The sequence below is a fragment of the Andrographis paniculata genome, unplaced genomic scaffold (assembly GCF_009805555.1).
Source record: "Andrographis paniculata isolate CXL003 unplaced genomic scaffold, ASM980555v1 Contig56END, whole genome shotgun sequence".
Taxonomy (NCBI): domain Eukaryota; kingdom Viridiplantae; phylum Streptophyta; class Magnoliopsida; order Lamiales; family Acanthaceae; genus Andrographis; species Andrographis paniculata.
Genome location: NW_026137591.1, coordinates 304,788 through 447,515, shown reverse-complemented (window position 1 = coordinate 447,515; position 142,728 = coordinate 304,788). Strand labels below are relative to the sequence as shown.

The 142,728-nt window shown below is 28.9% G+C and overlaps 16 protein-coding genes across 32 annotated transcripts; 9 read left to right on the top strand and 7 right to left on the bottom strand.

Annotated features, from left to right (window-relative positions):
* Nucleotides 1–19,455: 19,455 nt before the first annotated feature.
* LOC127256640 (calcium-dependent protein kinase 32) lies at nucleotides 19,456–23,817 on the bottom strand. Its single transcript, XM_051282752.1, has 8 exons — nucleotides 22,617–23,817; nucleotides 22,048–22,171; nucleotides 21,805–21,948; nucleotides 21,557–21,709; nucleotides 21,216–21,331; nucleotides 20,962–21,129; nucleotides 20,645–20,875; nucleotides 19,456–19,969 (listed from the first exon to the last, which is right to left on the bottom strand). Exons 1-8 carry the CDS (start codon nucleotides 23,118–23,120, stop codon nucleotides 19,814–19,816), a joined length of 1,596 nt encoding a protein of 531 aa, XP_051138709.1. The 5' UTR covers nucleotides 23,121–23,817; the 3' UTR covers nucleotides 19,456–19,813.
* A 5,884-nt stretch (nucleotides 23,818–29,701) lies between these two features.
* LOC127256644 (putative elongation factor TypA-like SVR3, chloroplastic) lies at nucleotides 29,702–36,582 on the bottom strand. Its single transcript, XM_051282757.1, has 14 exons — nucleotides 36,231–36,582; nucleotides 35,439–35,548; nucleotides 34,868–35,071; nucleotides 34,517–34,693; nucleotides 34,112–34,264; nucleotides 33,278–33,367; nucleotides 32,824–32,958; nucleotides 32,630–32,746; nucleotides 32,347–32,498; nucleotides 32,189–32,273; nucleotides 32,011–32,105; nucleotides 31,428–31,593; nucleotides 31,064–31,259; nucleotides 29,702–30,036 (listed from the first exon to the last, which is right to left on the bottom strand). Exons 1-14 carry the CDS (start codon nucleotides 36,463–36,465, stop codon nucleotides 29,903–29,905), a joined length of 2,049 nt encoding a protein of 682 aa, XP_051138714.1. The 5' UTR covers nucleotides 36,466–36,582; the 3' UTR covers nucleotides 29,702–29,902.
* Nucleotides 36,583–39,277: 2,695 nt separating this feature from the next.
* On the top strand, nucleotides 39,278–44,940 carry LOC127256782 (guanylate kinase 2). 3 transcript variants are annotated; one of them, XM_051282974.1, is made up of 12 exons: nucleotides 39,278–39,625; nucleotides 39,996–40,030; nucleotides 40,171–40,275; nucleotides 40,369–40,445; nucleotides 40,538–40,667; nucleotides 40,787–41,149; nucleotides 41,331–41,452; nucleotides 41,540–41,675; nucleotides 41,781–41,832; nucleotides 42,362–42,467; nucleotides 43,276–43,433; nucleotides 44,544–44,940. In XM_051282974.1, the coding sequence occupies exons 2-11, from the start codon at nucleotides 40,028–40,030 to the stop codon at nucleotides 43,388–43,390; spliced, it is 1,209 nt and encodes a 402-aa protein (XP_051138931.1). In that variant the 5' UTR covers nucleotides 39,278–39,625; nucleotides 39,996–40,027; the 3' UTR covers nucleotides 43,391–43,433; nucleotides 44,544–44,940. The 3 variants fall into 3 exon arrangements, with proteins under 3 accessions (XP_051138931.1, XP_051138930.1, XP_051138929.1); XM_051282973.1 differs by having other exon boundaries at nucleotides 44,532–44,940; XM_051282972.1 differs by lacking the exon at nucleotides 44,544–44,940 and having other exon boundaries at nucleotides 43,276–43,648.
* Nucleotides 43,832–47,330, bottom strand: LOC127256781 (putative pentatricopeptide repeat-containing protein At5g52630). The gene is made up of 3 exons (XM_051282971.1): nucleotides 45,227–47,330; nucleotides 44,745–44,849; nucleotides 43,832–44,009 (listed from the first exon to the last, which is right to left on the bottom strand). Exon 1 carries the CDS (start codon nucleotides 47,234–47,236, stop codon nucleotides 45,380–45,382), a length of 1,857 nt encoding a protein of 618 aa, XP_051138928.1. The 5' UTR covers nucleotides 47,237–47,330; the 3' UTR covers nucleotides 43,832–44,009; nucleotides 44,745–44,849; nucleotides 45,227–45,379.
* Nucleotides 47,331–49,486: 2,156 nt separating this feature from the next.
* LOC127256780 (uncharacterized) lies at nucleotides 49,487–60,163 on the top strand. 3 transcript variants are annotated; one of them, XM_051282968.1, is made up of 24 exons: nucleotides 49,487–49,732; nucleotides 49,858–49,958; nucleotides 50,392–50,593; nucleotides 51,050–51,131; nucleotides 51,906–52,188; nucleotides 52,637–52,735; nucleotides 52,822–52,962; nucleotides 53,504–53,677; nucleotides 54,314–54,519; nucleotides 54,599–54,739; nucleotides 54,823–54,911; nucleotides 55,050–55,197; nucleotides 55,405–55,454; nucleotides 55,646–55,701; nucleotides 55,989–56,152; nucleotides 56,451–56,605; nucleotides 56,692–56,746; nucleotides 56,854–56,926; nucleotides 57,747–57,848; nucleotides 57,958–58,051; nucleotides 58,129–58,209; nucleotides 58,296–58,495; nucleotides 58,737–58,877; nucleotides 59,687–60,162. In XM_051282968.1, exons 1-24 carry the CDS (start codon nucleotides 49,573–49,575, stop codon nucleotides 59,876–59,878), a joined length of 3,189 nt encoding a protein of 1,062 aa, XP_051138925.1. In that variant the 5' UTR covers nucleotides 49,487–49,572; the 3' UTR covers nucleotides 59,879–60,162. The 3 variants fall into 3 exon arrangements, with proteins under 3 accessions (XP_051138925.1, XP_051138927.1, XP_051138926.1); XM_051282969.1 differs by having other exon boundaries at nucleotides 49,491–49,732; nucleotides 59,696–60,161; XM_051282970.1 differs by lacking the exon at nucleotides 53,504–53,677 and having other exon boundaries at nucleotides 49,490–49,732; nucleotides 59,687–60,163.
* A 7,541-nt stretch (nucleotides 60,164–67,704) lies between these two features.
* On the top strand, nucleotides 67,705–68,630 carry LOC127256708 (dehydration-responsive element-binding protein 2F-like). The gene has a single exon (XM_051282854.1). The coding sequence runs from the start codon at nucleotides 67,726–67,728 to the stop codon at nucleotides 68,539–68,541; it is 816 nt and encodes a 271-aa protein (XP_051138811.1). The 5' UTR covers nucleotides 67,705–67,725; the 3' UTR covers nucleotides 68,542–68,630.
* A 5,250-nt stretch (nucleotides 68,631–73,880) lies between these two features.
* On the top strand, nucleotides 73,881–78,799 carry LOC127256792 (1-acyl-sn-glycerol-3-phosphate acyltransferase 2-like). 2 transcript variants are annotated; one of them, XM_051282988.1, is made up of 11 exons: nucleotides 73,881–74,313; nucleotides 74,582–74,704; nucleotides 75,136–75,175; nucleotides 75,281–75,354; nucleotides 75,659–75,718; nucleotides 76,106–76,183; nucleotides 76,291–76,449; nucleotides 76,600–76,725; nucleotides 77,219–77,311; nucleotides 77,399–77,482; nucleotides 78,388–78,799. In XM_051282988.1, the coding sequence occupies exons 1-11, from the start codon at nucleotides 74,233–74,235 to the stop codon at nucleotides 78,643–78,645; spliced, it is 1,176 nt and encodes a 391-aa protein (XP_051138945.1). In that variant the 5' UTR covers nucleotides 73,881–74,232; the 3' UTR covers nucleotides 78,646–78,799. The 2 variants fall into 2 exon arrangements, with proteins under 2 accessions (XP_051138945.1, XP_051138946.1); XM_051282989.1 differs by lacking the exon at nucleotides 75,659–75,718.
* A 972-nt stretch (nucleotides 78,800–79,771) lies between these two features.
* LOC127256799 (small nuclear ribonucleoprotein SmD3b-like) lies at nucleotides 79,772–82,039 on the top strand. The gene is made up of 5 exons (XM_051283000.1): nucleotides 79,772–80,005; nucleotides 81,407–81,459; nucleotides 81,547–81,613; nucleotides 81,684–81,740; nucleotides 81,835–82,039. The coding sequence occupies exons 1-5, from the start codon at nucleotides 79,847–79,849 to the stop codon at nucleotides 81,895–81,897; spliced, it is 399 nt and encodes a 132-aa protein (XP_051138957.1). The 5' UTR covers nucleotides 79,772–79,846; the 3' UTR covers nucleotides 81,898–82,039.
* A 2,124-nt stretch (nucleotides 82,040–84,163) lies between these two features.
* On the top strand, nucleotides 84,164–85,812 carry LOC127256768 (uncharacterized). Its single transcript, XM_051282951.1, has 2 exons — nucleotides 84,164–84,556; nucleotides 85,562–85,812. Exon 1 carries the CDS (start codon nucleotides 84,265–84,267, stop codon nucleotides 84,529–84,531), a length of 267 nt encoding a protein of 88 aa, XP_051138908.1. The 5' UTR covers nucleotides 84,164–84,264; the 3' UTR covers nucleotides 84,532–84,556; nucleotides 85,562–85,812.
* Nucleotides 85,813–85,950: 138 nt separating this feature from the next.
* LOC127256767 (zinc finger protein WIP2-like) lies at nucleotides 85,951–89,092 on the top strand. Its single transcript, XM_051282950.1, has 2 exons — nucleotides 85,951–87,693; nucleotides 88,511–89,092. The coding sequence occupies exons 1-2, from the start codon at nucleotides 87,088–87,090 to the stop codon at nucleotides 88,934–88,936; spliced, it is 1,032 nt and encodes a 343-aa protein (XP_051138907.1). The 5' UTR covers nucleotides 85,951–87,087; the 3' UTR covers nucleotides 88,937–89,092.
* A 5,477-nt stretch (nucleotides 89,093–94,569) lies between these two features.
* LOC127256714 (uncharacterized) lies at nucleotides 94,570–99,337 on the bottom strand. Of its 3 annotated transcripts, none has more exons than XM_051282862.1 (9): nucleotides 99,176–99,337; nucleotides 98,561–98,717; nucleotides 97,340–98,229; nucleotides 97,047–97,257; nucleotides 96,763–96,969; nucleotides 96,368–96,541; nucleotides 96,097–96,276; nucleotides 95,916–96,029; nucleotides 94,570–95,030 (listed from the first exon to the last, which is right to left on the bottom strand). In XM_051282862.1, the coding sequence occupies exons 3-9, from the start codon at nucleotides 98,203–98,205 to the stop codon at nucleotides 94,710–94,712; spliced, it is 2,073 nt and encodes a 690-aa protein (XP_051138819.1). In that variant the 5' UTR covers nucleotides 98,206–98,229; nucleotides 98,561–98,717; nucleotides 99,176–99,337; the 3' UTR covers nucleotides 94,570–94,709. The 3 variants fall into 3 exon arrangements, with proteins under 3 accessions (XP_051138819.1, XP_051138820.1, XP_051138818.1); XM_051282863.1 differs by having other exon boundaries at nucleotides 98,561–98,604; XM_051282861.1 differs by lacking the exon at nucleotides 98,561–98,717 and having other exon boundaries at nucleotides 99,176–99,336.
* Nucleotides 99,338–99,659: 322 nt separating this feature from the next.
* On the bottom strand, nucleotides 99,660–115,351 carry LOC127256638 (putative disease resistance protein At4g19050). 6 transcript variants are annotated; one of them, XR_007839885.1, is made up of 7 exons: nucleotides 114,868–115,351; nucleotides 114,522–114,786; nucleotides 114,118–114,162; nucleotides 113,999–114,043; nucleotides 104,441–108,390; nucleotides 103,231–103,343; nucleotides 99,660–99,674 (listed from the first exon to the last, which is right to left on the bottom strand). XR_007839885.1 is itself a non-coding variant. In XM_051282749.1 (6 exons), the coding sequence occupies exons 2-5, from the start codon at nucleotides 114,782–114,784 to the stop codon at nucleotides 104,454–104,456; spliced, it is 4,290 nt and encodes a 1,429-aa protein (XP_051138706.1). In that variant the 5' UTR covers nucleotides 114,785–114,786; nucleotides 114,868–115,351; the 3' UTR covers nucleotides 103,145–103,339; nucleotides 104,441–104,453. The 6 variants fall into 6 exon arrangements, 4 of the variants coding, with proteins under 4 accessions (XP_051138706.1, XP_051138705.1, XP_051138707.1 ...); XR_007839884.1 differs by lacking the exon at nucleotides 99,660–99,674 and adding an exon at nucleotides 103,005–103,099; XM_051282749.1 differs by lacking the exon at nucleotides 99,660–99,674 and having other exon boundaries at nucleotides 103,145–103,339.
* Nucleotides 115,352–115,503: 152 nt separating this feature from the next.
* On the bottom strand, nucleotides 115,504–117,646 carry LOC127256639 (uncharacterized). The gene is made up of 3 exons (XM_051282751.1): nucleotides 116,985–117,646; nucleotides 116,536–116,867; nucleotides 115,504–116,201 (listed from the first exon to the last, which is right to left on the bottom strand). The coding sequence occupies exons 1-3, from the start codon at nucleotides 117,638–117,640 to the stop codon at nucleotides 115,714–115,716; spliced, it is 1,476 nt and encodes a 491-aa protein (XP_051138708.1). The 5' UTR covers nucleotides 117,641–117,646; the 3' UTR covers nucleotides 115,504–115,713.
* Nucleotides 117,647–119,938: 2,292 nt separating this feature from the next.
* On the top strand, nucleotides 119,939–123,678 carry LOC127256790 (receptor protein kinase-like protein ZAR1). The gene is made up of 2 exons (XM_051282983.1): nucleotides 119,939–121,468; nucleotides 122,911–123,678. Exons 1-2 carry the CDS (start codon nucleotides 120,196–120,198, stop codon nucleotides 123,453–123,455), a joined length of 1,818 nt encoding a protein of 605 aa, XP_051138940.1. The 5' UTR covers nucleotides 119,939–120,195; the 3' UTR covers nucleotides 123,456–123,678.
* A 4,309-nt stretch (nucleotides 123,679–127,987) lies between these two features.
* Nucleotides 127,988–131,958, top strand: LOC127256685 (transcription factor bHLH130-like). Of its 3 annotated transcripts, none has more exons than XM_051282812.1 (6): nucleotides 127,988–128,137; nucleotides 128,537–128,847; nucleotides 129,799–129,975; nucleotides 130,252–130,317; nucleotides 131,383–131,451; nucleotides 131,673–131,957. In XM_051282812.1, the coding sequence occupies exons 1-6, from the start codon at nucleotides 128,029–128,031 to the stop codon at nucleotides 131,724–131,726; spliced, it is 786 nt and encodes a 261-aa protein (XP_051138769.1). In that variant the 5' UTR covers nucleotides 127,988–128,028; the 3' UTR covers nucleotides 131,727–131,957. The 3 variants fall into 3 exon arrangements, with proteins under 3 accessions (XP_051138769.1, XP_051138770.1, XP_051138771.1); XM_051282814.1 differs by having other exon boundaries at nucleotides 128,000–128,137; nucleotides 128,645–128,847; nucleotides 131,673–131,958; XM_051282813.1 differs by lacking the exon at nucleotides 131,383–131,451.
* A 1,530-nt stretch (nucleotides 131,959–133,488) lies between these two features.
* On the bottom strand, nucleotides 133,489–138,577 carry LOC127256793 (bZIP transcription factor TGA10-like). Of its 3 annotated transcripts, none has more exons than XM_051282990.1 (11): nucleotides 138,196–138,577; nucleotides 137,978–138,090; nucleotides 137,398–137,468; nucleotides 137,108–137,233; nucleotides 136,886–136,954; nucleotides 136,698–136,757; nucleotides 136,500–136,577; nucleotides 136,312–136,381; nucleotides 135,677–135,948; nucleotides 135,301–135,540; nucleotides 133,489–133,778 (listed from the first exon to the last, which is right to left on the bottom strand). In XM_051282990.1, exons 1-11 carry the CDS (start codon nucleotides 138,438–138,440, stop codon nucleotides 133,617–133,619), a joined length of 1,506 nt encoding a protein of 501 aa, XP_051138947.1. In that variant the 5' UTR covers nucleotides 138,441–138,577; the 3' UTR covers nucleotides 133,489–133,616. The 3 variants fall into 3 exon arrangements, with proteins under 3 accessions (XP_051138947.1, XP_051138948.1, XP_051138949.1); XM_051282991.1 differs by having other exon boundaries at nucleotides 137,978–138,084; XM_051282992.1 differs by lacking the exon at nucleotides 136,698–136,757.
* Between the last annotated feature and the right edge of the window lie 4,151 nt (nucleotides 138,578–142,728).

Sequence of the window (142,728 nt, the reverse complement as noted above, 5' to 3'; positions counted from 1 at the left end):
TGGCTACAAAAATTAACAAATAATTATATTTTAGTATTACAATAACATAGTTAAATATATATATATATTAAAAAAACATAGTATTAAATAATTGATAAAAAATAAAGTAATAGATAAGTAGAGAAAGAAATTACAAATAGATTATTATTATTATTTAAAATATGAATAATAAAATTATTTATTATAAATAAATTATGCATTACATAATTTTGGCTGATAAAAAGTGTATTTCTATAAATAAGTAAAAAAAGAAAATTTATGAATTCGACTGTAAAATTTAAAAAAAAAAACAAAATCAAAAAAATATCTGTTGGGGTGCAAACTTAAGTTCCACGTCGGAAATTGTGAAGAAAATTCTACACTTTATAAGTTTCAAGTGAACTCCACTGGTACGAGGCCTTTTGGAAAATATCCAAAAACAAATCCATGCGAGCTCAGCCCAAAGCGGATAATATCATACTAGTGTTGAGTTCGTCCAGTCCAACAATATCATTATCTAATATTTACTTAGAAAATGTATCATTCTCTCTTTGTTGGTTACCTTATGTAATTTGGATGGTTTGGTATTGATACCCAATCGATTTTTTCCCTTTGTGTGGCGTCGTCTCATTTGGATGACTTGAAAACGTAGCGAAATGAGTTGTGATCTAAGCTAATATCAGATTAATTCGAGTCAATTATAGCATTATTATTTGATCGTAAAAAACAACCCAGTCAATCATGTCGGATTAGAATTTTCAATCCAAACAAATTATTTTTTTATAGAATCAATTTTTTTAAAAATATTAAATTTAATTGATATTTTATATAAAAATTAAAATACAACTAGAAAAATAAACACAAAGTAAATAATAAAATGTGAGTTTGTCATTTTTTATGTAGTATCTTTTTTTTAATATTATTTTATATAAGATATTATATTTAATAATTGTGTTATCTTAAAATAGTAAGATAGAAATAGAAAATACAAAAAATCATGAAAAATACACACCAAATAATAATAATTAGAAATTTATTTGGTTTTGATTTGAAATTAGTATAGTAATTTGAATTTTGTTTTAAATAATATTTTGATTTGATATTTTATTAAAAATATATATTTTTTTAAATTATGCATAATAAATGGTGAAGTTTTTATTTGAAATCATAAAAAATAGTGTAAAAATTAAAGAAGCGTGAGATCCATCACATATATTGACCAAATTAATGCATAAATTTATATATCTATATGTAAAACGAGTAATTAAAAAATATATATTTATGTAGATAGTTCGTTTAAAAAAATCAAAAATCAATACTACTTATCAACAATAATATTTTTAAAAATATATCAAAGTAAATTTTTTTTTTTATTTTACTTTTGTAAAATATTTTGAATGGATTTTTTTTTTTTTTAATGTAAGGTATATAAAATTGTATAATAAATATAAAAATAATGAATATGTGTAATATACTCCCTCTATACCATTTACCGTGTCTCATTTACAGTAGACATGAGAATTTAGGAGGGGTATTAGTTAGTAAATAATTATCGTATAATAAAAATAATTTTATATTAAGATTAAAATAACTAATTAGTCTAATTAAAATTAAAAAAATTAAAGTAAGATTAAAATATATTCTAATTCTTTTTAAAAAATTAAAGTGACAGAAAGCCCCGTTTGGATTGGTTTGTGGCAAGAGCTTTTGGTTTATGTTTCTAAAAAAAACATTTTGTACCGGTCTGCATTGGCTTCTGTCCAAAAGCCGAAGCAATTTTTTAAGTTGAAAAATATTTTTTTCAGAAGCTGGTAGTTTCTGAAATAAGCAGAAGTACTTTTTAGTCCAAATTACTGTTTTATCTTTAATAATAATAATAAATAAATAAATAATAGTACAATACTATAATATAATATAAAAATAATTAATTTATATCTTATATTTTAATAAAAATTTAAGAATATAATTATATTATTATTTTTAACTTATATATTATACTTGCATTAAAATTTAAAATTGAGATATCAAATTGATATATTATAATTTTTATGGTAAACTGTTTTTTTTAGTCCCGTAACTAGACCCCCTTATTATTTTAGTCCCGTAAGTGGAGTCTGTCGCAAACTAGTCCCATAAGTGAAAGTTTTTTGTTGTTTTAGTCCTCCGGCGCCGGAGATGCCCGCGTGGCTCGCCGGAGATGACGTGTCTGTCAGGTGTCGCTGACCTGGCGGACACGCGGATTTTTTTATTTATTTTTTCATTTTTTAAAATTGTTTTTAAAACTTATTTTTAATTTATTTTAAATTTTATTTGTATTTTTTATTTTTTTTATTTGATCCAATTTAAAAAAAAGTAAAAAAATTAAAAATAAATAAATAAATCCACGTATCCGTCAGGTGTCGGTGACCTGGCGTGCCACGCGGGCGTCTCCGGCGCTGGAGGACTAAAATAGCGAAAAATTTTCACTTATGGGACTAGTTTGCGACATGCTCCACTTACAGGACTAAAATGATAAAGGAGTCCAATTACGGGACTAAAAAACAGTTTACCCTAATTTTTAAAACATTATTTTAAAATATCAAAAACGATTGAATAATTTTAATTTTTAAAATACAAGTAACGAAAAGCGGGTTTTATAATAGTTTATACAAATACAAAATCAAACTGGTTGTACTTTTGACTTTTGCTTCATCTGCTTCTGCTTTTGGTTTCTGCCTATTTTTTTAAGCCAATTCAAACAGACCCTAAGTTAGATCAACAAAAATAGAAAAATGGATACGGTAAGTGTCACGAAGGGAGTACTAAATTTTTTTTAGAAACAATTTGAAGAAATTTTTGCAAAAAGAACAAACCCGACATTAGATATATACTTAACTCTTACTATTTATATGATATATAATTTGTATTTATGTAATCTTATTAAATAATTAGGTTTGTTTAATTGTTTCTGATTAAAGAATAATCACAACTATTCATTCCGTACCGTTCATACTAAAATTACATTTTTTTTTTCATAAAAATATATATTAAAATATTATTTAAATAAAAATTTAAAGGGTAAACTGTTTTTTTACTCCCGTAACTGGACCCCTTTTCATTTTAGTCCCGTAAGTGGAGCCTGTCATAAACTAGTCTCGTAAGTGAAAACTTTTCGCTATTTTAGTCCTTCGGCGCCGGAGACGCCCGCGTGGCTCGCCGGAGGTGACGTGTCCGCCAGGTCGCGACACTTGGCGAACACGTGGATTTTTTTATTTATTTTTATTTTTTTAAAACTTATTTTTTAATTTATTTTTAATTTTATTTGCATTTTTTTATTTTTTTATTTAGTCCAATTTAAAAAAAATGAAAAAAATAAATAAATCCACGTGTCCACCAGATGTCGCTGACCTGGCGGACACGTCACTTCCAGCGAGCTATGCAGACATCTCCGGCGCCGGAGGACTAAAACAACGAAAATTTTCCACTTATGGAACTAATTTGCGATAGGCTCCACTTACCGGACTAAAATGATAAAGGGTCCAGGGACAAAAAAAAAAAAAAAAAAAAAAAAAAAAAAAAAAAAAACAGTTTACCCAAATTGAAATGAATACTCTATTTCAAATAAATTTCAAACCACAATTAAATTTATTTAATATTCTTTTTCATTTTTTCATTCATTAAATTCTTATATTTGTTAATAAAAATACATTTTTTTTTTTTATAAAATATTACATCAAAACTACTAAGTGTGCTTGTTTAATATTATTAGTTTGAATTTTTTTCAATAATTTATCTTTTTTTTAAAAAAGTGTGCTTGTTTAATATTATTAGTTTGAATTTTTTTCAATAATTTATTTTTTTTAAAAAAAAGTAATGATACATTTTAATCAAATTTTAAATTTCATAATATATAACATAATAATTATTTTCACTAATATTTTTTAATTATTTATTAATTATACTATTGTCTAAATTTCTGTATTTACATGAAACTAGACAAGTAAAGTGGCAGACAAGAAGTTTGTGAGTGTATATATATATATGGTACTATCTTGTCCATATTACTGTAGACACGTGAATTTAAAATGAATATAATTATTAAATAATTAAAAATATATTAATGAAATAATTATCATATAATAAAAATAATTATAACTTAAAATTAATATAATTAATTAGTCTAATTAAAATTTAAAAAATATATATTTGAAAATTTGAAATGAGATTAAAAATTATTTTTTTAAAAAAAATAAATGACATAATAAATAGGAAACGCAAAAAAAAAAAAAAAAAGGACACGGTAAGTGGGATGGATGAAGTATTATATACTTCATTTGTCTCAATTCAAAGTACTATTTTTACTTTCGTCTATTTCACTTTAAAGTATTTATTTTTATTTTAGAAAAAAGATAATCATACACACTAATACGAAAATACTATTAACTTTTACGTAAATTACAAATATATCATTATACATACAATTATTTTATACATAAAGTCAAATGACAAAAATGTCAAAAACTCTTACACACTTTCACTAACTAATGAAATAATATTATTTTTTTAATCTATTAGAACCACTGTTTAAACAAAAAAATAAAATCAATGATGTGTTTAATTGTGATTTCAAACCAAAATCAATATTATTCACTTTGTAGACTTTTTCATAAAAATATACTATTATTTTTTTTACAAAATATAATATTATAATATTATTTAAATAAATATTCAAATCAATATCTCAGCCGCTAAAACATCACTAAACTTTTTTCATAAAAATATACTATTATTTTTTTTACAAAATATAATATTATAATATTATTTAAATAAATATTCAAATCAATATCTCAACCGCTAAAACATCACTAAACTTTTTCATAAAAATATAGTACTTAGTATTATTTTTTTTACAAAATATCATATTATAATATTATTTAAATAAATATTCAAATGATTACCTCAGTCACTAAAACATCACTAACTAAACACATTATTATGAAATATTACTCCAATAACTAATTTGCCACTCTAAAATTTTCTTTAGAAAAAAAAAAAAAAGGAAAAAAAAAAAAAAGAAAAAAAAAAATTGTTTAGAAGATGAATGTATCCACAGTATCTCGTCTTATTTTATTGAGCGGCCATCAAGCGTGGGCAAGAGTCCTTTGTCCCTAAAAATAAATAAATAAAATAAATAAATAATAAAAATTTCATAGTCCCTCGCAGTCGAAGTAATCCTAAATTATTCATCAAAAATAAAAGGAAAAGAATCGTCTCTACTGTGTAGAACCTTCTTTTTATTATTTACAAGTTTTGCTATTATTCATAAGAAACTTTTTCAATCAAATTGATTTAGACTTCGTTTAGATGAAATTTTTGAAGAATTTAAATTATTTTTTTTAATTGAAAAAAAGTTGTTTTTAAAGTTGAAATGTATGTAAATATAAATTTAAATGATGTTTTGGATAGTTTTTTTTTTTTTTTTTTGTAATACTCTCTCATTCGCAAATATATATTATTAAGAATATATGAGTAAAATTAATTATAATATAATACAAATAATTATAAATTAAAATAAAAATAATTTATTTATTTAATTAAAATTTAAAATATAATTAAAGTGTATTTTTTTTTTCAATATTAATTACATAAAATATGAGACGGATAAAAATAAAAAAATATAATATTTATGTGGAACGGAGAATATTACACAATATGATTGATGATATGAAAATAAAATACTCATGACCTTATGGTTACAAATCCAACTCCTAATCCATCAGACTATCCCTTATGGAACTTAATTTTATAAATATTATTGATATGTATATCATTGTGTAGAGGAAATATATCTTCTTATTATTATTATTTTTAATAGTTTATAAGTATTAAAAAATATTATACCACTAAATTTGAGTGACAAACATGAGTACTTTTAGTAATTCATAGCTATAAACAACGATGTGTTTGTTATGTAAAATAATTTGAAAAAAGTATTTATTTATATAAAATATAGAAAATTATTTAGATATTATAAAAATAATAAATATATATAATATATTAATTTGTTTTAATCGAAAGAATACACTAATTTTTATTGGTGGAACATTATCATCAAATCTTCAAGATTTGTTAACATAGAGTGTTCCTTTGGATTCGAAAAAGTGATTTAAGTTTTGTATTTAACTGATATTTTATAGAATAAGAAAAATATATTTTTTTCAAAAATATAAAATTTAAATTGTAAAAATTGATTTATTATTATTATTTTTTTGTATTGCCAAAGAAACACACACTGACGGGTGTGTATAATATATAATTTATACTTTCAGTCTGTCTCTAAAGATCACGTTTACTTTTTGCGTGCTTAATATTAAAAATATTCTTATATTTATATAATTTTTTTTACAGATATTCTTCTATTAGTATTATAAGATACTAATTGAAGTATTTTTGCAATTTTTTCTTAATTTGTACTACGTTTTGATATAATAATTATTATTCAAATACCCTTAGAATCGGACGGAGATAATATATTTTTATATATATTTTTGAATTCTTAAATTTAAGTATATTCTATTCAAAATTAATTTTTTTAATAATAGTAATAATAATACAGGATATGTATTTTTGGAGTTAAATTTTATTTTTTGATTTGATTTTTACTATAAATAGTAATTTGAATAATTGAACGTGATGTTTTATTAGATAAGATAATGTATTTTATCAAAATTGCAATATATAAAATAATAATAATAATAATAAAAACTTAAAATCAAATTCCAAATTAAACAAAACACAGCCATAATATTTTAATTATGTTATTTTGAAATAAGTAAATATTTTGAATTGTGGTAGGAAAAAATTGGTATTTGGTATATCTTAAATAAATTATTTATTTATAAATAGTATATTAAATAATAAAAAACTATATAGTAGTATAATATTTTTAATAAAAATATATGTAGAGTACTATAGAATAGAATGAAAAAATAGGAACACAGCTTTGACAGACATATATTGTCGATTTGCTACAAATAGGAAATAATTATTGTCATTAAAAATTACATTAATGTGAGGTGACATTAGAGATAAGTACGACTGTTATTAAATATAAAATAAGTACAAATGAACTAAATATTTCATATTAGTAAAATTTTTATCATATAAATTATTCTTATATTAATAAAAAAAAAAGGTAATAGTTTAGATTTTGTTTACTTGTAAATTTTTTAGATTTTTTTATTTAAATAATATGTTGATATGTTTTTTTTTTTTAAAAAAATATTTTTAGCAATAATTGTAAAATTAAATATTATAAATTAAACAAATAATAAAGAGAACACACCTTAATGTTAAATATTACTCTCGTTCCACTTACCGTGTTCACAGTGCCGTTTTTGTCAGTTCCACGTCTTATGTCATTTTTTATTTTTAGAAAATGATTATACACTTTAATCTCATTTTAAATTTTTTATTTTATAATTTTTTAAATTTTAATTAGATTAATTAGTTATCTTAATTTTAATCTATAATTATTTATATTATAGATAATTATTTTTTCTAAGACATTCTTAATTATATATTAATTATACTTATCCTAAATTCCCGAGTCTATAGTAACTCAGACACAATACATGGGACGGAGGAAGTACTATTTGGCAGTGTTTAAAGATATTAAAAATATTTTTTTTATATGGCTTGTCAAGTTTACTCAATAATAATACTCCCTCCGTCCCATAACAAAATATCCATTTTTCCATTTTAGTCCGTCTCATATTAAAGTATTTATTTTTTTTTTTTAGTAATTGTATTGTCTATCTAACATTACAAATACCCTTACAACTTACAATATATTAAACAAATGTCATTACCTTTATATCACATATACTAATAAGGTTATTTTAATCGTTTCTACTTTATTCCCACTATATCCCAATATAATACTACTAATATTTCTAAAACTACGTGCAAAAAGTAAATGGATACTTACTTTTGGGACGGAGAGAGTAATAATAATAATAATAATAATAATAATAATAATAATAATAATAATAATAATAATGATGATGATGATGATGATGTTGTTTAGCATTTAAATATGGATAAAGTTATTACATAACTCAATAATTTTAAATATAATTTAGTATATTTACATTATGATTTAATATTTCGTATTGTTTTAATATATAATGGTAAATATATTTTTATTCTTATTCAACATAGTATTACACAGGAGTATAATGTTAAATTATTGTTTTATAAAATAGTTTGAAAAAAAAAGAATTATGCTAGAAATAGAAAATTTTATAGATAATATAAAATTAATAAATATAATAAATATATATATATATGAGAAAATGTGTATTTTTATTTTTATTTCTATTTCTTTAGAGAAAGAACACCACCATTTATATTTGCACAATTAACAAAATGGATAATTTTGGAGCGGATAGACTGAATGACAGAATGAGCATATATTTATATTTAAATAATTATAAAATAAATTAATATGCATGAAATGGAGAGTGGACATGAATTATTCATAGTTGAATAATGAAATAGAGACTCGAAAAAGGCGATTTCATAAATAAATAAATGTATGTGGAAACACGCTTTTATAGGTAGGGTGACACGACTTTGAGAGGAATTTGATGCTTATTATTGTTTAGCTACTAATTTCAATATTAGTGCGCACTTATCAATCATTGTTACTTTGAAAAGCAACGGTTCATATCGCCCCTTTTAACAAATTTCGTATTTATTATTATTATTATTATATAGTCAAATATATATACTAATATAATTAGGGGTGTATATAGTTTTGTTATTTGTAAATATATCAGTAATTGGTATTTGATTGGAAGTGAGTCAAACAAATCTAGTTCAAATATAAATATTATATACTGTCCTCCGTCGTGCAAACGTGTGTTTATTTGATCGGACATAAATTTCAATAAAAATGAGTAATAATTGTTACTTTTTTTTTATAGTAAAAAAAATATAAAAATACTCCCTCCGTCTCGCAACAAGGGTGGCGTTTACTTTTAGCACGTAAATTTTTGAATATTAGTATTATATTGGATTTGTAGTAAAAAAGACAAAAATACCCCTATTAGTATGGTGTAATATAAAAGTAATAGCATTTGTGTAATATATTGTAAGTTGAAAGGGTATTTATTATGTGAAGTATGTAGTACAATTACTAAATTAGGAAATAGTAACCTTGTTTTGGGACGGACGAAAATGGAAAATGGTAACCTGAAAGTGAGAATATTTTTATTTGACTGATTGTACATACGACAATTTAGGTAAAATATAATTAGTGAGTAATTAAAAAATATTTATTAAAAATAATCATTATATAATAAAAATTAATTATAAATTAAGATAACTAAATAATATAATTAAGATTAAAAAAGTTATACATAATAAAATTTAAAATATGATTAAAATGTATAATTATATTTTATAAAAAAAAAATGCCAAATAATATGGGACAAACGAATATTAATATTATTTTTTTGGAAATATAATTATACACTTTAATAATATTTTATATATTTTTCAAAATTTAATTAAATTATTTAATTATATTAATTTTAATCCATAATTATTATTACTAATATATTTTTAATTACTTTCAAATTATAATCTACCTAAATTCATGTATTTACAATAATATATCCAAATTGTTTACAATAATTTTAATAATATTCATAAAATATCATGCCAGTAAAAATATAATTTGGTGCACACAAACCTAATATTTTCAAGAGCATAAAAATAAGCAATTAAAATTGTACGGAATGAAAATTGAATATTGTAATGATTTTAATGGTTGGAGAATATTTCACATAAAAATAAATAAATAAATAATGCATCGGAATCTAAACAGCTCTTGTCGTCAACCATGTCGTGAATTGTGATTTTAATAATATGTTCATATTATTTTATAATTATTATTCTTATAATAATAGATCTAGATTTGTTTTTCTTTTAATAATTTTTAATTATAATATTTTATATAAAAATTTAATATTTAATAACTTTTTTAAAAAAATATTGAAAAAAATAAAAAAATAATGAAAAAAATATTCATTATTTTTTTCACTTTCACAAAATACTTAAGGTTTGTTTGGTTACAAAAATCATATCAAAAATTTAAACAAAAATAAAAATTAATATTTTATGTCAAATTAGTTTCAAATTACAATCTAACAAATATTTTTAATAATTTTTATTGTAAAATATCAAAAACTGTAATGTAATTATTGATTTTTATTTAAAATTATTAATTTTTCGGATTTTTTTTTTTTTTTTAACGGAGCCATTTATTTAGTTTTTTACTTGAAAGAACACAACAAACAAAATAAGTATTTCAATAATATTTTCAAAATTGTCAAAAACTAACTAAAAAACCCTAAAAAATTATTAAACACTAATCCAATTAACCAAACATACTCATTTTCATTTCAGTTAGACAGTTGCTGCTAATAGAAGAAGTAATTCTTTTGTAATTTTTATTAAAATAATAGTTTAATTTAATAATTTATAAAATAAATAATGCTCCTCGGACGGTGTCTCTTTTACTGTAGAAACAAGAATATATTAGTAAATAATTAAAAATATATTATTGAAAATAAAATAATTATTTTATAATAAAAATAATTTTAAATTATAATTAAGATAACCCATTAGTTAATTAAAATTTTATAAAATTATAAATTATAAATTTTAAAATAAGATTAAAATGTATAATTTTTTCAAAAAATAAAAGTGACAAAATAAATGGAACAAACGATAATGAAAAATTGAACGCGGTAAATGGAAAGAAATGAGTATATTTTTATCTAAAATTATCCGTAATTGCATAGTAAAAGAAAATAGAAATAATTATAAAAAGAACTAATATTTTTTGTCATTTCTATTTATCCAATTTTTTTATTTTTTTATTTTTTATTTTTTATTATTATCAAATTTGACTATACATTATAAACATCCTTAAATTTATACCAATTTATTTTCAATATTATTATATCAAATTAAAATTCAAAAACAGAATATAAAATACCATTACCTATTATTTCTTTAATAATCACATACTCCCTCCGTCTCAATACAATAGTCTCATTTTCATAAATAATCATATCACTATAAAACCACCCTTACTTTTTCATTATTATTACACAATTGCTACTACTTTTTACACTAATACACTCACAGGGGCAAAAAAATGTTTTTTACACCTCTTTTTTATCCACTGCAAATATAATATCAATATTCCTTAAATCTTATGTCAAACACAACCCAGACTATAGTTCTTGGACGGAGGGAGTATAAAAAAGTAAATATATCTCTATTAAGTGGGTGAAGAATATACTCCCTCCGTCCCGCCCGCCACAGATACCTCTTTTTCTTTTTAATACGTCACACAAAAGATGATTTATTTCCATTTTTGGTAACTTTATCAATCTTAAACATACTTAACAAATATAAATTAATTTAATTAAACTTCTAACATCTTACATATAGACTCACTCAAAATCCATTTATTTCTATCTCTCTCCTCAATTAACATAATTTTTTATTCATATTTAAAACTCCTCATTTTTTATAAAACTAATGTATGGTAATGATTTGTATTATATAAATTTTATTATCTACAACATGATATCCATATTGCATATATTTTTTTCGAAATATAATCTTAAAATACCAATAATATTATTCATATAAAAAATAATAAACTAATGTCTCTAATAAAATGGTTCATCCATCGCGGGACGGATGAAGTATATTTTTATAAAACACTAAATAATATACTGTAAAAAATTAATAAAAAAAAAAACCAAAGCTAAGGGTGTTTATATTTTATATACAATTTTCTATATCTCATATAAAAAATATATTTTCAAACTATTTTTAAAAAATATTTAAAGAAATGGTATAAGGGTGTTTTATTTTTTATTTTGATTTGGTTCATAAAATTTTAGTTTGAACCTTAACATTAAAATAATATATAATGAAATATTTTTTAAATATATATATAAAGTTTAAATAGTGAAAAATTAAAATTATGTAGCTAAAGAAACACAACGATATGAAAAAAAAAATAAAAAATATTGTTTTATAAATAAATTATAATTGATCGGTTACTTATGCTGAATTGAAAAAATTAACGTAATGCTAGTTTTCTCATTCAGCACATATGTAACATAAAATCAGTACATATGTATAATAGAATTAGCACAATTTGTTATTTAACACAACACATATTATGTTAAATTAAAACACGTACTTGAACTATTTTTTACTATAAATTGAGTTAAAACCAATTATAAATTATGTTGTATTTGACTATAAATTATGTTATTTGCTCCTTTGTTATATTTGTATTATGTTAATTATATATAACAGATAACATATGCGTGATATTCCAAAGTTGGATTGGTGTTATTTCAACTTTTGTGTATGGATGAGGTGTTGCTAAGCTATACGAAATTTAATAAAGATTAATTAGATTGAATAGATTACCTATATTAACAATATGCATATTTTTTTTTGAAAGTTTAAATGAAAAATATTTAGAGTTAAGCGTGTTTGCTGGTAATTTAAAAACGAGTGATCCTTTGAAAAGTGACAAAAAAATATATCAAAATAGATATATTAAAAAAATGATATAGATATATATAAACCAAAGTCTGTATGTTTCTTTTTTTTAGATAGATTTGAGAAAAAATTAATTTGTGTTTAACATTAAAATAATATATAATGAAATATTTTGTTAATTTTTTCAGAAGACCAAAGCTACAAATAGTAAAAATTTAAAATTTTTGGATAAAAGAAGCAAATCCTTAATAATGTGTTTACTTGCACTTTGAATTATTTTAAAATTTTAAGAAATATTTTATGAATTTCTGTTTGCATGTGTTTTTGGTGACATTTTAGGACCGCTTGGTGGTATTTATGGGAATGGTCCCTCGTTTAGGGTGTGCTCATTTCGTCAATTTTTTTTCGAAATTTTATTATTTGAATATTGTATTTTATTATTTTTTTTAAGAACAAAATATATTTTTTTTTATATATTATTAAATCAAATATCATTTTAATATCAAATATAAACTAATTTCTCTCAAACTCTTCCAAAAAGATACACCCGATCCACAACTTATTAATACATAATATTCAGTTGTTTTTTGCACATAAATTTTTTAATATTAGTGTAGTGTTGGGGTGCAAACCCAAGTCCCACATTGAAAGTTGTGAAGAAAATTTCACCTTATAAGTCTTAAGTGAACTCGTATATGAAGCTTTTTGGAGAATATTCAAAAACAAATTCGTGCGGGCTAAGGCCTTTTAAGTAAATAGTAAGGTTACTTAAAAAAAATTAATATATATGTATATATATATAAGTTTTTTAAAACAAAAATTGTGTGCAAGTAATTGAGTTAGTTATTAAAAAAATAATAAAGTAATTATGTTAGTAACTTTTGGGAATTGTTCAAATAATTGGAGGACCATACATATATGCTAAAATTAATTCCCTTGCATGATTTGATAGAGATGGTGAAATTCATTTAATACTTTTTTCGTGAATATAATTATGTCATAGTAGTATATTTTTAATTGTTCATTAAATTCATATACAATTAATTTAAAGTAAATAAACTTTTTTATCCATAAATTTATTATTCATATTCTAAGAAATAATATACTTATTTCGTTCCATAAAAAAATATGCATTTGATTTTTGCACGTAATTTTAGAAATATTAATATTATATTGGGATATAGTAGGAATAAAATAGAAATGACTAAAATAATCTTATTAGTATGTGTTATATAAATGTAATGACATTTGTGTAATATATTGTAAGTTGTAAGGATATTTGTAATATTATGTAGATAGTTTAGTTACTAAAAAAAGAAATAGATACTTTGTTATGAGACAGATTAAAATGGAAAAATAGATACTTGTTATGGGACGGAGGAAGTAAAATATACCACTATTTTTTCTATTTATCATTATCTTTTTATTATTTTTTTTAATAAATTTTTTATAATACTCTATTTTTTTATTTTTATTTTTTATCTATATCACTTTTATATTAAATGTTATTATTTATTAATTTTTGTGTTAAAAAAAATAGCATAATTAGACAGAACGAAGGAGTATAATTTAATAATTTATTGTTAAGTATCATTTGTAGAGGGGTGGCAATTTGGCTCGCACAACCCGATTCCAAACCGTACTAGGTTAACACGGCTCGATTAACAAAATATATTTAAATAGTATAAATGGATAATTGAATCTACAACAAATCATATACAAACCAAAAACTTTACTATCACATCATGTTTTAATTTTTGTCTTTATTTCAAAAATTAATATATATAAATTTACTAAATTTAAAAACCGGCCCAGCTTTCATGAGTCCGGACACGGCCCGGTTCATTAGCATGCCATGTAGGTCACAACCCGAAAATTTTCGGACCTATTTTTGGAAGCCTAGACACGATTTTTTGTGCCGTGCTCGGGACCGGACTTTCAGGTCATACTTATTTTTTCCACCCATGTGGTGTGTTTGGATGTGGGATTTTCTTTTTCTTTTTTCTATTATTCATATTTTTATTAAAAAAAATATCAAATTAAATACTTATTTTTATTTTATAAAAAATTACAAAAAACTATATCAATGATTATTTATACTATATTAAACAATAATTTTAATTTAAAATTTTATTATTCAAAATTTAAATGTTCAAGACAAATATAACTATGATCGTTATGCGTTACTTACTGTATAATTTAAAACAATATAGGAGTATTGAAAAATACAATTTATCAGTATATTTTTTAGTTTATTCTCTAATTTTTTAAAAAAATTATATTATTTTTTGACAGAGTTATAAAAATACTCTTTAAGATCTAATTTAATAAAATTCTAAAAAGTGTGTATCTTTTTAATTTTTAATCACTTATTTTTTAAACATATACTCCCTCCGTCTTAGTATAATGAGAATTCAAGTAAAGTATAATGAGTAAGTAATTAAGAAATGTATTAATAAAATAATTATTGTATAATAAAAATAATTATATATTAAGATTAACATAATTAAATACTTTAATTAAAATTAAAAAAATTATAAAAATTAAAATTTTAAATGTGATTAAAGTGTATAAATATTTTTTCAAAAAAGAAAATGACAAATTATATGCGACAGAAAAAAATAAAAAATAAAAACAAATTATGTGGGACGAAAGAAATATTTTTTATTTGATTAAATAATATATTAATTTAAATGAAAAACTCGAAGTTTCAAACTTAATCCAAATTAAAAAGCTAGAAACAAGAATTTTGAATTTCAAACCATGTTTAATAATAATAATAATAATAATGATGATGAAGGTTCCGGCGTTATAAAAAAAATAATATAACAATAATTAATATTTAAAAATAAAAAATATGACGATAAATTTATTCATCACTATCAAGTAGTTTAAATAATTAATATTTGATCCAACTCTGTCTTTTGTTATCAGCTAAAATGAAACGAATTCAATAATTTGACTCCTTTAATAAATTGATTCAAACTAGGCATTCTAATTGTAAATATTTATTTAGATCAAACTCAAAATATATAATTCAAATCACATATTAGAATGATAAGTTTCAATACTAAATAATTTTAAAAATTATTGAAAATTTGTCTTTTTATATCACACAAATGGATAATATAACATAAAACAAGTAATTTAATATGTCGGAATCAAGGCCGGTGGGTAACTTCTGAGTGACATACTCGACAAAAAATATCGGTAAAATTCGAATTAATGACCTTATTATCACACGTAAAAACTCGATCACCACTTACAATTTATTTAGGTCATTCATATTTGTTTGTTGTTTAGATTTTGAATTTCTAATTGGAATATGTTTTTTTTTTTTTTTTATGATATTTTAAATAGAAAATAAATATTAAATATGATGTTTTGAATTGAAAATTGGTTGTGTTTACATATAAAATTTGAATAGTTTCATCCCTATTTTTATATACAATACATTTAAATATAAAAATATCACATAAAATACTTATTTTTTTATTATAAATATTTGTTTTTTTATTGTTTTAAAATTTTTAAAAATTGTAACTACCATATCTAAATAAAACCCTTGAAAGTGATGTTTGTATATTGTAAAATGTGAGATAAAAAGTAAAACACTATAAAATATAATTAAAAAAAAAAAAACCAAAAAACAAAGATAAAATACCTAAAATAAATAATGAATTTTTTCACTCAATATTGGTATGATATTCTTAGCATAGGTTTGTTTGTGTTTTTGTATTAATTTTTCTATCATATAAATAAATTGAACTTAAATACATATAAACTATTATATTCTAATTTTTCATTAAAATATTTCAAAACAATTTTGAAGACAATTAGTATTTTAAAAGAGTAATGAATGAGGATATTCTTCATTTTATAAATTCATTTAAAAATAAAAAAAAAAAAAACTTGTGTCTTCATTTAATCAAACACTTTAATCATATTATATGCATATCATTAAAAACTGACAAAAAAATAATCATATTAATAATTCGAACAACTATATAACATGAGTGTTCTAAATTAAATTATATTAAAATTAAAATACGATTCATTTTAGTGTTAACAAAACCTGTACACAAACACACTACTAGCTTAGGCTTTTTCTTTTTAAATCTAATTTCAGTTTGTTTATTATATAATAATTAAAATTCTGTATAAAATATACTCCCTCCCCGTCCGTAGACATTAGGAGGGGTGTAATTAGTAGATAATTAAGAATATACTAGTAAAAATAATTATCTTGTAATATAAATAATTATAAATTAAGATTAAGATAATTAATTAGTTTAATTAAAATTAAAAAATTTAAAATGAGATTAAAGTGCAATCAATTTAAAAAAAAAGTGACATAAAATATGTGATGGACAGAAACGACAACGTGACGTAGAGAGTATTATTTTATTCACATATTATTAAATTCAATGTTTATTATATAAATAATATGTGTGCGTAAGGAGAGTCAATTATTAATTTGATTGCAATGTGGAGTATATGATATAGTAGGCAATAATGGATGGATGATATGAAAAGAATTTCAAACAGGTCAAATCTTCGATGTTATTTCAATCAATAAATTTAATGATTTTTTTGGGTGGCTCCACCGACCATACGATTGGTACACATCACTACTTCAATCACTTTGGCATTCATTCTCATCTGTTACTCCCTCCCTCTGTTCCACTAGAATGATATAATTTTTTATTTTTAGAAAAATAAATATATATATTTTTTTTAGTTTAGTAATTGTATACTCTTATGATTTTTAATATATTACACAAATGTCATTATTTTTTTATCACAGGGACATTTTTGTCTTTTTCATTATAAACCAATATAATACTAATACTCCTTCCGTCCGATTGAAAGGTTGTCATTTTCTATTTTCGTCCGTCCCAAAACAAGGGTACCATTTTCTAATTTAGTAATTGTACTACCTACTTAACATAATAAATACACTTCAAACTTACGCTATATTCACAAATGTCATTACTTTTATATTACACAATACTAATGGGGGTATTTTCGTCCTTTTCACTACAATACATTATAATACTAATATAAAAAAATCTACGTGCAAAAATCAAATGCCACCATTATTCCGGGACAGAGGGAATATTACAAAATCTACGTGCAAAAAATAAATGTTACTCTTTTTGCGGGACGGAAATAGTATATATATATTTTTTTTATATCAATTTTATCATTTAAAAGTTGTCTTGACTTTTTTAACATAATTTTTTACAAGTTATTTGTTTGATTCAGAAAGTTACGCTTTTTGATCAATTGTTACTTAAAACTTGTTTTTGCTTTTCCAATTGACATAATTTGCGATTTATTACGCTAGAATCAGATGTCATGCGTTTTTTGTTTTTGTTTTTATTGATTGTGTCACGTAGAGCTTGTCTAGAATGAATTTCTTGATTGACATAATTTGTAAGTTATTGCGTTTGATTCAGAAGTTATATATATATATATATATTTTATTGGTTTTGTAACCTATACCTTGTTCATGTGGTTTTTTTTATTAATATAGTTTGCAAATTATTGTGCTTAATTTAAAGGTTATATGTTTTGATTGATTTTGTAACTTGAACTTGTTTAGGGTGAATTTTTTGATCGATATAATTTGCAAGTTATTTGCGTTCGATTCAAAAATTAATATTTTATAATCGATTTTGACACCAAGAGCTTGTCTAGAGTGACTTTTTCAATTGATATAGTTTGTAAGTTATTGCGCTTGATCCAGAGAGTAATTTTTTTTATTGGTTTTGTCATCTAGAGCTTCTCTAGGATAGTTTTTTTGATTGACATAGTTTGCTAGTTATTACGTTCAATTCAGAGGTTATATTTTTTGATCGATTTTGCCACTTAAAACTTGTATGAAATTACTTTTTCAATTGACATAATTTACAAGTTATTGTGCTCTATTCACATGTTATGTTTATTGATCGATTTTGTAGCCCAGAGCTTGTCTAAGGTGACTTTTTTTAAAAAAAAATTATTGACATAGTTGCAAGTTATTGCGTTCGATTTAGAAGTTATTTTTTTGATCTATTTTGTCAGTTAGAACTTGTCTATGATTGCTTTTTCAATTGACATAATTTACAAGTTATTGTGCTCTATTTAGAGGTTATTGTACTATAACTAGAATATTAAAGCATGATACGAATTTATTTAGTCATAATGTTAAATCATGTTATTAGTTTGTACCATTGAATAACTATATATCTTCACATATATTATGAATTAAATCTAACATATATAATATATAATGGGTAAACTATTTTTTTAGTCCCGTAACTGGACCCCTTTATCATTTTAGTTCCTTAAGTGAAGCCTGTCGCAAACTAGTCCTATAAGTGAAAGTTTTTCGTTGTTTTAGTCCTCCGGCGCCGGAGACGCCCGCGTAACTCGCCGGAGGTGACGTGTCCGCCAGGTGTCCCACCAGATCAGTGACACCTGAAGGATACATGGATTTACTTTTTTTTTTTTCATTTTTTTTTTTCATTTTTTTAAAATTGTTTTTAATTGGACCAAATAAAAAAATACAAATAAAATTAAAAATAAATTAAAAAGAATTTTTTAAAAAAAATTAACACGTCACCTCCGACAACCACGCGGACGTCTCCGGCGCCGGAGGACTAAAACAACAAAAATTTCACTTACGAAACTAAAATGATAATGGATCCAGTTTTACCCATATATAATATATATGTCAATTCATATAAAGCATTATCCTATATTGTCAATTCATAAGTATTTATATTGTGTTAACATACATTTTATATTAAGATCAGTTACAGTATGTATTATATAAATTATATTCATATGCCAAAAAAAAATTAACACAAAGCTTTTCAAAGATTTGATCAACACAAAATGTGTAACAATACATAAACACACATGATATATATATATATATACATACACATACAAACACATTACAACACTTCCTCATCTTCCAAAGAAGAAGAAAAAAATCAACAAATCCTTCAATTTCGTAGACACATTGAGCAACATAAAATCGAAGAAACGTCGGTATCGCGACAATACGACAAGCTAAGGACTTACGTCTAGTCTATTTATCCTCGACGACAAGAATCGCACAAGCAAGATCGATCGATCGTTTTTTTTTTTTTAGAATAAAATCGATAAAAGGAACATTAGAGATCTAAAAATAGTGTTTCGCCTTCACTTACATACCCGGAAAGAACAATCGCTTTGTTCGTTCGTATTGTGGTTATCTATCGTCGTTGCTCATTTGTAACGATCCGTCCTTCATCAATTTCAAGCTCAAATTATTGTATCGCTCTCTCGAATATTGCCTCGACGCTTTTCTCCAATCCGTGCCAGCCTTCATCATCGCCGCAAACTCCTCGTAGCTTATGCATCCGTCCTACACAAAGTTTGATCGATTAGTCTCAACTCTCGAGAAGTTTTGAAAGTTCTTAAGAATTTTGACAATAGTAAAAGTCGGGCATCTGATACTCCCTCCGTCCCATTTCAAAGGTCCTTTAGAGTTTTGTAACAAATTAAGAAAAAATTTTGACATTTCTACCCAAAGGTGTGATTATTTGGAAGATTTTCCCTATTTTCCATTATTCGTCCAATTTTTTCCCCAAAAAATATCAAATCAAACACATATTTTTTATTTTTTAATATTATACTAAAAATCAATTTTACATTCAAAACATCACATCAATACCTATTTATATCAGATCATACAACTATTCAAATTCAAAATTTTTACCATTTAAATCACAATTCAAAATTCAAACCTCCCAAACAAACACACCCTAATTGTATGTGTAATGGTATGCTTGTAAATTTAATAAAAGTTAAGGTTATTTTGATATGAGTGTATAATTATTTTTACTAAAATAGGAAATAAATATTTTAGAGTGGGACAGACAAAAATGGTAAAAAAGTACTTTGAGTTGGGACGAATGGAGTATAATATTTTGTAAGAGAACATATATATTTAATGTGATGTCTTTTTTAAGTTACTGTCGATGAATAGTGTCAAATCTTCCAAAAGCATATATAGATAAACATAGGATGTATTTCTAACCTTGTCCGTGTCGACGTCTTGTATGATGGCGTTAATTACTTCTTCGCTTGTAGCCTCCGCTTCGTCGGCAAAGGCTTCCCTCAATTCTTCGATCTCTATATATCCATTTTTATTTGAGTCGAAGAACTCAAAGGCTTTTCGTAGATGTTCGTCGTTGCCCATTTTCCGAAGGTGCACGGAAATCGCCACAAACTCTCCACAATCAAGATATCCATCTTTATCTACGTCGCCCTATGCCAAGAAAAACTTTTGATTACATCGAACGCCATAAAGACACCATTTTTAATTTCGTCGAATAAGCCGGAAATGAAACTTACGGCTTCCATGAGAGCTTGAAGATCTCCGTCAGGGATTTGATGACCGAGCTTGTGCAAACCGACTCTCAGCTCGTTAATGTCGATCTTCCCCTTATTTCCGGTATCCATCAATTGGAATCCCTCTTTAATTCCGGCAACTTCCTCAACCGAAAGATGCTCGGCGATTACCTGCAATTTGAAAAATCAATTCAGAAATATAGAAAAAAATTGCCCGACAATTCGATCGTATGTTTCGAAAAGGAAAGACGTGTTACCCTTAAAGCTCGTTTCTTCAGCTTGTTCATCATCGAGAACTGTTTCAGCCGAGCTCGTACGGTTTCGCCGAGCGACACGTTCGGAGCACTCTTCGCATTCTGCAGCCACGGATGATCTGCAAAACGAGCAGCAAAAATCGATTGAGAAGATCGTATTTTTAATATAATAAACTTGATCGAGACTTCCGAATACGAGTATGTTTCTTTTAATGAGTTTGGGATTAAAATAATGTATGATTGGATGTTTTGTGAGAGAAAAAAATGTATTTCTTTTCGAAAAACGCAGAGGCCAAATAGTAAAAACCTGAGTTTGATGTCAAGAGAAACAAACGCTAAATTACCTAAGACTTCTTGGGCCGTAAGTCGCTGTTTCGGATCGGGATTTAACATCTTTTTCACTAGATCTTTTGCTCTATCCGAAACCTTCGGCCATGGGTCGCGTCTGAAGTCGACAACCGATCGAATAATCGCTTGTGCGACTCCTTGTTCGGTTTCTGCAATTTAAATGCAAAAATCGATTAAAAAATTCGATGCAAGAATATATACATAGTTAATTCGGAAAATGCAACGTCGGTAATCGAGAGCTCACCAGCCCAAAACGGCGGGACACCACAAAGTAAGATGTAGAGAATAACGCCAGCGCTCCAAACGTCGACTTCGGGACCGTAATTTCTCTTCAGAACCTCCGGAGCCATGTAATAAGGACTTCCCACAATCTCGTTGAATCTCTCGCCTGCGGTAATTGAAAAAATTAGCGAAGAACGGACAAATCAATTTTTTTTTTTCGATTGGAGACAGCGTAATATACAAGCAATACGTGACTCGGAATTACCTGGCTTGAAGAAAACCGAAAGCCCGAAATCAATGGCCTTGAGTGGCGCCGTTTCCTTCTTATTTCCGAACAAGAAATTTTCGGGTTTAAGATCACGGTGCATCACTCCATGCTTATGGCAGTTCTGAAAGAAACACCAATATATTAGAAAGTTATTACACTACAGAAAATGATCGAACAATGCGAGCCTCTTCAACCTTCCGTAATAATCTTAGACAGATAATCTTAGTTTTACAACAGATTTTCATTATTCAGATTCTTTTTTCATTCTAAAAATATCAAATCAAACAATTACTTTCTTTTTTTTATATTATACCGCAAATCTATTTTACATTCAAAATATTACATCAATTGTATAACATCAAACAACTATTCCAATTCAACTCTTTACTATTCAAAATCCAATCCCAAAAATCCAAACACACCCTAATCGATTAGTTCATTATCAAAATTAGTCGGATTCAAGATACGATAAAATAATTTTCTACCTATATATACTAAGAGCATATAATACGATATTGCATTATCAAAATAAATAAAATTCCAAACGATCAAATCGAAAGCTTCACCTGAATAACCTCAACAATGGTGCGTGTAACGGCGGCAGCCGCCCTCTCGGTGTAATGCCCTCTCGCGACGATCCGATCGAACAATTCTCCGCCCTCACAGAGCTCCATAACCAAATGGACAGCATGATCATCTTCATAGGTGTCCTTCAACGTCACGATATTCGGATGATGAGGCAAATGCTTCATGATCTCGACTTCTCTACGAACGTCTTCGATGTCGACTCTCGTCCGCAGCTTCTTCTTCGATATCGATTTGCAGGCCAACACTTCGCCGCTGCTTTTATCAGTGCACAAATACGTTATCCCGAATTCGCCGCGGCCGAGCTCCCGCCCGAGCTCGTAAAATTCGTCGATATTCCGACCTGTCGGATTGCTCAACACATAAGATTTGTATCCGCCATTGGTGACTGCGTATGCTCCGTTGTCCGTAGCAAATGGATTCGGCTTATGCTTCCCTCTGCTCTTCTCGTCGGAGGTTTGTGGCACAGCACAACAATTCCCCATTTTCGAATGTTTTGATTTCAGTAATCGACTTGAAGAACCCTAATTTTGCCACAGATCGATCGAAATCAGGCCTCTACGCTGATCTACACAAAATCCCCAAATTCTAGGGTTTCCAAATTTGCTAGTCAACAGCGATACAGCAACAAAAGAACGCAAAAATTCCAACAATCGGCTTGAAGAACCCTAATTGTGCAACAGATCAATCGAAATCAAAGCTCTACTCTGATTTACGCAAAAAATCCCCAAATTCTAGGGTTTCCAATTTCGCTAGTCAACAGCGATCAAACGACAAAAAACACAAAAATTCCAACAATCGACTTGAAGAACGCTAAAATTGCACCGAACGAACCTTCACAGATCAATCAAAATCAAATTTCTACTCTGATCTACCCAAAAATCCCCAAATTCTTAGGGTTTTTAGTTTGGCTAGTCAACAGCGATCAAACAACAAAAAACAAGAACAAATTTCTAACAAATCATCAACAGAAACATCAGATCTTCAAAGACGAAGCAAAAAAAATCATCAAATCTCCGCAACGACTGCAGAAATTGAGCTGAATCGCCGCAGAATCTGTGCAATCAACATGATCAGAAGCAGGAGCTTGGCGAGGAGAGAGATTTATGGAAAACAGGAAGAGGGTTTGGATTGGGAGAAATGGTTGAGATTGGGAATTTTAGAGCTTTCATCCAATCAGGAGTCAAAGGACATTTCTTGGACACTTCCTACCCAATACTTTATTATTACATGATTTATTTATTTTTTATTTTTATTTTTAAAAAAATATATATATATTCTGCCTAAATTGTCCAAAATAGAGCTCAAATTGGGTGAAGTTCAGAAATTGAAATTAGGGTTCTTATAATTTCAATTCATGTTCAACGTAGTGATTATCTGATTAAGCTTTCCCATGAAGATTGAGACAATTTGGAATTTAAAGAGAAATTATTTGGACAAAATGATGAGAGAATTCTTACTTGGATTATAAGCAACAAGACATCAAGGGTTATTTAAAAAAATATTAAATTATATTTATTTAATATTTATAATTTTAGATATTTTTGTTGCCGTAAGTAGAAATTTTTAAAAAATATATATATATATTATAAAAATAATATTTTATGTATTTTTTTTAATTATTATATATATATTTTTTAAAAAAATTATAAATTATTAAATATTATTAAATAAATATATTGTTAAGGTGTGCTTGATTGTAATTTTAAATTAAAATTATTTATATTGAATTATATTTTTTTAAAATATTATATTAAAATATCATTTAAATAAAAAATTAAATTAATATTGATTTCAAATTACAGCAGTGATCTTTTAGGAATTTGAATTTTTTTTTTTACTAATAACTTGTATGTGATGCATAAGTGAATATTTTGTTTTTAATCAAAAATAACTTTTGTTGCAAACAACAAACTAAAATCAAATAATAAGGGTGTATTCTTTTTCTTTATTACAAAAAAAATAATAATAATATATTATATATTTATTATTTTTATATTATTTATATAAAATATTATATTAATTTATTATTATATTATACTAAAATATAAAGTATATTTTCTTTGTTTTTTTTATACACATTTTACTAAAAAAAATTATTAAATTATATATTTTTATTATTTTTATATTATTTAATGTGAAATAAATATCACTAATTAGAATATAATCTAAAATTTCTTTAAACTAATTACTAATTGACAATTGTGTTGGGAGATAAAATGGGAAATGATTAAAGTTGTGGGGGCAAGAATGTCATTTTGCAGAGCTTTGACTAATAATGAGAACGTGGTCTGCTTATTTCGCGTTTTGAGGCGACCTTCTAGAAACCCACCATTACACGCTGGCCAGAAAATTGCAGATAAAGACCCTCATGTTTTGCTTTTTTATACTTTTATCACCCTCAACTTAAATTAAATAAATTAAATTAAATAAATGGAATGTCAATGTAACAAAATAAACTGACTTAGATCAACAAATAAATTAAATTAAATTAAATTAAATCCAATTAATTAGACCTATGTCATGTACTCAACTTGGATACTTTAATGGACCATTACATAGTAAGTTATCAAAATATTAATTCAAATGAACTAATTAAGGTGCATTTGGTTGGCATATCACTACCACAAAAATAACATATTATTACGATGAAATTTATCGTGGAATGTATTATTTTTGTGACAATTTTATATATTATGCATCGAATTTTTTGCGATGGGAGATTCAAATTCCGTATTGATTTAACTCAATTAGTATATATAATAAATGTTCATATATAATGATAGATAGGCAATACATTGTAATAATATACATATATATATATATATGACAGAACATATACTCCATTCGTCCCATTGAAAGATTACCATTTTTTATTTTTATCTGTCCCAAAACAAGGTTACCATTTCCTAATTTAGTAACTGTACTATCTACTTCACATAATAAATACCCTTTCAACTTACAATATATTACACAAATGTCATTACTTTTATATTAATCATACTAATAGGGTTATTTTTTTTTTTTTTTACTACAATCCAATATAATACTAATATTAAAAAATCTACGTGCAAAAAGTAAACGTCACCCTTCAAATGGGACGGAGGGAGTATTATATTATAATATATCATTTTTTTTATAATACTGCACATGTTATATTATTATCGTGTAGAAATATGTATTGCGTATATTTATTATAAATATTAAATTGTAACAAATCAGAAATATCATTAGGGATTCTACCTCCATAATTTTAATTGTCACGAAAAAAATTGCAATAACAATATAAATAGTAATCCTTGCAATTTCATATGATTATATAAATATTAATTTAAATATTACCAATTATTATTTTTTTAAAATTATACTAAAACACACGTTTTGAAATTATATCAATATATTTATATCATATTAAATATCTATTTTAATTTCAAAATTTACTATTAAAGAAACAAACAAAAAATACAAACCCCACAACACCTCTCAACTTGTAATTTGTTGGAGGTTTTACGTTTTAATTACTTTATTTGTTATTTAATTACGTACTTAAATACTTAAGTCCTAATTTTAATAAAAGTACACAATCGTTTTAAATTTTTGTTGTTTATAGTAACAAATTATAAAAATGTAAATGCACATGTTTGTTAAAAAAATAAGAATATTTTTTATAATAATAAAAAAAAAAAGTAAATATAATTTTGAACGGATCGGAACAGTAATAAAAATTGAATTAAAATAGTTATTTATTGTAATATTTAAAATATATTTATTATGAACATGTTATTCCATTCAGTACCATAATTATTTTATTACCAACAATATATAACCAATAAAAAAATATGTTATGCTGGTGGCAAAATGATTGTTATGATGATAAAATAATTACAAGTTTGAATAAAAACCGTATGTGCAATTATTTTATTGTAATTATCTTGATAAATAAATAAATGATTTCTACTAAAAATTTAGTGCTATTTATGCACGTGATTAAATTATGAACGGTGTTCGCAATCTAGGGCGATTTTCACAGTCAAACTCGGCGATAGACATTCGTCATTTAAACTATAAAATTGAAATGATAAGTCGCATTGCCGGAGACACGCTTTTTAATGGAGTATTTTAGAAACACGCTTTTAATAGTTTGGATTTGGTATTGGACTTAAAAAGTGGAGGCTGTAGTGGTCAAATAATTCAGGAAAAACTAAATAATGAAAAGGTCAATGCATATACACTTGAATTTCTTCAATACTGTTGAAGAATATTAAATTAATTGACATTTATTTATTTATTTATTTATGCATTTTGTAAGCCCACAAATTTGACTATTAAATGGATTAGACTGGTTCATGGTCCATGGGCATATGGATACGTTGTCTGTTGCCAAACGTGGATGACGGGCAACTCCCGGGACTCCAACTCCCGCGCGTTCTTTTTGGTACTGTAATAAGGATGTGTTTTGGATTTGTGATTTTTTTAAGGTCTGTTTGGGTAATAGCTTACGCCTATCTCGTAACAAAGAATTTATTTTTTTATTTTAGTCAGGTTCACATAATAAAATATTTATTTTCTTTTAATAATTGTACTATCTACCTAATATTACAAATATTACAAAGATATTTACAACTTACAATATATTGCACAAATATTATTACATTTATATCACATCATACTAATAAGGTTATTTTAGTCATTTTTACTTTATTCCTACTATATCCTAATATAATATTAATATTTTTAAAATTACGTGCAAAAAAACAAACGGATACCTAATTATGAGACGGAGGGAGTATTAAATATATATTCCCTCCGTCCCAAAAGATTTATCTTGTTTTTCCATTTTCGTCCGTCCCAAAACAATTGTCTTGTTTCCTTATTTAGTAGTCGTGGTCTCCACTTTATAACAAAATTATTCCTATTTTTCCATACTACCCCTAATTATTACTCTAACATATTCTTTAAAATCATTCGAAAAGCAAGGACATTTTAGTCATTTACATTCTACTTTATACCTGCGTGTCAACTCTCAATAAGACACTTCTTTCGGCCGGAGGCTGACTCAGTGTGCACTTTCGGGTAGCAAATGCGAGTTCACACGTCATAAAAAAATATATATATTATTAAATAATAATTAATTCATCATTAATTTTTTTTATTTACACATTATTTTTTAATAATTATTTTTATATAACTTTTATTTTACATTTTACTTGCTCTATTGTTACGTTACAATATCAAAAGTATATTTATTTACTTTTTTGCTTTCTAGTGTTTTTCATTTTTTTTACTATTTGGATCATATTTTTTAAAAATACATTTTTTCTCATAAAATTATTTAAATTAAATTTTCTCAATCAATAACAAATGTATTGGTATAAATATAATAATAATGTCAATGACTATTATGGCCCTCTCGTACAAAAGATATAAATGCCATCAAACGAGGAACTCGAATTTGTGACCCAATGCTATGATATCATATTAGATAATATAAATAACAAATTCACCTAAAAGTTTTAACTTATAGAGATATATATTATTTATTTATTTATTTAAATCAACCATCAATTGACTATTTAATTTTTGTAACAATTATTATACATATTAGCACAATATATATTTTATTTATCGATAAAAAGTAAGGATAAATGACATTTTTGCCCTTGTGAGTATATTAGTGTAAAAAGTAGTATCAATTGTCTAATAATAATAAAAAAATAGGAGTAGGTTTACGGTGATAAGGTTATTTGTGGAAATGAGACTATTGTTTTGAAATGGATAAAAATAGTAAACAAGACTATTGTATTGAGAGACGGATGAAGTATTACTATTTTTTTATATATTATCACATAATTTTATATATAAAAGAACAAAAACATTCATCGCCCTGACTAAGTGAACATACTCAATTTTTTTAATGGATGCCAACACATCATGACTTGGAGTAAACCCAAGTCCGTTCAGGCTGACCGTTACCTTAAACTTCTTGCAATAATTATGATTATGTATCTTTTCAAATTTATTATTATTTTGTTCGGGGATTGAATTGGATTTATATTATTCATCAAATTTTTTTTCTCCAAAAATATCAAATCAAACACATATTTTTCATTTTTTATATTATACTAAAAATTAATTTTACATTCAAAATATCGCATCAACATTTATTTATATCACATCATACAACTATTCAAATTCAAAATTTTTTCTAAAATCCAAATCCCCAAACAAACACACACCAAGTACTCTATATTTTCTATTTATTTTTCTTTATCATCAAATTCAGACTGAAAAGAACAATATCCTATACTATACTACTTCCTCCTAAAGCATATCCTCGTATTTTTGTGTAAGTATGAATGTATAATAATTGATATTTTTTGTCACTAAAATACCAAAAAGAATAAAAATATATTTATATGACAGTCTTAAACAAAAAAAAAAAAAAAAAAAAAAAAAGCATATCATTCAATGACAAAAAAACTAATGGACCACAGTTAGAATGTTAAAGTTATATTATTATTCTGGGTACCAAGACTAAATCAATAATATACAACCATCACATAATACTCCCTCCGTCCAAGAAAAGAAATATCCATTTGTTTTATTGTACGCAGGGTATCTGTAATGTTAGGTAGATAGTACAGTTACTTAAAAAAAAAAACAAAAAAAACAAATACTTAACGGGGCTAAGTTACCATCATAACCAACCCGTGTAGAAATAATAATAAAAGATAATTCGTTGAAATTCCCGAGCTTTGTTCTTTTATTCAAAATTTTCTAATATATTTTTTCAAAATAATTAATATACTACACTCTTATTATTTTCATATTATCTACACAATTTCTTATACCTCAGTATAAAAAATATTATTTCAAATCAAAATACAAAACAAATACACCCTCGATGCCTCCAAATTTTATCTGCCGCACATAATTCGTCTAGTGTGACCTCTCTTGTTAACTTAAATTTTGCAAACTATTATGTTCGGCCAAAAGTTTACCCAAAATACACTAAAAAGATAATAGTAAAAAAAAATGACAGTAAGGAAAGAAACAACAAAAGACGTACTGAAATGAATAAGCTCATTTGGGCAAATATTAGTATTATTACAAATAAAGATTCATGTTGGGACAAGACTATGATATAGATAAGATAAGATGAGATACCTGCCTAATTTGAAGACTACCTCGACTATTCATTGTTCAAGAATGTCCTCAATTTGTATCTGGGAAACTTTTCGAAACTTAATATTGCTCATGGTCGATTTCAACGTGATTTCTTGGCGATCTTAGGGTTCTTGCACATCCTGATGCTAGAGGGAGTAACCTCAACGAGTTCGTCTTCTTGAATGTACTCTATGCAATCGTCCAAACTGTAGTCCAAAGGAGTGTCGAGAACCACTGAACACGTAACAGAATAGCAAATTAGGTAATGTTAGAACATTTGAAGTGAGAATTGACAAGAAGAAGAAGAAGAATTACATGAGAAATTTTCATAGATTTGGGGTCAAAACTGTATAGCATCACAATATAGAAAAACTTGAAAAAGAACACTGAATAATATAAAAAGTGGCTGCCAAAAAATATTATAACAACAAAAAGTTAACAAATCCATCTAACCAAAATCATCCTAACTAATAACAAAAACTCTACAAACCACAAACACAAACAAACAAACCAACTCTGTTTGTATATGGATTTTTAACAAAACACTTTACTATTCACTGATTTTTGCCCTATCAAAAAATATTAAATCACACAACTATTTTTTATCTTTTATATTATATTAAAAATTAATTTTACAATAAAAATATTACATTAATATCACATCAAATAATTATTGAAATTCAAATTTTTAATATTTAAAACACATAACCCAACTCTCAAAACCACAAACAAACACCAGCGTCGTCACTTTGTATATTCATCAAATTTTTGTATTGCGCAATCTACAGTAAAATCTCAAAAAGATAAAAAATAAAAATAAAAATCATATTCAACACCTATGATGCATTAAAACATTACATCCAAAACAATTTTTTATTTGAAAAACTAAAATCCAAATCAACCAAAAAAAAAAAAAAAAAAAAATCCAAAACACAAGCAAACACACCCTTATAATTACTATCCAGAAAAGTAGGATTCTATTAATATCAATATTCATATCTTCCAAGAGAAATTTATTGATCATCTTTCAATAGTCAATATAAAATGTCTTTTGAACTAAAAATTAGTTACATTATCAGTATTTTGTTAAATATTCACAATAAACTAATGTTCTTATTCATTTGCAAGCATGCCTACAACTGTTTGCCATTCTAAGCCTAATTTAGCTAAAAGCAAACAGCAGAGAACTATTCGATAGCAATTCAATAGTCATGCAGAAGTCGCTTAAAAAATGGAAAACGATTAAAAGGCAAGGATATACCTGTTTGTTCTTTATTAGAACGAATATTTGTTGCTGCTTTTTTCTTGCAAACGTTCAAGGATAAGTCACCAGGGCGCTGATGAATGCCCACAATTTGACCTTTGTAAACATCCGCTCCGGGTCCAATAAACATCTGGCCTCTTTCTTGCGAGCTTGCAAGAGCATAAGATGTGCTTGTTCCATCCTCAAAAGCAACCTTACAAAAAAGGGACAGGTCATCTAGTAATACTTCTAAGTAGCTCAGATACTGGATTGTGTGAAGAAACATAACCACATGAAAGTTGCTCGATCATGTCGAATAAACATTGGAAAGTTCTTGCGAATACACAAAAAATGTTAGTTGATTAGTTGCAAGGAGGGTTACCAGAGAACCCTGATCGCGGGTGCTTATATCACCAGCCCAAGGACCATATTCGTCAAAAACTGTGTTGAGAACTGCAGTGCCTCGGGATACAGTAAGGATTGAATTTCGTAACCCAAGAAGCCCGCGTGTTGGTATCTTGTACTTCATTAAGGTTGTACCTTCCGACCTAACGATGACACAAGATTGATTTCAGTGAAACTAAATATTGCTATCTGAAGAATATATTGTGTGTCTATTTTTTATTTCAAATAAAAAATAACAATATTCAGTCCTTTAAATCAAAACTCAAATAAAAAAACTCAATATCAAATCAAAACCAAACAAGACAAAGACCAAAAAACACAAAGGTAACAAAATAGGTCCGAAGAGTATTTGAGTTTACAAACATCTCTTTGACATGGAGAAATTTCACCTATATATTTAAAAACTTAAGTATCAAAAGACAGATTCCACGCTAATCAACAAAAAACACAGATTCTTAGTAATTTTTTCTGCCCATGAAATTGAAGATAGCTAAGTGCAAGAGATTTATCCAGGAAAGAGTAGCTTGGAGAAAGGACAAAATAAGGGCGCTAAGTAATACCCGGTTCCTTGCATATCAACCATCTGGCCACGCCTCCTACCCAGGAGTTCAACCACAGGTCCCATGTATTCTTCAGGTACTTCGACAATAGCTATCTACAAAACATTTGGGATTATTCTTAAAATGAAAGGATCGCCAAACTGGGAAGTATAAGACTCTGCATACAAGCGCATTTTACCTCGTAAGGTTCTAATAACTTATCATTCACATTTTTGTTGATAACTTTGGGCGGACCCACCATGAACTCGTAACCTTCTCTTCGCCTGAGAAGATCCCATGTATTAGAAACAACTAAAAGATGCAAAGTGTTGGTAAGTGTATGGAACATTCTCGTACATGTTTTCTATCAATATGGTGATGTGCAGAGTACCACGTCCACTAACAATAAATGTGTCTGATGTTTCACCATCTTCAACTTTCATGGCCAAATTTCGCTCAAGCTCACGGAAGAGCCGATCACGCAGGTTTCTACTAGTGACATACTTTCCCTAGATTCAAATAATTCCGGTGATGAGAGAGAGAGAACATCAAACAGAATGCAGATTTACTGAAGTTTCAAATCGCTAAAAAGGTATGATGTGTAGACTAAGGAAAAGGATGGCCGGGGAAAATCATATACCTCACGGCCCACAAAAGGTGAAGTGTTGATAGAGAAAGCCATTCTCACAGTGGGTTCTTCCACCTTGATGGAGGGTAATGGCTTGCCAGAAGTCTTGTCTGCAATTGTCTCCCCGATCTGGAATATATTTGTGAATAAATGTAAGCCAGTATAGTGTCAAAAAGAGCATAAGCCATTCAATACTTTTAACCTACCTGAATATCATCAATTCCACACACAGCACAAATATCACCGGCCTCCACTGTTTGCGCAGGTACTCTGCTGAACTTTTCATACACAAAAAGTTCACTTACTTTACCAAATCTGCATTCTTCTTCACTAGTACAAACCTGAACAAAATAAGGATTTATATCATCTATGATTACGTGAGATATGAAAGAGAACCGCAACTCAGCAAGGGTACTTATGGCAGACAACTTTCAGCAAATCCCGCCTTATTTAAAAAGATGGTAAAAAAGGGGGTGGGCCGTACACAATCACTATAAAAAACAACATATTCTGAAACAACATAAACATGGAAAACTCATTCAGAAAGCTTGCGATCACAAATGAATCACAACACCTCAAGACTCCATAATACGTACATTTATTCAGTATATTTTCATGAAAAAGTTCATATTGATTCAGTATATAACAATGCCGCATTACCCGCACATCCATTCCTTTTCTCAATGTACCGGCATGCAAGCGTCCAATCGCAATGCGCCCTTTATGTTCATCATATTCGATATTTGTAGCCTGCAAACAAGTTAGAAGTGAACATAGTCATTTGACTTAGCTTGAAAAGTACTTGATTAACATTTTGTCAGCACTCAACATAAAAAATAATTACAGTACACTTCTTACTAAGTAATTGTTTAATGTCGCACATCTTCATTCTGGGATTTTCTTTTTTTTTTTTGAAGTTCTAATTTCTAAAGAAAGACAAAAAGGAATTTCTATATAAACCAAACTCAAAACCCAATTACTTGGAATTGATGTGACCGCATCCTAACTGAAAAACAATGCAAGCCCAAAATTTATAGAGGCTGAAAACCTAGTAGCCATATCCTAACCGATATTTCTCAAAGAACAACATCAGGATTTTGCTAATGCAAACACTAGCCATAAAGCAAATGAATCATCAATGAGGTAGATTTGTATTCCAAACTATGAATACAGACTATAAATAAATAAATCAATCAAAGTCAGTAAGATTGAGTAAATATGAATCTGGTCTAAAATTTTCAAGTTCAATGTTTCAAGCATTTCCAAGTACTGAACTTCCAAATTTGATTCTATTTCACCCAAACTCCTACATCTATATATTTCGTTGCTTCTTCGAACTGTCATGATTTTTGGTACATCAAAAACTTTTGACAGTTGAAATAGTCTTGCAGAAATATCAAAATTTCCTCTGCTTCATAGAAAATGAACTGTATTGAGATGTCACAGGGCTATAGATGAAAAGATGCACAAAATAAAGTAAGGGTCACAACTAACAAGCATTTGAAGAGCACCATCTATGGCAATTTGGGGCCCAGGTATGCATCTTATGATGGCCTCAAAAAGTGGTCCAAGATCCGAACCCAGATTTTCAGGTGTAAGTCCTGCTTTTCCTTTGAGACCACTTGCATATATAACTTGGAAATCACACTGTTGCAAGAGAGAGGAGAGATTTCTTGTGAAGCATACCAATGAGGTTAAAAATACAGTGCAGATTTTGTTTCTTTCTGAAAAAGATAATTTAAATGGACACTAATCCTTTTAACATACATTGGAGAGTCAAGGATCAACTCAAGCCTTAGATTAAGAAACATATTGATATTGTTATCTATTAGGTCATCTGATAAACATAGCTTTAATAGAGACATGCTTCACAACAATAAAAAAGTGAAAAGGAAATACCTGCTCGTCTGATGCATTAAGTTCAATAAACAATTCAAAGGTAGAATTAATGACATATTCTGGACGTGCAGAAGGTCTATCAATCTTATTGACCACAACAACAACTGCATGACCAAATTCAAGGGCCTTCTTCAAAACAAATCTTGTTTGAGGCATTGGACCTTCTACGGAATCCACCTACAAGTCATAACCATCTAGCTGTAAGCATGTGACCTTATCAAAGTGAAAAAAGCTTCATCAATGTATAACAAGTACATGATTTGTGAAAGTGCATAGCGATAAACAGTAAACCATGTACTTAGAAAAGGAAACAACAATGATAAAATTCTCAAAAAGGGATCAAGAAAATACCACAAGAAGAATTCCTTCAACCATGTTGAGAATCCGTTCCACCTCACCTCCAAAATCAGAATGACCTGGAGTATCAATGATATTGATTTTTGTGTCATTATATGCAATAGATGTGTTTTTGCTAAGGATTGTTATCCCCCTTTCACGCTCTAGATCATTTGAATCCATTATTCTCTCCTGTACAAATTGGTTCTCACGAAAAACCTGCAACACAAAAAGGACTGAAACGCATATCGCCACTTCACCTTGTTTTGAAAGATGGTTCACTATTTGGCAACAAATTTGCATGACTATGTCATAAAATCAGTCTAGAACCAAAAGTCATACAATAAATCACAGAATTTGATGATATCCATAATCTCTACTTTCATAATAATTCATTACTCCTAAATAAAACGCTAGACCATATTTTTAATTGAAGCTTACTTGAAAATGGCTTATAAAAGAATCCATTCTGCCAGGAGTTTAAATGATATGATCTTGCAAGGTAAAGTAGTTCTACTTCTTTATTTTACTTATATTTTTAATTTTTCTGAGGAGAGCTCTGCTGCCAAGAACAAACAATGCATACCTTAGCTTGCCTCAACATAGCATCCACCAGAGTGGTCTTCCCATGATCTACATGGGCAACAATGGCAATATTTCTTATGTCATTTCTCCTCGTCAGCTGGTTCTTTTTCTCTGAAGATAAAAAATGTAAAAAGAACATGAAATAGACAACACTTACCAGGGCTCAATGCATATAAATTCCAATAAAATGATGGAACAAAAAAAAAAAAAGACACTGCAGTTGATGTTGGCATCCATGTTGGAACAGAATTGGCATACATTTATTTGGCTGGCATCATTTTTCACTGAATACTTTTAAGAATTGAAAGAAAACAGTGTAGGACACTCAATAAGAAAATTCCAACTTTATATTAGAAATATTAGAATTCATATTCGTATGCAGATTGATAAGCTCATAATGCACAATTCAACTTCAGTACCTTTTAATTTAATTGCCAATGTAACTAGCTGATGTCAATATAGGACATATTCACAAAATCGGTGGATGATAAAAAGATCATCTAAAGAAACTCAAGATTGAAACACATGCCTCAATCGAGAAAACTGAGCAAGATTCACAAATTTTATAAAAATCAACAGCAGCACGCATACATAAATGGCAGATAGACGTAAAAAAATCAAGAAAACTGTTACTAGTATATTATATATACATAGATACATAAAAAAGCAGCAAGCACGATTCACAAATTTTATACTGCAATTTCAAAATCAACAGCAACACGCATACATAAATGGCAGATAGACATAACGATAACTTCAAAAACTTGAGATGAACGATCTTAGGTATTGATACCAACGGCAGATTCTGTGGTGACATTGGATACTGAGCACTTGACAGAAATCCGAGGACGTATTCTCAAAAAATTGGATTTCGACTTCATTGATAGAGAACTGCCGAGAAACTGCCTCTTCAGCCAAGAAGGGCCGCAGATAGAGCTTCTTCTATATGAATCGACGCTCCCCGACGATAAAGGTGGAGCATTGGGCGTCAAATTCGAAGCGATGCGCGAAGCAGTGGCCATCTCCATAGCTCTTCTCAGTCTCTCCCTCTCAGTATGGAGTGTGGATTGAGAGACGAGGGAGGAGAGGATGAGCTATGGCAGTTGGAAAATGGGGGTAAGCTTTGAAGATGAAGTGAGAGGCTGCTGTACCATTCGCCAAAACGACGTCGTCCAAGGTTGAAGAAGCGGCTGCTGTTTGTTTGGATTTAATAATTACTTTTTAATTATAACTGGTCATAATTTTTGCTTCTCCCACTTATCATATATCAAAGTACCATCTTTATCCGTCCTAATTACAGATATTTCATTTTAAAAATACTAATATTAAAATAATTTTTATTTTTATTTAAATTAGAAATACTATCATTTTTTCACAAAATTTTATAAATTTAGTATTATATTATGATGTAGTATAAATAAATATAAAAAAGACTAAATTACTGTTGTATGATATAAAAGTAATGATATTTGTGTAATATATTATAAATTTGAAGACTATTTGTAATATTGAATAGACAATACAACTACTAAAAAAATTGATAATTTATTATGAAACTGACCAAAATAAAAAAAAAATATATATCGTTAGAATACAAAGAGTATATAAAGTCAAGGACAATATGTTCTTACACACTTCTATTAACTAAAAAATACTAATATTTCTTAAACTAAAAAAACCTATTTAAAATAGACAGAAAATAATATATAGAAAGATTATCTTACACCTATAATATATAAAGTTACTGTGTGAGTATTAAAATTATAAATAAATATAAATATAAAAACTATTTATAATATACAGTGTATCTATATTTTACTTAAAAATAAATAATTTTTATTTGGAAACAAAAATGTTAAAATATATATTTACAAAATGAACATATGGAGTAATATATTTTTAAAATGATTTCTATTAACTTTTTTAAAAAATATAATTTTTAAATCTGTCAAAATTATATTACTATTTTTTTTTTACTATTCGCTAAACTTATGTCACAAATTTATAATAAATTTTATCATTTTTACTTTAATAAATAATAATAATTTTGTAATTATTTTTTTCTATTTATTATGCTACGCCATTCGTCCACAATCTAATGTCCTACTTTTTTATTTGAGATGTTCAACCATGTCCTATTTTTTCTTAAATACAAATTTTACATTTTTACTTGTCAATTCATAACAAAAAGATAATCACGTAAAAAATATTACAAATATACTTTAGAATTATAAAAATTGGACGGAGAAAGTATTTTTTATCAATCATTTAATAAATTTAATATAATATCTTACTTTATTTTTTACTTATTTTATATCATTTTTAAAATATTATTCCATCTGTCCTAATATAATAATCATGTTTACCATTTTTGTCCGTTACAAAACAATAGTCCCATTTTCATAAATAACCATATCACTATAAAACTACATTTACTTTTTTATTATTATTACACAACTGTTACTACTTTTTACACTAATACACTCACAAAGACAAAAAAGTATTTTACCCATATTTTTTATCGACTATCAATATAATATCAATATTCTTTAAATTATGTGTCAAACCGAACCCAAACTATATAATTCTGCGACGAAGAGAATATTATGTTAATCTATGTATCCCATCAAACTACATAATTTTACCAGATAAGTGCCTAATAAATACACGTTACTTTAATTTATATATTTGCGATGACATGGCTTCAATATAAAATTTAAAATTTCAAAAGACATGACATCACTTTAATACAACTATCTATATTTAAAACTTTTTTTATTCAATTCACAAATCCAATCAAAACAAAATCAATCAAATTTTTAAATAGAAACCGGAATGTAGGAGGATTGCATCTTAGATTCGAAGATCAAATTAAATATTACTCTAATAGTGTGCTCATCTTTATATGTATACATTAATAAGATATAGTAATTATTTTAATAAAAAAATTATATAATTACGTATAGCAAAATATAATTTTAATGTCAGCACATAGTAGGTATTTGACTCAATTAATAAGTATTATAAAGATAGTAACACATATTAATATAAAAATATGTAGGAAGTTATATAATTATATATGTTGGGATTATATTTTGCAAATAAATAATTAATGATTTATGTTAAAATATGTTTTTTTTAATTTTATTTTTATATGATACGTTGTCTATTTTTATTGTGTCATAATTCTTTAATAAAATCGGCCTAAAAATAAAAAAATAATAATATTTTTTTTTCTAAAATAGTCGTGGGCCTTTAAATCTTAATTAACAGGTCATAACCCAACGAAATACAGCTATCGTGTATTGGAGATGACGATGGCAGGCCCAACGGTAATATTTATTTTTTTAATTAATTAATTATTTATTTATTCTGGATGCGTTTTTATTTTTGTTTATTTATTTATTTAATTTTAAGTATTTAAGTATTTTTTAAATTTTTTTTAATAGCTTGCAACTGAAATAATATTATTAAATATTTATTTTAAAATTAATTTGTAATATATATTTATTAAAATATTCTATAACTCATATATATATATATCTAATTAAAAATATCAAACAACCAAATCCAAATAAATACGGATGTTTTCATTGTTTTGGGAAGTAAACTTAAAAATAAAATTATAAATATTAATTTTTTTTTTATATAAAATATTTATTTTTATTTTTTTTTTTAAAATAAATGTACATTTTAATTATATTTTAATTTAAAATTTAAAATTAATTCTATAGTTATAATTTTTTTTATTTTAAATTTTTCTATCAATAGTACCACTAATATATAAATTGAACGCCGACATGGACATCAACTCCAAGTAGGTTTCGTGAATTGAACGCAGTCAAAAGCCGCATCTCTCTCTTTCTCTCTCACATCTCTCTCTCTCTCTCTCACACACACATAGGTCTCTCTCTCTCACACAGCGTCTCCCTCCCACACACGGTAGCAGGCGCACAAACGCTCACGCGGAGTGAATGCTATTTATTGTAAGCAGGGGAAGGAGGGTGGGGGAAACTTCCAAGGTTTCCACCCAGGACCTACTGTTTCTTCAATTTTCAAATTGCCTGAATTTCTTTTCAAATTTCTGTTTTCATTGACTTGCGCATCGAGAAGACGTGAAGATTGAGGAGAAAAGCCAGATTCCTCGGTAGAAATTTGGGTGAAAAAAAAAAAAAAGAAAAAGTAGAGGTACCTTTTCTTAATTTTCGATTTATGTTATTCGAAATGAATTAATTAATTGATTGTGATGAAATCGATAGCCGGATTGTGGTAGGATTTTTGTTAGGGTATTGTTTTTCTACAGGATGCGTGAGAGATGGAGAGATTCATGCATCTGGTTTGTTATTTGTTTGATTTTGTTGGTATTATTTGGTTATTGCACTTTTGTGGAAATGAACATAATGCTTTGGTAGTCGAATTGTTGAATGAGAAATTCTAAGTTAGATCGTTTAACCGTTGTATTGTTTTGGGGAAAGTTTGGATTGATGGAGTTTGGCACTATGAGCTCCAGATATTATATTTGTGCATTGATCTAGTTCTTGTCTATGTTCTTTCGCAGAATTGATCTTTATCTGTTGATCACTTCCATCGATGGTAAGTTCATGTTTCTGAATGCTTTTTTAAAGTTGAGTACAAAGGTTATTGTTGAGATGAACACAGAAAGATGGATCAAATTAGTTGTGTCATACGATTTTTGATCCTTTGCTTCTTTTGGGTGTAATATGATTGTGCAGGGAGAAGCTCCTGCTTTTGTTGTAGATGAGCTGAAGGGAAATTTTACGGATTTAACTGAGTCTAAGGGATTCGAAATTACTGTCAAGATCGGCGGCAATAAACTAGTACGGTCATCCCTATCCAACCCGTTTCTTTCCCCCTGTTGAAGAATGTTCCCTTGTCAATGAATGCCCTGCTTTTGTTAAATTTTTATTCAGTATGTGATTGGTGCATCTGATAACAAGTCCAATTCCACAATTGAAGTGCAAATTTATGACGAATCTTCAAGCACATGGTGAAATATGAAGCTCGACTTCTATACAGTGAGCTGTTGTTGCTTTCCTTCATTTTAGAGGTGTGTCGGCTAAGAATTTATTATCCTTGTAGGATCAACCCCGTTGTGTTGGGGACAAAGCCGAAACTCTCCGAGAGCCACTCAGCCATTGCTTTAGATGATGGTCGGATTTTGGTTATTAAGGGGAACACGACTTCTAATGATAGCTTTTGGTTCCTAGAGGTTGGTGCTTTGTGGCCAATCTATTTCCTTTTGAGAACAGCAATCGATTCATGTACTTTTTGTCCAAATGTTGTGTTTATGTATGGTTCCGAACTGTTTAACTTTCTCAAGTTTAACAGGTGAATACTGAGTTTGTAACCGAGCATGAAAAAAGACTCGGGACGGAGGTAGTTGCATGGAGCAGGGGAATGACAGGTGAACCTGAAAAACCCATAGTTATCAGCGGTCCATCTGGAGTTGGTAAAGGCACCCTCATATCGAAACTGATGGAAGAATTTCCATCGACATTTGGGTTTTCTGTGAGCCACACTACCCGTGCTCCACGAAACAACGAACAAAACGGCGTCCACTATCATTTTACCGAGCGTAGCATCATGGAGAAGGACATTCAGGATGGAAAGTTCCTCGAGTTTGCCTCTGTTCATGGAAACCTTTATGGGACAAGTATAGAAGCTGTTGAAGTGGTTGCCGACAAAGGAAAGGTAAAATACATTTTTCTTCCCTAGCCAACATTTATTTTAGTCATCTAATAGATCTATGATTGGTGATACCTCTAAGAACCATATATATATATATAATGAAGAAATCTGTACTTCAATTGCGTACATCGATACAAATTCTTATGTCGTAAATTTGAGGGCAGCTTCTGCAATTTTCATGTAGAGATGCATCCTTGACATTGATGTTCAAGGGGCAAGATCTGTAAGGGCGAGTTCTCTCGAAGCCATTTTTATCTTTATATGTCCTCCCTCATTTGAGGAGCTTGAGAAACGCCTTCGTGCAAGGTGGGCTAGATAATGAGATATATCTTAGATCTCATCACATCAGATTATCATTTATATTGAAAGAATCTATAATTATTACTTATGCAGGGGAACTGAGACAGAAGAACAGATTCAAAAACGTCTTCGAAATGCCAAATCTGAACTTGAACAGGGAAAATCGCCCGGTCTCTTCGATCACATTTTGGTCAACGCTAACCTCGAGGAGTGCTACGAGAAACTTAAGGTAGTTTTTTTTTTTTGGTCTCATTGACGCCCGATTTGACCTTTTCTTGCTTGTCACAATATTATCCTTTCTGCAAAACTGAAACCATCTCCTCCATATCTTAAGGAACTTTTGGGCCTTACCGACAGTGTCAAGAATATTGGAGAATCTGAATCAGGTTAGCTGCTACATCGTCAAATAATTGAAATATACTCACCCTATCCATTATGTATATTCATTTACTTTTGTTGCATACATTAAGGATCTATAGGTGGTGTGTAAGAGCATATTTATTACGATGTCATTAAAAGTACAATTAATAAATTGTAAATTAAGATAATAGGATGTTGGTAATTTTAGATTAGATGTAAGCTTGTTTTTATTATTTTATACGGGACTAGATTGACTAAATTAGGAAATAGATAAACTGATAGTAGACAATCAAAAATGGTAAAAAATAAATACAAGGTATGGCTGAATGGATACATATATAAAAAATTAAGGTATAGGGAATCGTTAAAGTTTTACATTTTGTCTATTTTTGTTGACTGTTGTCGTTATGTGTATATATTGTATTTTTTTTGGAAATTGTGTATTAATATATCAGTAAGTGAATACGCTCTATAATTCTATACAAATTCCTTCAAGCTAGCGATGCACATTTCTCACCATGGATACTTGATTGTCTTAATTATTTTACAATCCAGGTCGTGAGCTGATTCACGTGCCTCGTGAGCACATGATCACAAAGATCGATCAGAGGATCCTCGTAAACAGTGGTGCTGCAGACCAAGAGAAACCACCCACAAACATGTACGTACAATATTTGAACATGAGATATTTTGTTGTGTTAAATAGGCCGACAACACATGTTTTTATTTAACAAAGGATATGTGCTATCAGTTTATACTTGTAGGTGTGTTGTATGAATACTGTCTCAAAAGAATGATATTTTTGTTGGACACGGAATTTAAGAAATATTGATATTATATTAGCAGTGTGTAGAAAGTACGAGTAAAACATCTTTTTGTTGTCCTTGTAAGTGTATATAAATAGTGTAAATTTCTCGAAATCCTTCAAACAATATGTGTTATATTACTTTCTCTATTTTTATATTGTTACTATAGGGTGTGTTTGTTTGAAGGTTTGGATTTTGGGTTGAGATTTAAATAGTAAAAAGTTTGAATTGGAATAGTTGTATGATGTGAAATAAATAAGTGTTGATGCGATATTTGAATGTAAAATTGATTTTAAATGAAAAAGAGGTATCCGGAGTTGATATTTTTGGAAGAAAAATTTTATGTGAACGGTGAAAGTCTTCCAAAATCCTCCAAACAAACACACCATAAGGTGTAAAAAGTAGTGTTACATATGTAATAATAATGAAAATGCCGGGGTAATTTTACGGTAAAATGATTATTTATAGAAATAAATGATTCGGGACATAGGGAAATCTTATGTATTGCTTATTTCATTATGTTAATATAAATGATGTATTGTCTGTTGTCATATATTCTGTGCTTTCTTGCCACGGTATTGAACTTTATTAACAGCCGCTATTCGAACAATACTATTTTTTTCATGAATTATTTTGACACCCGGACTAACCCAATTCTTGCAGGTTCGTGCTCGATTTAAGTTCGATAAAAGGAGGGGCTCCGGGTCGAACAAGAGGTCTGCATGTTTATGCTGCAGGAACAACTTGCTCAAATGGTTCAATGCAGAAAAAGAGCTAACACACACTCTCTCTCTATATATCTCACTTTCTACTAACAATTGGTATGATCATACAATTCCTTTCCCTTTTCTTTTTAAAATTATTATTATGTTTTTCATTTCAAGAACTTAGAACACAATTGGGCAAAATTTTTGAGGGAATATTAGCTATATATATATATATATAATATAATCAATGAGGTGAACTGATGAAGTAGGAACTATGATATGCTTTATTTGAATTTTACTTGAAAAGGAAAAACAAATGATTTTATTTATGGATGCCATTTCAAGAAAGCATTATTGTTGTGATTTTATTTATTATTTACATTTTTTGGGCTAAACCTAATGTGGTGTGAACTCTGCAATAGATTGATTTTTGCTTGTGTAAAATAGTATATCTAGTTCCCTAAGGGATTGATGTGTTTTTATGTTTTATATGGAGAATTATGTCATTAATATAGAAATAATATATGTATATATCCGCAAAAAGTTCATGATAACATATAGAGATAATTGACAAGTAGGTAGAAAAATTAACCAAAAAACACCTTGCTATCACCAATGGCAGAAGAATGGCTGGAGCACCGAGTGACCTCAATGTTTAAGTACTTCAATTGGGTCGATCAGAGGAGACTTCTGCGGAAATTAAATAATATGATTGCGCTAATTCTAACGATAGCAAAGCAGTATTACTTGTGAAAAGAAAACAGTCGTGTTGCCAAAGTGGGGAAGGAATTAAGAAAACATATCAACAGATAGTAGACGAACATGGAGGTTCTTAGGGGTTTCAGCTTAGCATCACAGTGTCGTGCAAAATGTTTTTTCAAAAATATTAATATATCATACACATTCATTATTTTTATACTTCCTACCCAATTCTCCATACCTCAAATTAAAATATTCTTCTTTAAATAATCTCACAAAACAAAAACACCCGATTAGACTATTCATATCAACAATGTGCACATTTTTAATAACAAAATGCTAGTAGAAAAACATTTTGCAAAACCATACTCGTTTTTATTAATTTTAAGAAGAGAGAAAGTTCTTGTAATTATCTGTTTTCGGAATGAAGTTCTTCCTTTACAGTATCTAATACGTTTTGCGTTTCTATTAATTCAGTCCCTTTAAAATAATCGTCCCATGAATTGTGTCTAGCATCTTCTACAGCTACTAAAGATGTTGTCACAACAATGAGAGGAAAATTGCAATTTCCGAAGCTTGATTAATAATAGCAATGGCGACTACTACAGCAACAAGCTTGACAGTGAGATCTCCAATATAGAATATATGAGCATCTCAGGCATGAATAAAGTGACATTTGATCATTGAAAAAATTGGAAAACACATAAAAGATTGCGAATGGCTTACCTTACCAATGTGATGGATGAATGAGGGTCGGCAGTTAGAGCTAGTACCATAGGAAATGAGATTTGAGCTATCTCATGCCCTAATTTGTCTTCCTCAATAATTCCCCTGTAATAAAAATTTACATGTGAATTAATATATATACACATGGAAACATGAAGTAGAAGAAGAAGAATAAACAAGTTGTTTCTTTCTAATATCTCTTGCTCACATTTGATCAACAAAACCACAAAATCAGTAAGAATAATACTTCCTATGTCATGTAAAAATAGAAGTCATTCAAGTGGTTTGAGCTATTCCTCAACATCCTAAAGGGTCGGGGTGTATCCAAACTATTATTAACTAAACACATTACGTTGTCAAGGAAAAATAATATTAATATCAATAAATATCAATATCCGTATCATTTTTCAAACTTAAAACATTTGCCCAAACAATTAAAAAAGTAGAAAGACTTTAAAATCTAAATTTCGATGTAGTTGTACCTTTGTCTGTCGAAAAACTCCACAGGCAGATGGATTGCTGGGGAAAAACAGCGTTGTAAAAATCGACCACCACAGGAAGAAGGCAAGCAACGAACAACCGCTCAGCTTTGCCAACAACCGAGATCAAATCCAAATTCTTACAAGTTTAATCAATCACCAGTAATCACCACAAGAACATTCCCCGTTTTCAAACCTATGGAACCGATTATTATCCCTCACAATGATTATCCTACCGGTGCATTTGGATATGAACTTTATAGCAACATGGCAATCACCGCACACCCTCAAGTTCTTCATGATTCTAATCGGTCGTTTCGGAGGGAATGTAATGAGGGCAAAAGCTATAGCAAGTCTCTCACTGTGATACCTAATCATCTCACTCTTCTCTTCAGCCCCAACTTCTTTCAACACATGAGCCGTGTCTGCAACATAACCAGCTCGTTCCATTTCCTCCCCTAACTCCTCGATCTTTCTGTGAATTTCCTCCGAGAGTTCATGTCTCCTATCCCCCGAAGCAAAAGTATGAATCTTATTCCCTTCTTCCACCCAGCTCAAACCCGTCTCCTTTTTCTGTCCACGATCCTTGAGCATCTTCCGTGCTCTTGCAGCTTCTTGGAATCTTCCAGAAGCAGCATAAGCATTCGATAGAAGCACGTGCAGGCCGGGGCTTACAGGCCCTAATTCAAAGACCCTATCTGCCACAGCACTCGCCAAATTGGTGTTTCCATGAATACGGCAGCCAGTCAATAAAGCACCCCAGACAGATTCTGTCGGATTAAGAGGCATCCCATTAATTAACTTCATGGCCTCATCCAATTTCCCGGCTCTTCCAAGCAAATCAACCATTGATGCATAATGTTGACTTCCTCGCTCTATTCGATAATCCTCCATCATTTCGAAATAATGCTTCCCTTTCTCCACCAAACCTGTGTGGCTACACGCATAGAGCAAACACAGAAATGTAATGAAATTTGGTTTCGTCCCTCGGCTTACCATTTTCTCAAACAAATCAAATACCATCTTCGTGTGAGCGTGCTGAGCACAGGCGATCAACATTGAGTTCCACATCCCTAAATTCTTGTCCGAAACTTCTTCGAACACTCTGTAAGCACCATCGATCATACCACTTTTCGAGTACATAGAGATCAAAGCACTCCCTACAAAACTTGCTTTGTCGTAATTCATTTTCAGGCACAGAGAATGCATTTGTTGCCCTAATTCGAACAACGTCGAATTGCCACAAACTCGAATTACACTCGAGAATGTAAAATCATTCACATCCATACCTTCGTCCAATGCCCCTTTAAATAGCCTCAAAGCTTCTTCATCATCTCCCATTTGTGCATAACCGTAGATCATTCCACTCCACGAGACTACATTTCTGTCAGGCATTTCGTCGAACACCTTCCTCGCATCCCTCAAATTCCCACATTTTGCGTACATATCCAAAACGCTGCTTCCCACGAAAACATTCACATCATACCCAATCTTCGATGCTAAGCAGTGTACCGATTGCCCCAAACTGTATCCATTGATCATCGCACACGCTTTTGTTGCCAGTGGAAAGATATGATCGTCGGGAAACATTCCGTTGTTCCTTAGCATCGACTTGAAATACTCAAGCGCACGCAACGGGAGCTCGTTCTGAGTAAATGATGAAATGATTGCGCTCCAAGTTGTCGACGACTTGAACTCCGTCTCGTGGAAAACGTGCTCCGCGCAATACGGCAGCTCGAGCTTGGAGTAGAAAGTGATTAAGTGGTGGCAGATGAGTGGCACTAAGTGCAGCCCCGATTTGAGGATGTAGGCGTGAAGAGATTGGCCGCGAAGGAGACTCTTTGAGCGGGTGAAGTCGAGTAAATGGTTGCAAACAATTCTGTAACTTGACTCGAAGCTTTGTTGATTCAGCGCATTCTGAGGGTACTTTGGAATAATATTGGGCCGTGGAGGGGATGGATGCTGCTGCGGCGGCGGCAGTGGTAACGGCTCTTCCACTAGGAGGTGAAGCATTTGCGGCGGCGGTTTGGTGATTGTTTCCGATGTACGGCGGAGTGGACGGTTACCGGCGGCGGAGGTAACGGCGACTGCAGGTTTAAGCAACAGAAAATGCTATAATTGATACAGTTGTTTGGCTGAAAAAAAAATAATAAAATAAATAAAAATCATTTTTTATCTCATTCAATATCACAATTATTAATTTTAATCCATTCAAAAAAAAAATATTAATTTTGGTCCCATTCAAATAAAAATTTATCAATTTTAGTCCCAAATCGATTGACTGAGACTGAACACGGCCGTTTTGGTTTGAACACGACCGTATTGAATGAGTCAGAAGTTGACTGAGACTAAAAGTGATAAATTTTTATTTGAGCGAGACCAAAATTGATAATTTTTTTTTAATGTAACCAAAATTGATAATTGTGATATTGAATGAGACCAAAAATAATTTTTTGCCCTAAAAAAATAATAATAATAAAATAAAATAAAAATAAAATAATATACCTCTGATCCAACTCAAAGCCACTTCTTGGTTAAATTAATAAATAATTGTATTTTATTAATGTACTGAAGTAATAGTTTTGAACCTTTTGCTTTGTCTAATTATATTTGCCATTTAAATAAAAATTAAATTATATTTTGTTATTAATTTATTATTATTATTATTATTATTATTATTATTATTTTTTAAATAATAAATGAAGACTTAGAATGGAGATATATAAAAATAATAAAAATAATAATTTGAATTAAAATAGAAAGAGTATTTAAGGGAAAAAATCAATTTTGGTTTAAATATAATCAAAATTAATTAATTTTTTATCCCAATATAAAAAATTCATCAATTTTGGTTTCAATATAACCAAAATTATCAATTTTGGTCCGTATATAAAAAACTCACCAATTTTGGTCCTAATATAAACAATTTCAATCAATTTTAGTACAATTTTTATCAATTTTGGTCTCATCGTTAAAAAATTAACGGAAATTGCTGACGTAAACATGACGGAGGTGACGTGGCAGTTGACTAGAAAGTACGCGGCCATGTACAATTATACACGGTCATGTTGTTACACGGCCATGTATATTTCAGTGTATAATTATACATGGCCATGTTGTTACATGACCATGTATTTGAACTAAAATTGATATATTTTAATTATATTATGATGATTATTATTATTATTTTCCATTTTAACTATATCAACTATTTTAAATTTAAAAAAAAAATTAAAAATATAAAAAAAATTAAAATTTTAGACCGAAATAGGAAGATACACGGCCGTGTATAATTGTACATGGCTGTGTAACAACATTACCGTGTATAATTGTACATGGTCATGTAACAACATGACCATGTATAATTATACACTGAAATATACATGGCCCTATAACAACATGGCCGTGTATAATTATACACTGAAATATACATGGCCATGTAACAACATGACCGTGTACTTTTCAGGTTAACTGCCACGTCACCTCCGTCATATCCAATTTCCGTTAGTTTTTTAAAGGTGGGACCAAAATTGATAAAAATTGTTTATAATGGGACCAAAATTGATTAAAATTGTTTATATTGGAACCAAAATTGATGAGTTTTTATATTGAGACCAAAATTGATAAATTTTGGTTATATTGGGACCAAAATTGATGATTTTTTTTATATTTGGACTAAAATTAATTAATTTTGATTATATTGAGACCAAAATTGATTTTTTTCCGGTAAATTATCAATTTCGATTTGATTGAAAATCTGACAGCAACACGACCATTATGCGAACATGTTGGCGTTTATGACTTTATTTATGGACAAAAAGATAACTGTGTTCAAAGTGCAATAATATAATTATGTTAAGAAAATGATCGTGAAAAAAAAAAAATAATAAATACAGTCATATTTGATGGAGGTAATGAACACTGCTACTGTGTGAGTTAGAACGGTCATATTAAGTTTTTATCAGCTAAAATTTTTAATTTGAATGAAATCAAAATTATAAGAAATTTTAATTAGACCAAAATTTCAAAATTGATAATTATAAATATATAATGAGACTAAAAATAATTTTTAGTTATTAAAAAAGTTTTCTTATTGTAAATTTATTATAAAAATATTAATATTTATTTGACTAATTTTATATTTTAAAAACTATGAAATAACTGAATAATTATTTGAGTTCAAATCAACATAATACAATTAAAAATGCTTTTTTTCCCTATTGAAATTCTCAAGCAAGGGTTGAAACGGCGTCGTTTCATTAGTCCCGCCGACTATTCAAGAATACAAGAACCGAACTGAGCATTCGAGACTCTCCAGACTCTTCTTCGCCTTTTCACCCTCTCTTCCGATGGAGGACGACGAAGAGCGCCAATTAATCCTTCGAGCTCCGGGACCAATGGAATCGGCGACACTAGGAAGGTTTATGACCGATATTTTCAACACAAAGCCCAGGAAACTACAGGACGCCATCTCTCGGCTGCATTCACTCCCCGATACTCCTCTAACTGGTACAATTTGCAGACGATTTCGAACGATTCTACTTTGATTTCGCGCTATTTGAGTTCCTGTTTTGTAAACAATAAAATTTATATCTCTGTGATTTAAGTTTTCTTGTTTTTTTTTCGTGTGTAAGTGTCTTTGGAACGGTCATTGTGGTTTCTGCACAAGTACATAGGCGAAGCTGTGGAAAACGGGAAGCATTTGGACCAAGTTCTTGTTCCCATTGTTCAACATGTACGCGATTTTCCTTACGTTTTTTTATATTCCTCAGCCGTAAGCAGCGTTTATGCTTTGTACTGTTTCCTTCATGTCTGGCAGACGGATTCAGATGTTGTGCATATTAACATAAGAAGGATTTTGAACAGATATGACATTCATCAATTGATTTAGATTCTACTCAGATTCTACTCTATGTTGGAAAATTGATATCTCAAATCTAAGTTATTATTTGACTTGCATATGACTCTCATTAAGAGATAATTGAACGTCTGCTGTAAGCTAGGGCCTCTCTCTCCTTGGGGTTTCTGAGATAAAGTAATTTATTTGAAGTTAGGGTCCATGCTTTTTAAGTTATGGTAAAATATTGCATTGAACAATATGTGCATTTTCTTGGCGTGAATCTGATTTTGCTTGAATAATTTCTTGTAAATTTTGTTGATCATTTCAGTCATCAACAACGAGAGGCTCACAGCAGTCACTAGTACTTCTGAACTGGCTGTTTCAAGATGATGTTTTGTTCCATGGCATAGTTGAGCATTTGCTTGTCATTATTTCGAGAAGGGATGATCGCTATGTAGCTCTTGGTTGGTGTATACTTGGACGTAATCTTATAGAATATCAGGATTCTGCGAACAATGTTTCTGTTACAGGTAATTTTTAGTGTTTACTTGATTTCCCCAGATTGCTTTTTCTCCTTATGATGCACCTTTGGCCTTATTTCACATTATTTTATTTGTGGAATTTAATAAGGATCTGTGAGTATTGAATATTCCATGCTGGTTGCTCCTGCTGGTTGAAAACTGCCAGCCTAGATTTGATTAAATACAGATTTCTGCTTTTGATAAAACATGAATATAGTTGATTACTTCTTTTAAGCTCTTGAGTGTTGGGTTTAGGGTTGGAGATCGTCCAATGTATCAAGCAAAATACTCGAGCTGTAATGTGCAGATCTCTTGTTTTATTAAATTGAAAGATAATTGCTCTCTATACTTCCTCTGGAGCTTATTTCTTGTTGACAATCATTGGTCATGGTGCCTTGCATCTCTGCCTTATGATTACATCAAAATAAGTTGTTTTGTTAGCCACTAAGAATTGTACTTGTGCAGCAATCAGGGAGAAAAATGATGTGCTATTGAAGATGTTTTGCCCCTGTGTGACCCATCTCATATCTTTAGTATGCAACGGAAGGTATGCTTCTTATGCAGTTATCATTTATAAAATGGATGCATACGGTATTCTTCATCATTCATAATTTTCTTTATTATAATTATTCCTTATACGAAGCGCCAAAGCCTAATACGCAATGAATGGTATGCGGGCCATGTGATTGTCAATATGCAGTCAGTGTACACTGCATTCTTCACCGTTTATAAATATTGGCTCATGCAACTGGACTCATGATTTCATCTCTTGACACAATATAAAAGATATTGTCACATTATTATTTATTTATTTATTTATTCTTAATGAAATTGCAGTGTTCTGAATTTATGCTAAAGAATATACTCTTGGTTTTACTTTGAATCTCTTGATTCATTTCCTATCTTGTTGTGAAATTAATAAGCAGTTCACTAAAGTTAAGATAAGAGTTTTGTGGCATCTGGTTGGTTAGCTTGAAGTGCAAACTAATGTCCTCTAAGAAGAAAACCTTTGAATTCCATATGCTTTAGCTTTTTTGATACATGACATGGGTGGCTGAGTTGATAGTATCTGTAGTTGATCAGGAAAACTTTTATTCTGATGTCTTATTTCGTCTGGTGCAACAATATTTAGGTCCTATTGATTTGGCATGTTAAACCATCCTGATGGCAGTTAGTTTAGTAGAGTATTTCCGTGAGACAGTTGCATCCATTTTCGTGGGCTTCACATCACGAACAATTGGAGATGTTGCATATGTACTTGCATTACATTGTATATTTGTATCTTTGTTTAATTCTTGACTGTGATTGTCTGAACTTGCAGCCAAGTGCGGGAGGGGTTTGAGTTGCCAAATCGCCTGGCAATAGCAGCTGCTGATTTTCTTTTATCTCTTACAGTTGCATTAACTGGAAATGATCTGGCTCACAAGCAAAAATCATCTTCCAGCAATGCTAAAAATCAGTCTATATACTTGTTACCAGAAGCCACTAAACCTAGAGATGAAAAGACATTGGGGAAGGCGTCTGAATCCTTGAGCTTGGAATTGAAGTTCCTTCTTTTGAATAATTTGGGTGAACTTATAATGCTTGTGGAGAAACTTACAGCTGTATGATCCAGATTCATGGCTTCCTTTATCAGTTGCTGACTTTTTTTGGTTTCTTATATTTTCACCATCAGGGCTTTTGTCTTCTTCTTATTTTCAGCATCAAGTTGTTGGCTATTTTTATTTTTTGCTAGACCTTGTAAATCTTATCATATTCCCTAGGAAGGGTAGCTGCTGTCTGTTTGTTAATAGGAATTGGAAGTCTGTTCAGTTTCATCATGAAGAACTTATGAAATAATGCATTCAAACTAAAGGGTTGTGTAAGTAGAAAGTTATAGGATGCACATTTGGACAGACTCAGGAAAGGTGGAATTGTAGGATTCTCATGCCTAGTAGGACCTGGAAATATTGTCAAAACTCACTGAATACTTTTTACTATCATGATACTGGTTTGCATTTTGCTTCATTATGTTAGTAAGTTGATTTTTCACTTGATTGATGAAACTTGCAGTGGAGCAGGAAAAGCCGCTCTTTGCATGCTAAAGGACTGGAGAGAGTATGTAAGTGGCTGAAGGAAGTCAAGCAAATTTATGGTTGCTCCCCTGACGAGGCATGTCTTATTTAAAATAAATCTCTGACATTCCTTTGTGCTTTGTTCAACCTCATGTTCTTATCTCTTTTCCTTGTTACTGAAAGACAGAGTTGCAAATGAGGAAAATTGGTTCTCTGCTTCTCTCTTCCTGTTGGAAGCATTATGGCACGCTGTTGCATTTAGAAGACAACAAATTCAATCAACAGTTTAAAGAACTCATTGGGCAGTTTTTGTCGGGTATTCAGGTAAAATTTCATTCAACATTGCAACTGCCTGCACAATGTTTGAAGAATGCCTGTGAAGTGCAAACTGGTTTTCATATTTTGCACTATCAAGTTGTTTGTCTTGTTTGAAAATGGATTCTAGTTCAAATGTCCTCATGTAACAAAAGAGTGCAATATCGACAACCCTGGTAAGATTTGTTCTTTCTTGTAGCATATGCAATCTTGGGTGCATGATTGGTCATCAAGTGTTAGGTAGGTCATTCGGGAGAAATCTGCTGCACGATTCCTTGCCAGAGGCTGTGAAATTAATCTTATATATAGTTATCATGCACTAGCACTTGAAAATTTCCATTGGTGTTTATCTCTAGCAAGAGGAGACACATTTTCAGAAGGTTGTATGATCACAGTAATTCATGCTTGTATATATTGGTGATTCAGATTCTGTTCTTGTTCGGATTATTTTTCTTGATTGGGGGGTTTTATTGCCTCCTGTTGTGCTGTTTTTTGTGTGTGTTTTTTTTTGCTTATTAGTCTGCCTAGTTTTTATGAAGTATACTTGCAGTTTTATGCAGACAACAAATTTGGAGAACCTAACACGAGTGAAGGCGACAAACTAGAGACAATCAATTTTTTCCTGAATTGCCTTTTGCTTTTACTGGGTAAACTAGATAACAAGATGTTTGGAGATGCGATAGAAGAATTTGGATCTAAAATTTCTCAGATTCTTCTGTCTCAGGTATTTTATAATGTACCTGAAAAGAATTCCTGAAATCTCTATTCTGAGTTCTTGGAAGCTGTAAGCTGATTTATATTTGATCCTAATCCATTGCTAACATTTCTGGATCAATGGATGTAATGGCTCCATACATCTTTTTGTGAGGGCTCATCTCTACTTCATGTTTATGCTCTTAATTTTGTTCACTGAGTGGTGCTGGTGAGACCATGGCTTGTGCCCATTATAATCATTATTTATATTCTTGGGTTCCACTCATGATCATTAGGATTAATTTTTAAGTATCTTTGGTTTTCAATTTACTTGATGTCTAAAATATACATTGTGGATACTGGATATTGACAGTAACATTCTTAACATGGCTTTCCGATAACTGTATGTTTTTAGCCATCTTAACTATGACTGTGAGAGTTCTCATTCATATTTGGTTCCCATTTGAAACTTGTGGAAATTATGATACGCTTTAAGGTATCTAGAAGTCTAGAACTAGTAGGGAAATAATGCTTCTGGCAGTAGCAAAGCTTAGGGATTATATATTGAATGTCTCGGTTGTGGTATACATACCAATCGGAAGTAAATCAAATTCTATTTTCTGTTTCATTTACTTTTGCTTCAATTAGTGATGCTGATGCTCTACAGTTGCAATGCACCAATGAAGAAGTGATTGATGGAGCTATTAGCATATTTAAAGCTGTCATCTTCAGAACAAACCATACTTTATCTAAAAGAAATGTTGGTGATGTTGGAGAAATGGATGATTTGATGTCAATGCTACTAAATTTTTTGGGAGACCGAGATGCGGCAGCAAAAGCTATTGTTAAGCTAGTTGCAGAGTATTGCTCGATGTAGGTCATAATGGCATTTTATTTGTGGCTAAAGCTCATGTTCTATTAAAAAATAGATACTGAAATATTTTATTTACAGATGCTCTGATAGCAAGTACCTATACAAAGTTCTAAATGGCATTAGCTCTAAGAATATCTCACAGAGGAGGAATGCTTTTGATATTGTTTCAGAGCTCATCCATTATGGTGAATCTGTCGAGACAATTCCGCATGCAACTTGGTATGCAACTTAATTGGTGTGCATATTTTCTCTCCATTTTTTTTGATTTGGATTTTTTCATGACATAAATTTCCTAATTTTAGGAAAGACATTGCGAACTACTTATTGGAATGTCTTGAAGATGAAGATCTGGTTATTCAAAAGCAGGCACCGCATTTGATTTCCTTCATTGGTTTGTTTAAATTTACACAAGTGATTCATTATTCATAACTGACCTGTTGTTCGCCAAATGGCCCTTTAAAACCTCATGCTTTTAGAAATTTAGCCACTTATTCTGAGCAGTCAGTGCTAACTTCCATTTCTGTTGCAGAACCGCCATTGGTTTTGCCTGCACTTGTTGAACTAATTTATTCAGCAAATGAAGGAGTGCAAATATCAGCAGGCAGTGCACTAACAGCCTTGTTAGTGGCTCATAAACATGAGCCTGAAATTTTGTGCATGCTGCTTGACTGTATTAGGTACTGTGAAGAATGGCTTCACTAAGTTAATATCTTGCGGACTTTTGATGCTAAGATCAACCTTGCGCAATCTGAAATGTTTTAGGTTATGAAAGATCTGAAATGGAAATGAGAAGGATGCTTCTTCATTTTCTTTATGGCAGTTCCTTATTTCTGTTTATGGTTGTGTGCATTTATGATTCAGTGAGTTTATATTGTCTTATGCAGCAAACACTCTCAAAACTTTGATTCAGGCACCACCATGGATGGTAAAAAAGGTACTTCTCAAAATACCTGCAATGTATTGTTGATCCTCACTGGGTGGCTGTCTTTGTAACTTAGTGAAAAATGGTCTGATCTCATTTTACTGTTAGCTGTCTCCGGTTGAGCTTCTCTCCAAAATATAATAGAGGTGAAATAAAGAACTGCTTTCTAATATAAAATTTCACTTGTGACCTTTGTGTTTCAGAATCAAGATTTGATGCTGATAGACTCCTGAAGTTGCTTCCAGAGTGGGCGAAAACTGTAAGATTGTATTGCAATGAATATTGTTCCATGTCTGTTTTAGTCAGACAATAGATGTGATTAATGGAAAAGAGTTATCTGCAGTGGTTAATCATATTCTCTTCATCGATAAATAGAAAATGAAAACTAATAATATTCAGTAGAGAAATCTTAGCGGTTGCAATCACCTTCTCGTGATTTTTCTGTACGTCATTCATTAAATTGCTACTGATGATGTGCTAAATGGTTTCTTTTGTAACCTTTTATTTTAGTAACGTGACCACAACTGTTCATTGGTATTTTCTCAGGTTGAAGATTGGCATGTAATGGTTGGCCCATTGATAGACAAGATGTTAGCTGAACCATCAAATGCTGTTATGGTGAGGTTTCTCAGCTATATAAGTGAGTACTTGGCTGACACTGTGGACGTAGTCTTTCATCGGCTTTTATTATATACGAGACAACAGGAAGAGTAAGTAGCATTGGTTTGGTTCTTCCCTTATTCTTCATATTTATTTTCAGTTTCTCCTTGCATTAGCCATTATCACATCCCTGGCCTTGGCTCACTTTTTCAGTAGGAAATAATATAGGACTTTTAAGTACAGCTAGAAAAATAACACCACCCCTTATTTGAACTAATAACAACGTCTAGAGCGTGCACTATATATTTGTGTATATATATTAATCACTCTATGTCCTTTTCATTTTCTTTCTAGATTGTTGTTTATTTTTGCCCAGGGCAGAACTAATGAACACTTCAAATGGAACAGGACATATTCAAACAGTGAGACTATGAAGCATGAGCATCGTCTCTTTACCCATCTTTGCCCACTTCTTGTAATCAGATTACTTCCTTTAAGAGTTTTTGATGACTTAGATTCTTCACTTGTGTATGGCGAATTTTCGAAGAACTCTGCTGCACGTGGTATTCTTTATTCTACCTTGAGTGTAATACTGTTTGATTTTGGTCAATAAGAAGCTCGTGTTCTGATATAATCTTGGTTTTAACAGACAGATATCTTAGCATTGAGGACACTGAGTGCATTGCTTCTTTGATGATGAACAGGTTTCCTAATGAAGAAAATTCGATAATCTTTTTCTATCTGATCAGGGCATTAAGCTAGTATGGTGTTTTTGGAAATAGAATTTGATCATCTTTTTCTGTGTTGTCAGGGCATTAAGCAAGTCTGAATTTGAAGACACTCGAAAGCTTTCTGCAGAGCTATGTGGAAGAATTCACCCCGAGGTAGGGGCTAGTTAAGCAAACATGATCACAATTTATTTCATTACAATATGCTTTCTCTGTTGTCTCACAATTGAAATCATCATGAATATTAACATCTTTGTTACATGCTAACATGTTGAGTGAAAGTATCTTATGTGGTTGACAATATCTCTAGTGATATATGGAAATATGGCAAGAAGTTTACATCTACTCCCAAGGTTTCTGTTTGTCTTGAAACTCCTTGAAAAGTCCCCGTGGTTTATTTTTGTCTCTGTGAGATTCATACATTGAGCATTCGTTAAATAGCTTTAAAGAAGGTGTCTATTCTGTGTGTTCATAAATTTGCTCTAAGGCTGAAAATAAAATTTACTATAATACTATCGATGCTTGATGGATTGGAATGTTGGGTAGTTAGGTGTGACCACGGAAAAATTAAAGAAGCTAACTGAAATGGGAATACTGAAATTGATATGGTGTTACACATAAACTAAGTAATGAGCACATTACGACCAAAGTGGGGATAATTCATTAAATAAGAAGATGAGAGGAACATATCTAAAATGACCTAATCATGTGTATTGGAGACCACTAAAGACTTGGATGGGAACTATTTTGAGAAACATATTAGGTTTAAACGTCTGGGAGAAATATATTTTGTTATAAGGCAATAGTTGCATGAGTTCCACAAATGACTCTACATAGCAGACTTATATCATAGAGTATATATTATATAACTTCGATTATAGGGATCATTTTCTAGTCGCATAGCTCCATAATAATTCTGTAAAGCTTCCGCATAATTTTCTTCGGATTGAGGTATTTCCATTTTTATGCTGCTCAGGTTCTTGTTCCAGTTCTGTCCTCCCAATTGGAATCAGCTGCTATTGCCAATGACTTGATGAAGATTAAAGTTTGTCTCTTTTCCTTTTGTACTTCTCTTGTGGTAAGATCGCCAACTGAAGAAATTTAATTTAACACTGCACATACTCAACTATACTGAATTATGCTCGGGATCTAATTATTGATGCATCTTGCTCGTGGCTGGTGATTAGGTTCGAGGCACTGAGGCCTATAGCCATCCAGATGTGCTCAGAATACGCAAATCGATACTGAATATCTTGTCATGGACATCTCCCGACCAAGATGGTATATATACCATTTACACTTAACTGATGCGCGCCTTTTTTATTTTGACCCAAAATGTCTGCAATATTCGATTTCAGTTTCCAAAGCCCAGCACGGGTGCATAGACTGCCTCGCTTTGATGTTGTGCACCGAACTACAATCTCCGGAATCTTCCAGAGGTTCAGACTCGATAAAATGTTTTGTTGAACAACTGAAGCATAGAAAACATAAGATTTCATTCTTTAATCATTCTTCCTTGTTGCAGGCAGTCGCATCTCCAAAATCCCAGTACTTGCATTCGTAACTAGTCAGTTGTTGGGCAACGATTGGTCTTCCAAACCTAACGGCCTCTCCTTCTGTCTTTGCATGGCGAATGTCCTCATAAGCGCCTGCCAAAAGATATCAGACAGTGCAAAGAAACCATTTGTTAAAAAAATCATTCCAAGTATCACACAATCCCTTAAGGTATGTTCTTTCCCCGAGCTCCGTTTAAACAGAAGTTTTAAAGTTTTGAAAAATATTGATAATAGTAAAAAAGTTTGGTATTTGATGTGATATTTTGCGACAGAAAAAATGTATTTGGTGCAATGTTTTATTTTTGAAAAATTATTGTCGATGAATAATGTGAGTTTCAAAATTGTATTTAAACATAGCCTATAATTGTAACGAACATCGAACCACTTTTATATTTCCCTCCTATTTCTAGGTAATAACAGAGCCCGAGATCCGAGCAGCTTGCATTCAAGTGCTCTTCACTGCTGCGTACCATTTGAAGCCTTTTGTGGCTCCGTACTCTAAGGACCTTCTCCAAGCCACTCTGAAATCGCTCCGAGAAGGATCCGATAAGGTATAATCTAAAAATTCTCTCTTTTGAATACTTATAATTTCAAATTTGCATTCTACAAAGGGTGGCACGGTACAATATATCGAAAATTTAATATCATGCCGTACCGAAAATACCGATATGAAAAAGTATCATATTGATACCGTGCCGAATCAAATTGGTATACTGAATAGTAAGGTATGAAAATTTTATATTGATATTGTATTGATTTTTCGGTATACCGCTGAAATTTGTATTAAGGGTACACTAAAAATAGAAAAAATTATCATAATTAAAAGTAACACTTTCAATATATCCTATTATATTATATATAGAATTTTGGTACCGCAAAAGTATAGTGCACAACATACAAAATTTTATATTGCTAGTATCATATTGTATTGAAAATTAGCCCGTCTGTCCGTCAACTTTATTCTCATTTTTTTTTTCGTCTGTCCGCTAAGTTTATTCTCATTTTATTTTTTCGTCTGTCCGTCAAATTTTTTATTTTTTTTTCTTCGTCCTTCTTTCAAATTTACCCCATTACTGTATTTGGAAAAATCAAAAAATTAATATTTAATTATTATTTTTCATTCAACATTTATTTACAATAAATACAATTCACTTTATTACATTCTCTCTTCATTCTTTTTAATTTTTAATTAAAATTTCAAAAATATAATCAACTATTTTTTTATTTTTTCAATAAAATATTAATTTTTTATGGCTAAAAGGTATGATATACTGAAAATAAGCTTTTTCTTTTGGTTTTTTAAATTGTATGCTGTATTTTTGTTTATTTTCTTGCAACTCTATTCTACGGGCTTATGAAGGTGTTGCAGGAGAAAATGGCGGGAGCGAAGCTACTGGCGTGCCTGATGACAAGTGAAGAAGAGGTGGTTGAAGACATATCTGGTGGTCTTTTGGAAGCAAAAGAGCTGCTCCAGAGGATGTCCTCAATGGATCCTTCCACAGACATCACACAAATCTGCCGCCAACTTCTCGTATGCTTCTCTTCTCCTTAACCTTCAAATTAAATATTAATTAGGTTCTCAGAAAGAAGATTTGTCCTGGAATTGTTTGCCAGTTTGTTTATTTGTCCATTCTCTTTCTTTAAAAAATATTTATTTATTAAAATTATAATATTTAGAATATTTTACTTCATTTATTTGGGTAGTATTTACTTAAGCTTATTTTGGACGAACGATAGCATTTGGATAGAGATGATGTTTGGTGTATATCTTTATACTCCTTTTGTCTCATACCTATATATATTCATTTGCTTTTTGCACGAAATTTTTTAGAAATATTAGTATTATATTGAGATATAGTAGAAATAAATGTAAAATGACTAGACTAATCGTATTAGTATTGTATGATATAAAGATGATATATTGTAAATTAGAAAGGTACTTAATGTTAGATAGACAATACAATTACTAAAAAGTAAATTGGTAACATCAGCTCCGAAAGGGTTTGCTCATGCTGGAGGTAGCGTCCCTAAGGCTCATCTTTGAGCATGATGAATCACTTCGTGCCGACCTGTTGCCAATCCACTTTCCGACCTCATATGAGAATGGAAAACTTGAGCATTTTCTGCATCGGTGGATGCGAATCGAGGATTTAAAAAATGTCACATTAATTGGACGGATTAAAATGAAAAAATGGATAAATTGTTATAACAAATGGGATGATTCTACGCAATACATGATATTTTATATAATTTATAATCAAATACGTCTAAGTATTATGTAATTTACCTATTATTTCATTATCAAATTAAATACTTATTTTCATTTTATATTTGTATTTGTAAGAATCAAATTGAGTGGAACTCTGCTATTTAAATTTGATTTATGAAATTTTGACTATAATAATAATATGCAATTGAATATTGACTAGGTGTGGGTTTTTGGATTTTTTTATACATATTTTTTTATTACTTTGCATTTTTTAGAAAATATATTACACACAGTTTTATATCATGAATTATTTAATATAAAATTTAAATTAAATATTTCTGACCCAAATCCAAAAAAATACAGCCAGTTTTGGCCACATTGGCACACGATATCCACCTACACTTGGCCACTTGACACAAAATTTAAATGTTATAAATAAATTTTAAATAAAATATCATAATTGCTATAGATAACCAATTATAATTATTTTTTTTTTAAAAAAATCTAGCAAGTTTCTTTCCCCTCCTAAAAACAATAAACTATTCTATAAAATCAAAACAAAATTCTAAACGAAAAAATAAATAAAGAAATAAATTTCTCACTTTTCTATCTAACCAGACACGTTTTAATGATATTTTAATTTTTTTTTAAAAATTAATTTTTAATATAATAAAAAAATATCTGTTTTTTTTTTTTCTTTTTTTTTGTAAATGAAAGATCTTGATAGTGCGAAAAATTAACAAAATTATTTAGACACACCATAATGGAAGTATTATTATTACGTGATATCAATCCGCCTTAGCCCTGACGTGGATGGAGGGGTAGTTTGGTCAATTCGTCTTCTGGATTTAATTTCAGGGTTCCATTGCCCGTGGTTTTGATAAGCCCTGCCCACATTTACAGTATATATATATATATGAACGCGCATTGGTTAGTTAATCAATTCATCCTCATTTCTAGCTTTTGGAATTCTCTGGAATTCGATGTTACAGCTCCTCCTCACGGTGGCCTTCTCGGCGGCGCCGCTGATTCTCTACATTCCGCCGATCCGAAGCCTCAATCTCTTCGTTGAGATAATGGAGGCGCTCGTCGGCGGTGCTGTTTCGTATGCCTGCGGCTTCTTCCCGAGCCGCCGCCGCGGCGTTTCTCGATCTCTCGGAAGGTAGCAATTGTGGAAAGATGTGCATAGCGCTAATTGAGTTGGTTTTTTTTTTTTTTTTTTTTTTTAATTGAGTTGTTTTTTTTTATTTGCTTTTATGGTTGCCTGCGTGCGCTCTTCTTCTTCTTTGTAGATTTGTGTTAGTTTTTCTTAATTTTGTATTTATGGTGACTGAGAGAAGTAGGCATTCTTCTTCCGTGGTGATCGGATTTTCAGTCTGGTGCTTTGGATCTTGTACTCTGTGGTAGATTGATTGTACATTGAAATTTCAGTAAGTGTGGAGCATCGCTGTAAAGTGTTAACTCGTTAATAGTCGACTATGTGGCTGAGATCTACGCAATTCTCTTGAATAATTTTTCTGTATTGTTACACTCTACAAAAATTACTGCTGATTTGTTGCTGATTCGCATATGACTTGTCAAATTACTTTTAACTTTTCCATAAATATAATATTCGAATAATTTAAATTTATTTATATTTCATACAAATTTATAATCCACCTTTTTCATTGTACCTCATTTGCTAGTGACGATTGATTTATGTTTGTATAAATATCTTTGGCAAATTGATCCACTTCAGAAACATGTGGTTTTCTCATATGCACTTAATTAAATGCTTGGAACTGTTCAGATTTTTGTTTGAGTGGATGTCTTCTTTAAATTGTCTGTTACGATATTCCAACAATTTTCAAATCACTTTTCTAACCATCATTGTCATACTTTATGAAAGTTTTTTCTTGTAAAATATCGAATTATATCATAGTTTAAATACAAATTAAAGTAAACAAAATCAAAATCAGTGTTGGATTATTTTATCATTATTATTATTATTATTTTATTATTAGAATTTTATTTATGCACTTGGTTCGTTTGTTAACTGTGACATATTCCAACTTGTTAGGCTCGGCGTACTCTTTCTTTTCTGTTTTTTTTTTAAACTTTTAATATAATTGCCAAATTAGTAATTTTTTTAAAAATATTTATTTATTTATTTTTTAAATATCATATCAAATATTTTTTAAAAAAATTTAAACTCCAGACATAAAAAAAAAAATTTAAAAATTATAAATTATAGAATTTAAAATATAATTAAAATATAAATTTTTAAAAAATATATTAAAAATATATTATATGGAAAAAACGAAAATAAAAAATATAAATAAATTATATAAGTACGATGGATGGCATAATATTTATCATGCCTGTTTATTGTACTTTTGGACGTTTGTCTTTAGTTGATCTTTTTGTTATTATTATTTTGGTAGTGTTCCCTCAACTTGGTTACGACCAATTAGTTTAATATAATCTGTCTATATTTATATTTTTTATTTTTCTTAGTTTCACGTATTTTGTTTTTTTTTTTAAATATAATTATATATTTTAATTATATTTTAAATTTATAATTTTTTTTAATTTTAATTAAACTATTTAGTTATCTTAATCAATAATTATTTTTATTAATATATTTTTAAATTATATTTTATTTAATTATATAGGTCGGAGGGATTATTATTATATTGAATTTTGTTGCAGTTGTTAATGGCCCACTGTATGACGCGGATCCGATTCCGATTCAGATAATGAAAACATATATTTATGTGTATGTATAGTTTTGAAATCTGCAAGTGGGCAGTAGTACTTTTAAAATTCCAAATTTGTCCTCATAGAAAGATTTTTTTAATTTTGAAAAAAGAAGTTAATTATTGTAAAAGAAAAAAAAAAAAAGAAATGAAAGGTACTATTCAAAGTGCTGTAAAATAAATATTAAATATAAATAATTTTATATACATAATAGGCTATTGATATAATATTTTTTTAATTGAAAATAAGTACATATTTTATTTGACAGCTGTTAAAATAGTTGTTTATTTTTACAGTAACATTTAATTATAGTATTATATTTTAATGGTATCATTGTCCAACTGGCTTTTCATATCTGAAATCGATTTGTTAAGAATTCGAGGTCTATCTTTGTTCATTAAGAAATACGTATTAAATTTTTTATTTGAGTGCTCGTTAAACAATTTATATGTTCATATTCGATTTGCCTTAGCTTGTTAAAGGATTATTTAAATTTAAACTTTCAATTAATTATTATTTATAAATAAATTTACATAAAAATTAAAATTAAATACTTCATCCATCCCAAAACTATAGTTGAGTTGCGTTTAGTACGAGATTTAATAAATATCGATATTATATTGATAGTGAATAAAAAGTAAGGGTAAAATACTTTTTTGTCCTTGTGAGTGTATTAGTGTAAAAAAGTAATGGCAATTGTGTAATAATAATGAAAAAGTAAATGTAGTTTTATAGTGATATGATTATTTATGGAAATAAGATTATTGTTTTTGGACGAACAAAAATAGTAAATAAGACTATTGTATTGGGACGGAGAGAGTATAATATCACAAAGATATATTTATTAAATAAAAAATAATTATGTAACAAATACTATCGAATTTTTTCGAAGAAGCTCAAATTCATTTGTGAATATAACGAGTTTAAATTTATATCTGTCTTCAATACGTTTAATTTAGCGAACGAGCTTTAAATGAATTTATATGAGTTAAGTCGAACTAAACTAGCAAACAATTCATTCATTTTGCACTTCTACGAAAAGGGAAACTAAAGTTGTGTTCTTTTATAGTTTTTACCATAAATTTTTACTATTCAATTTTTTTTTTCTCTCCAAAAATATCACATCGAACAATTATTTTTCTTTTTTATATTATACTACAAATTTATTTTACATTCAAATCATCACATCAACCTCTATTTATATCACATCAAACAATTATTCAAATTCGATCTTATACTATTCAAAAATCCAAACCTAAAACCACAAACAAAACACACCCTTATGTTTAGATGACAAAAATGTCAAAATTGAGTGATTAAGCCTAGAATATATTTAAACAAAGTCACATGTATATACTCCCTTTATAAGGAACAAATGTATTTTTTTTAATAATCTGAATAATAAATAATACTATTTAATGTGTAAAACTAATTAGGTTAAATAAATAAATAAATAACTAAAAACAACTGATTTGATATATATTAAATCATTAAATAATATTATTATAAATATATTAAATTATAAAAATATTATTTATAAAAAATGTATGTAAAAAAACCAAATATTTATGGTGAATAATTAAAAATATGATAAAATGGACCCATAGCTTATCTAAAAAAAAATTATAGGAAAAAAATCATTTTTTTGTCCAATTATAAGTCATAATAATTCATTTTTATTGTATAAAAATATAATCAATTTTGCTCTTATTCAAATTAAAATTAATTAATTTCAGTGAAACAAAGATTCAATACAATCGTTGTTAGTTTGAATATTGTCGTAATGATTTATTCAGTTTATGTCAATTATCATGATATTATTATTATTCATTCAAAATTTGTAGATCAAATATTTTCAATAAGATCAAAATTAATTATTTATGATAAAGTAAAAAATATTTTTTCTCAAAAATAATTGAAAGTTGGCGGCGCAGTGCACTGTGTTTAGTGAATCAGCAGCTGTATGTATTTATGCTTGCAAATATTATAAGTCCACTTGAAGCAAACCATTTCCATGTCCACTTGCTTTTATTAATTTTCTTTTCAATTTTGACTTGTGTTACCTTATGATTATGATTATGATTATTATTATTAAAAAAGATATACGATCATTTAAATAATTAATTTAATCATTGTCGATGAGAGAGCGTTAAAGCGGACAAAAACTGACTCGGCATGACAATTCGACACAAAATAATTGGGTTTGAGTCAAATATTTCAACCTGATTATGTGTATGAATTGACACAAATCTGACATAATATTAAACGGGTCGGGTTAGGGTTGGGGCTCACAACTCGAACCCGACATGACAACCCGATTATAATATATTAATATTGATTAATATATTTATTATATATGTAAAATAATCATAATTTAATAATTTTCTCATAAATTAATTTAAACTAAATTCAATTTTAAATAATTCAACTTAATTTACGCTCAAACCAATAAAAACTAACATAACACGACAACATAACAAAAAATTATTTAATTTGAATCAAGAAATTTAACTTAATTATGTATACGGGTCAACACGAGTCAACCCAAACCCAACATTGCTAATAAATAGGTCGGGTTAAGATTGAGTAATTTAATTCGTTTAAAGTATTCAACCCGACACGAATCGATCCATTGTCAGCTCGAGAGAGCATGCTCGCCTTGATATTTGATATACATATGGGCTATGTTACATTGTTTGTTCCCTTTTAATTTTACTTTTCTCAATACATATTATTTCAATAAAATATTTTTTTAAATAAATAAATAAAAATTTAGTAACAATTTTATAGTTTTCAATAACTAATACTAAAAATCTAAAAATATATGAAAAGTAAAAAGGTTTTTTTTTTTTGGTAAAAGTTTGAGAAGATTTATTTAAATTTGATATTAAAATGATGTTTGATAAGATGTTTTGTATTTTTTAACAAATATAGAGTCCGAATAAAAAAATTATTTGAAAAAAAAAAAATTGCTAAGAAAACAAACACAATCCATACTTTAGCTAAAATATATTCAAATTAAGATAATTCTTATGAGATATAATCATTTCAATTATAATTAAAGATTTGCTTCAAGTCAAGTCATTTTTAATCTTTTTAATTATATTAATTTCTATGATCTTATCACAAAGAAGATTGGTACGATAAACATCATCATGATGAATTGAAGAATTAAAGCTATATATATATATATATATATACATAGTTTGAGGGTTTTTATTTTTATTTTTATTTTTTTATTTGATTATATAGAATGGCGTGATAATTAAAAAAAATAATATTTTTTATTGAATTATCAATTTTTTTTTAAAAAAAATATAATATAAATATTATATATATTGAAGATTTTGTCAAAATTATTATTCTATTTTATGAACAAACTTATATAAATTTTGGACGAATATGTTTGATACAGAAAATGAGAAAAAACTATTTGTTACAATACTAAATATAAAGATGTACAGTTGTGATGACAATAATTCAGTAAGTAAAGAGCGTTTGTATGAATTTTAATATAATACAAATACAATAAATAAGTTAATATATTTGTATTATAATGTTCACACAGTACATAATATCATTAATCTCATATATGTTCATCCAGCTCATTTATACAAAATTTCAGAATAAAATTGAAAATAAGATGCTATATAAAGAGTAAATTTTATTTATTTATTGTAATATTATTATTATTATTATTAGTTTTATTTCCATTTTTGAGTCTAATAATAATAATGGTAATGAGGATGCTTGTGAATGTTAGTGAATGTGATCATACGAAATATTTCTTGTGACTTCCACACATATTTTCCATCAATTTTTAATATGATGTAATATCCTAATATATAATTATTCGACCAAATTTTAACTTCAAAAAAATCATCCAATTTTGAAATAAAATGAATCTGTCGATCTCTGAAAGGCAGATGAGAGTCACAGAAATCAGCCCATCTTTATAATAATACTGTAATATATATTCAGACAAATGCAGAGACAGACACAGACAGACGACGGAAAAGAAATGATTCCCATCAAGATTTCATACTTGTCACGTGCTCTCCGCGTGCTTTCTTTCTTTCATTAATTCCTCCCTTCACACCCACACTCTTTATATATATATATGAACATAAAAATCTCAATTCATGCACACTTCTACTCTTTATATGTATACACATATAGAGAGAGAGAATAACATAATACATATATATATATATAGAGAGAAAGAGAGAGAGAGCTTATATTCATTCATACATTTTGAAACTACTCTATTACAAATTCGAATTCGAGTTTGAGTTCGACTTCGAGTACGAGTAATAGTAGTAACGGTCAAAATTCCGCTCACATTGTAAGCATATATATATATATACATATATATTGTGTGTTATTTATTCATATTTGAAAAAAAAAAAAATCTTGAATTTCTTAAGTTCGATTATTATTTTTTTCTTTTAATGGAAAATTATAAAAAATCCCCCCACAAGTTATGGAAGAAAGGCCCGGCCAGAGGCAAGGGCGGGCCCCAGAACAACACGTGCGAGTATCGCGGGGTCCGGCAAAGGACTTGGGGCAAATGGGTAGCCGAGATCCGGGAGCCCAAGAAGAGGACGAGGCTATGGCTCGGGTCCTATGCCACCGCTGAGGAGGCGGCGATGGCATACGATGAGGCCGCGCGACGATTATATGGTCCCGACGCGCACCTCAACCTCCCACACTTGAGATCGAGCTTTAACCCCTTTAACAAATCTCAAAAATTCAAATGGTTCCCGTCGAGTAATAACTACCCGGCGACGGTGCCCCACACCGGACTCTTGAACTTGACGGCACAGCCGAGCGTCCACGTCATTCACCAAAGGTTGCAAGAACTCAAGAAAGGGGAGGTTTTCGGACAAGAATCCTCGTCGAGTTCATCGTCGAGTGATCCCAAAAACGAGCACGTCGACGTCGACGTGCATGATCGAATTTTGGAGAAAGATATCGAATTCTCGTCCGAGCGAAAAATGATCGACTGCGAAGAGAAGCCTCAAATCGATCTCAACGAGTTCCTCGAGCAACTCGGGATTTTTAAAACCGAGGATCTTAATAGAAACGAGAGTCTTATAGGAATCCAATCCACAACGTCGAGAGATGACAACGAGGATAGATTTGGTAAGAACTTCGATTTGAATACGATGAGCGAATTCTCTGGAGACGAATACGGTGGCACTTTAAATTTATCGTATCAAGACAACAACAAGTCGATCTTACCTCCATATTTATTGTATTTTTGAGTAGATTTGATCGAAGAGGATTCTATATGTGTAGTCATAAAATTCGATGAGCCGAAGCTACATTAGACGTTTGTTCCAAGTTCGAACACAACCCGTTATTACATTATACATTAAATAATGTTTTGATAAATATTTACGAGTGAGTTAATAAAATAAAATGTTTAAGTAGAGCGGGCAAAAATTGACCCGATACGATAATTCGACACGAAATAATTGAGTTTTGGTCAAAGATTTTAACCCGATTATGTATACGGGTTAACACGAACCCGATGCGATAATAAACGGATCGGATTATGGTTGAGACTCTCAATTCGAACATGACAGGACAACCCAATTATAATATATTAATATTGATTAATATATTTATTATATATGTAAAATAATCATAATTTATTAATTTTCTCATAAATTAATTTAAACTAAGTTCAATTTAAATAATTCAACCTAATTTACACTCAAACTAATAAAAATTAACATAACACGACAACACAACAAAAAATTATTTAATTTGAATAAAAAAATTCGACTAAATTATGTATACAGGTCAACACGAGTCAACCCGAATCCGACACGATAATAAACGAGTCAACACGAATGGATCCATTACCAACTCTATGTTTAAGTGGATGAGAAACATAATTGTAAATAAATGTAATATGGAAAAGTATAAATTAAAAAATATGTAAAAATTATTTGTTATAAATAAAAATTATGTACTAGATAAAAGTTAAATAAATAAAATACGCATAAAACCGATGATGATGGTGAATTGTGGGTGATTATACAAACTATTTTTAAAATTTCTAAATTTTAAACCTGTTTTTTCAAATCTCTTTTATTTCTTCTCTCCCTTGTTACTTTCACGTGTCATAATAGCTAAACAATTAAGATTTTGGATTCTACGTTATGTTATCCAGTGCGTACTTTCGGTTTCCTACGTCATCCAAAAAAAATAATAATAATAACAAATAATAAAAAATGAATATTCACATTTTCATGAATTTATATAGAGTGTGTTTGTTTGAAGAATTTTGATGGACTTCTACTATTCATCTCATTTTTCTCCAAAAAATATCAAATCAAACACCTATTTTTCATTTTTTATATTATACTAAAAATCAATTTTACATTCAAAACATCACATCAACCCTTTAAATATTTAGTTATCAATAAATATAATTTATTCTAATTGTAATTATTTATATTAATATAGTTTATTTTAAAATATACACAAAATATAACTATATAAATGTAAAACAAAAATTAAATATATTATTATTATTTTCCAATGAACTGGTCTGTCCTATTTTGAAATCGGACTATGTTTGAATTTGGGATTTCAGGCCTCACTGATATTATCATATTTACATTTATAAGAAAATTAAGAACCATTATTGCAAAATATAACTCTTGCAAGTTGGTTCGGGGCTGGAGTTTGAATTAAAATTTGAATAATAAAAAAATTGAACTGAAGTAATTTTATGATTTGATATATATATTTATTTTGATACGATATTTTAAATATAAAATTAATTTTTTAGTATAATATAAAAAATATAAATATTTAATTTGATTTTTTTTTTTTTTAGAGAAATGAAAGAACTTGTATGAAACTATAAATAGGAGAATTCGATCAAAACTCTTTAAACAAACACACTTAGGGTGTGTTTGTTTGGGGGATTGGATTTTGAGTTGGGATTTGAATAGTAAAAATTTTGAATTTGAATAATTGTATGATGTGATATAAATAGGTGTTGATGTGATGTTTTGAATGTAAAATTGATTTTTAGTATAATATAAAAAATGAAAAATAGGTGTTTGATTTGATGTTTTTGGGGGAAAAATTTTAGATGAATAGTAGGATTTTTGTAGAATCCTTCAAACGAACAAACCCTTAATGTGCAATGGACAAAATTTTATTTGTTATATATATAAACTAAGTTTATTCTTTTTCTTTTTTTTAATTTGTCTTCTAAATTTACTTTATTATTAATTTTGACAAAATTAACAAATTTAATTATTATTTTTCATTAAACACTTATTTACTACAAATATTGTTACCTTTATTATATTCTCTATCTCTATTTTCTTTTATTCTAACTAAATTTTTTAAATGATCATCAATTACCCTTTTATCTTTATCTCATTTTTAATAAAATAGTAGTATTTATTTTTCTTAATTTCTGCACCAAATACAAATACTCTAATTTACGGGACAAAGTATTTTTTATTGTCAAATAAAGAAATAAAATATACATAAATTTAATAAACGGATAAAATTTTAAAATGTATATGTAAAAAATAAAAGGATAGGTCAATTTACTATATTAGGGGGGAGCTAATAGTAATTAAAATTAGTTTGCCAAACAGACAAAAATAGGTGTTTTTTGTTGGTGGGTTTGTTGTTATTCGTTGAACCTATTCATTAATTAGTTTTTGGGTAAGAAAAATCGGTTCATATTAATTTTAATTAAATGCATGGAAAAATAGGTCAAAACGAAGCTTCTAGAACTGTCTAGAAACAAGTCTTAAGTATTGTAATCTCCCAACCAAGAAAGGTATCCTTCAGAATATTTTATTAAATTAATTATGCAACCAATTACACCTACCATATTGTCACTTTAAATTTTTAGATATAGTTATTATTATTATTATTATTTTTTTATGTTAAGTATAAGAAAAATATTTTTAATAAAAAATTAAAAATGCTTTTGAATTGAATATTTATTTATTAATTGCTTTTTGAGAAATATGTCATAGTATGTGATATGTATATCAGTATTGTCCACTGTTTTTATTTCAGTTCGTTCCACATAATTTGTTATTTCATTTTTTTTTAAAATATAATTATATATTTTAAATTCTTTTTTAAAATTCATAATTTATAAAAAAAATTATTTTAATTAAACTATTTAGTCATCTTAATATTAATTTATAATTTTTTTATTAAATAATAATTAATTTTACTAATAAATTTTTAATTTTACTTATTAGACAGTACCTAAAAACTCCGTTTGAACAAATTAGATGCAACCGATGGAGTATTATTCGTTATTAATAGGAAATTGTAAAAGAGTGTTGGATAGAAACATTCAATGCAGCAACAATAAATTTGATTAGCTATCAAAAATTATAAAAATATTATTCAAATATTCTTTTAATTATTTTATAAAGAAATAATAGTATGAATTTGTTTGATTGATTCGAATCAGTGCTTTGATTTAAGTTTTTATTTAAATATTATTTTGATGTGATATTTTATAAAATAAAATATAATTTTTTTATTGAGAGCCGTATGAATTAAATAATATTAATTTTGATTTGAAATCAGAATCCAACATATCAAATATGCTTTTATTAAAAATGATGAATATTGCGAAAGATTAATAGTGATTGACATTAAACACACCATCTTTGTATTTTCAATCATTGTTATAATATTCATATTATGTAAACACTGTAATATTATTTTTGTCTCATATTTCATATTATATATATGGTTGATATCATAAATTAATAAAGATTATGACTAGTAAATAATTTAAAAACATAATAGACATAAATTTTGATGACGGAAAAAATATTAAAGGTATAAATTAATATTTTTTTCGTTCCACTAAAGTGTTTCAATTATTATTATTATTGTTTATTGTAATAAATTATAAATAAATATAAGTTGATAATATTGTAGGAATCATAAGGATTAAAAATAGAAAATGAGCTATTTAAATAAAATAATCCTAAATGATAAATAAAAGAATAGATGTAGGATGAAGTGATAAATTACTCCATCCAAACTATCATTGTATTATTGTTTATTTTTCTTAATAAAAAATTATATTATTTTATATATTTTTGTTTTATAAAAAAAATAAAAAAATACATATATATGTTAAAATTTGTATACAAAAGTTAAAAAATTAAAATAATTTATTTAATTATTATTTAGTATATATTTTGATATATATTATTAAAATAAATATAAAATATGTATATTTAAATATATCATTTTAATAATATGCATGATATGAATATAATTCTATAGATAACAAATTTTTATAATCCCTCCGTCCCATATTTATATATCCATTTGTTTTTTGCACGGAGTTTTAAAAATATTAGTATTATATTGAAATAAAGTAGAAATAAAAGTAAAAAGACTAAAATAACCCTATTAGTATTATATGATATAAATATAATGATATTTGTGTAATATATTATAAATTGATATTTTGTTATGAGACAGATCAAAATAGAAAAATAGATAAATTATTAAGGGATGGAGAAAATATAATATACACAATAAAAAAATATATATAAATATTTATCAATAATTAACACAAACCACCGTTGATTGAAAAAAATAAAATAATACTAATTATCATTAAAAATATATATATTTCTAAAATATTCACATAAAAATTACTATTTGTTATATTCTATCAAATAAATGATAGAATGTAATATAATATTTGAAATAAAATTTGGGAACCATCAATACATGTGTGATTAGTTGAGAGTTTGAATTTAATAGTTGCATGACATATATATATATATAAATATAAATATATATATATATATTTATATAAAATCTTTAAGATAAAATTAATATTTAATATAATATGAAGAATAAATATTATATCAGTCTCAATTCAAAATACTAATTTTATTATTTTTATCTACTTATTCAAAATAACAATTTCCTATTATACTAAAAATAATTTGTAAATAGTAAAATATTTTTAACTTTTACAAAAATATTAATTTCTTTTATATTTTTAAAAAATCATACACTTGTTATAATTAATAATAATATTATCCTTTTAATTTACTAAAATTAAATATATACTTTAAATAAAAATTAGAAAAAAATACATTTAATTTAATATTTTTTTAAAAAAAATATTATTCTATGTATTATTCAAATATACTTATATTATTTTTTAGGTATATCTAAATTTATTTTATTTATTTTAAAAAAATATCATAATTTTTATTTTTTCTTTATCTAATAAAAATTTAGACTTTTACTTATTTTTCTTAAAAATAGTACAATAACAAATGAATATACAATTAAGTAATAAATTAATTAATATAAAAATAATATTTTATATTATCTATATATATATTTTTTAGAATAATGAAATATAATATATTATATATATAAATCGTGTTGAAAAAAATTGATTGAAAAAATAAAAAAAGAAATTCAATTTATATTCCCTAAATAGAAAAAAAAAAAAAAAAAAAAAAAAAATTGTTAAGTTAGTCCTCCTCTTTTGTAACGCTGTCCCTGTCTTGTACGGTACAACTCTTATTAACTTGGGACTGCAGGCTGCACGCTTTGCCTACCATTCTCACGCCCATTCCGCCATTTCTGTTCTCTCTGCGATCACTTGCGAAAACCCATCTCCTAATAACTAGGATGCTCTAGCTGCTGCAAAATATTCGACTTACAGTAAAACAGGATTTGTTGATTCCCTGAATTTTAAACACACGATATAGAGCTAGAGATGTTAGATCCGTGTGTATTGTAAATGTTCTTTTCAGTGCCTGAATAGAAATCCTCATCATTTGGGCTGCACATTACCCTAGATTCTATCCTCTATTTATTGCGGCAGATTTTTTCTTACTCTGAATATATCCACTAGGCGAATTTGACTATATCAGAAAAAGTGTAGCAGCTCGGCCATGGCGATTGCAGCGGCGGCCGTGATTTTGCCCCTGAGTGTTCTGTTTTTCGTCTCCGGATTCGTCGTTAATCTTATTCAGGTCTCTTTTCTCATCTACATTCTGTTCATTATATATTTATTTATACGGAGGAATTCACTGACTTTTTTTGTAAAATCTGGATCATGTTTGGATAATTAGAAGCTGAGCTAGGCAGGTCCCTTTCGGAATGATTTATGTGGTTCTGTAGCTGTGTGCTTCTGTAAATTTGGTTTTTCAGTTCTCTTTGTGGTTTATGTGGCTTCGGAACATGGAAGAAAGTTCACGGAAGGAGGAAAAATGTAATGGATCTTCTTTGAATGTTTTGCAGGCAGTATGTTTTGTGCTAATAAGACCGCTTTCGAAGAACACTTACAGAACGATTAACAGGGACGCTGCAGAACTTTTGTGGCTGGAGCTTGTGTGGCTCATCGATTGGTGGGCTGGAGTGAAGGTGAGGCTTTGTAAATAATTTAGCAAAAGAAGTATTATGGATCAGATTACATTACAAATTATTGGCTGATAGAAATTGATTAGATTATGTTTGGAGTTTATGGTTACTTATTAATTGAAGTTAAAGAATCTATCTCTATTAAGGTGATATTTATTAAATTGATATCAACTAGTTTTAAGACCATTTCAAAGAGGGGTTCAGTTGCAAATTTTTCCATTTTTGGATATTTCAATAAGTATGAAACATTTGTGTGATCTTGGAAGTATACGTTGAGATGTTGCAGGATGGTATGATTGTTTGTTGATGAATGTGATGCTTTATGATTTTAAAATATTTAGACTGTTGATTGAATGGCCAAGGGACATCTCATGGATGAGTTGTCGATTTTATTGTGTTTGTCTGATTATTTGCTCATATCATTCTTGTTGCAGATTGAATTCTACACAGACTCTGATACCTTTAAATATATGGGTAAGAGCCTATAATTTTTTGTGGAGTTTGATTTTCACTTTTTGCCCGGGATTTTACCTTTAGTTTGAGTTCCTAATCATTTATGCTTGTTTGGAACTTATCTAGGTAAAGAACATGCACTTGTCATATGCAACCATAGAAGCGACATTGATTGGCTTGTTGGATGGGTTATGGCTCAGGTTAGCTTTCTACCTAACAATGAGTTTTTTTTTTGTTTTTTTGTGAACTTTTTTTTTTCGATGCCATGAATACCGCCCTCTACCCATGCTATTTGTTGATTGGCTCTTGGGATTATCTGGGTTCGGAACATCTGAAAGCATTATTTGTGAGACGCTATATTTCTTTCATACTTGTTGTTGGGGTTTTTATTTTCCTATATAAAAAAAAGAAATTGAAACAAATGGTCGAATTTTCTTAGTTGTCCTTCCAGCGTTGCCATTACTGGCGATATTTTGCTAACTAGCATTAGTTTTCTAATGACAGCGATCAGGCTGCCTTGGTAGTACATTAGCTGTTATGAAGAAATCTTCAAAGTTCTATCCTGTAAGTAGTTTGCTATATATTTCTTTCTAATCTCTTACATACATCCATCTCGCAGCACATGGTTGATAATGCAAATATTTTTCTCATAATTGCTCAAACCACTGTACAATGACTACGCTCATGAATCTTGATTTTTCAGACTTACGAATCAATTGTAACATTTATCTAAAACTAAAGTTGGTTGCTTAAATAGTCTGTAACCTTTAGAAGTGATCTGATCATATACCTTTAACTCAAAGTTTCCAAAACTATATTATTGTGCCTTTTAATATATATTATTGTAACATGATCATATGGTTGACTCTTATATGCTCGATTCCTTGCAATTCTTTTATGTGAATGCATTACAATTGGCTAACACGTGAGCTGTTGCTTTTAATTACGAAGGTGTTAGGATGGTCCATGTGGTTTTCTGAGTATCTCTTTCTTGAAAGAAGTTGGGCAAAAGATGAACACACCTTAAAGGTATTGAGTGATTAAATTGTTCCCGTTTATTTTTAATTTGCTTGTGTATATTCTTGTTTCTGTTTCTGGATTATCCTAATGGTTGCTACACTCAAAATCTATTGCAGTTAGGACTTCAACGGTTGAGGGATTTCCCTCGGCCGTTTTGGCTGGCACTTTTCGTTGAGGGTACTCGCTTCACACAGGCAAAACTTTTGGCTGCTCAAGAATATGCATCCTCAATGGGGCTACCAATTCCGAAAAACGTTTTAATTCCTCGCACTAAGGTTCTGCATTTTCTTAGCTTTATGAAATTCTGAAAAACACCGTGCTTATTGTTTACTTTAATTGATTTAGTTGAGTGTTTTCTACTTACTTTATCTTTATCGTAGACATTGTTCTAAATTGTGTATCTTCATGTCAATGGCTATTTCCAGGGATTCGTTACTGCTGTGAGCCATATGCGCTCGTTTGTTCCAGCCATCTATGATGTAACTGTAGCTATTCCCAAAACTTCTACTTCACCAACCATGTTACGGCTCTTTAAAGGGCAATCGTCTGTGGTAAGCCTGCAACATATCTTAGAGTTCGAACTTGTTATCTACGTACTGAGGTATTTTTATGGAGGCAATTTGGCATCATGGAATTTTTTTAATACAAATATACATACATTCATTGGTATACCGACACTAAATTGCAGTAAAAATTGTAGATTTGCTAGTTACAACTGTTGTAAAATTCGTCATTGATGAAATAACTTCGGAAAATTTTCTTTCCAGATGTATGTGCAGGTTTTCTGTGATTGGGGAAATTGTTTACTTGTAAGATAGCGGTTTTGGTTTTCAACACTAAAATTTTGAATTGAAATAATTGTTTGATGTGATATAAATGTTTTATGTTATGTTCTGAATTAAAATAAGATTTTAGTGCAATAAAATAAATAAAAAATGAGTTTTTGATACGATGTTTTTGGAGTGAAAAAATAGTTAAAGGGTAAAATAATAGTTTTAAAATGCTGCTTTTTCGTAGTTATGTTAATAATTAGTACTTGTTTAGGTTCATGTCCACATAAGACGGAAAATGATGAAGGATTTACCAGAAACAGACGAGGCAGTTGCTCAGTGGTGTCGGGATGTATTTGTTGCCAAGGTAACTTCGAGATCTCATTACTTTTTCAAACAATTCGTTTGTCGCTAAAAGTATGTACATTGACCATTATTCCTACTGTCCGACCAGGACAAGTTGTTGGACAAACATAATGCTGAGGATTCCTTCGGTGATCAACTGCAACACATCAATCGTCCGGTGAAATCTCTTGTGGTATATTCTTCACTCGACCATATCTTATAAAACATATTGCACATCTTTATGACTTCGGTATCCGAGGGAAGATTTGTTTCAATATTATTTCGAACATATTCTTATTTGTTTTTGTTACACTATTTACAAAAGCTCTTTGGGCACTAAAAAAATCAAATGTTTTTAGAGTAGATGGTGCGTTTGTCTGTGGGTTTGGATTTAGAATTGGAATTTTACCAGTAAAAATTTTGAATTGTAATATTTACTTTAATTTAATTTTATATTAAAAACATCACATCAATACATATTTATATCACATCAAACAAACTATTTCAATTTAAAATTTTACTATTCAAAACCAAAATTTTACAAGTAAACAAACCCAAAGGTATTACAAAGAATGATGCTTATGTGTTTTTGTTGATTTTACAGTGACGTGTATATATTGTATAAACTAGTCCATATGTCATTTAAATTTGTGTTCAAATTATATATACTTTTATGCTTTTTGTATTTTTTTTCTTTTTGTAAAAGACAAAAAAGTGCCAATTGTTACATATTTACGTTAAAACGTGTAGAAGTACTACTATCTCCGTCCCATAAAACCAACACCATTTGTTTTTGCCTTAAAATTATCTTTCTATTTGTATAATTTATTCTACAAATGTCTAGAGATATTTTTGTCTTTTTCTCGTGACTATGTATTGATATAATAATTAATATTAAAAAATTGACCTTCCATGATACTCTTCTTATGAAAAGGAATGTAGTATATATTTTGGGTAATGTTTTTGGGAATCACATATCGTACTATATTATTCTTTTGAAATGTGGAACTAATTCGAAACGAAAGAAGTATATGCCATTTTGCTCATCTGTGGCTTCGATTATTCTTCGCCTCCTCCTTATGCATTCATTGCCGACAGGTCATGTGCTTGTGGACAATTCTGATCGTATTGGGATTATTGAAGGTCGTGCATTATTTCTCGGTGTTTTCTTCGTGGAAAGGCATCGCAATTTCGACTGGTGCTCTGGGAGTCGTCATGGCACTAATGCAAATGTTGATTCAGGCCTCACAGTCGGAGAAATCGATCCCCGCCAAGATCGTGCCAACGAAATTAGGGAATGAGGTGGAGCTGTCGGAGAGTAACCGGCAGGATAAGGCTAAGGGTAAGAAACAGTAAGTGAACTCTTGTTCCTCGTGCAAACTCGCCGCCGGCCATGTATGTTTTATTATTAGTATTATTGTTATTACCGGACAAAGTTAAAAAAAGAAAATGTATCAAATTGTCAATTTGGACTATTCCCATCTTTTATTTATTGATAGGAATTGGACCATGTATTTTAACCGTTGGTGTCTTGGTAATTGTTTTGATTTGAAAGATTTTTTTATTTATTTTTTATTTTTTATTACCTGAGATAGAAAATTGTAGGTAATTAATATTTTTGGAAATATATTAGAAATTTTGTATAAAATAACATTTCGGAGTTTAGATAATAATATTTTATTATTATTATTATTATTATTATTATTTGTTTAGGGGTTGCAAGGAAATGGGAAAAAAATGTGATAATTGTTTAATTTGATATAAATAAATATTTATTTAATTTTAATATAAAATTAATTTTTAATGTATGTAAAATATAAATATTTTACTTTTATATCTTTATGGATATTTCTTATAAATAATAAAATATGGATAAAAAAATATAAATAAACAGTGCACTGTTACCTTTTTTTGGTGGGGAAGACTATAGTGTCAATAGCAAAAGAAAATGAATGTTACGTGAAATCATAATATGGTCCGAGAATTGACTTGTGACTATTTTATTTAAAAATTGTGCTTTTATTAAAGCACAATAATAAAAAAGTAAAATTACAAGAATGAAATCATGATCAAAACTTACATGTATGAAACATATATTGGATGTAGTCCATTGCCTTTGGTGTGAGTTTATCAGACTACATTCGTTGAGCCGGGGTTATACGTACATATAATTTTTAATTGTTATATTATAAAAAATTACTTTACATAATAATTATTTTGAAGATTGATAAATAATAATAATAATAATAATAATAATAATAATAATAATAATGTATCATTGATATTTTATGAAATAAAGATGTTTATTTTATTTTATTTTTAAATACAGAATTCAAAATTTATGTTTGAACGGTAAAGAAACACACGCTAGGTCGAATTAAAATTAAAATTTTGTATCTTTAAAGATTTTCCCCTTAAATTATAAAATTGCAAATTAGTCCCTACTTTTCTTTGGGAGTTGATTTGTAATTTGCTATATTAAGGCGGGCGGAAGACAGATGAAACCCTAGAGCATCTGCGGAGCTTTGGATATCGGAATTCGGAAGTGCATACCATAATGAGTCGGAGCTTAGGAATTCCGGTGAAGCTTCTCCACGAAGCGTCGGGGCATATTGTCACGGTGGAGTTGAAGAGCGGTGAGCTTTATCGTGGAAGCATGGTTGAGTGTGAGGATAACTGGAATTGCCAGCTCGAAAGCATCACCTACACTGCCAAGGTTGTTTTCATTTTAATATCCTATTTATATCATATTTTTCTATCTGTAGCGAATGTTTTGATTGCTGTTCAATAGTAACTTTTTGGCTTTGATTTGCTTTTAACCTGGATTTATAGCTCAATCCGCTGGGGGAAGATTTTTAGTTTCAATTGGGACATTTCTGCATTTTTTCTTCATTAATCGTTTTTTTCCGTGGAGATTGCTGTTAGTTCTCAAACCCTAGGCAATAAAGTTGGAGCGTGAAATTGATACTTCATTTTCTGCTTGCTGGTCTGAGAATATAGTTATCGCTTGAATATTTGCTATTGTTAATTTGTTACCATTGAATTTATCCAAAATGTGAATTTAGGCTAAAAAGTTGCTGCTAATGTTACTATGAATGCTGTCTCGAGTGCTGAGTTATGCTTGCATTAATGCTACTATTTCTATAATGTGTTATGAATGCAAAAATCCAGTTGGGAATGTTCGTATCAAATGTGTATGTATATGTAAATGATCTCCACCATAATATCATGAATCAGATGAACAAGAATGAATTGTTTAGAATAGAACTATTTTAGTTCCCACTTGAATGTTTGCTGTTGTTACTATTTGATGTATCCAAATTGTGAAATTTAGGCTTGAAAATTGCTGCTAAAGTTACTGTCAACTGTCCCGAATGTGGAAATGTGCTTGAGTTATTTTCACTGTTTCTATTACGCGTCATGAATGAAAAAAATCCAGTTGGGAATGTTCGATATCAAATGTATATGCATATGTAAATGATTTCCACCATAATATCATGAATCAGAAGAACAGGAGTGAACTGTTTAGAATGTTCTTTTAGTTACCACTTGATTATTTGCTATTGTTGCCATTGAATGTATCCAAAATGTAAATTTAGGCTTGAATTCTGCCACTGTTTCTATAGTGTGTCTTGGATGCAAAAATCTAGTTGGGAATGTTCGATATCAAATGTTTAAGTATATGTAAATGATTTTCACCATAATTTCAGAAATCGTAAGAATAAGACTAATTATTTCAATTAAATGACGCAGTCTACTTGATTCTTTTTGTAATTATAGTAGTGATGATAAAAGGCAATACTTCAATGATGAAGGTAATTAACACTTACACTAATTTCTGTAATGTTGAGATGTGTCTCTGTCATAACCTACTCGGTTACAAAAATTCAAGACAAATCTTACTGTTTGGCGAATGCTTATTTCTATCATTTGTGCGCAGGCTCCGATTAGATAGAAGTTTTGGGGTTTTAGAAATTTTGGAAACGGTGATTTTTTGTGAGAGGAAAAAGATATTCGATGTGATGTTTTCTTAAAAAATTACTGTCGATGAATATTACTAAAGTTACCACTTCTTGTGTATTTGATCGGCTGTTATATGGTGAAAACTGCATTTTAGGATGGGAAAGTCTCGCAACTCGAGCATGTTTTCATCAGGGGCAGCAAAGTGAGGTATGCCCATTTTTTTTGTTGATTTTGTTTCTTCTTACATTGATTTATTCCGACTGTTTTATACGCTCAAAATTAAAAAATTTCCAGGTTCATGGTAATTCCCGACATGCTTAAGAACGCTCCAATGTTTAAGCGCTTGGAAGCTAGGATCAAGGTATATATATCTATATATACACACATATACATATATATATATCTGATTTACTTTACATCCGACTATGAAGGGCAAAGGCTCAGCACTCGGGGTTGGGCGTGGGCGCGCTGCTGCCATGCGAGCTAGAGTAAGTTGTACCCCCCGGTTTTTGTGCTTCTATTCGAAATATGTTATTACACATTTGGCGGGGTGTCCTGATTCGTGAATTTTTTTGGTAATAGGCTCAGGCTGCTGGGCGCGGAGCTGCACCCGGTAGAGGCGCTGCTCCGCCTGTGCGGAGGTGATGTAAGTCTGTTCTATTCGAGGTCGATATTTATTTATTTACTAGGTGTAGAAGATGGATCTGTTTCTGGTGTGGAATTATTATCATATCTTATTTTCAGTATTTAATGAAGATTTTTGTATCTCATTTGACAAAGTTTTCCATCTGCTGGTGATTGATTTATTACAATTAAAGAATATAATATATATATATATATATCTTAGAATGAATGAACTTGAGTGTTTGTTTTCTTATGAGTTTGGGGTTTTTTTATGTTAATATGGGAAAATGTGTTGTCTGAAATACAAAAAATAATATATTGTGTAGGAGTAAAATATATTTAGTAAATATTGTATTTCTTATAATATTAATCGAAATATGTATGGAATTTTTATTTATTAGGCGAACATTTACCCAGTATATGGCATATTTCCTACGAATATTAAAAATGTAGTATATAATATATATCTAAGTTTTAATATAATATATAATTTATTTACTCATAAAATGTTAACAATTAAATATAAAATAATTTTTTTACTGACTTTGCTCTTTCAATAATTTTTTCTCATACATTTTTTCAGAAAAATTAATACACTATTAATGTTCATTATATTTATATTTTATACACAATTCTCTCTCTGAGAATTTTCATTCCAACAAACACACTAGCTATTTTTGTTTATTTTGTTTAAAAGTATCTAACTTTTATTGTAAGTTTGTCAAACCAAAAGCTTACTAAAAAAAATAGGGGTTATTACTAAATATTAATTTAATTTTTATATAAATTATAAATATATTATTACAGATATAATTAAATTAGACATGAATTTTATAAATATTAAAATAATAAAATATTAATTATTTATTTATTATAAAACTCTAAATAATTATTTTAAAATTTTACAAATATAATTATTTTATTTATAAATTATAAAAATATAAAAGTGTAAAATAAATATATAAATTATAAAAATATGAAAGTATAAAATTATTTTACACGTTTTATTAATTAATAAAATATTACTTTTTAATTCATTATAAAACTCTAAATGATTTATTTAAATTTATACAAATGAAATATTATATATATTATTGATATAATTTTTTATATTTAACATAAAAAATATAAATACTTCAAATTAACAAAGTGAATACCATAGCTTTTTTATGTTATATTTTTTCTTTAATATTTTAAGGTTACGAGTTTATTCTTTTAATATATATTGAATTTAGTTAATTACTTCAATTCAAATATTTTATTCCTTTTGTATAGACAGTTTTAAATTTTTTAACATTATGGTTCTATGTTAAAATATCAAATCGAAATTAAATTTTTCGAACGATGATTTCGATTACGGTTAATAAACCATCGGTTACTGTTTGAACTACCAATTTATATATATATATTTATTTTAATTTTTTTTTCTAAATTTAATTTTTTTTTAAAAATAAAATAATTAAGTTTGATATTAATTTTATTTAGATATATTTATTATGTAAATTAATTAGATTATTACAATAAAAATAATTAAAATATAAAAATAATAAATAATTAAAATATAAAAATAATAAATAATTAAATTAAATTTTAAGTTAAACATAAATAAAATATATTATAAAAATGATATAATAAAATAATTTAAATTAAATATAACTATATAATAAAAATTACAAAATTTAATATATAAATAAAAAATAATATTATACTTCAATACTACTGATTTCCATATCATTAATAATTATTTATATATATTAGTATATTAATATTATTTTTATTTCCATAAAAATTTAATAATATATAATTAATTAAATATAAAAATAATATTATTATTATAAAATACACGCCATTTACTCTAATCAGTTACACATGCAGATCTGCAACATCGGCATTGCCGTACCGCACCAGGTTTTCTTTTATTCGATCCTCTTCCTTTTTTTTTTTTTTTTAATTTAAATCGAAATCCTTGGAACAACCATTTCGAGCAGAAATAATTTTCTGTTCCATTTCTCCCCGATTTCGGTTTGAACCGTAATTGCCGAAACTGAACGGGCAACTCTAGGCAGGTTACATGCGCTATTTATTATTATTATTATTATTATTATTATTATTTTTTTTTTTTCAGTTTTATTATTATTATTATTATTATTATTTCTCATAATTCTTAAAACTAGGGTTAGTATTTTACATTATCTGTGATAAAATCGTGTAAGAGAAACGACGATTTCAGATTATGGAAACACGATTTTACTTTTATTTTTTGTTTTTAAAATGGGGGTAGGATTTCTGCTAGGGTTTTTGTAGAAGAGCTGCGCCAAGCGGGAACAGGGGAATCAATCGAGCAAGAATTCTCTGCGGCAGCGAGCGAGCATTCTAGGAGGAAGAGCCATGGCGAGCACCAAAGTACAGCGGATTATGACCCAGCCCATTAACCTGATCTTCAGGTTTCTTCAGAGTAAAGCGCGAATTCAGATATGGCTTTTCGAGCAGAAGGATCTGAGGATTGAAGGCCGAATCATTGGCTTTGACGAGTACATGAATCTGGTTCTTGATGATGCGGAGGAGGTCAGCATCAAGAAGAACAGCAGGAAGCAACTCGGGAGGATTTTGCTAAAGGGCGACAATATCACTCTGATGATGAATACTGGGAAGTGACTGACTGATGCCTGAGTGATAATAGGTAATGAGGGGAAATAATTTGAATTTAGTTTCATGTTTTGCAATTTTTGCTTGGGTGCTGAATGTTTTGTGATGTTTGATGAATTGTCTCGATGAAATTTATTTGCAATTATTCAAATTATTTGAATTTGCTGAACTTTCTCCAATTCTTTGATATTTTTTAGTGTTGGAAAATTTTGGAAATAGTAACAATTGGGAATTTGATGGGATATTTTGTCAACTTTTTTGAAAAAATTAGAGTTGATGACCACAACTTTCAAAAGTTAGTATGTAAGCAGGTACGAGTTTGGGGCTCTTAACTGGCAGAGCAATTTAGGTATCTGTTTGTGGGTTGAAATACGTGTATTTTTTTTTATAGAAATTAAGATATTGGAATTTATGAATTTTGGATGATTCGATACCTATAAATACAAGAAGCCATTGTAATTCTGAGTGAAGGGTGTTCTATGTGAGTTTTTAAAGAACAATTCATAATTTTGATCATAAAGAAAATCCCGAATTGGATATTGTGAGCGCATTGGTTAATTTGCTACATTGTGGCAATGGAATTTCTTTCTTTATGGCTTTATAGTGATTTGCTATGCGTTGAAACTTTAGCGTCACGAATCTATTGGGATTTTTTATTTTTGGATGGTTTGCTACCTACAAATACAAGAATCCATTGTAAGCCTAAGTAAAGGGTGTTCCATAAACATGGGTTTTAAAGAACAATACATACTTTCGATCACAAAGAAAATCCAGAATTGGATATTGTGTGCTCATTGCTTAATTTTTTACAGTGCATCAATGGAAGTTGTTTCTGTATGACTTTATAGTTATTTGCCTATGCATTGAAACTATAGTGTCGCAACATTGGTCACTCATTGAATGTGTGCATTTGGAAGATTCTTAATTCTTAAGCCATGCCTTAGGCACATTTTTTTCATTACTTACACGTATATATCCTTGTATTTACATGTTTGTGTTTGTAATCTCACCTTGTTGCCACTTTGTTGGTTTTTTACAGGCTGAATGTAGACAACAAAATCCCGTAGAGGCTGGATGCTAGTGGTTCTGTTGGATGGTTGAATCTTTTCTGGATGAATTTTACTCTTTTCTATCTTAGTCTATGGTTTTGTAACTCATCTCTGTTATGAACTCTATTCCTTTTCTCCAACTTTATTTTATATGCATTAATATGTTGTGTACAAGAATTCAAAGCCACATGGAATTGAAATTCAGGTGAAGTGGAAAGTTTGTTTGGTATGGATTTTGTGAGTCGATCCATCATTACAAGAGCAACAAGCAGTCGCACCAATCATTCAGTTAACTACATCGAAACAATATTTGCATTCAATATGAGTTTGTGATCTGTTACTTTCTCTAGAATGTTTGTAGGTTGTAAAGAATGTCTTGAAACTCCTAACCTCTCAACATGATTTATGCATCACTTGAGATTCCTAAGTGTAGTATTAGTGGAATTTCACTCCCTGACTACTGTGGTTTGGTATGTAATAGTAAGCCCCTTCTTTAGAAATATTTTTGTGGGAATATCCTTTTGATGATTGATTACAGAATCTGATTATTGCCACATTATGAAATGGATAAGTTAGGTTGAAGCTTTGAATGTTTGTTTCATTGTGTGTTATTTATGTCACACCATATGGTGTGAATGTTCCTAAATAGTTGCAAGCATGGCACATTTGTTAGCCTTAATGAATCCTTACTGTATACCTTATTTTGTATATTATATCACATGGCCTGTTTTTGATCATTAGTGCTTTAGTTTCATTGTTCTTCTGATCCCTAATTAGGTTTGGTGATGTAAGGTTAGGTTAGGTTGGATTTAGGCTATGTTATGATAGTGTTTTCCATTTTCCAAAGAGATTCATTGCAAGCTCAAAAGTTCTGATCTTTCCTTTAGTGGAATTAGACCTTTTTTTTTTTTTTTTTTTTTATGTCTTGACTTTGCAGAATTACCAGATATTCTTAATCTCTGTTTAATCTGTTTTAATTATGAACACTGATAATATTATTTGATATTGTTGTAGTTCTATGATATGCAGTAATGGGCATTCTGAAATTTGTTGATTTATTGTGTTTGTTAATTAATTTTTCAAAGGAAGTTGGAAGATCATGAATGCAATTTATTTACATTGTATGCATATATGGCTTTGGGAAATAGTGCTGCATTAACAGAGAGTTAATTTATTTACAGTATGTATTAAATAAGTTGCTAAATAGCATCACTTTGATTATGTGGCCTTGAAATAATAATATATATTTTTGTTATATAATCTTAACTTGAAAATTATATTTTATTATACATGTAGTGAACATGTGTGTTATGTGTGTATTATCTCCCTCTCTCTCTCTATATATTCTTGTATAGAGACCTTTTGTGTTTTCTGGTTGTTAATTATATTACAGCATGATAACATCTTGTCTCCCACTCTTTCTCTCTCTACTCTCTATAAATCCATGACCCTCTTTCTCCACTCACTACTTTCCTGATATATTATCTATCATCTCCCACCTTTCTGTTTTTTCACTATGACTGATAATCCCCACTCAAATCCCTATGCTAAATTCCTCAATTTTTCAAACCCTAACCCCCAATTCTCCATCCCCAATAATCATCCTCCCTACTTTCAAAACTGCCATACTCAATCTCAACCCTCTTCACCACCATTGAAAGAAGCCCTCCCACTTCTCACACTGACCCCAACCAAAAATGGCAGACAGGACCACCATCTTCATCAAGAATTTTCTTTTCCAGTTGTGGCTTTTAACAAGAAACTCACTGCAGGTTCTGCTGCTGATCAGGAAGACATTGATGATGATGATGAAGGTGATGATGATAATGATGATGAAGATGAAGATGATGATAATGATAATGGTGTCACAGTTGCACTGTGTATAGGGTTGCCAAACCCTAGTGCTGCTGATCTTGCTTCAGTGCTATCATCTTCTTCTTGCTCTTCTTCTTCTGCTGAGAAATTAGATGAAGAGACTGATCTATTGTTGTCTGAGTTCCCTCTCAGCAGGCTTAATAAAGGACAGTATTGGATTCCAACTCCTTCACAGATTCTCATTGGCCCTACACAGTTCTCTTGTCCTGTTTGCTGCAAAACCTTCAATAGATACAACAACATGCAGGTATATATATATATATATATTTCAATCTCACAACCCTTCTTTCTATTTGCAAGAATTTCTTGAAACTTTGATCCTTAAGATTCACAATTTTATGGGAAATTTGAGTTCATTTTTATGCATGGGTTGAATTAAGGTTGTTGCAGTTTCCCATTCTTTGACTTTTCTTGTTGACTGATCAGATCAGTGTAGATGATGAATTGAACACATACACACAGATATATATATGTTTATGTATGTATTTATAGTCATTTCAATTCATTTATTGTGTGATTGAACAACACAGACAATGTTCATAATGCTTTTATGGATAGTTCTCTTTGGAGTCTGAGCTCTTCCAATTGGTAATTGTGTACAAACTGAAACGTCAACAGTTTCCAGGGTGGTATTCACTTTCAGATTATAAAGTTTAACTTAATCAGCCTCTCAATATTTAGATATACATATATATATATATGATGTGTATGTATTAAAAGACTTGCTGTGCCCATACCTAAACCTTCATATCATACCACCCTTTAAAAAAAAAAAAAAAGACTTTAGTCTACTGATCAATAGCTTCACTTTGGAAATTGTTCCTCCATATGAAAACTACACTTATTTTATTTATTTTTTCTAATTTGATTTTTTCATTGAACAGATCATATCTACTGTAATATATCTGCAAAAATGGAGATATTCAACATTGTAATAAACTGAAACTTTATAAAATGTGGCATTTTGTTACTTCCCTTGGCTTCATTTCCTATCTTTTCTTTACATCATCTCATTCTTGTTGAAGAATTTGTTGATGATATATATATACATATATATGGATCAGATGCATATGTGGGGACATGGCTCACAGTACAGAAGAGGGCCAGAATCCCTAAGGGGCACACAGCCAACAGCCATGCTCAAGCTTCCCTGCTACTGCTGTGCCCCGGGATGTCGAAACAACATCGATCATCCGAGAGCTAAGCCATTGAAGGACTTCAGAACTCTACAGACACACTACAAAAGGAAGCATGGAATAAAGCCATTCATGTGCAGAAAGTGTGGGAAAGCCTTTGCAGTGAGGGGAGATTGGAGGACTCATGAAAAGAATTGTGGCAAGCTTTGGTATTGTCTTTGTGGATCTGATTTTAAGCACAAAAGATCTCTCAAAGACCACATTAATGCATTTGGGAATGGCCATGGATCTGCTGCTTGTTATGATCATGCCCTTAATCGCCACGACGACGAGCCGGCGTCGGAATTTCGATAGGTATTTTTGGAATTTAAATTAAGGGTTTTGAAAAGCTTCATGTTGATGGTGATGATCAATTATTGGGGATAAGGGTTAGTGTTCTTCCTTTTTGTGCTTTTAGGGCTTTTAGCATAATTTCTTGGACATATAAATATATGTGTGTGTATGTATAAATGTGTGTTTGGGAGGTGGGGTGGGGTGGGGGGGGGGGGGGGGGGTTAAGGGGTCAAGTTGCATGGTCTCCAAGTTATGTGAATTATGTCTTCACTTTGATATGATTTAGTTTTTTTGGAAATAAGTGGGACAACATTTGATCAAATATCCAATTTCTAGGTATTAGAGAAATACAGCAAAATCTTTATAGAGACAATGGAGGACAATGAGACACATATATATATAAATATATGTATGTATATATATGTAGACAGAGAAACATAGCCCCATGAAATGAGGAGAGTTAATGCAAAGTGGTCTGCCAAATTCAAGAAACCCTAATTAAGAATTGATGGATAGCCATTCATTCATTTTCCTTTGACTATATATATATTTATATATATAATATTTATGGATTATATGTGGATTTATTAAATCAAGATCATTAAAACTTAATTTAATGTTTGAGGTGTGTTTACTAATTATTATGGTATGTTTCTTTAATAAAAAAATTTCAAATTTTATTATTTAGATTCTAAAATACAAAAAAAAATATTTCATCAAATATTATTTTAATACCAAATTTAAATCAATTTTTTTTTAAATTTAATCAAAAGAAACACACTTTATAATTTATTAGTTCATATATTTAATATTTATGTAAGGTTTCAAATTTGTTTCTTAAGTTTGTGTTTGTTGAATTTTTGTGAATCTTATGTTAAGATATGCTTGATTTCTAATTTAAGAGGAAATAATTTATGATAATCACATATATATCATTTTTTCCCTAGAGAAAATAATATATATTTTTATAAAAATTTGTTAAAAGTAAATGGTACAAAAAGTAAAAATAATTCTCAAACGAACAAATATAGTGTTATATATATCTAAGGGAGTTGTGTATGCATGTATCGATGGAATATATTTGTTTCAATTTCAAATTAAAATGAATATTATTAATATATTATTTATTTTCATAAATTATAATATTGTTTAATTCAAAAAACGCGCAAACAAAAAAAATTCAAATTCTAATAAGACCAAACAAATCCTACTCTGTTTTTTTTTTTTAAAAAAAAAATAAAAAATAAAAATAAAACAATATATATATATATATTTTTATGAAAAATAATGAAAATGATATAAAAAATAAATTGGGTCCATGTTTTTTTCTTTTCTTTTAAAAATCATAGAATAATTTATTTGAATCTTCAATCAAAAGTGAGATTTTAGCTTTCAGCAATTGTAGATTAAATTCCGAAATATGATGATTTGTTCATTTTTTTATTTCAAACATAAAAAATTGCTATTTACTCTATATAATTTTCAATAAAAATATATATATTTTTTCATAAAAAAATAAATTAAAATACTATTGAAATCAAACTCAACTTCAAATCAAAACCACACACTAAATTGTGCTAGAAGGAATTATATTTTAAACCAAGTCCCACATGGCATTGTCTTGTAAACTTTACACTAAAATCTCATATGATCATATCGAATATATATATATATATATTAACCTCAAATAAAATGTTAAAAAATATCTCATTGTATTGTTAGTGACATTATTATAAAATTCAATTGACCGTCATTATTATTAATAAAATATTATTTTCCTAGCCATAATTAATAAAAATTAATGTGACCATTCGTGTGGATTATTTTAATTTACTAGGTGCAATTTTTTTTGTGCCTTGACTAATTTTGCACGTTTGTGGTATAGCTAGCTACATATTAATTAATATTTATGTTACTTTATACATATATGTAGACAACAAAATTTCCAACATTTAATTTAATTTAATTTAATGAGATGGAATTAAAGGACAATATATAGCATTAATTGGAGAATATATTGGTGGGAATGATGGCTTGAGAAAGGAAAGGAATTATGGATCATTGGAAATATAATAGTAATAAGTAAAAAATAAAAATAAAAATAAAAATAATTTATGATACAATATTTTGCTCCGGTTAGATAGAAAATTTTGGATTAATTTGAATTTTTTTGTAAAATAGTAAAAATTGAGTATGTGATGTGATGTTTTGTAAAAGTAAATTCTTTTGCCAACTTTTTTTTTTTTTAAATTTACTATTTCCTCCGTCCCATAACAAAATATTCATTTTTCCATTTTAGTCCGTTCCATAACAAAATATCTATTTTCTTTTTTAATAACTGTAGTGTATAATCTACTTAACATTACAAATACTCTTACAATTTACAATATATTACACAAATGTCATTACTTTTATATCACACATACTAATAAGGTTATTTAGTTATTTCTACTTTATCTCAATATAATACTAATATTTTTAAAATTACGTGCAAAAAATAAATGAATATCTAGTTATGGGACGGAAAGAGTATTTGAATTCCACATTTTTCAATAAAAATATATTTATTCCTTTTAAAATATCTCATCAAATATTATTTTAATATCAAAATTCAAATAAATTTTCTCCAAACTCATTCAACAATAGAAAAATTGTGTAAGTAAAACAAGTATTTTATGTGATATTTAATTTTTTTAAATAAATAGTGTAAAAATAAAATTTTAAAAATGATGTAAATAGAGCTTATTAGTTATTAACTATTTAATTTATTTTATTCATTTTTTTAAATCCCAACACTACTACCCTGTACACACGTGTGTGTGCACGTGTGAAGATTATTTTATTATAGATAATATAGCAAATAATTAATGAAAGAAAAGTCTTGGAAAATGATCGAATTTATGCCTGTGTTTGTTTGTAGGTTTGGAAGTTGAGTTTGGAGTTTAATAATAAAATTTTGAATTTTAAATTTTTAAATATAATATAAATAAGTATAAATACATGTTTAAAATGTAAAATTAATTTTTAATAATTTAAAAAATAAAATATATATTTGATTTGATATATATATATTTTTAAAAGAAATTATGAATAATACAAATTTGATGCAAAATCTACAAACAAATAGAGACATACGGTCTAGGGACCAAAAAATTATATATATATTTTACATATGATGCAAACAAAATCACAATAACTATTTTTTTATTTGATATTTTAGTTTGAGGTATTTATTATTATTATTATTTTTTTATGTGAAGTACGATGAATTACATCGTTAATATAAAAAATAATATTTTGAATTGAATATTAATTTTTTTTGTAAAAAAATAGAATATATGTTATATATTAAAAATTAAGTCGGTAAAAATAAATTGAACAAACAAACTCTAATTTCTTCTTCCTCATGTTTATATAATCAAAGGTAATAGTAGAAAATTTCAAGAATGCATTTATATACTTCATCCGTCATTTGTTGTCATTGAAAAATATTCTCATTTCCTTTTTAAGTAAAAAATTATTACATTTTTGTATTTTTTTTTACTATAAATAAAAAAGTAACTATTATTATTCACTTTTATTAAAACTCGTGCCCGGTGAAATGAATACACATTTGCATGACGGAGGGAGTATATTTTTAAGAAGCGTTTTAAGGTTGGTTTGAAAATAACAAAAAATTAAATATAAAACAAATTTGATATAATATAGAATTATTAATTGACTAATAGTTTGAATATAATAATTTTATATAATAATATATTTTCTTTTTATAAAAAAATGCAAGAGTTGCATATTAAAAAAACAAATAAAATCCAAATTAGCTTAGTAATGTGAAAATTGGACTTATAACTGTAAAATCACAAGTACAAGATGATAATGTCAACATTTCTTGCATGTATTGCGATTTATGATTTTTTTTTTTTAAATATACTCTTAAAATAAAAATAAAAAACACCTTTAGTTATGTTATAGGTCCCTTTGGAGAAAAGATTCTATAAAGAGGTAAAAGGCAAAAACAAATTTTTTTTTTGACTCATGCATCATCATGATATATAATCAATCAAATCACCTTTGAAAAAGGTTACCAATTACAAATTATATGTTAGGATGTGTTTTTCATTTGAATTTTTCTTGATCGAACAATAGTAATTTAATATAGTAATACTTTTGTACATAATTTAAGTATTAAAAATACACAATTTTAAAAAATTTTGAAATATGAAAAAAATATTCATAAAAATACAAAGAAGGAGAATATATAATCAACAAAACACACATCATAAAAGTAATATATCCAAATAAATATTGAAATATATAAGAAATTATTCAATTTTTATATCATGTATGGAATGGGTATATATATATATATATATGCGTATGTCTATTTGATGTTATTTATTGACAGTAATTTTTTTTAAAAAAATATTTCAACAAATACTTATTATTTTTTATAAGATATCACATCAAATATTAATTTTTTTACTATTATAATAAAATTTCAAAGCTAAAAAAAAACATATTTGAATATAATCTAAATATGAGTTGGATCAATTGGTGATCAAATATATGTAATATTGTTGTTATACATTATGATTGTGTATGATGCACAATACATATACCAAGAACACATGCATGAAGTATAAACTTAATTGTAACATGATATATATATATATTGATATAATATAAATACAATAAATGAATCATATGACAATAATCCACGTAACATATATTATAATTGATTTCTATAATAACACAATACACATGTAAAATAAAACAGATAAGCATATCTCTACAACATCTATTGTATAATTTATTAGCATAGCATAATTTGGAGCGCCATGATGAGCGGTGTAACGCTTTATTTATTTATTTTGGGGTTAAAGATCAAAAGCGAATAAAGAGAGAAATAAAAACAACCGAGTGCCTGAAGTAAAGATCATATGTATAAGATTAGTTTGTTTTTTTTTTTAAAAAAATACAAATTAAAATAAATATTATTGAGTTTGCATACGATAAAAATATATTAATAATTTTTTCTCATAAAATATTACATTAAATAAAAAAATAATTTTAAATCAAAACAATATATATATGTATATATATATATTGTTTTTTAGCATGTCTTTTTGAAGTGGATGGTTGCATCTCATTGAAATTGAATATGAACACGGTCCCTTAAAAAGCCCAAATACGAACAACAGAGTCTACTCTACTCTATTTGGATGTCATTTAGTACATCTCTAACCCAGCGCCGTTAGGTTGACGTTGTTACAGTCCAACGCCAATTTTTTGGTGTTGTTTTGTTTTTTTAATTTTTGTTTTTCTTTAAATTTTTAAAATTATAAATTTAATTTTTATTTTTTAAAATTTTATTTTAAATTATAAAAATAAATTTTTTTTTTTAAAATAATATGAAAAATTGAATATTGAAAGAATAAAAGTAAAAAATAGAGTTGTGGTTGAAGTAAAATTATTGTAACAACTGTATATTTGGAATTAAAACTAGATGGTTGGAGATGGCCTTATAATATCTTAATTGTGTTTTCAAACATTTTTAATTGTATGAATGTGTTCTTTCAATTTGGATCGAAGAGAATTTAAATAGTTTTTTTTATTTAATATAATATTTTGTAATTCTATTTTTCAGAAACATATAATGATGATCGAGGCATAAACTACAATGAACCCAAAATTTACACAACATATGAAATTGATGATAGTTTACGATGAGGTATGTGTGTGTATAAATATGTATATATGTATACTGTGTATGAATTCAAAATCTACCATGAAGCTAAGCTTTCCAGACTTGGCGAAGGAGATCATACCTGGCATTGCCATTACCTCCATTTTTCGACGACAACGACGACGGTGGTGTTATGTCGACGACAGATGTAAGACACGACTCCAGTTCGTCGAGCTCTTCATCGCTCGTGTATCCCTTCCTCTGCACCGTCGAAGCACTTCTCGAGAAATGAGAATGCTCGACTCCTCCCACGCCTGCCTCCGCAACTTTTTCTGCAATCTCCCAAGGGGACGGCAAAGCGTACACGACGGGAGGAGCAGTGTGTGGGAAGCTGTTGTCGCTCAACGACTCTCCCGAAAGACTAATCCACTGTTAATACGTACAATGTTAGACAACACATTATTTTATTACACACAAAATCTGATGTCGTCAGCTCATACTTGTAGGTACAATTGTTAAATGAATCGAGTAGCTCACAAGCCAAACTCAACTCCGCGCATTAACACCTCGACGCTCGTTTATAGAGATAAACGGACGAGCTGAAAAATTATTTTTTAAGAAAACAAGCCGAGCTCGAGCCAAGATATTATTTATATTTAATACACTCCCTCCATCCCATATTATTTGGGTCTATTAGTAAAATTAATTATAAATTAAAATTAAAATAACTAAAAAATTTAATTAAAATTAAAAAAATTATAAAATATAAAATTTAACGTGTAATTAAAGTGTATAATCATATTAGCAAAAAAAAAAAAAAAAAAGACAATTACGAGAAAACGATAAAAATAGAAACTAGGGACAGATATAATTTTTATATTAAAATTTATATTTATTATTAAAATTTGAATATTTTATTATTAAAAAATATGAATAAAATTAAATATATTTAATTTATATATTAAAAAATATAGCCGAGGAGCTTGAATTTGAGCCTAACGAACCAAGATCGAGCTACTATTTTGGCTCGAATTTTTAACGAGTCAAACCGAACTTATACCGTTAAGAAGTTCGAGTCGAGCTGGAACAAACAATACTTGAACTTGCTCATCTCGTTTAACAGCTCTACTTGTAGTTATGCTTATTCATATACAGTATTTGTATTGTATTAATATAAATTGTGTGAACTCGACAAGTTTGAGTCGAGCGCGAACAAGCGATAGTCAAACTTGCTCGTCTTGTTTAACAGTTCTACTTGTAGGTATGCTTATTGATTTACTGTATTTGTATTTTATTAATATAAATTGTGTGTACCTCAACATTTAGGGCTTCTAGAACCGATCCGGGAACGGGCTCGGGGAAGAATTCATCCGGAGAGAAGTTGCAAAGTATTCGTTTAAGCAATGGAAGACTAATCGATGGACAAACCTGCAAATAAAGTCGGAGATTAATGAATAATGTCCAAAGTTTCGAAAGTGTGTATATGGATAGAGACCTCCATTCTTATTGTATTGTCAACGAGCATGTCCTTCGGGAGCATTAGAAGATCACTCAAGGCATTAAGAAGAGGGAAGATTTTCGGTTCCTTAGAATCGTAGTTGTTATTTTCATCTTCGGCGAAAGTGTCGGTATCCATGCCTAGAAAATCCGACAGCCATCTTTCCCAATTGCCAACCTGAGGTAGAGTTAAGACAGTGTTAGGAAATGAAACCTTGGTAAGAAAACAACAAAAGTATATCGATCGACAAGTAATAGTCGAGGCTCACAGCATTTTTAAGTCGAGCACCGGATCCGAAACTCAAATCTCCTGCAGGAATCGGCAAAACTTTGGAATCAAGAATGGGATCAGACACGGGATCAGTAGGAATCTCGTGGACTGACTCGCGGAGAATAGCATTGAACATGGCTACGTCTAGTCTGCCGACGCATTGTCCCATGACCTAATCAAGATTAAATAATGAAGTATAAATTATTTAAATAAGACAAGAATCTTACAAATCTTTAAATAAAATAAGATAACTACCATGATATATATATTTTCTAAAATATATTTGAACAAATACGTAGAACTAGAAATCACATTGTGTTAAAAAAAAAAGAAAAAGAAACACAAATCACAAAAGAAGCTTAAGTTTCATGTAATCGAATATGTATTGTAAACCTTTCGTGCAAGAACTGGTAAGCAGCCACATTCATGGCCTCCAGCTCGAACGGGGCAGAGTCTTTTCAGCGAATCGTGGAAGGCGTTTTTCCAAAGGCTAATGGAAAGATTGCCTTGTTCTTGATCGCAAAGGGATGGACCCGATAACTTTTTCGTACCCGTTTTTGTAGAAGAATTGACAGGCAATTGCATGTTCGGAGTCAGAGTCTGAACCAAATGAGTAGAGTGTTAAGAACTTTTAGCAGAATATTGATATGAAGATGATGTAAGATTTGAATATATACCTGCCACCATATGGATTCGACAATCCGTGAGAATATCCACGACTCGACTTTCTCCAAGGCAGAAGCGAAGGTTCTTGTTTCTTGCCAGTCATGATTCTTCCATTTCAGGGATGAAGTTTTGGTTTCAACTTCATTGGATTGGCAGGAAGTTTCGAATGCTTGAGATATGATTTCCCTCAGAACAACAGTGTTCGACAACCAAAAGGTTAACCTAACAAGACATAGATATATAAGATTTACGAATTCGAACTACACAACAAAGAATGAAATGAAGAAAAGAAACCATTAATAACCTGGAAACATCATTGCTGCAGGATTTGGAGACTAAAACTAGTCCAGAAACAATGTTCCTAGCAACAGTTGCTCGTTTCTCTCGAGGCGTGTGTTTGCAAGCGTAGACATATATCCTTGAAAGACGCCTTGCAGGTGTATGGACCTTGTGTGCAGAGGAACCGTGCTCGGGTACAACAGAATATAGTGCAATTTCAAGAGCTGCCACTTCTGTTAGTTCACTCTCAAGGTCTTCAATTCTGGCCTCCATTTCCTCAATCTTTCGAACCAGTGCAACCTGGTCTTGGTCATTAATTTCCTCAGAATGGACTATTCCATCACTCGATGCATCTTCGGGTGTATTAATCCCTTCAATAGTTTGGCTATCAGCCCCTTCTGAGGAATCAGATAAAGGTTTTGGATGGACTTTCATATTTTTCAAATTATCTGTCGAATTCTTTCTGGTGGAATTTGAAATTCCCTTTTTAGGAACCTTGGCTTGGTTTTCTGTTTTCTCCTCATCAGAAGCTTGAGAATCCCCTTGAGAAGAGGTGGAATAATTATTATCCTCTGGATCAGATTCACCAGTGATCACCATGGCACTTGATGTATTCTTGTGGTTTTCATTGTCATCTGGACTGTATGCATCTCCCGAATGATCTTTGGCCATATTTTCATGAATTTTCGAGGGATCTACACCAGTTTTCAAATCACTTGCCAATGCATTGGTACGCGGTTTGTCAGTTGATGTTGGTTTAGCATCAATCTCTTTGGGTTTCAAGTTTCTGCCACCATTCTTTACTTGCAGCTTATGGTCCCTAGGATCAGTTCTTGCTGCCCGGTTTCTTTCTTTGCTGTCGGAACCTCGTCGCCTCTCAGCAGCTTTCATGCTCACTATTACCCTCTCTTTTCACTGAACAACAGAAAAGAATCAATCCATGAGAGCTCAGCTGATGACCAAAACAGTTGGAAGCTCCACTTACAAAAAAGTTGGATCCTTTTGAATATACCTCTGTGTCTGCAATTTGATTGTTAAGGAAAACTGAAATACATAAAACTTACACAGCTGTTTATATTTTCAATTGAAAAGCAATTCTTGAAGAAAAAAAGCCTCTTGAGAAAAATTCCAGTCATGAGAAGGAAAATTCTAACAACAATCTTGTTTTGGTTATAACTTGACATTAAACCAGAGTTCCTGTTGAAAGAAAACTGAAAAAAAAAAAAAAAAGGGAATAGCAACTTACAGAGAGAGAGAGAGAGAGAGTAGAAACTATGAAACCGATGATCTCTACAGTCAAGACAATATGATTGTCAACGCATCAAACACAAGAAAGGAGAGCTTCCTTAAAATACAATCTGAAGCTTTGCTTGTCAGTTTAGCAATGGCAGACAGCAACAAAGCTGTAAAACGTTACTAGCAAAACCTCAATTCCTTCACCCAAAACACCATTACAAGTTATAATAAGAGTAAAAATACACCAAAAATGAAAGCCAGATTGCCAGGAAAATGCGCGAGGGTTATCAACAGTGACAAACGCCATAGCAATAACAAACTGTCGCACTGAAATGGCGCTATTTTCACATAAAATTCAAATCCTTAGCAGAGAGCAATCAAAATTTAATTACACTGAGCTCTTTATACACACAGAGAATTAAGAAGATCCATAATCTAGAAGAAGTCAGGAAACAGATAGATAGGGATTAACAAATCAGCGGCGAATCCAAAAGACGACAAGATCTACAGCAAACAAAGCTAACATGAAACATTGGGGAAAACGTGCATTGAAAGCAGCGAAAGCGATTTGTTATCAGAAAAAGTTCAAAAAAACGGTAAAAAAGTTCTGGATTCAGCATTTTACCGGATCTTCCGCGGAAAGCAGCAGCATCGGAGTTGAAGCAGCAGAGATCGCCGGCGATTCTTCCCCGGCGGCCGACCAAGCTCTCCACGTCTCTCTCTCTAAAACCTGCAAATGAGTAACTTCCAATGTACACACTACAGCAGAGTTAGATACATACCATTATATCTATTATATATATAGATACAGTCACGTTGAGGAAATGTGCGGTTGAGATTAATGGCGGACAGAAGCAGATGCTACTGATTGAGCAAATTATATATATATATATAATCATTATTAATTAATTAATTAAGTGTATATTATAAGATTATTTGAAAAACGTTACTGGAAATTGGATTTTGAATTGTGAATAAATAAAAGGGAATGAAATTATGAAAATGACTTTCTTAGCGTATATTGTCAGTCAACAGTGTAAAATTCACCGACAGTGAAGTTCGAGAGCGGTGAGAGCCCTGGGACTTGAGATCCACGCCAGTCGCGCTGCATGAGGCGGATCGATCTGGATCAGAAGTCCAGGGAACTCCGTGAGTATATTCCACTTACGCCATAGCTGGATCCTTCATGCATGCCTTGTATTATTACTATATTTATATATACAATACTTTAAATTATTTACTTCTTTATTTAATCTTGTTACTCCTTTTGTCTATCAAAATACTTTTATGCCATTTAAGTTTTTTTTATTTTGTTTAAATTGTCGTAAGAAAATATATATTTGTTTTTTAAATAAAATTTTTATATTTTTTTACTATAAAATATAAAAAATGATAATTATATCTTATACTTATTAAAATTCATATTTAAATACAAATGTAAATAACAAAAACAATTATATATGACAACAAAAATTAAAAAATAATAATATTTATGTGGGATACAGAATGATCATGATCATGTCATAAGTAAAACTTTGAATTTTTAAGAAAATGCAACTGTTAATAATTTATTTGCAAACAAAAATTGCCAACAAATTTTAATATAAATATAAATTTAAATGAGTAAAAGTAAATTGAGATCACGGCGTCTCGGACTTTTTTGGGACTTTGAACAAAAATAAATTATAGGCCTTTAAAACACATGATTAAAATATATTTTTAAAATAATATCACTGATTAACATCGATTCGACCAGAAATTTTAACTTGACTAGTAGATTTGAGAAAAAAAAGATGAAAGATGAACTGTCCAAAAGTTCGAAAAATGAGAAGGACTGAACGAGGGCTAAAGAGAGAAGGTGAGCGAGTTTGGTCTGAGTGGGTAGACACAGTGCGTGTGATGTAGAAAATTCTAGACGACGATTGAATTAAAAAAAATAGATGAGACCGATTAGAAAGAAGAGAAAAAAAAATATATAATTAAAATTTTAAAATTTATTTGGATAATTATAAAATATATATATATAAATTACCAATTAAAATTTAATAATAATAATGGATAATATTTTAAATTTGGGCCCTCTATTATTGAAGAACCCTGAGCAGTTGCTCATCCTCCTGCTGCTGCTAAGAGCTGGCGTGAGATATAATAGAAAAATCATTAAAAAGTACAACTATGATTTTATTATGATGACAAATTAATTATTATAAAATGAAATATAAGTAATAAATGGTGTGTTTTTTTGGTTGAGTTTGAAAAAGATTTAATTTAGTCTGATATTAAAATAATATTTGATATAATATTTTGTGAGAAAAAAATATAAATTTTTATTTTCGAAAAAAACAGAATCTAAATAGTAAATTTTGAAAAACTCTGACTAAAGAAACAGACTCAAAATTATGAATAAATATTTTTTATTTATAAATAAATTATATTTTTTTGGTATTTTTTATATGAATGGTTCGTTCACACTTATTTTATTTTTAATAAATTCATCAATCTTAAATATATTTAATAAAATATAAATTAATTAAATAATTTTTTTTAATATTTTACATGGAGATTTTAAAAAAAAATTATTTCTATGAGTTTGTTTGTTAATCTTTTTCTAATATGAAAGTATATAAAATTATGTCAGTGATATAAAATAATATTTTATAATAAAAATAGATTGTTGTATAAATAAATCCTCTATCCCCGTAACAAATAAACATTTTAATTTATATTCAAAACTGTTAAGTTACATTAATAATAAATAAATATATATTTTATTTATCCCTATTATATTTTATTTATTATATATATTTTATTGAGTTATTATATTTAAATATATATGTAAAAAAATAATTATATATTAATTTTTATTTTAAAAATAATACCACCGTCACCACTATTCACATTAAAAAAAATATATATAATACTATTATAATGTTAAAAAATATTTCTTCCGTTCTTTCGTCCCATAATAAATATTTATTTTTTTATTTTAAGTATTCATTTTGTTTAATAACTATACTATCTATCTAATATTATAGATACCTTTACAATTTACAAGATATTACACAAATATTATTATTTTTATATCACAACATAGTAATAAAGTTATTTTAGTCATTTTTATGTTATTTTTACTGTACCCTAATATAATACTAATATTTCTAAAATTACGTGCAAAAAAATAAATAAATACCTAATTATAAAATAAAGGGAGTATAATATTTTGTATAAATATCCTTGTAGTATTGTATTATTAATTTTTTCGAATTTTGAATTCATAATTCCACGATCACACGTTCGTTGTCCACGCGAGATAATCGGACAATAAATCATTAATTTTAACCGAGAAATTCAAATGAGTAGATAGTGTTGATAAATGATAATGGGTGGTTGGGTGGGTTCTATTCCTAACAAGGGACGAAATAGGAGAGGGATAAGAAGAAGAAGAAGAGTGGGTTAAGTGAAAATGGGATTTTCGTACAAAAGTGGGACCAATTCATTCATTAGCATTGGCCTTATTTAAGAGCCTATGCAATAATTACAATGAAAAAATAATCATTACAACCGTACAACTTGAGTTTGTATCGTTTTAATTAAAGTTATTATTTTTTTTTCATTTAAATATTATTTTAATTTAATATTGATAAAATAATATTATTATATAATTAATTTTATTATATCATAATTATTTTTATTAATATATTTTTTAATTATATATTATCTAAATTTTAGTATCTATATTAATAGGTTCATATTTCCTAGGAGCGATGAGGGAATAATATATTTTAATTAAAAATTATTTAAAGCAATGAGAAGATTATCCTAATAGTACACAAGCAAAGAACTTTTTTATTACTCAATTCGCTCAGGATATTTTGTTTATTTCATCTTAGACAAGAGAATTTAAAGGAAGTATAATTTTTAAATATTTAAAAATATACTAGTAAAAATAATTATAGATTAAAATTAAGATAATTGATTAATATAATTAAAATTTTAAAAATTATAAATTAAATTTTTTAAAATAAGATTAAAGCGTATAATTATTTTTTTAAAAAATGACAAAATAAGTGGGATAGACGAAAATGAAAATGTGGACATGAGAAGTGGGACGGACGGAGTATTAAGTATTACTCCCTCCGTCCATAATATTTATTCTCAATTTCTTTTTTAGTCATAAATTAAATTTATCACATTACTAATTTTGGCAAAGTCAACAAATAATATTTAATTATTACCTTCATTCAACACTTATTTATAAAAAATACCACTAATTTTATTATATTATCTCTTTTCACTTACTTTCATTTTTAACTAAAATTTCAAAATACCCTAAATTATCTATCATTTGTTTTAATAAAATATTATTTTTTTAAACTCTGTGTCAGAGCCAAATAGACTATTTTTAGTGGACGGTAGGAATACTATTATTTAATATTTAATATATATATATATATTTTTTTGTTGGTGCAAGTTGATGCAAAGGAAGCTTCTGAGTGATGATCATCATCTGATTCATGTCACCTTCCAGACTCAGATCTGATCTGCTTTACTATTTTATAAGAAAAATTATGAAAATTATAGTACATTTTTTTTTTTTAAAAAAAAAAAAAACCTCAAATAATTAAAGGAGGACAGGAATGCAAGCAATATATGTATATTTATATATATAGATATGCATACCTGTGGGTTTATGACAAGCTGTTGGTGAATTGCCATCTCCTGTTTGGAGGCTTGAACCATCAAAATAATCACATCCAAACAGAGCCTTAACATCAGTTTTCGAGTTCGCCTGCCTAATCATCGAGATGATAGCATAAATATTTTATTTGGAATCAATTGATATTAGTCATCCTTATAAGAGAGAGACCATTATTGCACAAAACACCACAAATGATATTAGTCATCCTTACAAGAGAGACCATTATTGCACAAAACACCACAAAAAATTATACAAATATACCTTTGTTCGACTCTAAAGATTCTATTATTTTTTGCATTATCGTACTTAAACGTATTTTTATATTTGTATAATTTTTTGCATAAATGTCGTTATAATAATATATAAGACATATAAATATTTTTGTCATTTTTTTTTTAATTTGGATTATATTTTTTATATAATAGTTAATATTCAAATTAGAAAAATAAATAAAATCCTTAAAGCCAACCAAGACAAAGATAATAATTTATATTAATATAATACAAATAACATAATAAATTGACAGCACTTAAAATATATTTATAAAGCACCTTAAAATGTGAACTACCTACGTATGACTTTAAACCGCCCAACAAGAAAATGCATTTTCAGAACTTACCATCAACAAAGTACCACTTCAAGAATTAGGCTTTGTTCTTTTACTATCTTTCTCAACACATTTTTTTCAGAAAAATTAATACACTGCATATTCATTATTTTAAAATTCTCTATACAATTTTTTATATTTCATATAATTTTTTTTTTTCAACAATCTCACAAAACAAACACATCACTTCTTTCAAAGCCCAAATTTCATTATTTAGACTTTATGTTTTTTTTTTTTTTAAATTTTTTTTTTCACAAAACATTTCATTAAATATTATTTTAATATCAAATTTTTCCCAAACTCACACAAAAGAAACACAAGCTAATCTTCAATCAGTTGTTCATTAACTACACAAGTTCTAACATAAACAAACCACTTCTTACAGCAACATGAAGATGTCTAAAAATGGCAGAAATCGGTTTCCATTTAAATCCTAAAGAAGATTGATTCAATACATCCTACAGCAACAATGTATATCTCTAATGGTTCCTTGCAGGCACAAAAAAGAAAAGCAAATTAGCAATTAACCCTATGGAAGTTTTAACAACATAAAATCATAACCACTGCAAGAACTTATTACTGACCTCACATCGATCATCATGGATTTCTTCCATCATTTCCTTGTGCATCATCCAGCTTCAGCTTAGGACAACCCCAAATCTTATCCGTTGCTTTGAAAGGAGATCGGTTGGCTCCAATGCTCTTCAGCTCTGGTAAACATAATAATTCCATTTTGACATCAAACTCCTCTGGTAGATCATGTTGGAAAATTGTCCTCAATTTGTTGCAAGATTTGATTTCCAGGTTCTTTAGATTTCCAGGACGATCCACAAGAGTTTCCAGGGAGTGGCACTCTCCAACTCTGAGAGTTTCCAGGCTTGGTATTGACCTTGCAACTGTTTGTAGCTTCGGTAGCGCCCACAGCTCCAATTCACGGAGCTTTGGCGAAATGGGTTCATCAGGAGATTCACAAATTGTCTTCAAATTATCACATGACTTGATTTGAAGAATTTCCAGATGTTCATAGCTGCGTTTGACTGAAGACAGAACATGCTCTAGCAAACAGCAATCCCCGACTCTCAATATTTTCAAACATGGCGACTTTAAACTAATTCCCTCTAAGTTTGGCAGTCCCCAAAGATGAAGTTCAGTTAAACTTACCAGTTCAGGTGATGTCTCTTCTGAAAGGGTCTTCAGATTCTTACAGTATCTGATGTGAAGAGTTTTTAGGACTTTAAACTGTGAAAATGACGAGCAAATGGATGAGAGGTTTGGACAGAATTCCAGGTACATTCCTTCCAGGCTTTTAAAGCTGAATCCCTGACTGTGGTCGCTGGATACTTTGGTCATGTTCATCAAATGTGAAAACCATAAAAACTGTAGGTTCTGGAGGCTGTCAGCCGGAATGCTCCCCTCGATGAGATGCTTCATTTCATTGCACCTCTCGATCCAGCATACCTTCATAGCCCTAAGGCACTCCAAACTGTTGTGGTCAGTATCAGACAAGCAACTCAAAAAGGGATTATCAATCAGCACAATAGACTCAGCTCTTTCCAGCACTGGTTGAGCACATTCGGGGGCGCGGATGAATCCACGAATTTCCAGGCATCCTTGCAGCGTGTCTGTTGACAACAAGTGTCTGAAATGGAAGTCTCTTAATCTGAGCTCATCTTTATAGGAAGATGGTTGCGGCAGTTCTATTCGTACATCAGTGGGGACTAGCAGGATATGGAATTTGCTGAGGCTTTCCTTCAACGGCTGATTCATCTCCAAGAGTTGAAGGAAATGAACGCCGGGTGAATAGATCAGCATCTCCGGACTAGCATTCTGTTGGACTTTCCAACCAGAGATCTGCCAGTTGCACTGATTCTGAACATCTGCTTTCAGTTGCTCATATGGCCGAGAAATCGATTGCACGTAATCAGTTGCTCCCAATTTCCGAAGCAGCAGTTGTGGATCTAAACCATCCAATGTTGAAGCAATTGGTCCTTTTACAACAGCACTGCAACAAGAAGGTGGAGCTCTTAAAGTAGTTCCAGAATGATCCAGAATTTCAAGAACTTTAATATCATCTGGCAGAGCAGTTAAATTTGGACAGTCCATCACATAGAATTTTTTAAGTTTCCGGAGCTTTTCCAGCGATGGCAGTTGATCCAAAGACCAACAATCTGAAATGTCAAGCTCTTCCAGTTCTTCCATAGATCTCAAGCTGTCAAGATTCGTCAGGGATCGACAATGTGACAGCCATAAACGATGGAGACTAAGAGGAGAAGAGAGGGATGGAAGACGCTCAATGCCTGTTTTCGACAGGTTCAGCACTCTGAGGGAAGTCATTTCTTTCAGGAACTCATCTCTTATCTCTCCCAGGTTGCAAGAACCTGAGACATCAAAGACTTCAATCTTGGACAAGGATGCTATAGGCAGGAGGTAACAGAGATTTGAGCAATCCCTCATATGAAGAAAACGAGGATTCCCAATACGGCCTGGTAACCGACTGATTGATGTTCCCGAAACATCAAAAAGCTCAATACCATAAAGCTGATTGATGATTGGATCGAGCAACTCATCAACCATTTTGGCACCTGAAATGTTGAGAATCTGGAGTTTGTTTAGCCCATCAATCTTGCGTATTCCACGCAAGTCCTTACAACGGCTTAGTGTGAGAGTTCTCAGGTTTTTAAGAGAGCGGATCAAGGGAATTCTATCTATCATAGTATTGGAAAAGTTAATGACCTCAAGCTTCGGATTTGGCCGAAAGCTCTTCTGCTTAAATCTATATAGAGCTTCTGAATCAGACACATCTAGCAACTGAAGTTCTGTAAACTTTTCCAAACCTTCTAGAACTACCAATTTGGTACCCTTAAGGATGAGGTATTCTACTTTCTTAAGCTTGTAAAATGAGTTAGGCAAGGAAGTCATACTGAGATATGAAAGGTTGACACTTCTCAGTTCAGGCAAGCTACTGAAGAAAGATTCAGGAAACATATTCAGGGGACTAGGTCCGGATATCTCGAGGACTTTGAGAGTCATAGGTGAATGGAGAAGGGCAGGCGAAGATTGAGATCTACTGAGAGAATGATTATCTGTTTTGGATTTCCCAGCAGTATTTGGGAACGGTCCGGAAAAGATCTCATCGAAATTCTTCAAATACTTGCAGCCTCGGAGAACCAGCAGTCGAAGCTCTTTCAATTTCTGGATGGGAAGTGGAAATGGCTTATTGGTGGGATTGAAGACAACGAGAACCTCAAGCTGGGGCATCAGGTAACCAAGTTCACTACCAGGCTTATCGAATAAACTGTTTCCTGGAAGCTCAAAATATCTTCCATCCAGCATCAGTGTCACCATTTCCTCCCCTGCAAACTTCTTCTCCCCTGCCTGCACTTTCTCCTCTTCCTGCCTACCAGCCACTGTTCTCATTATTCCATCTGCCAACGCGATCTTCCCCAGCTTACAGTCAAATGTGTTCCCCATTCCCAGACGAACCTCTCCGAAAAAATTGTAATAGTCGAGAGTGTCATAGCTGAACATCCGCCCACTTGACATGACATAGCTGTTTTCCAGCTTTCTCAAGAGCCCACAATCTAAAAGATCCATTACCACCTGGTACCCCTTATCATATGCATCCTGAATGCAATCAAACTGGCCCAAGTGTCCCTCCACTATCCAGTAGCTTATCAGTTCATTGAGATTCACCATGCCGCGTTTGCCTTTGTTCAAGAAGTGCTTGTCTTCCGCATCACTAGTTATGGAACTGTAACAGTCGATCAGAATGCTTTTGGGGATCAGATCACTTGCAGTGATAAGCATCTGAGTAATCTTGTTGTTGTCTTCTTCCCCTTCCGTTCTTTGCCTGATTGATTCCATCTTCTGCAATCCAGAGTCATCTTTCCCTAAACAGGACATGGTTTTTGCTATGATAAGAATATCCGCAGGAAGCCTTCTGCTCTTGCTAATGAAAAAATCAGCCAATTGTTTCTTTCTCAACTCCTGACCAACTCCAACAACTGCCCGAGCCTCACCCCAAGTCCATGGCTTCACCTCGATTCCTTTTTCATTCTCACCCAAATTCTTTTTAGTGACTAAAATCATGAAGTTTTCAGGCTTCACCTCATCGGTGTCAAAGAGTCTCTTCAAATCCCATTTGTTGGGGACTTCAAGCTCCTCACATATCAACAGAATCTTCTTATCCACAATTGCAAGAGCAATCATCTCCCCAAGTTTCTTTTGCTTCTCTTTCTGTATCCCATGCCTGGCTGCTTCAGCTTCATCCTTCTGAAAATCCAACGTCAGAAACAGCTGATGAGCAATGCTTTCATGACGAGTGAATCCTCCACTGTAGATTCTCTCCGGATATATCCAGACAGCAAAATCAAAGTGGTTGCTTCGGACAGCATGATCAGCAACTTTTTTGGCCATCCAGGTTTTCCCCACACCTGATGGACCGTACAGGACAACATGCTCAGAAGCTTCTTTTTCCTTAATAGCACTGCCGATTTCTTTCAGCCGGCTCACTACAGTGCGTGCCTCGAGCTTTCTGACAAGTTCAAAATCATCAGGTTGTTTTAGGATGTAACCATGCAAGATGGAATGAATATATATATATATGGTAAGAACATGAATACAAGTAAATGTGCGATAGCAGTTGACTCTTAAAACACTGTAACGGGACAATGACCATATTTAAAAAATTCATAATATATGTATTAAGGATATTAGATTTGCTCACCCAATCAATTTTTTTTGGTTACACGATTCTGAATATAAATTATATTCTCTCACGAGTTAACAATTCAATACAAAATCTTATTTTTTATATTACCTACAATTTCTCATATCCCACACTAAAAAAAGCATTTCAAACTAAAATACTAAACAAACAAACTCATTGTATACATACAAAATTATAGAAAAATCTTTTGGATTTGTTTGAAGAATTTTTTAAAATTTTTACTATTTATTAAATTTTTTTCTCTAAAAACTTCAAATTAAATACCATAATTTTATTTTTTATATTATACTAAAAAATAATTTGTATTTAAAAAATTACATTAACATTTATTTATATTATATTATACAATTATTTCAATTCAAAATTTTACTTTTCAAAACCTAAATTCAAAATCCAAACCCCCAAGGAAATACACAATCAAAATGTTTCTACTTGGCTTATGCCTTTTTTTTTTTTTTTTTTTTACTTATAACTACTCCCTTCATCCCATATATATTGTCATAATTGAGTTGCGCATAAGATTTAAGAAATATTGATATTATATTAGTAATGGATGAAAAGTATGAATAAAAGATTTTTTTGCCCGGGTGACTGTATTAGTGTAAAAAATAGTGACAATTGTGTAATAAAAATAAAAAAATAAGGATAATTTTATGGTGATATGGTTATTTATGGAAATAAGACTATTGTTTTGGGACGGACAAAAATAGTAAACAAAACTATTGTATTGGAATGGAGGAAGTATTATTTAAGCCATTCCAAAGGATCCTTAGTTGAAAGTTGTAGCTGAAAAATGAAACTTGTGGAAAAAAACACATGCAAACAAGTTCAAATAAAGAAGCAAAAGAAGTAATGAAATCCAAAAACAATGAAAGAGAATTTTGTGGAAAAAAACACATGAAAACAAGTTCAAAGAAAGAAGCAAAAAAGCAATGAACTCAAAAAAATATATGAAAGAGAATTTTTATAATATTAATATTCTCTATTTTATGATAATAAAAACATTCTATTCTAAAAAGTCTTCGCCAAAATCAGTTGTCCCTTATCATATCATAAAGAGTTGCAATATTATAATTAAGTTACCCGAAAAATTGATTTTATTTGTTAAGTTGTAAAAAACAGAAATTATTATATGTATATGAATAATAATTTTATTTTCATAATCAATCAAGTTTTAAATACATTCAAATATATGTATTGTTTTTATATATTTTTTAATTGATTTTGTTCATAATAAATTAAATTGTTATTTTAATATTAATTATTTTAGTTATATTGCATATTTTATTCCAAATTTATAATATAAATCATAATTTATATTACATATTTTTTTCCGAAAAAGTTTGTGCTCGAACAATCGTGGCTGATGTGGATGTCTGCAGAGGTAGACTGATGCCGGCTCTATTTGGTGCGTGTGTTTGGCCGAGAAATAGTGAATGATGGTAGACGATGATAATGATGTTTTTAGTTCGAACTTGCAGAAGATCCGACGGCAGCTTCTCAAATCAGAAGATGTATTAAAATTGTTGTTATGAGTATATTGAAGATTTTGTTTGTTTTTCTTTTGTTTTTTAAATAGTAGAATGAGAAATTTGTTTTTGTAGAGTATTGTTGAATTATATATTTTTATTTGTTAATTCATTGTATGATATTTAGTAGAAAGATGATGATTGTGTAGATTTTGGCTATATTTTTTATCAATTAACTTTGTAATATATTTGTATTTAAAAATGATAAAATAAATTTAAAATAAATACATAGTACTATCCAAAAGTAAATGCATATATTTTATTAATTTTTAAAATAATTATGTAAACACATATATATGTTAAAATAAAACATAGACTTAGGTTTTAAATTTATTCTAAAATTACCTACTATTATAAAGAAAATATAAAAAAATTATATTAAAATTTTTTAAATGTAATTTATTTTCCATTCAAAATTATTTTAAATAATATTATTATATTATAATCTTATATTCAATTAAGAAATAAAAGTGAAATGCTATAAAATTAAATATTTACTTTATAATTGGACGGAGATAGTATAATTCATTGATATTATTTTATTTTTTGTATATTGATTAAAAATATATATATAATATAAAGAAATTATTATTAAACAAAAAAATATAATTTTTTTTTGTGTTGATTTCATCGTAGCACGGGTATTCCGCTAGTTTATATATTATGCATTTGAGATCAGTCTCTAATTCCTCCATGCTGACATTTTTGGGATTTTTCTGATTTTTTATTTCTTTTTGTTTTACAGTTTTTTATCATGATAGTAGGCTATTTAAAATTTATATAATTTTTACAATTTTTTTATAGTGTTAATGGATATATATAAACTTTTTAAATTTTATAAAGTTTATTTTTATTTATTTTTTTAAAACTCATATTCTCATTTTTTTTTGCATATTTCTCAACAAATTTTACTTTTATATTTATTTTGATTTAAGAAAAAGACGAAGATACAGAAGAATTAAATTTTCACAGTTTTGATTTTTTTTTTCAAAGTTAAAAAAATCATTAATACTATAGATTATATTTTATATTTATTTTATTTGATCTGTATTGATTTTAGTGTCAATTTCGGAAGCATTGAAATCTCATATTGTATTTATATTGTATAAATAATTTAACATGATATTTATTTATATTTTGCAAGATCTTATTTATTTTACAGTTATTTGTTTTTTCTTGGTAAACTTAATAATATTTGTAATTGATAATTTCTAAATTATTTAAATTTTATTTTCTATTCATATATTAGTTTTTTTTTTCATGAATTTTTTATTTTATCGCGTTTAAAAAAATATTGAATTCGATAAGTATTAAAATATACCCGAATTCGATAAGTATTAAAATATACCCCCTCCGTCCCGACAAAGATGCAACATTTTGTTTGGACATGGGAATTAATATAGTATAAATTAGTTATTTAAATAGTGGGTATTATTATTTAATGATTAAAACAAATTTAAAATGTGTTTGAATATTTTTAATATTATATATCTCAATAAAATATATATACAATATGAATACTATTTTTTAGAGAATAAAATTTTATAATACAAATAAAAAAAATATTTATTTATTTATCATTACCATAAATTATTTTTCTAAGAAAATAGAGAGTTTTAAAAATAATAAAATATTTGTTAGTTGGAAAGACATATAGAAATAAAGGGTTTTGAGGGGGTATATTAGAAATTTAATTAAATTGATTTATATTTGTCAAGTGTATTTAAGATTGATAAATTTACTTAAAAATAGAAAAATATCACAAGAAAGGAAAATGGATCTTACACGAGGGACTAATGATTGATTTGTATTTAATATGTAAATTTATTGTTAGCTTTTATCTACCAGATATATCATATTCAATTAATATATATTTGAATCATTTAAAAAAAAAAAAATTAGTCAATTTTCAAAATTTTAAATAATTTGTTTTTTTTTTTAATATAATATTTTTATTTATAAGTTAGTGTCTAATCTTATTTTAAAAAATAAATTTGAGTAATTATAGTTGATATTTCAGTAACTATAAATACTAATTATTGAATTACATTATTTTTTGCTTATTTATTAAATTGGTAATAAAAAATTAAGATAAAAAATTATATATTAATTTTTTTTTTTTAAAAAATAAAAGTTAGTTTTTAAATCAAATTATCTATTTTACTTTAGTAGTTGTTCTAATTTATATATATAGTTTAATTATGTCATATATTTTTTATATAATAATTATATTAAAAATTGTTACATAATTATTATACAATATATACTAATTTTATAATTAATTTTTCAACTTATAATTTTTATTTTTTTTATTTTTTTTATATGAATGTTAAATTTTGTCGTATTATTGGACGAATTGACCATATTGATGTTAAAAATATTTGAAGTGAAACTAATTTTACAAAGATTGTATATTTATATAACTATAAATACATTGTAAATTTTTAGTTATATTTTATATACAATCTTTAGTGTAGATATAAGGCTAATTAGACAATAAAAGACGATACCGTAAGTATGAATTTAAAATTGTCACACAAACAATTTCAATTTATCTTTCGATGTCAACTATTCTATTTCAAAAATTTACAAAATAAGAAATATTTTACACATATAAATATACATATATATTATTTCATTGTTAATTATTTTAGCATACTAATATATTTTTTAAATATATAACAGAAAATGATATATAATTAGTACAATAGTTTATTAACATTTTTATAAATTGTATTTGTTTGGGGGTTTGGATTTTGAGTTGATATTTTAATAGTAAAAATTTTGAATTTGAATATTTGTACGATAGTGATATAAATAGGCGTTGATGTGATGTTTTGAATGTAAAATTGATTTTTAGTATAATATAAAAAATGAAAAATAAATGTTTGATTTGATATTTTTTGGGAAAAAAATAAGATGAATAGTGGATTGAAAATCCAATCCCCCAAACAAACACACCCTAAGAAGAATTCGTCACATAGTAAATTTAGTATAAATTGTTGAAGTCTTAAAAACATTTGTATCATTCTATAAGATATTCACCAATATAATTAATTATTTGTTTAATATTATTTTAACAATTTATACGAACATGGTTTACAGGCTAGTTTATATATAAAAGGGCTCAAGGGTGGACCCTACATTTTGTAAAATTCTGCAATCCTGCAATCTCATAATTTTGAAATTTTATTGATTTTGATTTTTTTACAGTTTTACGAGATTACACAGAATTACAGTTAGGGTGTGTTCGGTTGTTGAATTTTATCAAAATTTTACTATTCATCCAAAATTCCCCCCCCCCCCCCCCAAAACATCAAATCAAACCCCTATTTTTCATTTTTTATATTATACAAAAAATCAATTTTACATTCAAAACATCACATCAACACCTATTTATATCACATCATACAACTATTCAAATTCAAATTTTTTACTATTCAAATCCCAACTCAAAATCCAATCCCCCAAACAAACACACACTTAAAGAAAATGGACATAGGTGTGAGATGATATAGTTTTTCATGATTAGAAGTGTATTTACAAACAACCTTAGATTTTGGATGGAGAATATATTTTGTGCATATTTTAATATAAATATAGCATAAGAAATTTGACGTAATAAGGTATCAAGCAATTTAGCCTTCACCCGAAATGAGTCGAATTTGTAGTTTCTAATTTCAATGTCTTTGTTGTTGTTTAGTCATTTTGGTTTCCCCAACATAAGATCGAGAAAGTAGTTTTCTATTGTGTACCCCTACCCCTACCCCTACCCCTACCCCTGTGTAACTTATCTCAAATCATTTCTATGTAATTAGCCATGTGATAAACACAAAATATTATAATAAATAAATCTGAAAAGGAGTGAGTTTTAGAATACTTACTTGACAATGTCTCTGAATTCCTCACAGTTAATATTGTCTCCATTCCTACTCATTCCAATAAACACACAAAATAAATAAGAGTGAAAAATTCAATAAGTGTTGAGCTTTTAAATACTTACTTGACAATCTCTTCAAATTCCTTACAGGTAAGCTCATCTCCATTCCTAGTCATTCCAGTAAAGTAAACACACGAAAATCAAACATTTATTTTTATTTCTTTTTTAAAATTAAATTCAAAACATCACATTAAACACTTATTTATATCATATCAAACAACTGTTCAAATCTAAAAGTTTATTATTAAAAAATCCAAATGCAAAATTTAAACCATCAAACAAACAAATGACTATTCTTTGTAGATTTTTAGAGATCTCTTATTATTCAAACAAACTATTAAAAATTAATTTTACATTCAAAACTGAACATGAACACCTACTTATACAACTATTCAAATTCAAAATTTTATTATTAAAATATCCGAACCCACAAACAAACACACTATTTTGAGCTTTTCAGTACTTACTTGATAATGTAGCTACAATTCTTCCTATGTTTCTTCACCTCAACAACAATCTCAGCAACATCCTCACAGTCCAGCAACTTCATTTTACGAGAACTTTCCATTGCCAGACGAAGCGCATTCAGCAAATCAATGCTGATACGAACAGCAGAGCTGCTCTGAGTAAGAGCCTCAAAACATTTGTCCAGATCAGCATGCTCGTTCATTTTCTCCAAAAACGCATCAATTTTCAGCTCACCAGCATCCCCTTCAGTACTTCCAGCCATCACTTGAGAGAAAATAATAGATAAGCATTAATGTTGACTAAGATGAAAAGAGAGAGATTATTAAGGGAAGTGAAGTGAAGAACCTGAAAATCCAAATGAGATCCTTCAGTATACTGCTGTTGCTGACAATGCCTGAATAGATTGTGTGTGTGTGTGTGTGTATATATATAGTGCTTGGGAAGCAATATATGAGATTAAAAAATAATTCCTGAATAACTCAAGCAAGTCAAGAATCAATATTTTATTTTAGTATCTACTTTTGTGAGCAACAGCACGATGATTTATTCACAAAAAGGAAAAGGGCACAGTGTCTAGAGATAAAAGACCAATTCAAATCACAATCATACAACACTTTTGCAATGAACAGGTTGCTTTCAATAGACAAAGTATACCTTGCCATCCCCTGTTTTCATTACAAGCATGGTGTTCGACTCGAAAATATGACTATCTCACCTAAAATTTTAAGTCTAAAGGAAGAGACATGGATCATTTATTTATTTATATATTATGAAATTAACTAACACAAAGCATTGAAGCCAAGCTTTGAGCTACTCCACTACCAAAAATCTGCATATCTCATTTCTTCAAAAATGCAGGTTGAGCAACTAAAGGACAATCAAACTTTGAGTTTAAATGAATCAGATCTCTCACAGTTTATGGACAATCTAATTTGCTTTCCTATATTGTTGGGGATCTCTAAAACTTCTCATTTTCTGAAGTGAATGTGAAACACATGAAGCTTGTCATTAACAAAAGTGAAGTCCAATCATGCTACTTTTGTAAAGACTACTTGATACAACATTGATAGCAACCAAACTAAAAACATAACTCCAAATTCCGACAAATGCTTGAATAACAGATAATCGAATAAACCTCGAGAGTAAACAAACCATGAAGACAAAAATCAAATCCTCGCATCGAAGCCTCTCTCATTGGTTGTACAAACCAGAATAGAAGTTTCGAATATATATATTATTCACAGTTGAAGGGTGAAAATCGAGAGGGTTATTCCACTGACCTGTCGTCCCCTCGTCCCATCTCATGTTCACATTTTCAACCTCCAAGCCATCGACATGCTCCATCATGAACCCTCCTCTGCTGCGGTTCACCAGCCCCTGGCAACCTGGCCTGTAGTCGACCAGCCCACCGGCGTAATTTGTCCATCTCTTGTAAGTGAGGTTCATATTGTGAAACCTTATGTTTTTCAAAATACCATTCTCCGACCCAGACAAGAACACCCCATTTTCAGATGTTGCAGAGATGTTTATGAATTGCAGGTTGGAGATTGTCCCTGCCTTCGATCCTCTATCTCGTGCACATGTTGTGATGTATATTGGCTCAGCTCTGCCCCACCATGACTCGTCATAGTATCTCGTGCTGATGTTGATGTTCGAAAACATAACCCCATTCACATCCCCTGCACCCCAACAACCCAAACCGGAAACTTGTTACAATAGTATATGCACATATAAATAAACGGCGGCGGTTACTATATAGATTTTAAAAATTCAGCACACTTCAGATAGTAAAGAGACATGCAACACATGGTATAGTTGTATTGTATGAATGCACGTCATTTGCTTTGCTGAAATCTAACTGCAGATTATGTTGTTAAATAAAAATAATGCACGCATGAAATCAATTGTAGATTGTGTTGAACTATGATTGTGCTGTGTTAAATAAAAGTTAGTATTATTCCTAAGTTTCATATATGCTCAATGGAGAAATAGCAAGTTTCGTGTACAGTGTACCTCCATCACGGATTTGTAATCCAAGGCCTCTGTGGGACTCGACAATGGTTATATTATCGAATAGCAAGCTACGGAAGGCGTAGGAGCTCGCGCTCCCCAATTTAATGGCGGAAGACTTAGTTCTAATCCAGCAGCCGGCGGCGGTGAGATTGTAGAGGGGAGCATTGTAGGTCTTGGGGCAGATCGCGTCATCTCCGGTGTCGATGATGCTCCTCGTTATCAAGGTGTTGTTCGAATCTTCAATGTCGATCCCGTCGTTGTTTGGCGTGTTGAAGTCGCCATGGATCGATATTCTGTCGATCGTCGTGTTCTGACACCGGACTATGTGCAAACTGCCATTTCCGCAAACCTCAGTTCACTTTTTTTTTTTCCGGTGAATGTTTAAAAAAAAAAAAAAAATCAAAGTACCGTAGATCCAATGAGGGTACAACACGCAGAGCACAACGTACCACCAATAAGCGGGCTGTTCGAAGTGGACGTCCCAAACCCTAACATTCCGGCAGCCGATGAATCCGACCAATCGCGGCCTGCACTCGTCGCCGGCGCACGCGCCGGTCTTGTTCCAGCTCACCATCACGTTCTTCCTCTCGTCGAATCGCTCCACGAACTCCAGCCCTTGACCGTTGATCTCTCCTCCGCCGGTGATCCCCAGATCCGCCGCGTTCTCCGCCACCACCACGTACCATTTCTCCTGCTTCTCAGAGTAGTCTTCAAGCTTCGTTCCGCCGAGGATCGTCGCGTTTTTGGATACGTTCAGTACGACGCCGGATTTTAGGTGTAGAGTCGCGGTGAGGTACTTCCCCGGCGGAAAGATGACCTGGCAGAGACGGCGGTCTAGAGAGTAGGCGGAGGAGCAAGCATCGATGGCGGATTGGATTGCGGCAGTGTCGTACTGAACGCCGGTGGCGGTGGCGCCGTAATCGGCGACGGAGATGGAGGCGGAGAAGTGCGGATCGCCGTCGGATTGGATAATGGAGAAGGATGACGTGGCGGAATATAATTGGTAGAAAATGGTCCACGTTAAAAGAGCGTGGGAAATGGCTGGAATGAATAATTTCATGGCTATGATTGGGGGAGAAGACCAAATTGGAATTCTAACGTACATATAATGAATAGTATTCTTTATGGCGGCTTAACTTCAATAACTAAAAGAATATATAATCGTGCTTGTTTTAACAATAAAATAATAATAATATTGTCATGTAAGGGTACCCGCCAATTTGTCACAATCAAATTATGAGTTTAAAATTATTTTGGTTAAAATATTAATTTGAAGAAATTAATGTTGTATTTATTTTTTCAAATAACATCAATAAAATATTTAGATAGTATTAATAAATAAAATATACTTTATCCGTTCATTATCAAAAGCTCTTTGGAGTTCTCGTAGGAGATTAATAAATAATAATGTAGTATTTCTTATCAAAAGTTTTTTTTGGAGTTATTGTAGGAGATTAAGAAATATTATCTCCTTCTTATAATAAATTATTTATTTTTCATTTTAGATTGTCTCATAACAAAGTATCAATTTTTTTTTTAATAACGGTACTATCTAAATAACATTATAAATACCCTTATAACTTATAATATATTGTATAATTGTCATTACCTTTATAGCACACATACTAATTATTTTAGTCCATTCTATTTTATTCCTACTACATCCCAATATAATACTAATATTTCTAAAATTAGGTGCAAAAAACAAATGGATATCTAATTATGGGACGAAGGGAGTAATAGTATTTTATTTATGTAATTGTATATTTATAATTTAGGTAAAAATTGATGATATTTTAGTATTCGTGTATAATTATTTTTATTAAAAAAAAAAAATTTGAAGTGAGACGTATGAAGTAAAAATGGTATTTTGAATTGGAACGAAAATAGTATATTTTATCATTTTTCATCAAAATCAATACTTAATATTAAAAAAAATTAAAATTATTTTCTATATTATCGACACAATTTTATATATTTATATAAAAAAAATTTAAATTAAATAACTAACTAAATAAATAAACCTTATATTTTTACCAATATTTCTTAATTTTTCATCAAATAATATGTACACATTATAACTAGCATTTAAACCCGTGCTATGCACAAGTGTATATAATTAAAATATGTTTAAAATAATATTGTAATGTAATTATATATTTGATAAATTTCGCATATATGATTTATTTATAATTTATGAAATAAATATATATAATCAAATTATTTTTATACTATATAAATAAAAGTAAATAAAATATGGTAGATGGAATCGTATGTAATATAAATCATAACATTTAAGTAAAAATTATTTTATAAACTACTGAAATATATATATAATTCCAAAAAAATAGAAAAAAATAATTATAATTGTGAAGATAATTTAAATTCAAAATGTTGTATTCCAAAGGCTTACAAAGTACATTTTTTTACCAATATTTCTTAATTTTTCATGAAAATATATATGTATACATTATAATAGGAAGACAAGAGGATATAAATTCAAAATGTCATATTCTAGAAGCTTACGACGAGTAGCTACCGTAAATTTCTAAATTATCAAAAAAATAATACTCTATCCATCCCATTGAAAGAATGATATTTAGTTTTTCACGTAAATTTTTTAATATTAGTATTATATTAAATTATAATAAAAAAAGATAAAAATACTTATTGTGTAATATAAAAGTAATTGTATTTGTATAATATATTATAAATTGAAAAATATTTATTATTTTAAGTAGACAGTACAATTACTAAATTAGAAAATAATAGCTTTGTAAATAAATAAAAATGGCACATTCAATTCTAAAATCAGTATACAAACACACATCCCATTTAATTACAAGAATGCCCCTACAGTACACATATGGTCGGATACCATTCATTGCTCTCAGATTCTGTAAAAAGTCTGCCTCTGCACTTGGCTGCATCCTTCATTATTTTCCCCGACCAGGCTCAATGCACTTGGCCCCCATTAACTTTTTAGTTATATATATTTTTTTAATTTTTTACATTTCTGGTAATTGTATTTGTTAATTTCTTTCTATAAATTTCAAAAGTAAATTAATCACCACAACCAGAAACTTCCAAAACCTTCTCATTTCAGTGACAGCCTGAACCAAGTCCTCTGTGAAACAGGACACTGCTAAATCTCATCACATGCGGGAAAAAAAGAAAAAAAAAAAAACAGTTCTAATTTTTTTTTTTAATTTCAAATATAAATAAAAAATAAAAACTTGCTTAATATATGTATATGCAGAAATTTAAAAAAGAAATAGAAAACAAATCCACCCGCATCCCAACAAGAACTGTAAATCAAAGTGCAAGAAGCCAACAGAAGCAGCCTTATTTCAAGAAAATTCAAATTCATTAACACATTAGTTGCTCCAAAGTAGCCTCGAAATTCCAATCCAATTCAATCCTACAATAAAATAAAAATAAAATCATTGCCCTGATTCAAATTGAAATCCCAAAAGAATTTCAACTACAGTGGAGTCCGCCATTATCACCCATCCTGTCCATCGAGCGCACATTCCTCCTGCACTGCAAATCCTGACCCGAAATTCGTATTCTTACATCACATTGTTGAATCAAAGCTCGAATCTTTGTCCAAATCATGACCCAATTCTGAGGTTCTCCGAAAGAATTGTGAAATCACATATGGAGGGTTCATCAAGCTTTGTTACAGCACCTGTAATGGCGTCCTTCTTCATCCTCTTCTTCTTCTTTAAGTTCACTCTCTCTCTAAACGCAGACGGGCTCTCTCTCTTGGCCATCAAAGCAGCCATAACAAATGACCCGACAAAAGCCCTCATTTCTTGGTCCGATTCCGACATAACCCCTTGCAAATGGGATGGAATCACCTGCGACGATGCCCGCCGTAGAATCACCTCCATTTCTCTCTCTAACAAGAATCTCACAGGCTACATTCCTTCAGAAATCGGGGCTCTCTTATCCTTAACTTTCCTCGACCTTTCCGAAAACTTTTTCAGTGGCCCTTTGCCACTCTCCATAGCTTTCCTGCAAACCCTAACTCATCTTGATTTATCCTCTAATGGCTTCAATGGCACCCTCCCTGAAACCCTAAGCAATCTGACAAATTTGAAGGGGACATTGAATCTTTCCTACAATTCATTCTCCGGCGAGATTCCGGCGAGCTTTGGCCGGTTTCCGGTGATGGTTAGCCTCGATTTAAGGCATAATAATCTCTCCGGGAAGATTCCTCAGGTGGGCTCACTTTTGAACCAAGGCCCAACTGCGTTTTCTGGAAACCCTAATTTGTGTGGGTTCCCATTAGGGTTTCAGTGTGGTACAACTCTCGAAGCGCAGAGTCCAACTCTGTTAAGCGGCAACCCCCAAAAGCCTGTAAATATTGGGGTTTCTTCGAATGGGGTTGTGCAGAATAGAAGGATCAGAAATGGGGTCGTGACGGTTTCTGTAATTTCGGGGGCTTTATTGGTGATCGGAGTGGTTTTTGTTTTTGTTTGGGTGGTTCGGACAAGGTGGAAGAGAGTGGCGGCGGAGAAGCTCGGAAAGGGCAGCAACAATGGCGTCGGCGGCGGCGGAGCGGAGGTTGTCGGAATGGATGGGAAGTTTGTTGTGTTGGACGAAGGGTTTGGATTGGAATTGGAGGATTTGTTGAGAGCTTCTGCTTATGTTGTCGGGAAGAGTAGGAGTGGGATTGTGTATAAAGTGGTGGTCGGAGGTGGAGCGGCGGCGGCGGAGGCCGGAGGTGGTGGCGCGGTGGCGGTGCGGCGGCTGAGTGAGGGAGATGGGAAGTGGAGGTTGAAGGAGTTTGAGGCGGAGGTGGAGGCGATTGCGAAGGTGCAGCATCCTAACATTGTTAGGCTTAGGGCATTCTATTACGCCATTGATGAGAAGCTTCTGGTTTCGGATTTTGTCAGAAATGGTAGCTTGTATACGGCCTTGCATGGTAAGAATTTGAATCTCTTTCGTCTTGTTTTTTTATTTTGTTTCGAACGTGAATTTAATTTTTATGTGTAATATAAAAAAGTTAAAAATTAATATTTGATTTGATATTTTTAAAGAAAATAATTTGGGAATTGAAGAAAAGAAACCAAAACAAATTATTTTCCTATGTAATATAAAAAATAGAAAATAGTTGTTTGATTTGATTTATTTTTTTATTTTGTAAAAAAATGTATGATGTTGATCTAAGTAAGCAGTCATAATATATACAAATAGCACACTGTTCTTATTACACCAAACACAAGTTGTGTGTAATAAAGATAAGTGGGTTTTTTTGTTTATGATTATATGTATGCTGCATAAGAATATATCATGTAGTAAAATTATATACTATGTTTTGTATGAGACTATAGCATGTCTTGTATATGCCAATATATTACTGTTTTGTAATAGTACTATGTGCTACTAGACAGCACATAATGTGTTTTTCAGTACTAAACTCAGTACTGTAGCTGCCGCCTACGATTAAATTTAATCAAAACGTTGTAATTATATAAATTGTGTATTATGTATGTGTTGTGTTAATATGTGATGTGTATTGAGATCAACGGTGATGTGTGCTTTGTGGATTATTGCCATGTGCTGTCCGTCAATCTGTTGTATTTATTATGTTAACATAAATTGTATTGTCTTTCTATTTGTTATGTGTTGTTCGTGTATATATTTGATACCTATCTTTAAAGATATTGAGAGGTCGATTCCCTGTGAGAATTCTTGTTTAGAACTGATCACGATAATGTAGGCATAATGTTTAGAATACGAGGATTTGTTGTCTTTAGGTTTTGAATTTTTTTGAGGTGAAAATGGTCGTTCAATAGAAATGCGTGATAAATTACATTGTATGAAAATGAAAACGGATGGAATTTGGATCGCAATACTACATTGGATTCATACGAATCGATCCGTTATACTAGTTTGTCTTTTCATTCGAATCGTCTTTTGTGGATATTTAAGACACAAAATGTCTGTCTAGTGGGAAAGATTACAGTGCTGATTTTCAAAATTAGCATCCATCCATATAATATAGAAACAACATAAGTCTTTATTAGAAACAATATGTGTTTGTAATAATGGCATGTGTTTGTTTATAATTATGTGTTGTATAAGTGTATATCATGTGCTGTTAGTTCATGTGCTGTGTTTGTATTATATTAATATGAATGATGTGTTGTCGCTAATATTATTATATGTTGTCACTAATATTACCATGAGCTACTGTGTGTCACTAAACTATATGAAAGTATTATAAGAAAGGATGGTTCAATGTAGATTTTTATTATTATGTGTATTTATTGCATATTATATATAACAAATTTTAAGTAATATTTTTAGAAAATTGCCGCGAGCTATAGTTGTTTGTGTAATAATTTGGACATTGCATCGCAGGAGGTCCCGGGAATACGTTGCCACCATTGTCATGGGCAGCCCGTCTAAGAATCGCGCAAGATGTTGCCCGGGCTCTTGCACACATCCACGATTGCGGTCCTCGGAAACACGTCCACGGCAGCGTCAAATCAACGAAAATCCTACTTGACGAGAATCTCAAGCCGTATTTATCTGGGTTCGGTCTGTCCCGTCTTGTCCCGTCATCGTCGTCGATGAACGCTATCGCGCCCGAAGCTCGAGCTGCTGCGCCGACGATGACACAAAAATGCGACGTGTATTCGTTCGGGATCTTGCTTTCGGAAATTCTTACAGGGCGGTTGCCGGACAGGGACGGGAAGGGTTTGAAGGACGCCGTTAGGACAGCCTTTCGGGAAGAACGGCCGTTGTCGGAGATTATCGACCCCAATCTCTTACACGAGGTGCGCGCGAAGAAACAGGTGGTCGGAATGTTTCATATTGCGCTGAGCTGTACGGAGACGGAGGCGGAGGCGCGGCCGAAGATGAGGACGGTGTCGGACAACCTCGACGGGCTGAAGTTGCAGTGAGTAGTACGACGTCGTATGCAATGCAGGAACTAACTAACCGTTGGTTGGTGTTTTGTCTGTATGAAATCGATGTTGTGTAGTGTAGTGTAGTGAATGTTTTGGCAATTGGACGGATATATGACATGAATGATATGATGATATTAGTTCAGCATTTGAAAATAATGCTGAAAATAGCCCCATGCCTTTATTTTGTGAAATATTTTGAAGGAATAATTTTTTATATTAGGAATAAAAAACTGGTTCAAGGAATATAAAATTAGTAAATGTGTGCAGTATATTGAAGAAATATATAAAGATTTTAAGAAAAAGAGCAAACCTACTGTCTTGTATCTATAAAATTAGTAAATGTGTTTGGTTCAAGCTGTTTGTTTTTATAGATACAAGAATTTACTATAAAATTTTTAAAATAAGATTAAAATATATAATTTTTTATTTAAAAAAAATAAAGCATTTCGTAAAAATGTATAGAAATAAAAATATTAAACAAATTACGTAGAATTATTATAATTGTGAGTAGGAATTATTTGTAAATATACAAGTATTTGATATTTTAATAGAGTAAATACTCAAAATTGTAAATTGTTTTTGAATCCAAAATTTTGATTAATCCAAAATATTTGGTACGTAGAGGAATTTTTATGGGTCAAGACTAACCTATTTATTTAGAATTGAGTCGTTTTTTTTTTTATTGGATAATATTTACAAAAAAAAAAAAAAAAAAAAATGTTAATGTTGTGCTTGCACAAACAATTCTAAAATTTTTAACAATTTTCTTCAAAATATTATTAAATATTAAATATTTTTTTTAAAAAAAATAAAATTTTCAGAACTTTAAAACTTAAAAAATCCTGTCAAAACCGAGCATAAGTCATGTTAATATTGATAATTTAATTTGTTTTAATTGTATATTATAACAAAATAACTCGATGTTTTGAGATTGGTGTATATGTTCATGTGTGTATAATATTCTCTTTAATTAATATCATAACTGGAATATATGTTATTCTCTTTTATCTAAGAATAAAAGTATTCCATTGAAAGTATAAACTTGAATTAGAGTATAAATCTAATTATGCATAAATTCTTGAATCCAATTATTTAAAAATAAAAAATAAAAAATTAAATAATAATTTGAATAGAATAATATTTTGTTAGCAAGTTTTATAGAATTATCTGAAATCAAATCACATAATCAATGACCAACTTTATTTCGAGTTTGTTGTTTTAGCTATTTTAAACTAAAATTAATAGTATTATTTATTTTTGCACAATTTTAAATAAAAACATAATATTTTTCCACACAAAATATCAAATTAAAATATTTTTTAAATAAAACTCAAATCAACACACATTCTAAATCAATTTTAAACTACAATTAAATAAATTAAGTTCTAGAGAAAGTTAATTATATAATTAAGCATTGTCAAATAATATACTTTATTATTTAATTATGTATTTTATTGAAAAATATATATATTTTTTAAATTTAAACTATTTTATTCCATTATTCTAGATAACACATTGTTTCATTTTCAAGTACATAGTCCATATCAAGAGGTCAATAATTCACTGTTCTGTCCCCCTTATTCCATAATAATTTCTTTACTTTTCTCCTTTCCAATTAAAAGAAAAAATGTTTTGGTTCAAGAAGTTTTTTTTGTTTTTTTTAGTAATAATTTCTAAAATTATTAATTATATAAAAAAGTTATTTTTAAAAAATAAAAAATCACATTATTTTTTAAAAAAGTAATCTTTAGAAAAAACATGAACAAAAATAATTATGGAAACATTTATCCTTGTTTTTATTTATTACTACTATTATTAAGGATGTGTATATAAATTAATATATCTATAATAACGTCCCTTCATTCCAATATATTTATTAATTTAAATTTAGAATATTATAAATATTTGAAATATTTTATTTATATACAAAATTATCTTTTTATTCTTATCAAATAATTTTTAAATTTATTTTTAAATAAAAAATAAATACAAAATAATGAAAAAAAAAAATCAAAATTATACTATGCAAAAAGGTCACATTTCAAACTAAAACTAATAAACATAAATAATTATATATTTACTAAAAATGTGTGGAACGTAATATAAATAAATAAATAAAACATTAATGTTTAAATAAATTTAAAAGGGTTTTATAATGAAAAAGAAATATATATATATATATATATCTTCCTTTTGAAAAAAAATAAGAAAACAATTCTTCATATACTTATCAAGAATAAGATTACATCATTTTGGAATCGAGACATATTCTTTTTAGAAAACGGCAATATTAATATATTATAATCAAAATTTAAAAATAATTTGTAATTTAAATGATTCCAACCCAATATTCCAACAATATTATACATATAAAAAATAATAAAATATTATTTTAACTTATTATTAATAACTTAGTAATCTACGTTACCTAAAATATCATGTCCCTAACAAAAAGCTTCATCTTTCGTGGGACGGATGGAGTATGTTTTACTTAAAATGAATCGATTATATTTTTTTATAACAATAAAAAGTAGATATAAATTTGAATGAAAAAATAATTTATTTAAATGGTGTAATAATAACAATAATAACCAAATTCTTTATGATGTGATGATTTATTATGAATATCTTTATTATGATTTATTTATATCAATATAATTGCATTAAATGAAAATACAAAATTAAAAAAATCTTCATAAATATCACCAACTTATATTTAAATTTAATGGGTTTGTTTGTTTAATAAAATGATTTGAAAAACTATTTTTTTTATCTAAAATATAGATGATCGTATAAGTAATATAAAATTGACGTATGTATGTGATATATTAATTTTTTAAATATATATATATAACACACCCAATATTTATATAAAAAGTCTTAAACCATCATCTCTATTTCCCCTCTTTTATTCTTCTGTATTGGTGGCTGTGTTGTGGATGGAAATAATATTTTAAGCAATAGTTTCGTCTAATGTCAAATATATATATATATATATATATAAAATACTTCCTCCATCCTACGTGTCTGCTACACTGTAAACACGATATTTAAGAGAGGTATAATCAGTAAATAATTATCCTATAATATAAATAATTATAAATTAAGATTAAGATAACTAATTAATTTAATTAAAATTAAAAAGTTTAAAATTAGATTAAAGTGTGTAATCATTTTTTTAAAAAAAAGAAAGTGACAAAGAATGCGGAACGGAGGGAGTAAAATAAATAGCTAACACTATTTTCTCGAAAAGAAAACATTTCAAATATCTATTTCTATTAACAAATATTCTATTAAATACTTAATACTCCATCCCTCCCGCGATCGATAACCCTTTTTTTCTTTTTTGTCCATCCCATTAAAGATTATTTTTTTCTATTTTTAGTAAATTTATTGATTTTAAATATATTTAACAAATATAAATCAAAGTTAATTAAATATCTAACCTCTTGCGCATAGGATCCACTCAAAAATCCATTTATTTCTATCTTTCTCCTAAATAAATAAATAATTTTATTTATTTTTAAAACTTCTTAGTTTTAATAGAATTAGTTTCAAGTTAATTAGAAATAAATAAATAAATTTTTTATTTATTTTTATTATATAAAATTTTATTCTTTACAAAATGATATTCATATTGTATATATTTTATTGATCTATAATGCTAAAAATATTTAAAATACCAACAACACTATTCACATAAAAAATAATAAAATAATATTATAATATATTATTAATAACGTACTAATTTCCACTGCCTAAAATACTGTGTTTTTAATAAAGGGATCATCTTGACCGGAACTGAGGGAGTATTATTTTAAAATTTTCAAAATCTTAAAAATAATGGGAAAAGATGGTTCTAAACATAGGAAGCAGCCATACTATTTAGGACAGTTGATTTGGCGTCGGTTGCGCCATTTTTTAGTGTTGCACAGTAGCAACGCCAAAAAACTTATAAATTTATTTATCTAATTTTTTTTAAAAAATATTTTAAATTATAAAAATAAAAAACTGTTTAAAATAATAAAAAAAATTAAATATTTAAAGAATAATAGTGAAAAATAAAATTATAATTGAAATAAAATTATTAAAACAATTATATATTTAAAATTAAAACTGAATAAATAGAGTTTGAAAATACGTATTTAAAATGAGTTGGAGATGATTTTACTGTATCCCTAAATGGCAAAAATCTTAGTACATTACAAGTTTCATGTATGTAGTCCCCATAAAAAAGTGTGTGGCCAGACAGACACCAAAAAGCCAGCTGCAAATCACAATAATAAAACATTAAATTAAAATTAAAAGAATAAAAAATAAAAAATAAATAAAGCATCAAAGCTGTTGTCCCTGTCACTCCTAATTTTTGTTCCGATAAGTCATAAGAGCAGAGCAGAGCTTGAAGTTGAAGTTGAAGATCAACAAGGCGTAGGCGTTAATTAGAGACACAGTTTTATATATATATATATTAATAAATTAATTGTCTGTCTGAAAAAGACCAGTCAGTGAGGGAGGGTGGGAGTATATATGGCTATGGCTATATATTAATTGTTCGAATTAATTCATAATGCCGTCAATGCAAATGGAGGAGGAAGACGAACAAGAACAAGGGTTCTTTAGTAATTTCAGATTTCAGTGCAATGCAAATGGAATTGAAACTGTCAGCTCTAATATAGGTAAACATTTTCATCTCTATATATATATATTTGTTTTTGATGAGTTTGATAAATATTTGATTTGAATTTATCTCAAAATAATGTATAACGAGATTTTTTGTGAAAGAAAAAAATATATCAAAAATTTTAAAAAATACAGAGTTCAAATAGTAACAATTACGAATTTGAAAGCAAAAAATAATAAAATTATTTATATCGTATTTATATATTATTAATATATATTTTATGGTGTCAATATGTAATTAGCAAGGTTCTTGTTGTGATACTATAGATATTTGATTTATAATTTTTATTAGATTTCATCCGATATATTGTGTGCATGATTTTATAATTACTAATATATGCATTTTCGAAATCTTATAAAATATAACATATATCATCATATCTACATTTATTTAGATACGTTCAACCCGAAATATTCTGACTTGGAGATTCTCGCCGCTGGAGATGTAATAGCTAAATCTTCCATTATTAGCCTCAAGAATCGCCTCAACTCCTCTTCCTTAGGACTATTTTCTCGTTTCTCCGAGGCTGTCCAAACCGAAAATGGAGTTGCCAAAATCGAGACTTCCGGAAGCCTCGATACATCATTTTTCGCTTCAGGATTGCCCGCATTCAATTCTTGGGACGATTCCTCGCACTTTGGAGGGAGTTTCCACACGATCAAGCACGAACCGGATAGCGATCATAAGCTTTTCGCCACATTACAAGTAAGATTCGATCCTTATTTTCAGAGACCTTTGAAGAAAAAAATATTATAACGGTAAAAATTAATATTTTTGAAATAAAATTAAATATTTCATACTACATTTATTCCACCGAAATAATCTTAAAAACAATCTTATAACAATTTTTTTTAAGAGGTGCTTTGAGATTTTATAATAGGTTAAAAAATAATAATATTTTATTGGTAAGTAAAAATGTACAAGAGATTTTGACAAATGTGCCATTTGACTTTATATATAAAATAATTATATGTGTAATGATATAGTTGTAATTTAAGTTAAAGTTAAGGATATTGTGATATTATTAGATGATTTTTTTTTTTTCTAAAATAGAAAAATAATACTTTTAAATGCGATAGACGAAAATGATAAAAATAATACTTTAAGTTTGAACTGAGAAACTACTATGAGTGAATTTGTAAAAAATAGAAAAACTAAAATTTATTTTGGTTCAGCTGAGTCGATAGTGAAGTGTACAATAATATTTGAGTAAATAGAATTAAGAAGATAAACGGGCAATGGAATAAGGAGTTAAGGACCATGTAAACTATAAATAGAAATGAATTATTTAGGTAAAACAATCTAAAATGAAAAGGCGAAATTATTTAGATGGAATAGAGGTAGCATAATTTTTTAAATAAAAGAAATAATTACGTACTATAAATAAATAACGTCAAAATTGGTTTTAAAATGTACTCCTTCTGTCATGCAAATTTGTGTTCGGTCAACCGAACACAAATTTTAATAAAAGTGAGTAATAATTGTTAATTTTTCTTTTTATAGTAAAAAATATTACAAAAAGAAAATAATTTTTTATTTAAAAAGAAAAAAAGAATATTTTTCGATGACAACCCAAAAAGAAAAGTGAGTATAGATTTGAATGACGGAGGAAGTATATAGACAAAGTGTTGACTGTTAATTGTTGGTCGAAAACAGGATGGGCGGGCAGGGGATATATGGAGCTGCGGTTCTTTGTCACACCACTTGAGCTTATCAAAGACAACATCGGATGCGCTTACGATGGAGAAGTTATTACAGCTACAGGACAAGGTTCCTTGTAAGATCCGCGCTAAGCGCGGCTACGCCACTCATCCTCGGAGCATTGCCGAAAGGGTAGAGTTGTTCGACTATTCATCTTAACTTTTTCAAGAACATATTCTTAGGAGGATTAAGTTTTTATCATTTATTTTATTTTACAAAATACCATATGAAATAGTCGCATTTTTATTATTATTCAAAATTTTCTTAACTTTAAAACTTTCGAAAATTGTTTTAGGCAAAATGGGATTGATCGAATTTTGACAGCAATTAATTTTATTATTTTTATTTGAATGACGTGGAAAACCCGCAATCGCTACCCGAAACAATTAATTTTATTATTTATTGCAGGTTAGAAGGACTAGAATAAGTGAAAGGATGAGGAAATTGCAAGAACTTGTTCCAAATATGGATAAGGTGTACTTTCTTGACTTTATTTTTTTTCATTATGACAATATATAAATTAGAAAACCTAAAATTAAAATAGTAAAAGTCAATATAGAAATAGAAAAGAAACAAAGATCCTTAGGTTTAAGTGTAAATTTTGGGGTTTTTATTGTTGATTATTAAAATATTTGTTTATATTCTTTTTAAATATTTTATTAAAAAAAATATTTCTTTCGTTCTAATTTAATATTTTTTTAATAATAGATTAAAAAATAATATTATTTTATTAATTAAAAATATATAAGATAATTTTAATATTTTTCTTTATAGATACAAAAGAAATAAGTATTTTTTTTTATAAAAATTAAGAATATTTTAATATTTATATACTAATTATTTTTATTATAATAGAAAACAATATTTTTGAATAGAATATAAAAGAATAATAAAAAATATATATTGAGTTGAAATAAAAGATGTATTAATTTTTCATTGACAAGTGTGCATAATAAAAAATCGAAAGCAAATAACATTGAGTCTGTTTGTTCAGTGTTAGTTTTAGGTATTTTTATTGTAATATATTATGGATAATTGTGAAAGTATTGATAGAGAATCAAGTTTTGTGTATTTTTATTATTATGTTGGCTATATTTATAGCATAAGAAAAATAAGCTCTGATATCATGTTAGAAATTTTGGGGAAAAATAACGAGATTGTCTTATTGATCGTTAAAATAAAGAGCCTATATATAGGCAATACAAAACAGACTCGATAGATTCAAATCTAAGTAATCTAATCTATGAATAAGATCAAATTTAGATATAAATCTACTAAATCTAAAACTGAATATCTAAACTATCTCAACAATGTCAATATATTGTAATTTTCAAATAATATATTTTTGGAAATCTCATTTATTCCCTCCGCTTTATTTTATTTGTCCGGTTTCTTATAGATACGAGAATTTAGATAATAAAATAATTAGTAAATAATTTAAAATATATTAATACAAATAATTATATATTAACATTAAAAGTAACTAATTAATTTAATTATATATAGAAAATTTTATAATATTGCATGTGGTGCATGCAGCAAACCAATACAGCAGACATGTTAGATTTGGCTGTGGAGCATATAAGAAGCCTCCAGAATCAGTACAAGGTATCAACAAAAATAATTAAATTAAATTAAATTATAATTCTACAATAATAACATACTAATATTTAATTAAATTTTACATGCCTCTGTATAGCTTGTTTTGTTTTGATTTGAATTTAAGGTTTTTATTTATTTCAGTTTTGATTTAGATAATATTTTAATATAATATATTACGAGAAGAATATAAAGTTTAAATATTTTATTTAATTGAAATGTGACGACAGGCATTGAGCAATGATCGAGAAAATTGCAAGTGTTCGGCTTCTCATCCGCCGTAAGTTAGAAGAATCAAGCAGCTTATGAGAAGATTTTTATTTTTAATTTCAAAAAAAATAATAATAATAATAAAATTCATGAATGTGTTTGGTATAATGTTAAGTTGTGGGAACACAATGGATTGAGTAGTAAATAAAAAATAAATAAAAACTATATATATATATATATATATATAAGAAAATTAAAAAGAAAGCATATGTTGTCACCTTGTCAATAATATTGTTAAATTATATATTGTGTTCGTGTATTTATTTATTTCATTTGCGTTAGTATATATATTTTTTTTATTGTGAAATATGAAGAATTGGATAAGTAATATAAAAATAATAAATGTGTTTGATATATTAATATTTTTTGAAACATTGTGTGTATATATTTTTTTTAAAAGAACACACCCGGAATTTTGAACATTTTGTTTTTAGTTATTAAAAATTGAAAGAAAAAGAATTATCTTAGAATATTTGTTGTTTTTTTTTAAAAATGTTTTACAAATAATAATAATAATAAAATGTCTGTATAGGATTGAATAGTGAAATTATAAATTTGAAATATGAACCAAACAAATTCAATTTACTTATATAATTGATTTTTACTTTCAGCCCAATCTATGGGCTGTTGTTATATTTGGATCGGTAAGCCCATTCTATTGCAGTTAATGGGCCTCCCACTTGTCTTAAATAGTGTGTATATTATTTTTACTTCATAATATATATATATTTTTTACATTTTCTTTTTATTTTTCTCCTAAATTAAAATAAAAATTATTAAATATTAAACAAAAAGCACGGGCAAAATGGTAAATAAAATACTTTGTGCGTTTGTAATTAATATATTCATTTATCTTTTGCTGTGTATTTTATCTACACCTATTACTTATATCCTTGAATAGGATGTGTTTGTTTTGAAATTTAGTAAAACATAAATTGATTGTATTATTGAAACTATAATTACTTAAAAAGGAAACAAATGGATTGATTTAAGACAAATTAAATTTTTAAAATGGATAGATTGATTAGGATGAACGTATCACAATTTTTGGACTATGTTATTCTTAATTTTATTTTTTGGAATAATATTTATTTAAATTATATATCATGTTAAAAAACAATAATAAAAACTATGTGTAAGAATTACAAAGGGTGTCATTTGGGTAGTTGTTTTTGTTTTAAAAATATTTTAAGCTGGTAATAATGGATAGTTGTGATCATGTTTTGCAAGATAAATATATATTAGATGTAATGTTTTTGGGGAAAAAAAAAAAAAAAAAAGAAGAAGAAGCAAGAGAATAAAATGAAAACATAAAATAAAAAACGACAAATGCAATCAAAATATTTTAAATATATATACTCCTCTTGTAATTATCAATTGATTTAATTTAGATGTATATATATATACATGTAAAACAATGGATTTGAGCTTATTAAAATAATATTTAATATGATATCATAATTAGATGTTTTGAATATTTTTTAAAAATATATTGAATAGTAGAATGTAGATGTCACGAAGAAAAAGATGCACAACAATGAATTTTTTTTTTAAGATTTAAATGTGGGATTGAAGTTTGAAAATATAAAATATTTTGATTTAAAACATTATTTGATATGACATTTAATGTGATATATTTTTTTTTTTGTCAAAATATTTTAATTTGTTTTTTTTTTTAAACTAATAAATAATGTGGATCAAAACCAACATTATTTATTTATGCATGTAATATACACACCACATGCATCAGTACGAAACATTCACATACAACAACAACAAAAAAAAAAGACTGGTTAAATTAGAGTTGTCCCAAATTAAATTAGTTATTACACTAATTAATTGTAATCTCCTACTAGTTAACCCTAATAAACAAAAAAGAAAGCAATAAATAGATCGAGATAAATTTATTCTCCGGGGCTGCTGGAGCGCGGACGGGAGAGCCAGAGAGAGCTGAGGGCGCGCAGGCGGTGGAAATACTCGGCTATGGCCAGAAAGCACCGCGCCGCCTGCCGGACCGTCAGGAGATGGTGCAGCCGGTGAAGGGTTTGCTGCCTCAGATTATCAGCCTACATACATAACAAATCATAATAATTAGGGTTAGGGTTAGGGTTTATTACATCCTCATTATATATATATATGCAGACGATTGTTAGAAGCTGATTAGGACTATACAGAGCATATAGTGATAATACAAACAGAACCGTAAAATAAAGCAAACTATTTGTGAACTTGGCTCGATTTAAGTTCGTTTACAAATGAGCCTGAATCTTGTTCGGAACGATTTTGTTAAAAAATATATATTTTTATATATATGTGTGAAATTATGAATTAAAAAGTACATAAATACAATAAAATATCATATATAAATATTTATATGTATATATGAATTTTTTTAAAAAAAATGGGTGGACAAACAAGCTCAAATGAGATTAACTGAGCTGAATATGAATATAATTGAACAAACACGAGTCTTGTTCGTTAAGTCGGACTCGACCAATTTGTCTGCCTATGTTTGATTTCTTCGAAGACGAAGAAATTAAGGATTAAATTCACCTGCCCAAAACAAACACACACAGCCAAGTTCAAATACATACATACAAAATATACATATATATATGTATATATGTATGTATAATGAACCACTACACCCATGTCCAACTCACTAAAAGCATATATATATATATATATTAATCACATTTCGACACGTGTCCCTCACTGAAATCAGTCGTTCATCTTCAACTAACTCGTGAGCAGATAAAAGAACACTTCCAAAATATATAATTACTTTATAGAAATCAAATCTAATAATAATACTGAAAACGATATTAATCTTTTAAATAAAATAAAAATTAATAACCCTTAATCAAATCACACACACATGTATGTAACTATAATTATTGTCCAATTTTCACTTTTGTTAAATAAATAAATCTATATAATCGTAATTTGATTTTAGAAAATTAGCATAGGTAACATATTATTCCAAGATACCAACTTACGAAAAAATTAGTACAGCAACAAAAAAAATGATAATCAAATATATATTTATATATATAACTACAAAATTATAATTTTTAATGTGTACATATAGGAAAATTTGTGAATTTGGTCACACTTATATGAGATTCCCTAATATCACTTTACCATTAGAATACAAAATAGAACTATGTTTGTATGGAGATTTTCAATTCGAAATTTATTATTCACAATTTTTTTTTTCTTTAATATTTAAATTATATCAAATTTTAAACCTTTTAACTCCAAACCTATGCACAAACAAACACGTCCAAAAACTTTACACACACACATACGCACACGTGTGTGTATGTGCGGGTGTGATTAGCAGTCAAATGTAGAGGGTTTTGAAGTCAAACGGTTACGACAATGACGTCATCACATGCATGTGCAATGCACGTGATGAATGGTCCGATGATCACGATCACGATCATAAAAATTCATCCTATGTGTATGATCTATCGATTATTTTGTCGGAAAATTAATTAATTAAATTAAATAATTAAGTTATTAATTAAAAAATAATAAAAGTAATTAAAATAATTAATTAATTAATTAACATTACGGACGTACCTGTCGAATGAAGCCCTCTAGGGTTTGAAGCTTGTTGATGGCGACGGCCATCTGGCTCATGTAGGAATTAACCTCCGGCGGCATCAGCAGCGACTCGCCGGCGATGGTCTCCGATATGGCGGCGTGGAGGGCGTCGAGCCCCTGCGAGAGCGCCTCCTCCGCCTCCTGCGTCGACTGCTGCAGGGCGCACACCGCCACCACCTGCTGCTCCGTCAGCGGCTGGATCTGGTTCACCACCGTCTGCACGTGACCCCTCACGTGATCACTCCATCAAATAAAAAGCATATATATAATATATATATATGTGTGTATGTATTTGTATGTATAGATTAATTAGGGTTTTTAATTTGGGGCGGGGGCGGGGGCGGGGACCGACCTTGATGAGCTCCGACGGCCGGAAACCGCCCATCCAGAGGAAGCAGCGCTCGGCCGGCGTGCGCCAGGCGCCGGAGAGGAGGTGGAAGACGTCGGACTTGGCGATGAGGCTTTTGAGATTCATCATCTGGTCGATGTGGGCCAGGCAGGTCTCCACCGCCGCCCGGACCTCGTTTTCCGGCAGACGCTCGTCCACTGCTCGGCGGAGCTCCATCATCTGGCGGTGGTGCTCCTCCAGCCACCGTGCGTACTCCACGTCGAACGCCGCCGCATCTGAATTTCAAAATTCATTTTAAAATTTAGGCTTTATTTGCATTTAATTAATAAAAATTCTCTAAACATAACAAATTAAACATTTTTTTTTTGTTTTTTTATTCAAAATATTATATTATTATTCATATATATCATATAAAATAATTTGTTATATTTAGTTTTTACTAAATTGAAAAAAAAAATAAAAAAATCTAACCCTCGAACAACCACCTTTCTTTGAGTATGAATCCACAGAATTTGATTTAAATTTTGTGTTTAATTAATAATATTTAAAGTGAGTTTTTTTCCAAAAAAAAAAAAAAAAAAAACAACACATTTGATTGGTTTTAATTAAAATTAAAATAAAATTAATTAATTGATTACCAGAATTGATTGCAACAGGAATCCCTAACTGGTCTCCTAAAATTGCAGAGCCACTTCCAATGCAAAAGCCCTAATAATAAACAAGAAAGAGACAGCCACAGTTATAATTAACATAATAATTAAGTAATCATTAGCTGATGTAAGAAACAATTTCTTAATTATTGAAATAATTAATTAATTAATTAAACCTGGGATTTTGCTCTTTGTACTTCTTGTTCTAACTGAACAAGCCTAACCCTGCTCGACTCCAGCTGCTGAATGTAAGCCTGCAATCAATCGAATATAACAATAAAATAAAATAATAAAAAAAAAAACTCAATTTAATTATTATAATAAAATTAAAAAATTCATTTTATTTTTTTGGGATATTATTTTCTGATCATTGCCTTCTTCCTAAGCCTGCTTTTTCTTGCTGCCTCTCGATTCTGAGCAAGCCTCCTCAGTGTCTGCATAATTATGTATGTAGATATATATATATATATATGGGAATGGAATTTAATTTCAAATGATAACTGCAATTAAATAAATAATTAATAAGTAATTGCAATTATATTTAATTTAAATTAATTATTACCTTGGCATCTGGTGTTTTTGGTACATCCTTGTCGGAACTAGAAGCAGGCCCTTTCTGGCTTTCCTCACGCTGCCAAGAAATTAAAAATAAAATTAAAAAAAAAATGACTATTTTTTAAAAAAATATATTTTAAATATACAAGCAAGAATCTTCTTGGTATTTATATAAAAAAAATGTTTAATTAAGGCTCTGACTAATGAGATGAATATTTTATGTCCTAACCTTAACTGCTTTGGCGGGTTCAGAGGCAGAAGCACCGTCCAATCTAGGGCTGGATAGATCAATGGACGGCTCAGATGATTTCTTGGAGCCACTGGTGGATGGAGAAAGCAGTCCTGCAGTAGTTGCCTGTTTAATAACAAAACAAATTAACATCAACCCCATTAATTAATTAATTAGCTGTAATATATTCATTTATTTAATAATAACAATATTAAATTAATTGATACAACATGAATTTTGTGAAGTAAGTACATGAAATCTTCAGACAATCTTAGAACTGTTCTTGGTACCTTTGATGGCTCTACATGCATTGGCTGTGATGGGAATATGTTCAGTGTGTGTGGTCTCATCCCACAATTCTCTGCAACAAAATTATTTCAATTTTTTTGTGATTTCATTCTGGAAATGGAAAATTCGAGAATGTAAAAAAAAAAAAAAAAAAAAAAGAAAAAAAAGAAAAAAAAGAAATTAGAGAAAAGGCAAAGGGCAAAGACAAGAAAACATGTAAAAGGGAAAAAAGAAAAAAGAAAATAAAATTAGGGTAAATCAAGAACAAGAAGAAGAAGAGATCAAGATTGTTTTCCTTTTTTCTTTTTTTTTTTAAGAAAAAAGGAAAAATAAAATCTCCTTTACTTATTAATTTCCTAATTTAGGATGAGAAAACAATCTGGTCAAAGAAAAAGTACACAGCATACTTTCTTCATGATCGCAAAGGGAATCTGCAGAGAGGTTTTTATTACACACTTTTGAAACTGAATTTGGTGTAAGAAATTAGCAAGCAGAAAGAAAAGAAATTTTTGGAAAATCCATCAAAAAATTCAAATCCAAAATCAAAATCAAGAAAAAAAATGAAAAAATAAATTAACTTACGTCTGTGTTCATGATGAACAACTGTCTGGTGATGTTCTTGTCCTTGAAGATACAAAAACAGTGCTTGATCCAATTCTCCCATTTCATAAGCAGCTGCTAATGTCTCCCTGCTCCTGGCCAAAAATTTTCTCGAATTTGTAATAGAGGGGGGAAATTAAAATGAATCGAATAGGGGTAAAAAAGGAAATAAAAAGAGGGGGGTGGGGGGGTTTTCTTACATGTTTGCGACACCTCCAGGAATGGTGGATGATGACGAGGGGGGGAGGGTGGTGGTCGTCAGCATCCCGAACGACAAGGGAGTATTAATATTATTACAGCTACTGTTATGGATTTGATGATGACGAAGAAACATGTCCTGGCCGCACTGCTCGCCGCCGAGCATCACAGCCTTGTCGGAAACCGCCATTAGAGGGTAAGAAAAAAGCTTCCTTTCCCCAGAATTTTCATTACTTGCAGAAGCCATGAAAGAAACCCTAATTCGAGATCGACGACGATGATGATGATCGATCAGTTCACACACACACGAATATATATGTAAGAAAAGGAGGAGCTGCAGACCGCCATAAAAGACGAGGGGGAGGAGAGAAAGAGGGTGGGGGGGGGGGAGGAAAGAGAAAAGGGGGGTTCAGACTCAGTCGGTTACTGTAGAAATGAATTCAATGCAAAAGACAAAGAGGGGATCGATGAGGCTAATTTAGGTCTACAAATTTCTGCAAATAATTTTTTTAAAATTAAATTTCTTGAAAATAAAAAATAATAAATTAATAAAGGAAAACCCTTTTTTTCTGCTAAATTCAATGTTGTTTTTTTGCGTTTCTGGTGGGAGTTAGAAAGAAAATTAATTAATTATATATCCAAAGCGGTGCAATGAAAAATATATATATATGAATATATACATACAATAGATATACGTGTATATATATATATATAATATACAGAGATAGAGTGAGGATGAAGGTGAAGAACTTTTGCAGGTGTGTCTCTCTCTGGAGTTAAAGTTTCTCGCTCTAAAACGGTTCCACTCGGTGGAGATGAAGGCTATAATTAATCATTATTTCATATGACCTGTAGAGAGAGAAGCAAAGACAAAAATGCTATACCAGATTGTCCCATCGAGCCTTTAGGTTACTTGTCCAACTTTCTTTCTCGCACCGAATTGACCTTTTTGCCCTCCTATTTTATTCATATACTCTAATTTTTTTTAATAATATTTTGAATTTGATATTTTATAAAAAAAAAAAAATTTATAGTAAAAATAAATATTTATTTTTTTATAATGAATTATATAATAATGTTATTTTATTAGTTAGTAAAAAATATAAAATAATTTTAATATTTTTTGTTCTTAAAAGTAAAAAAAACATTTTTCTTATAAAAATTAAAAATATTTTAATATTTAAATATAATTATTTTTATTATAATATGAAATGAATATTTTTTAATGAAATAAAAAAATAGTAAAAAAGATAAATTGAATTGAAATGGATGAAATATATTTATAACTAAATAATTGTAATTTGTTTGAAGCCAAAACCAAACAAATCGGATGGTTATGTTTGATATGATAATTTTCTACTATTCTTTAAATATTTTATTTAAAAAATATCAAATTAAGTTTTTATTTTTTTATACATTATATTTTTTCAGTTTTAATTAAATTGATGGGATTTTTAGTAAATTAAAAAATAATATTCTCTTATTAGTGTATAAATAATTTGATATTTTCACCCTTATAAAATATAAAAAAGATAATACTACTATTTTATAATTTATATAAAACATATTAATATTTTGGTATTTGTATATAAAGTATTTTTACAATATTAGAATTTATATATTTTTAAGTGAAATAAATCAAAATTATAAAAAATACTTTGAGTTGAGATAAAAAAAACATATATTTTATGAAAACTATATTGATTGAATAGTATAAAATTGAGTTTAAAACTTAAAGCAAACAAATTTGCAAAAGAATTAACACACCATGTATATTATATCATACACAAAATATTTTGAATTATATAAAATATTAGTATAATATTCCATATACATATTAAATTATTATATAAATTTGTTAATAATATACAATGTCAAGGTTTATATAAAATTAAATATATCAAATATAATGTAAATTTATTTAATTATATTAAAAAGATAGCAAATTATAATATATGTATATATATATATATATTTAGAATAATTTTATATGATATTTTATATTACATTAGTGAATTGATACAAAATATATTGCAAGCCAATTTTTAGCAACATTGAATAATATTGTAGTTTATTAATCGAGATAATATATATATATATATGTTAATTTAATTCCCTTAATTGGATTATATATATATATATATTGATTTAGAATATGCCAAATTATAATGATTTTATTATTTAATTCCCTTTTTCTCGAATCATTATATTTCATCATCTCAATTAAATGTAATATATTTTATTATTATTTTTTAATATGTTTAACTCAAAAGCATTGGTTTCCTAATTTAGTAATAGTAATCATATATTAATACCTTTAATTTTTACTTAAATTACAAATAATATTGTTACACATACAATTTATTTATATTTAAAGTAAAAAAATAAAAATGTCAAAAACATCTTACCTTTTCACTAACAAATAAAATATTATTATAAAAATATATATAATATATGTTGCAACATAATATATCAATAGTCCAAAAAATGGAAGAACATTTGGGAAGAAAAGGTCAAGTGTAGCTTTACATTGCAATTTATTGAATATTTCCATAGAAATTCCAATTACACTTACATACATCATTTAATTTATTCAATTAAAAATTAAATAGAAATCTAAGGCCACTCCTATATAAATAAACATATTAGAAATGACATGTAAATTATCAACAATATGCTAAAATAGGATTCAATTAAAATAATTAGGATAATAGAATTGTTTTCATGTACTATATATTGATACATGGAAGCAACTAATTAAACGAATATTTGTCTTCATATATTTAGACTGCCCAGAGGGATATATACCTAATTAATTTACACAAAAAATAAAATAAAATATGTTGGTTAAATTATTATTATTATTATTATTATTATTACTGTTCACTAGAGCCGGTAAAAATTGACCTGATACGAAATAATTGGGTTTGGGTCAAAGATTTCAACCCGATTATGTATACGGGTTGACACGAACCCGACACGATATTAAACAGGTCGGGTTAAGATTTAGGCTCTCAATTCGAACCCGACATGACAACCTGATTATAATATATTAATATTGATTAATATATTTATTATATATATAAAATAATCATAATTTAATAATTTTTTCATAAATTAATTTAAACTAAGTTCAATTTTAAATAATTCAACCTAATTTACACTCAAACTAATAAAAACTAACATAACACGACAACAAAATAAAAAATTATTTAATTTGAATCAAGAAATTAGATTTAATTATATATACGGGTCAACACGAGTCAACCCGAACTCGACACAATAATAAACCGGTTAACACGAACCCGACACGATAATAAACGAGTCGGATTAAAGTTGAGTAATTTAACCCGTTTAAAGTATTCAACTCGACACAAATCGACCCATTGCCGACTCTACGTAGTGTTCACCATGTGTAGGATAAAAGGCACCCAATAATAATAATAATAATAATAATAATAATAATAATAATAAAATAGGTCTTTGATTTAGGTCACCAAATCTTGTTTATTTCACAAGTCAATGGATTTTGTTTGCTGAATTATTTCGAATGTAGCATTGGTCAAACTTAATTTAATTATTCATCACATATATATATTAATTAGTAATTATTTAACTAGGAGAATAAATATAAGTATAAGCCATGAAATTGACCTATTGATTTATTAACAAAAATAGATAATTAAATGATTGGCATATATATATATAAGATGTGTCACATTTCTGGATTCAATGAATCCCAGTGGTTAGTAAATAAAAATTGAAAGAAAATATGTGTAGTTTTCGTAACGATTTCAAAATATTAATAATTGTTTTATTAATGTTGACATTCTCTTATTAAATAAGTGCTAATGATGGTTAAGTTAGTGTTGTGACTTGTAAAATTAAAAAGGATTATAATATATTGATATATATATATATATAACACTCATGTATTGTAATAAATTGTTATATGAATCAAACTATTTAAGAAGTTTACTTAACTAAATTATCTCGAGCACAACTCAATTAAGGGTTTGTTTGGTTATGGTATGAAATTAATTTGAAATTTAGTGTTAAATTTGAATTTTTATTTAAATAGTATTTCGATATGATATTTTTGTAAGAATAGATAATATATTTTATTAAAACTCGTGCCTGTTAAATAGTGGTGATTTGTGTTTAAAATTATAATCAAACAAAATTTGAGTGTTTTTTTATGTGTGTGTATGTGTTTTTCTATTCTATTTTTTTATATCTATCTAATATAATATATAGATATAGATATATTTTCCTCTCAAAACATCATATCATATATTTATTTTCATTTATATATTACATAAAAATTATATGTAAACATGACATTAAATTTATATTTATATCAAATCAAATAATTTTTATGATTCAAAAATTTACTATTCTAAAATACCCGAAAATACCAAAACACAACCAAACAAATCCTTAGGTTTAGTTCGAAAATAAAAAATTCTTGACTTAAATAAGAAATTTAAATATTTCAATCCGTCACACTTGCTCTAATTAAATGTTGAAATTTG

Coding starts and splice junctions, on each gene's coding strand:
- LOC127256708 (XM_051282854.1), top strand. CDS start 67,726: ATGGAAAATTATAAAAAATCCCCCCACAAGTTATGGAAGAAAGGCCCG.
- LOC127256767 (XM_051282950.1), top strand. CDS start 87,088: ATGACTGATAATCCCCACTCAAATCCCTATGCTAAATTCCTCAATTTT. Junction 87,694..88,510: donor ATAGATACAACAACATGCAG/GTATATATATAT, acceptor TATATGGATCAG/ATGCATATGTGGGGACATGG.
- LOC127256799 (XM_051283000.1), top strand. CDS start 79,847: ATGAGTCGGAGCTTAGGAATTCCGGTGAAGCTTCTCCACGAAGCGTCG. Junction 81,460..81,546: donor ATCAGGGGCAGCAAAGTGAG/GTATGCCCATTT, acceptor AAAAATTTCCAG/GTTCATGGTAATTCCCGACA. Junction 81,614..81,683: donor GCTTGGAAGCTAGGATCAAG/GTATATATATCT, acceptor CCGACTATGAAG/GGCAAAGGCTCAGCACTCGG.
- LOC127256639 (XM_051282751.1), bottom strand. CDS start 117,640: ATGTACGTTAGAATTCCAATTTGGTCTTCTCCCCCAATCATAGCCATG. Junction 116,868..116,984: donor GAACAGCCCGCTTATTGGTG/GTACGTTGTGCT, acceptor CGGAAATGGCAG/TTTGCACATAGTCCGGTGTC. Junction 116,202..116,535: donor ATTACAAATCCGTGATGGAG/GTACACTGTACA, acceptor GTTGGGGTGCAG/GGGATGTGAATGGGGTTATG.
- LOC127256781 (XM_051282971.1), bottom strand. CDS start 47,236: ATGCTTCACCTCCTAGTGGAAGAGCCGTTACCACTGCCGCCGCCGCAG.
- LOC127256768 (XM_051282951.1), top strand. CDS start 84,265: ATGGCGAGCACCAAAGTACAGCGGATTATGACCCAGCCCATTAACCTG.
- LOC127256793 (XM_051282990.1), bottom strand. CDS start 138,440: ATGGCTTCTGCAAGTAATGAAAATTCTGGGGAAAGGAAGCTTTTTTCT. Junction 136,382..136,499: donor TACAAAGAGCAAAATCCCAG/GTTTAATTAATT, acceptor GTTTATTATTAG/GGCTTTTGCATTGGAAGTGG. Junction 135,541..135,676: donor GGCCGTCGGAGCTCATCAAG/GTCGGTCCCCGC, acceptor GGTCACGTGCAG/ACGGTGGTGAACCAGATCCA.
- LOC127256714 (XM_051282862.1), bottom strand. CDS start 98,205: ATGAAAGCTGCTGAGAGGCGACGAGGTTCCGACAGCAAAGAAAGAAAC. Junction 96,542..96,762: donor TACCAGTTCTTGCACGAAAG/GTTTACAATACA, acceptor AATCTTGATTAG/GTCATGGGACAATGCGTCGG. Junction 95,031..95,915: donor TAGAAGCCCTAAATGTTGAG/GTACACACAATT, acceptor ACGTATTAACAG/TGGATTAGTCTTTCGGGAGA.
- LOC127256782 (XM_051282974.1), top strand. Junction 40,668..40,786: donor ATAGCTTTTGGTTCCTAGAG/GTTGGTGCTTTG, acceptor CAAGTTTAACAG/GTGAATACTGAGTTTGTAAC. Junction 41,453..41,539: donor GAGAAACGCCTTCGTGCAAG/GTGGGCTAGATA, acceptor TTACTTATGCAG/GGGAACTGAGACAGAAGAAC.
- LOC127256640 (XM_051282752.1), bottom strand. CDS start 23,120: ATGGGGAATTGTTGTGCTGTGCCACAAACCTCCGACGAGAAGAGCAGA. Junction 22,172..22,616: donor CCATTGTTGAGGTTATTCAG/GTGAAGCTTTCG, acceptor TGTTTCTTTCAG/AACTGCCATAAGCATGGAGT. Junction 21,130..21,215: donor TGAAGAAACGAGCTTTAAGG/GTAACACGTCTT, acceptor TTCAAATTGCAG/GTAATCGCCGAGCATCTTTC.
- LOC127256638 (XM_051282749.1), bottom strand. CDS start 114,784: ATGGCTGGAAGTACTGAAGGGGATGCTGGTGAGCTGAAAATTGATGCG. Junction 114,163..114,521: donor AATTGTAGCTACATTATCAA/GTAAGTACTGAA, acceptor TGGAATGACTAG/GAATGGAGATGAGCTTACCT. Junction 114,044..114,117: donor GAATTTGAAGAGATTGTCAA/GTAAGTATTTAA, acceptor TGGAATGAGTAG/GAATGGAGACAATATTAACT.
- LOC127256685 (XM_051282812.1), top strand. CDS start 128,029: ATGCCGTCAATGCAAATGGAGGAGGAAGACGAACAAGAACAAGGGTTC. Junction 128,848..129,798: donor AGCTTTTCGCCACATTACAA/GTAAGATTCGAT, acceptor GGTCGAAAACAG/GATGGGCGGGCAGGGGATAT. Junction 129,976..130,251: donor CTCGGAGCATTGCCGAAAGG/GTAGAGTTGTTC, acceptor TATTTATTGCAG/GTTAGAAGGACTAGAATAAG.
- LOC127256780 (XM_051282968.1), top strand. CDS start 49,573: ATGGAGGACGACGAAGAGCGCCAATTAATCCTTCGAGCTCCGGGACCA. Junction 54,740..54,822: donor ACAATTCCGCATGCAACTTG/GTATGCAACTTA, acceptor TCCTAATTTTAG/GAAAGACATTGCGAACTACT. Junction 58,878..59,686: donor TCCGAGAAGGATCCGATAAG/GTATAATCTAAA, acceptor GGGCTTATGAAG/GTGTTGCAGGAGAAAATGGC.
- LOC127256790 (XM_051282983.1), top strand. CDS start 120,196: ATGGAGGGTTCATCAAGCTTTGTTACAGCACCTGTAATGGCGTCCTTC. Junction 121,469..122,910: donor CTTGTATACGGCCTTGCATG/GTAAGAATTTGA, acceptor ATTGCATCGCAG/GAGGTCCCGGGAATACGTTG.
- LOC127256644 (XM_051282757.1), bottom strand. CDS start 36,465: ATGGAGATGGCCACTGCTTCGCGCATCGCTTCGAATTTGACGCCCAAT. Junction 32,106..32,188: donor AGTTATTAGAACCTTACGAG/GTAAAATGCGCT, acceptor AATGTTTTGTAG/ATAGCTATTGTCGAAGTACC. Junction 31,594..32,010: donor GTTGATATGCAAGGAACCGG/GTATTACTTAGC, acceptor TGTCATCGTTAG/GTCGGAAGGTACAACCTTAA.
- LOC127256792 (XM_051282988.1), top strand. CDS start 74,233: ATGGCGATTGCAGCGGCGGCCGTGATTTTGCCCCTGAGTGTTCTGTTT. Junction 76,450..76,599: donor TTTTAATTCCTCGCACTAAG/GTTCTGCATTTT, acceptor GGCTATTTCCAG/GGATTCGTTACTGCTGTGAG. Junction 76,726..77,218: donor TTAAAGGGCAATCGTCTGTG/GTAAGCCTGCAA, acceptor GTACTTGTTTAG/GTTCATGTCCACATAAGACG.